The sequence below is a fragment of the Cinclus cinclus genome, chromosome 6 (assembly GCF_963662255.1).
Source record: "Cinclus cinclus chromosome 6, bCinCin1.1, whole genome shotgun sequence".
NCBI classification, from domain to species: Eukaryota; Metazoa; Chordata; class Aves; order Passeriformes; family Cinclidae; genus Cinclus; species Cinclus cinclus.
The window spans coordinates 28,186,396-28,322,619 of NC_085051.1; the positions used below are offsets into that span (position 1 = coordinate 28,186,396).

Sequence of the window (136,224 nt, forward strand, 5' to 3'; positions counted from 1 at the left end):
ACATGACCTCACCGCCTAACGAAAGGTGTAGGACCATACCAGGGAGCCACTGGTGGTCTGCATTGGCAGAGTTGGTGTAGAAGGAAAGGAGACCACAGGAAAACAGACCCAGTGCTTTCATACAAATTTGCCTGACACTTTAGAGAATCTCACCATGAAAAAACTTGCAGTTTGCACAGAGAAGCCTCCTGAAAGAAGAGGATCAAATCTTAATCCCTCTTGCAGGAGTACATTTTTTTCTCCACATGCAATACCGTCACAGCCAGCCTGAAAATGTCACCACTGAGCTTCTGTATCTCTTTCATGAGATGAATGCAACCTTTCCACTGGAGAACAAAGCATGTTAGTGATCTTTTAACAACTGTCTCTAACTTGCAGCACTTGCCCTGCAGTAAGATAAGCTCCTTGTATCTAAAAGGTTTCCTGCAGAGAAAAGATTGAATCAAAATATAACCATGACTTTGTGCACAGTAACTGTTCAGAGAATAACCCATACCAGGTCCCCAGGCAGCTCCTAGTGCCTGTATTTTGTCCAAGGGCATGTCTATGCTACCACTGTAGCTGCTAATACATCTTCTTTATGACAGAAAAACAAATCCCTATCTCTGTGCATTTTGCCTGCCTCCTGCTAGTTACCTCCATAAATATTTACAAATGATGGCTTATAAGTGAGGAAGGCACAACTAGTCACACATTAGATATGCTTGTACTGCTCCCAGGCTTGTGAGTTTGCTCTCCTCTGCAAACTCTTCAAAGGCTAGGAGATGCTATCTCCAACATCCACCTGAGCAGCAGCACAGCACGGAGATGATGCAAGCCCAGCTTGGGCTCGGGACATCCTAAGCACAGCACTGCTCGGGCTGCCAGGTTTGAAGGTAGCACCAAAAGCATTTTGGGGAATCCTGCACTGTCAAAGGATTGTGCTCTTCAGCTGGAAGGAGAAGCTCACCTTAGAGTCTGTTCAATCCTCAGGATGAGAGCACAGATAGCTGCAGCACAAAAACTACATTTCATTTTTGCTTCCTTAAAACAAATGAAAAAAGGTTTGGCATTTTTTTGTAACCTATAATGAAAACAAAGGGGAAGTGGGAAAGTCACATTTATTACCTGGGTCAACATTTTATTTTCCATTCCAACAGGAAGAGAATTTCCTCACAGGCTCTTTAGGACACCTGCTTTTCACTGCTGCCACTATTGCTCACTGCTGTGTTTTGACAAGGAACTGTGTTCCTTCTGACATTATAAACTCAGAAGAGGCCAGATTTATCTCTTTGCCTGACCTCCTTCCTTCTGCAGACCACACAAGATCTCGAGTTCTTTCATATCTGAATTTATTATACATGAAAATTAGTCTGGACTAATCACTGCAAATTTTATCTTTAACTGCCCTAAGAAGTTAAAAGCCTTCGGAAAAACATGGTTTTGCTGTTTCAGTGTAGCAGTAATTATTTGATCACATGGGACATTTCAGATCCTTGCATATGTAGTTATTATGAATTGTCCTACCTGTCCCTGTTTCTAAGACAGCTTCCATAAGGAAAGTGTAAGTCATTTGGCAAATCATCTGAAGCCAAATGAAGTTGTGGGTCTCAGATCAGGCCACAGTGGAGAGATGTTTATGTCACAGGTCACTCTCAAGTGTTCTTCCCACAGTCCAAAGGGCTGGGAACCCCTCCTTTAAACAAGACCCTTTTTACAGAGGTTTATGTAACATCTGGGTAGGTGTCTCTGGTCTTTGGCCCTGTCATGCCTTTCTCTAGCAATCAGTTGAAGCTATTTCAGGATTTAATGGGGAAACAAACCTTCCAGTGGTCTCATTGCTTAATTTCTCTCTATAGCCTTAAGTATAATGGCTAATAGCTAAAGTGGACTTCAGGGTGCTGCCCACAGAGCTCTATAATGGCTTCATGCATTTTTCTTCTATTTGGAAGCTATTTTAAGTTGTTCTACCTTTCCTGGACTGCCCAAGAGGAGCTGTGCTGTGCACTTTCATCAGCTGATTCTGGGAAATGTCAGTTATGCTGTTCTTCTGTTAGTAATATGTTGCTTGAATGATTTAAAAATAGCACAGTATGAAACATTTCCATCTTCTCTCTTCTGGATGAGAACTGAGGGGGAGTTAACTCTTTGTTGCTTCACTGGAGCAAGAAGTTGTGCAGTGTTCAGGTGCCCTGAGTCTGGAGCCAATTACTGGTGCTGGGAGAGGCAACACGACCAAGGCACCTGGCCAGAACCTGAGCTAAAGAAGATTCCTGTTGTTGTCAGAGCTGCCAGAAGACCTGGTACATGTGGCAGCTGTGTCAGTGCAGGACACAGCAGGATGGACATCCGGCTGCTGATCTGCCTCTGCTGCTTTTACAGTTTGTTCAGGGAGCTTCCCAGACAGCAGCCATAGGGCCAGGTGATGCTGATCATGTTAGAGCTCCCTCTCTGTGCACTGCTCCAACACACCCTGACCCTAGAGACCAAATGTAAGCTGGGAACACCTCCTGGGCATCCACCTCAGTCCTATAGTGCCATTCCATTTCTACCCTCAGCTGGAGTACCTCATCACTGGCTTCTTGGTCTATGTCTTGTGTTCACTGGCATCTCCTTCCTCAGCTGCTCAGTTTCATGTTAACCTCCCCTCTATTTTCTTTTACCTTCCAGCACTTTTTCCTTTATTTTTTGGTCATCCCCAGCCCAGCTTTTTTCTTCTTCTTCCCCCATTACTGATATTTCCTCCAGCGGTATCTTCTCCTACTTTCCCCATCTGAAGGCACCTTGGAAGACAGTCACCTATGGTGCTGTCCTAGGGAGCTGCTTGGCAGCAGCCTGTGTGATAACCCTGCATATACATGTGTTAGAGGCAGAGAAAGAAGAAAGATCCTTTTATCATCCGAGCAGCAGAAGCATATATTCATCAGACACAGCTTTCCCCACCCATTTGCACTCACCATGCACTTTTCCTCTGGCCTGTAGGCCCTCTGGGACTACTCTGGTAACCACAATGTTGGGAAATACTGTTTCAACCACAAAATACAGCTTCCTCTTTCAAAAGACAATTAACTTTCCCCCTTGTGTACAGCCTAGAAACATTTAAACAACAACTGGCCTTGTGTTGCCCACATCATCTGGAGCTGGAGGAGAAGTGGAGGCTGGCACATGGTGGCAAGTGAAGGGGAGAAAGAGTGATGCAGTTAATTACGAATTACTTGTCTTGGTTCTGGCCAAGGTTTAGTACTGCAGGAAGGGCTACACAGGAGAACATTTGCTTTGGAGCCCGTTCCATGTAAATGCATACAAATACTCCCATAAATCTGGGGCTATGGGGCATCTCTTTTCAGAATAGTATCTAGAGGCATATCAGGGCTTTAAATTGCTTCCAGAATTACTGTGATCTCATTCTAGTTTCTTTCTATTCTCTTGAGCAAGTAATACTTGTGAGATGCCACCCTTGCTTTCTCTGCTCATTACTGCTTTAAAGCACTAATTAGATGGCTATAAATCACAAGGGATCTGTGGTGTTTTGGATTACTCCAAACTTTGGCATTATAGCTGAGGTCTTGAATGCATTTACAGGCAAATCCACTCAAGACTGGTTTCTGTTGATTCAGCAGTGATGTCGTATCAAACTTTCCTGAGCACTCTGACAGACTTAAGTTTATTAAAAGAAGTCTGGATAGCAGAGCCAAGTTTAGCTGCAGCCAAGTTATACAATAGGACAGCAAGTTGAGTACAAAAGCAGAAGGAAAACTCTCACCTCTGTGCTGGTGACTGGTTTGAGAGCCTGCAATTGCTTTGTCTGCAAATGCTGCCATGTGCAAGAATCTGTCCTAAACAGGAATTTTCTGCACCCACAGTGACCTAGGGTTTCAAGCTTAGGTCATGTTAGGAAGACACCTATGAGCTGTTTGTCTCCACTTGAAAATAATGCTGGGCAGGACGGATTTTCCACCAAATAAAGGCCCTACAGACATAAGAGGAAACAGTAGCAAATTTTGTAAGAAAATGTTTTTCAGTGGAAAAATGCTAAGTTGCTAATTACTCTCAAACCTTATTTTCCATGGAATTTCAAACATGAAGGAAGATTTCCAAAGGTGCTTGGCAAGCAGCATTGTATAAGTACCACACAGGGATTTTCCCCACAAGTTTCTTGGCTCCTTGGGAATCCACCAGAATTTACCACACTTCCACAGCCCTTCACTGAAAGAGATGTGATAGCTGGGAATGCAGGGCTTTTACACTCCCTGATAAAGTGTTTCCTGGGAGATACGGACTCAGGAAGCCCTTGACAATTGCAAAACTGTCATGGTCCTTGTCATCTCTACCACCCTCTGCAGCTGGATATATGCACTCAGACCTCCACTATAACATCAGAGATCCCATCACTTCAAAGCAGCAGCTACCCCAGGTCTGTGAATTGTGTCTCACCAAAGGAAATGCAAAAATGTAGTTATGTCTACCATCATGTTTCCAGTTATTTCTGGTTCCTGGAGAATTCTGAAAAGAGTATTGGACAAAACCCAAGAGCAAGGGCTTAGTACGAACAGCAATCCCCAAGTTTCAAGAAGCCCTTTGCACATGTACATACATGTTCCCTGCCATGTTTGATGCCACCTGCCTAGCCAGGCTGGAGAGGAATTTTCTCAATCCAGCTTAATCACTAGCACTTTTCCAGAGGGATGGGAGCTATACAGAAAGAGGTAAAAGCAAAATATTTTAAATGACTTTTTAATGCACCTGAGACAAATGTACTAGCACTAACTCAGCTACAGCTTCCTATGAGCACAGCAGTGTTTTCCCAGTGGCCGTGAGTTGTGCTGCTCTAAGAGGTTGAAGTCTGCTTTAAAGGGCTTCATACTGGTTCAAAATCCCCTGACAATGCCATGAACTGGTGGCCTTCCCAAGTATCCAGGAAGGGACCAGTGGCTGCTGCAGGGCCAGGGCACAGCCCCTGTTCAGAAGACCCTCCTTTTGGAGGCTTGTTGCACAACTCTAGCCAAAGCACTATGACATTGCCTGCCAGGCTCTCGGGCAGTAAATTAGCAATAGCACAAGCTGCCTCACACAGGGAAGTCAGGTGAAATTCAATGCATTTAAAGAACAAGCAGAATGTCCCAGGCTAGTATAATTTTTTTTTCCCTTTATTGACACTCACAGGAACAGTTAATGTTTGGTTTGGATAGAGCTGATGACACTGCTATCATCTCTAGATTATTGTGGTTGCAAATCATTTGGCAGATTTCTCTCTTTTACTGCTCCACAGATGGCAGTGTCCATGAAGCATGACAACCTTGCAGGCATCTGACTGTGAGGCTGGAAACTTGAGGACCTTTGTGGGTAAAATGCCCCTCAGTATTATCTGACCTTTAATGTTCCTGGGCTGATGTGCTGTAATTTGCAGCTCTCTCTGACACAAACTCCCTCTGCTGGGATCTCAGCTTGCAGACTGTGCTGCTTCTGAGTGGAGCCTGTACCTGTGTTTTTATTTTGTGTAATTTTATTGCTGTGCCACTAAATGTTCATGTTTCAGCTCCAGTTCAATATCTTCCAGGGTGGAGGTCCAAGGCACTAAAGATGTAGCTAGACTAAGGGAGCATGAAGTAAACCTAGCACTGTAATTTTATGTGAAAGGAAACATGCAGAAGCTGCACTTCTCCAGCTGATGTCCTGTTTGTTTTTTTTTCCGGCTAACAGAGCTAAGCAGCTCCTGCAGCTGCAAATGAGGGTGTTTCCAGTCCCAAGACACACTGAATCAATGAATGTAATGTTCTCCTCTGCTGGCTTATTAGCAGTTAAAAACTGAAAAAACACAATGTCTTGCCCAAACACCTGCCTCATTTGCCTTCCCCTCAGCATAGCAACAACATCCACCATGGACTAGCCCTCATTTGGCAGCCTGGGGGGAAGCACAGGTCAAATTCTTTTTGCACGATGAGCTGTAACCCTGTGATCTTTAATAGGATTATACTGGGGGAAAAGGACAGGACTCAGCCTTGTGATTGCAGAGCAACTTATGACTCATGGACATTAGCGTACTGTCTGGGGACATCCTGGACACGGCCGATGCCTTCTCCTCCTTGCATTAAGATCTCTTCGTGCAGAAACATGGGGTTTGTTCAGCTGTCCCTAACCTCAGTCCCTGACCCTACATGGCCAGCACTATCCAGCTGCCTGGGGCTGGGCCAAGTCCAGACCAAGGATGGAGCAGTCAGTGAACAACAGAAGTGACCAGCCATGCTCTCTCTGGGTTTGTGCCCTGGGGTTAACTGGCTTTCTAAGTGAATCACAGTACAATTTTCTCTTCCTTCCTAACCCTTCAGCTTTTTCTGCCTTACAGCATACCCCAGAAACATCCTTTGGTGACAGCATGCAAGCTGGCATGTGTTGCAGCACTGTTGACTCTCAGAGGAAATCCTGGGAACCATTTCTCTTTTCTCCTGCATGCAACTTTTTTGGTGAAACTTAGAGGACCAGTGTTATTTTTGAAGCCCCTTTCTGGCTGAAATTGGCTAACAAGTCTAATCATAAGGGTGTCAGAGAGGGTAGTCCATGATATCTCATTCAAGTTCCATAAGAAACAGGTCAAAACCATCTAAAATTAGGTGGAATATGATGTCTTATGAAGCAGGGCAGGTTTATGAGACAGAGCATGTGCAGCAGCACATGCCCCTCTCCCAGGGGCATCATTTTGGACCGCCCTCACAGCCAAATAACCTATTCCAGCCCTCAGCTAGAGGCTCTTCCCACTGTTTAACTGAAGGAAAAGACCCAGGCACTGCTGAATCATGCATTTGCCACCTCCCACCATCACTAATGCACCATACACCACTTCGGAACGAAAGTTTGGGGTTTCTAGAAATAGAGTGAAATAAAATATCATGTCATCTGCCTGAAGATTCATCAGCCCACATGTTCTCCCACACACACTGCTATGAAGGTACCATATCAGTGCTTTGGGCAGTCCTGGGGCTGTTCCTCTGGGAGCAGATTAGATTCAAGCTTCAACTCCCAAGCGCAAGTGTGCTGTAGAGACAGCACTCACACCGGCAACATTTATCAGGGGTAGTGGTCCTATCTGCATCAGGGCAAACCCTGCAGGAGATCAGGACAAAGGAGTGTCACCACTAATATTACAAGTACAGCTTCTTTTTTTCTCTCACAGGAATGGGATGATCTTGCTGCAACCAAACCTGAATTCAAGCCCCTCATCTCCACATATACCATACCATCACTGCCAAATACAAAAGCTGGTAAATAAAATTCCCAATGTATCCTAACAGGGAGAAGAGTTTCTTCAGAAAGTGTCTATTTAGATAATCTCTGCAGTGCTCAGATACCATGGAAATTAGTAAAGAATAATACTGTAGTGAGCCTGCTACACTGCAGCTTTGTGTGTCATTTACTGATATGAGGATTAAAACTCTTTTGGGGTCTCTTCCCCCAGACTTGCCCCAGTAAGATGACATATTTTGGGATCATTTTGTGCTTTCCACAAATTTCACCACCATATTGTTTCTAACCATCTTTCCTTTCCCTGAATCTACAGGTCCTCACTGTCCAGTACTGTCCAGGAACAGGAAATAATGTCTATTCCCTCATTTGGTTCCTGCATGGGGATTTTTCTGAATACAGATTGCAGAATATTTAACATTGCATACCTCATCATCACTCCCCAGACCCCTTGTGCTCTCAACTGATACCTTGCTGCCAGCTATCCTGTATTAGCAGAACCTCGGGCAGTTTTAAAAATGGTTAAGTCTGTGACAGAGCCAAGGCAATGTGAATTATCTTTGATGAACTCTTTTTAAATGCTTTACTGAGACCCAAATATATTCCACCTTATCACATGCTCCTTGAATCTACTAAGCTTGCAATTCTACATGGTATATTAATTTAAAATTAATTTTGCTAAGGCATATGTACATTTGTTTTATTTCTTATCCTATATTCTGAGGAAATTGCCTTTTAGGCAAACTTTTGTTGCTGGGAAGTCTGAAGACTGAAGTCCAAAAGGGTTTAGTTCACATGCAGCCCCTACAGTGGTTCACTCATTAGAGGCAATTTAATCTAAGTCTCTAACTTCATGCTGCCTTCTGAAGGGTCACAGGCATATTGGAGACCCTTGCCTTCTGCTCCTTTTCTGTAATCAGTCAATTGTGATTGCAAGATCCCAGCCCCAGTACTCGCCTTGCCAGAGTCCTGATTTCCTCCCAGCCCTGGCAACTACATTGGAGCTCAACTCAGGCAAATGGGCAGCATCCAGAGGACCTGCCTTGTGGGATAGAGACTAGGCTATAGATTTACATGGATGGCTTTCTAGCATATTCATCTGATGCCAAATAAGTAATTCATTGTTTTCTTTAAGCACTTGAGGTATTAGGAAAAAGTTTTGGACTGTCTGCAAATATGTGCAAAATATTAATTGTTCAGCCTTGCTGAAGATTCAGGGGTTTTTTCATCTGTTTTTTTTTTTTTTATCTGTTATTCAGGGAGTAGCCCAATACAAAAACTTTTCCAGATGTAGAGAAATACCAGAACAGACAGGAATAATGGATGACTTAGGCTACATAAATAGTGCATTATAAAAACTCGTGACAGGTCCTAGCCCAGAGACAGCCAGCCATGAGTATATGCATGTTGAAGTGGCAGCTGCATATCCCACAAGGTGAGAGGTATTTGCTTGCCCTGTGCTTCCCTCATCTTGCAGATTCCTGATCAACACAATTCTGTTTGATCCCTGACCTTTGTAATCTATTCCATACGACAGTATCCATATTTGCAGATTTTCCTGAAGCAGGTGTCTCTGTACCATGCAAGATCAGGGTTTGTCAAGAATATGGGTATCTTAGTTGCAATAAAAAGAATAGAAAGCAATAGAAAGAAGGGAAGCTGTTTTATTGATAGAGAAGAGTATATCACAAAATACACAGGTTCAGAACACAGTATGGGTGTACAGTTAGTGACAAAAGGAATCTCTCTCCATGCAGTGACTAGTGATGTATCACAGTCAGTCATAGAAGATGACCTTCTAAATACCCCCAAGTCCTCTGTTCTTCCCCTACAGCAATTCAGGGGATTCTGTTTGAATAAGCAGATTCGTAAGTAAAGACCAACTCTCTCAACCAGCTACTGCAGTGACTGTTTAGCAGGAACTCCTGGATCCAGAGACCCCTGGTGCCCTTCACCCCTGCCCCAAGAAACACAGTACATGCACCACTGCAGGGATATGTCTTTCAACACATGCCAAGAGCATGTCCTCGAAGTATTTAGAATAATCTACTGTGCCTTCTAAAGTAATAAAAATGCAAAAGAAAGTTTTCATGTTGTAAGCATCTTCAAATGCTAGAGCATTAGGACTATTAACCTTCTTACTTTTGGATGCTACAGGCATTTAAAGACCTGCATGACTAAGCAAGCTTTCATTAACTAATGTAGCTGAAAGTTAATGGTGGTACATGAACAAACTAAACAGAGTGCAATGAATGACTACAAAAAAGGATGAGGTAGACTGCTAAAAATAAAGCAGCTTTATTTTGCAATTTCTCATCAAAACTAACACTGATTACATACGTTATTTCTCTAAAGGAAGAAGATTGCTCTGTTTGTCCTGACATTTTTCTCTCCCCCCCCCTTTTTTTTTTCTTTTAAATGGGGTGGTTCAAAGAATAATTTCTACCACTCTGTGTATGAGGCAGGTTTGAAGATTTGTGGTGTTGTCTCCTAAGCTGTTGGCAAAACTTGAATTGCTTACATACAGAAGACTAAGGGTCCAGGAGTTAATACTTGTAGAAAAGTCAAGTGATGACAGGAAAGACCTGAGAGAGTTTATGTATTACAAAGAACAAAGACACAATTAGAAAAATACACCAGGACAGAATTAACATTCAAGGGTAAAGACAGGAATGGAAAATTTGGAGTTGGAGAAAGGACTTTTTGGTGATGAGGTATAAAAAATTATCTCTCAAAAGTACTGTGACAGAAGCTCACAAATGTACAAATGCTTGGTACATTTAAAATTAATGTTGGACAAAGCAATAGTGAGTGAATGAGAGATAACAGCTCTGGTGCAGCAGGAAGGCAGATTCAAGCTATTTTCATCCTCAACTCCTAGGAGCTGGCTGTTAGCATGATTGTTTCTAAGCAGGAAACTACATGACAGAATAACAGGTAGCAGAGATCTAAGCCTGTATCTACAACCAGCTCTAGCAATTTTAGGACAGTTTGCCAGAGAGACCTATGAAGAACAGGAAAAAACATGAGGACTGAGACTGCTTTTGAACTCTATGCTAAATCCAGAAATAACAAACACAAAATAAAATTCTGAAATAAAGTGCGTGAGAAAGAAATTTAAAAGGACTTTACTTTGCCTTGTAAAAGAGATGTGTCATCAATTTTAGACCAGACTAATCAAGGCAATTTATTACAGGAGAGGATGAAAAAAAAGCTGCACTCTTGCGGCAATAAAGAGTCAGGGCTGGGCTGTGGTGGGTTCTACCACTGATTCCCTGCAAAACCCAACGTCACCTCCTCTACCTTCCCCAGAGTAACCCTGATAACATGACAGTGGATGGGACTGTTTGCCAAGTTTGTCTTTAGAGAGATTTGAGCAAGAAGAATAAGATGAAGCAAACTTCTCCCATCTGGGCTAAATATGAGTCATGCACAGAAACAGGGACTTCTCTGAAGTATGGTCAGCAAAATCAAAGCCTACTATAGTGAGAATTTAATGTAAGTATTAAACTCCTGAAGGCTAAAACAGCTCCTCTGCAAAGCTTCTCAGACAGGTGCTGAGTTTTAGGCAGCCTTAACGTGATGGTGAGCCAAGAAATTGGGTGGGAAGCAGAGTCAAGGGCAGCTTGCTGCAGCCACTAACAGCAAGATCTCATTGAAGCCATGATGTGATATACTGTGGGTCTGGCTCTGTACCTGTTGCAGGTTTGATGGACCCTTGATCCTGCATTTCAAGACAGAGATAGGCCTCAGGAAAAAAAAAAAAGGAAATTGTTGTTGAAAACACATACCGTAACACCTGAAGACAGCAGGTGGTTTTGAACTGGCACAAAACAAAAACGACCTCTCAATTTATGCATTTCCTTCAATAATAGCTGAGAAGTTCAGGCCCAACTGTGTAGCACCAGCACACCATCATACAGACAAGTGATACTCAGAGATCTGACTTCAGCAAATTAAGCAATCCATTTACTGCCTGTTTCTGCTAATACTGGGACTTACACATGGGTAGTACATGATGGGAGGGAAAAGATACAGCAAGTTGGATTTGTGCTGCTGCCAATGACTATTATCACAGGAGGGTGATTAGGGTCTTGAGATCTTGGTCAGAGTAATACCAAAGCTGCAGGATAACTTTGATCAGTAGCAACTCCCAGGGACCAGCCAGGCTTGCAGCATCACTGGCTTTACAGGGAAAGGACTGGCAAAATGGAAGCATATTTTATGCTTGACAAATGGTAATTACTAACAGTGATTGTCATCACTTTTTCCTCAATCCACACTTCCAAGCCGCAGGCTCACACTGCAATCTGGTTAATGTTCAGAATGGAGAACCAGTCACATGCACATACAGTCCTATGTATTTTTCTGGGAAAAGTCACACAGTTGTAACAGGAAAAATGGGACAGAACTGAACCATTTCTCAGATACAAGCCCTGGCCAAGCAGGGAGGACTACAAAATTATGGGAGTTTTCAGGCAGAAAGGACAGATCCCAGTTTCATACTTTGTTTGAAACTAGGTTACACAGAGCCTTGGAGAGCACACTGTCTTAAAGGGAGTTCAGAGAACAAGCAAACAGAACAATAAAAATTCACCATATATACCCTTCATTTCAATTTCCTAAAGTTCCACAAAACCAAGCACGAGGAAACCTGGCTTATGCAGTAGAGGCAATTTTGTCCATACCGTATCTGTGCTTGTTCTCCTGGAAAACCATCTGGAAGTAGCTGCTACTGTGTTTTCTACTTGGCTTTCATAGCTGAGAGATTAGAAATACATATTTGTCATATATATTGGTATTCTTATTACCGCTGCAATTAATCTCACCACCTCCCTCTCCTGGCTAAGCAATTGCTTTCTGAAGCAGTACAGCTGACTGTACCAATTAAGGAATAAGCTGTGTGTATGAAATCACGCATTCTCTCAGGAAAGGGGATTTTAAACTAAAGTTTATATTAAGTGAGGTTAGAAGGAAATCTATCCTGGCTTTTATCTTAATGGTCTTTTGAATGTCACCTTTCCATTTAGATCCTCTTGTGATAATCAGGGGCTTCCCACTGACACAGAGGCTTTGGCAGCTCTTTTCATACCTGTCCCTTTAGGCAGTGCTCTAATTCAGGTATTTTGAGTGTCAATGCAAAGAAAAGCGGTGCTTATTAAAAAGAGCATACAAACTTCATCCACTCTGAGCCTTGAACATTAATCCCTGGTGAAAAGGATTTCCAGCTCCTCGTCATGGAAGTGGAGGCTCATGAATACAGAAAACCCAGTGGATAAGTCTGTTACTTATGCCATGTCCCCTAGCCTTCCTCTAGGACAATAGAAAGCCTCCATTAGGAACAAAATTAGTCAGTAAAATATCAGACAGTAAAATGATTAGACATCAAATATCTATGCAAGAATTATTAACAGTGCACGAATAATTTCAGAGTCACAGAATAGGTCAGGTTGCAGGGGACCACAGTGGATCCTTTGGTCCAACCTTAAAGCTCAAGCAGGATCATCCTAGAGCACATGGCATAGGATTGTCCAGGTGGCTCTTAAGCATCTCCAGTGAGGGAGATTCAATAACCCCTCTGACAACTGATACTGTGTACACTTACCCATAGAGTAAAGAATTTGTTTTCCTTTTGTTCTGTTAGAACTTGCCATGCATCAGTTTATGCCCATTGCCTCTTGTCCTATTGCTTTGGTACCCCAGAGAAGAGCCTGAATCCATTTCCTTGGTACCCTCCCTTCAGATACTTAAATACATTGATGAGATCCCCTCTCAGCTGTCTCTTCTTGAGGCTGAGCAGGCCCAGTTCCCTCAGTCTTTTCTTGTAAGAGAGATGTTTCAAGCCCCTCTTCAACTTCATAGCCCTTCACTGTACCCACTCCAGAATCTCCCTGTCCCTCTTGTCCTGAGGAGCCCAGAACTGGACACAGCACTCTGGATTTGCCCTCACCAGGGCTGAGCAGATGGGCAGGATCACTTCCCATTCCCTGCTGGCAGTGCTCTTCCTAATGCAACTCAGGATCCCATTGTCCTTCTTCATCACAAGGACACTGCTAGCTCATGGACAGTTTGTTGTCTACCAGGGCTCCCAGGTCCTTCTCTACAGAGCTGCTTTCCAGCAGGCCTCCAGAACAAGGTACTCTTTCCCTTTCCAGGGACTAATGTGAGGCTGAATGACCAGTAGTTCCTTGGGTTCTCTTTTTGCCATTTCTAAAGGCTGAGGTAACATTCAGTTTCTTCCAGTCCTTAAGGCACCTCTCGTGGTTGCCACAAAGAGGATAGTGATTGACCCTGTATGGTATCTGCTAGCTCTCTCAGCACTCACGGATGCATCCTGTCTAGGCCCACAGACTTATGGATGCCCTCTAGCCCAATCATCTCCAGCCAAGGGAAAGTCTTCCAACATTCCTTTACTCTGCATTTCCAGGTCAGGGTTTCCTGATGACCGATCTTGTCAGTGAAGACCAATGCAAAGAAGGCATTCAGTGCCACTGTTATCAGGGATGACCCTTCATTTTCCAACAGGCCCATGTTATCCTTAATTTTCCTTTTATTATTGATGTATCTTTCCTGTTGTCCTTGACATTCCTGGCCATAATTAATTCCAGATAGACCTTGGCCTTCTTTGTCTTTCTACTTCTTATTCTGCCAGCCTTTCTATATTCACCCCAAGTAGTGACATATTCACTCAAGCCTGACATATTTATTTTCAACTAGAAGCATGCATGCATAGCATTACCAGTCCTGTCTGATGTATACTCTGGACCTTTAAAAATTCTGCATTCAACTGCTTCTTTAAAGTAATTTTCTTCCTGATCCTCCTACAAAGACAAAACAGCAGGTACTGCCTTTTACTAATATATCTATTTGAATATAACTGCTACAAGAGCCATTAAAAATGCACTCTCACCAGTAATAACAGATCTCTTTCTTTGTCCTAACTTACCACTCTTCACAATCACCTCCTTCTATAACTTCTGAAAAATACAGCAAGTAAGCAATGCAGGGTAGGCAGTAAATATTTTTATACTCCCTATCCAATTCTCTGCCATTAGAAAAACAAGTTTCCAGGAATGAGCGCTTACTCCATAGAGGGCAACAAGGCAAAGGAAGAAGCACACGTTATTCCTTCAAGCAGTGGTGTAGTCAGGATGGCTTTCCCCTCTTCCTCTTCACACCCTCACCTGAGAGTGATTGTGTTGATCATTGAGAGCTGTGGGCAATTAATCTACCAGGGGCTTATTTTGGCACACTTTGAAGCACACAGCATTTGCAGGGCCCCTCACCCAGCATAAATTGATGTAGCTCTGTTGCAATGTGATGGCCTGGCGTAACACAAATGAAAAAGTAAGCAGAGCTGCATGTTGAATGGAAAGATCAAGCTGAATTACAATGTAATCCTTCTCTAATACTGATGCGGAAGCACAGTCCCAACTTCACAGGGTACAGACAACCAAGAGCACAGAGCTGCTGATTAAACAAATGAACCAGCTCTGATGAGCAGAGAAATGCTGAACTCTTCCATCAGCAGTTCACTGAAGCAAGCTCTCAGCACACAAATAAACAAATGCCAGATGCCCCCCAGAGCAGGGCAATGATATCAAGAAAAATTCAGGTGAATGATGGATATCTGAAGCAGTAAAAAAAAATATATATATATTTCCTTGCACCACTTTAGAGCAATAAAGGAAGTACATCTGACACAAAATCTGGCCAGCAACACCGGAATGTTGCACTTCTGCCTGCTTCCTGCCCATTTTAGTTCATCAGCAAGATTGTCATGAAGGTCATTGCATTTTAACAATGTCATCCAGAGAACAAACGGTTTCTAAATTTCAGTAATTGCTTTGTAAAAATCTCAGGATAGGATTTCCATCCATTCGCAAAATCATCATTTTGTGGGAGAACCTTAAATTGTGTGATAGGTTCAAAGATTAGCTTATGATGAAAACTCACTAGATGCAATTGTCTTTGCTCTTTGCAAGGAGAGCAGAGCATTTCCTGCTAATCCTATACAAAAGAGTGCATGGGGTGAAGCTGGCCCTGCAGCACAGCAGCCCTGCACTGCTGCTTTCACCTGATGCCCCTCAGCCCCTGGGTTGCCTCACCTTGGGCTGTGCCAGTGCAGCTCCAGCTCACCTCTGCAGCTCCAGTGGGCTCTCTGCGTGGAGTAATGAATATATGGACTCCAGTCTTGCACTTCTTCCTGCACTTTGTGGCATAAATTATGGCAGCATGATACCACCCCTTCCCATCTAGTTCTGCCACATCCTTTCCCAAAAGATTTATTGCCAAATGCTTTCCTTTTTTCTTGGTATTAACATGCTGTAAACATCAATTTATCAGAAACTGTCACCAGCATTTGATCCAGCCCTTGGCAGCAGTGTCTCTCTAAGAGACCTGCACTGAGTATCAGCCTGACAAGTTAGCCTTTGGGGTTTTTGAAAGGATTTTTATATGATTTGAGCTATGAATCACACAGGTATGCGTGGTTACATCATTATGTCACCCACAAGTGGCATAAGTATTTCAGTCACCAGTGAGAAGCACAATCTCAGTTAGCAAACCCAGGAATTTCACAGGTGGAAATAATTCATCCCTTTCCAATCTCAGCTCTCAGGAGAGCACAGCTGTGAAATGACACCTTCAGCATTTATCCACATGGAAGACATTAACCTAGCTTTCCAAATAAGCTGTCACCTTGGAACAAGGGAAAGAAAACCTCTCACACCCAGACTGAAAGACATACAGACTTACTCATTGGAGGTGTTCATACCTGACATGGCCACATGACCTCTGTTTTTCTTACTCATTGGCATTTTGTTTTAGTACAAAACATGATGACAAGGCTAAAAGACCATTTAAAAGACCCTGGACATCTGAATAGGTTTAAATCTTCCCATCAAATGAAACAAATGCATGCTTGCATAAGTCTCATTTACAGCCCAGTCTGAGGGAACAGAGTTCTTGTTCTTTTGATGAACAGCTTGCATTATGCTTACATCATGTTTGAGTTAGCCTTATGAATCCTAATGACTTCACCTATAAGGTATTAGATATAATATTTAGTTTAAATTGAAAAATGCGTATAAATGATTTACAAATCCTAATGCAACTACATGTCCAAGCTCACGCAAATCTTTCTCCATTAGCAAAACAGTATAAGCACCCTCATGCACAAGAAGCAAGTTTTTTCCATCCTTTGCCTTGTGATATAAGCACTTTATGCAAAATGTATGGACATATAAGTATGCAGATGTATATGCAGATGCAACAGCACTGACACAGGTGAGTTAACAGAGGTGCATGCATCTGAAAATTGCACAGGAATGAACTGACAGCTTTCTGTAGTGCCATCCTGCTGTGTCCCATCTCATGGGACTCTTAATGAAGCAAAGATCTAATGGGGGAAAAAAAGGCAAACAAAACATCTCTAACTGTATAATTAAAAATGTGATGTTGCAGTGCACAGACAACATGTGGAATCCAGTCCTGACAGCTATCCATCCTGGACTAACACCATGAGCCTTGCAAGACCAGCTGTGTTACCCAGCAGCCAAAACCCCCTCCTCTAAGAGAATGAGAGTTTGAAAATAGTCATGGGAACCATTCTCACTTCCCTGCAAGCCGATGGCTGTCAGGATGTGGGTGGGTCCCTCAGACTGTATTGCAGGGAACTGCTGTGCAAGGCTCTGAATGATAAAGTTGCTCATGTTGACATGCTTTCTGTTCAGCATTGAGCTCATGGTAACTGAGCTCATGGTGGGTTGAGGTTTGAGCTACCGGTGCTCTACTGCTCCAGAGAGACGACAAAGCTTTAACAATTGCATTAGGAAGTCCCAGTTTTCCCTCCAGCATTTACAGCATTTGCTTTAGAGAGGATGTTTCCCTTCCCTCAGAAAGCACATTTGGTTTTGTAGGAGGCCATACATTTTCTAAGATATGCAAAGAAAAGCAGGGAAGTAGTTAACAGGCTTGGTCTACCAAAGTAGGATTGCATGGGGCAGGCAAGGGCTTGTTCATACTTCCACAGCACAGCTGGGAGTTTCTCAAAGAGAAAAAATCATGAGAAAGGTTTGTACTGAAAGTGAAGGCACCCTGAGCACGGAAGCTGTCATGAGATTGAACACCCATCCTTCTATTCTGCTTAGTTAAAACTCATTTACAAGCCATCAAATAAAAAAGGGAAAGTATGTTACAGCACTACACTAAGGAAATACTGCTAATATTACAAAAGTGCTAAAGGGTCATGGTAGGAAAGTGCATAGGGCTCAGAACACATATATTCAACTAAATTGCATCTGTGGGAAGGTAAAGAGGATGATACCAGAAGAGCAGGATGCCATCCAGAGGGACCTGGATAAGCTCAAGATGGGCCCATGTCAATCTCATGAGGTTTAATGAGGCTGAATAATAAGGTTAAGTGCAAAGTCCTGCACTTGGACTGGGGTGACCCCCAGTATCAATACAGGCTGGGAGTAAAGAGTTTGAGAGCAGCCCTGTGGAGGAGGATTTTGGGGTGCTGGTGGAAGAAAAGTTGGATATAAATATAAATATTAAAAATATATATAAATAATGCATCCAGTAGGACCAGGGCAGTGATTATCCTCCTGTACTCAGTACTGGTGAGGCTGGATCTCAAATCCTGTGTTCAGTTCTGGGCCCCTCCCAACAAGAAAGACATTGAGGTGCTGCAGTGTGGTGAAAACCCCACCTGCAGGGCTGCACCCAGCTCTGGCATTCCCAGCACTGTCAGAATAGTTTCAGAAGAGGGCCACAATAATGATCGGAGGCGTGGAGCACTTCTCCTGTGAGGAAAGCCTGGAGAAGACCAGGCTGTAGCGTGACCTCATTGTGGCCTTTCAGTGCTTCAACAGGGCTTATGAAAAAGATGGTGACACACATTATACTAAAGCCCATACCAATAGAAAAGACTAATGGTTTTAAACCAAAGGAGGGTAGATTTAGGCTAGATGCAGCAAAGAATCTTTTTTTACAATGAGGGTGGTAAGACACTGGAAGAGATTGCCCAGAGACATGGTAGATGCCTTATCCCTGGAAATATTCAGTCAGGTTGGACAGGTCTCTGAGCAATCTGATCTAGTTGATGTTCCTGCTTATTGCAGGGGGGCTGGACTAGATTACCTTTAAAGGTCTCTTCTAACCCAAATTATTCTGTGATTCTATGACTTTGTTCTGCTTGTCTCCCACCACTAGCTGCAGAGGAACCCTACAGAACTACACATCACTGCTCACTGCAACAATCTAGTGGCTCATGCTGAACTTTGACCTTCACCAGGTAACCAGTTAACCACCTACTGCTACCCAGAAAAAATATGTTGGTGCCTGTGGTGTTTGGGGGAAGATAGGTCCCTCTAATGTCACTGGGGAAGAGCCTGCACTACTCAATGCAGTCGCAGGATTTTCTCCAGAAGGTCTGGGTTTTGAAAGCCTTCTCTAGCTGTCCCTCACTTAGGAAGGGAGGGGGCATTCAGGGAGAAACAGCCTTCTGGGGAGCAGGTTTGTCTGCTCTTCATCAGTGCCTGGCAAGTGTCTATCCTGCTGCACCAGGACTGCACACAAAATCCCTGTGGGCAAATAGCTCTCTCACCCAGAGCAGGCCACGGTAAGCAGGGCAGTTCATTCTGCAGGCACTTCATTTTGTGCATAAGACAGTTTGTGTGTTGTAGTTTGGGCAGTTAATTAAGAACTGAGAGCACTTCTCCTGGGGCAATGTGCTTGTTCCTTAGAAAGGGTGGTTAATATTACTTATGGTTTTCATTGATCTAACAGCTTGCTGCCAAGGAGAGAAGCCCTACTTTTCCCTCCCTGCATTGACACTAGCCCTGGCAGCCCTCTGAGCTGGTTCTGCTTCCTGAGCTGGCAGAGGTAACCTCCTGAAGTCCCAGGAGAGCAGAAACTAGGAGCAAGAGGACCCCTTGACTGAGAGCCATGGAAGGGAGCAGAGAGCTGTTGGATCACATGGGCTCCAAGGTGCAAATTTCCTTTTGGTGCTAAACAGAGGTCAGGTGAAACCTGCTTGAAACACTGATCTGGCTTCTTGGCACACACAAGTAACAATAAAGCTGTTTATGCCATTCTTGTCCTGCAGGACACCTGCCTCATTCTCTAGGCAGAATGGGCTGTCCAAAACTCTTTTTCATTCACTACACAACATGAAGCATGCTAGGCAAGAAACATGGGCCAAAGAGACATGTAATCAAGTAATGAACCACCATTGTAACAAATAGGCACCAACTGTCTAAGTGCTTGAATTCAGAGCACTCCCACTAGGAAATATATCCTTCTGCAGGTAGCTCTTAGTGTATTTTTGGTTTTACTATGACAAACTACCTCAAACAGAAAGATTTACAAAATCAAGCCAATGCCCAGTTGGGCACAAGTTTATATGAGGGTGCATCACCATGGCCCCCTCTGTCTGATAAACAGCTAGGTGTTTCAGCTATTTAATCTTGTGCTTCCCGCACCAGTTTAGGGCCAGGGAGTGCTGCCAGCACCTCCTGTAGCACTGGTTAATGGGTATGAACTTCTTCATGTGTGCCAACTCAGCCTCTTGGCACAGGTCTTCAGGCCTGAGACTTGGAACAGAAACACTTGTAGTCACCACTAGTATCATGTAAGTACTTTTGTGGATCAGATCTCTATTCCTGTTCCTATTTCTTATGACCTAGAAAATATGAGTTTTGTGCACACACAGCATCACTGAGTATCAAGGTTCATTGGTTTTTTCTGAATATTTGGTATTTTTCTTAGATCTCTTGCCTCTGAATATTGGGAACATCTTAAATTCCATCAAAACCAAAAAATTGTGGATTACTCCAAACCTAACTTGGTTTGGTTGTAAAGAAAAACTCTCAGCCAGGTGCAGCCTGTGGGTGCAGTAGCAGAAGGCTCCACTCCCAGCACCCGCTCTCCCTCTTCAGTACCAAATAACACAAAGTGGTTTTAACACCTCTGCACAAATCCAGGATTTAGAGGCAGGAACTCGGCTGATGACAGGAAGTACAGATTCATGCAGGCACATTGTGGCATGACAGTGCCAGGCAGAATGTGAGTGTTCAGAGGCAATGAATGGCACCCAGCAAGGCACCTGTCCTACACCCTTGTCCTGAGGAATTGTCCTTCTGGAAGGTCCCACAGCCCCACCAGCTGGGCAGGACCTGCAGACACTGGGTGATGATTAGCTGGGCACCAGACAGCTGCTACAGGCACCAGCAGGCTATGCCCTGGGCAATGCTCCAGGCAGATGCTGCAGGTCCAGAGGGGCCTGGGATGCACTAATGCACTAGTGCACACCTTTGCAGGGGGTTCTGCTGCAGAGGCTGCGAGCAGCCTTCCAGCTTCATCCCATCCCCACGGACTGCACTGCTGCTACAAAGCTGCTGCTTTTAGCCTGACATTATATAAAAATCCTGATAGGCATCACCTGTACTTTGGTGCTGCTTGTATTTAGAAAAGCTGGATAACATGGAATCGCAGCTTTGCTTGTAATCCTGATTTCTTGCTACAGTGATGCTGTGACCATAGGCTCTCTGAGAGGGTGCTGCCTGCACTGCCTGCTCCCAAAGTCTCTGCCTCGTTCCTTGACTGCACTGGCTTCCAACCAGCAAGGACAATACATGTCACTCGTTTTTAACACAGATGGAGTATTTATGGTTTAGGGCTTTTGTATTTGCTTCCATAGCTTAATTAGCAATATAATTTCCTGTAGCTCTCCCTGTACTTGTAGGAATAGAGGAGAATGACAATTACTGTGGAAAGCCAGGGGCAGAGGGGGGAGAGGAAGAAAAACAGAGACGCGCACACACAGAGCCATTTCTTTGCAAGTGGCATAACACAGAGATGGCTCTGAGCTGCTATCAGTGGAGGGGATGGTCTGCAGTGGGTTTATGAGGGAGTAATGACTCATTCCTACTTCAGGAAGGTTCCCATATTGCATAAGAAGAAATCTCATACATATTGAAATAAACTATCTTGAGTCTTGCATTACCAGCACAGCCTTCATTAGTAATACTTTCACATTTGAAGAAAAAGGACCTAAACAATGCTATAAAGGAAATCTGAGCAGCTGTCAATGTCCTAAAATAATCATGTTATTATAAGTGTTCAAAGGCCGTATCGTCTAAGGAGCTGTACAAACATAAAAACACAGATTTGTGTGCTGAATGTAGCCTATGGCAAAGTACAGTAAGGGAGGCGAAGGAAAAAAAGAGAAGCAGTGACACAGGGAAGGAGGTCCAGAGCAAAGAGTTCATGAGGCAGTGCTCCTGTGATGGAAACAGCCTAAGCATCTCCCCTTTCCCTGGGCAGGTATTTGCCACAGAACACCCTTTTCCTGTCTCCAGCCCTGTCACAGGCAACCTGACTTATGCTGGCACATGAAATTATTATATCACTCCAAAGGCTTTTCTCCTGACCCCTGTGAAGTGCATGGGCTGCAAAGAGGCCTCCATCTCAGAGCTGTGGCTCTGCTACTGTAGGGAAAGATGCTACAACTGCTGTTTGGATTTTCCTTGGGCATGGCAGTGTTCATGGAGCTGGACTACTTTCCTGGCTTACTTCTAGCTCAGTAATGACTGAGTTAATTCATAAATCCTGCCTCCCCTCAAAAATGAGAAAAATCTGAAGCCTCCATCTACATCAGTATTAGAAAAATTTTATAGCACGACATATTTATATATATATATACACGTGAATTGCCTCCTACAACACTTCTCTCTCATGAGGTGAATAAAACTGTTTTCATCTACGAGAAGGCATGAAAAGGGAGGTGGAAACAATTAAAATTAACCAAAAGTCACCATAGCAGCAGAGTTTTGACAGCAATCCTGCACCCTGGGCCTTGCTGCTCAGCTTCAACCTCTGCACAAACACCTTCTCCCACAGAATCCTTGGCCCCTGCTACAGCAGCTGCCAGCTGAGTTAGAATTCATATTTTCAGCAGTTCTCACTCAAGCAATTATGTGTTTTACTTGACTATTTTGGAATTATCTGCACAATGAAGGCACAGCTCCCTTCACTGCTGCCTTTCACATCCTCCCAAGTGTCATTTAGATCTGGGAGGAAAACATTTAGAGAGCAGTTTAGGAAAGGTGAGCCATCTGCATGCTTATGAAAGAGAGAAAGACCCAGTAAAGCCATGCTTGTCCCCAAGCATCGTTTGCAAAACATTTTCAGGATGAAAATGAAAAGGCAGCTGCAGCGCAGGTGTGACTGCCCTATAGTAAATCCTCAAGCTGGGCTCAGGCAGGAACACTGAGTTACAGCTACAATTTTCTTTCAGCTTCCTGCTCGTGCAACCCACGTGCTTTGTGCCCAAATCTCTGTGTGATACCTGGTTTGCTGCAGACGTCCCAGGTCACAGCTCTGTAAGGCAGCCTTTATTTCAGGAGTATTTGTATAGATACATATGCACACACTTATGCAGAATAGTAGGTTCTGGGAACACTTTAACAAACCTGGCACTACCCTGCACTGCTCTGAAAGGTCCAAAAGACAAACCACAAGTCTGAATGACTGTTCACCCTGCCCCAAATGCCTTCTGCAGCTGGGCAAGCAAAGGCTCTCAGCTTGAACACACTGCCCAATTTATGCTTTGTGTGGTGTTTATAAACTCCCTCTCCTTGTCCTCCATCCCCCCACTCCTGACCAAGGAAACACCTCAGCCAGTGACACACTAGAGCTAGAAGCAGTTTCCTGAGGCACAGACAGGGACAAATACACCTTGGGCACATCACACATGGAGGTGGCACTTGGGCATCTTTAAGCAGCAGCACTCAGGTTGCAGGTCCCTTTCAGGGGTAGCTGGGTCATGGTCAGCCCACACACCTGGAGGAGGGCAGGAGGTGCTGGGGGTGAGGGTGCCAGAGGTGGGGGCTAGGCAGCATTTTCGACTTCCTTCAAGGCACTCTTTATATAGCTGGTTACATAAGGCTGTGCAATTTGGCTCCTGTTGGGAGAGAAATGCGGGTGTAGGAGTACTGGTACACCAAACCTGACTGTAAAAGTCATCTGTGGGGTTTGGGTTTTCTTTCCCTGTCATTCTCCACTAATCTCTGCAACAGCCACCGCTAAATACTTAATAGAAGAAAGAGACTACCTTAGCAGTAAGCCATGGTGGGCCTCCAAAAACTGAGCTGGCAGGTGGAGAATGGTCCCCATCCAGATTTCCGCACGTGACCATGCCAGTGGGGGTACCAGGCATGGAAGAGGATGACAATAAGCTCAGGGAGGCCCATCTGCTCCCATCCCTGAGGAGCTGTAAGTAACCAGTGATGAGAAAAGCAAAGGGCTGTATCCCTCCCTCCTTTTTCCCCTGGTGCTGACAGTTCCTTGGCCACAGAGAAGGGTAAGCATGGTTTTTTGGGCTTGGAACAGCAGTAGAAAAAGCACCACTTCCCCCAGACTTGACATTGATATGTATTTACATGGTATGTTTCGTGCCCAAGACGAAGCCTAGTTCTGCTGTGCCACCGTGCATCACCGCTGCCGTCTCCTTCGGGGAACTCATTTTCCAGAATGGAAACCAATTGTGTTGAAAATAGGGAACTGTGCAGTGTAACATCACGTACAGATGAACTTGTAATCGTGGCCAGCACCATGCTCTGAGCCAATTACCCATTACACAGGTCACTTGCAGCTCCCATTACGCACAAGGAGATGACACAGCGCGAGGCGAGGCCATGGAGCGGCTGGGTGCTCACAGGGATCACCCAGCTCACACTGAGAGCTCCAAGGAGCCACAACAGCAAGGCTCAGACAGAGATGTACAGGGCTTTCACCAAATCACCCCTCAGGCAGGTCCCACTTGCTTGTTTGAAATCAATCTTGTTTGATGATGAGCTTTGATGTTTCCAATGTCTAGAGCCCCTGATTTCTCAGACTCAGCAGGTGCTTCATCTTTCATTGCATTAAGGGGGCTTATGAGAAAGACAGACATTTTACCAAGGCCCTTAGTGAAAGGAGGAAGAACAGCGATTTTAAGATACGGATGATGGGTTAAATTAGACATTAGAAAGAAATTCTTTACCAGAAGTGTAGTGGGGCAATGGAACAGGTTGCCTAGAGAAATTGCAGATGCCCTGTCCCTGGCACTGTTTGGTGCCAGGCTGGACGGAGCTCTGAGCAACCTGGTCTTGTGGAAGGGGTGCTGGATTAGATAATCTTTGAAGGTCCTTTCCAACCCAAGCCATCCTATGATGCTACTCCATACAAGTACCCAACTAGTACAAGTGATCCAGGCGCAAGCTCTCAGGTGGCATCTCATCCTTACCTGAGATGGAGGGTCCACACAACAGATGGAAGACCTGCCCATGCACAGGGTGTGCACTTGACTCTATCACCTGTAGAGGCACTTTCATATGGTGTTAGAGCTGTCTCTTCCCATGGGTGCTGGGTTCCTTGTTCCTAATGCACTCTGCATCACACCAAACTGAAAAGAAAAGAAGTCTCAGACCTCAGATGTGGCTCCCTGTGAGCTGGCAGCAGGCAAATGGGCTGGCAGGCACTGTGGTCAAGTGTGGTGGTGGGCAGGACAAGCAGAGGGGCCTGGAGGGAGGTGCATACAGCATGTGGAGCTGTGGGGTGGGACAGAAGAAGGCTCTCTGGATGGCAGTGAGCTCAACCTTACCCAGGTACTTCCCTGACAGCAACTAACCTACTTTGAAGTACGAGGTGTTTTCCAAGACAGACTTTTTTTTTTTTTTTTTTTAAACTCATGCAAGGTATCAAGAAAGCAGATCACCCAGACCACAGTCAAGATCCATTTTCAGGGATCATTTTCATAGATTCAGCGACAAAAGACAAGAGTGCTGCAAGAAGCTACCCCTCAGAGGTTTACAAGCCTTAGGCAAAGGTAAGTGAAGAGTATTAAAACCAGGGTGCAGTAAGGAGGTTGTCTTGTAACTCATAGGAAAGATCCTGAGAAGGTAAGAAATAGAAGTTCCAGGCTCTACCACTGCTGGGAAAGAGAGCCTGGGAGGGAGACCAGCAGCTCTAGGGGAGAAAAAAAGCCCAGTCTTGCTGTAGATGTACACAACACTTATGGACCAAAACTCTCCACTAGTAGCAAACAACAAGAGTGACAAGAAGCGTAAAGCTGTGGTATATAATTGCCCTGAATATATCTGAGCACTGCTTCTTCCAGAGACAGCTGCTGTCTTGTTGCCTGCAGAGGGACGAGCTGCTACCGGTTTTGCTTTCCACACCTCTGAGTGACGGGCAGAACTTGCAAATGTGCCAGCAAGGACAGATGATGCAAAGGGCACTAGCTTTCTCCCTCAGAGGAAGTCAGGGAGAACAGAGGGCTGACTGCTCCAGGTGCTGGTAAACACAAATGGTACAAGAGAGAAAAAGTTAATGTACCACAGCAATGACAGTGCAGGGGAGGGGGAGCTGGTCTGTTCCAAACCTCTGATACTCCCACGATGAAAAAAGAAGGCAGGCTGGAACAGTTCCTGTTGCTGGGGAACATTGCTAAGGTCTCTCTGTCCCTGTCAGCCACTGCTGGGATATGTAAAATGTGCTCAGCTAGCAAGGTAAAAATTGTTTTCTACAAAGATGACATTGACTTCCTGGCAACTCATTCTGCCTGCCTTTTCTGGCACCTGCATCAGATGGTACAGGTAAGCTCACACTAGAGCTTCACAAGTGCCCAGGTCCCAAGCATTTCTTTCCACAGCTGAAGTAAAATAAAAGATACTAACTGTGCAAGATCATGGTACATTGCTCTGAGCCATCCTGTAATGCCTGCCACAGCAGAATGGATGTGGGGTCCAAACAAGCAGGAGGAGCTACTCAGATCCTCATCAGCTGACACTTCTACTACAGTTATAAAATGGATTTATTTGGGTTGCAGGAGTTAGACATGCATTCCTAAAAACCACATGTGGAAACAGCAGCCATTTCATTCCCAGCATCACAAAGGGGCAAGAACAGCGAGCCCTTCAACCAAAGTTTAATTTGCAATTTTACCGAAGTGTGACAACGCACCATAATATGTACAGTACACTGAGTAAAAGAAAGGTGCCCATTATGACTCTTAGTAGTTTCTAAGACTGATGTCTGCTAAATCAAAATTACTTTCAAAATTAATTTGCACTTTTGAGGAATTCTCCTCTGGTTCACTTAGACACAGGGAGATTATTAGAAAGAGACTGAAAAATTGTATTGGGGCTGCCTACTCCATCTCCTTCAGCTTCTGGAAAGACAAAAGTGATCTTCCTTTTTCTTGCTATTTATTCCCTTCTTCTTACTCCCCTGGCCATAGAATCACTGACATGAAAGAAAATAATTAGGTGGGCAGGTGTCTTTCTTTCTTTCTTTGTAATATCCTAATAGACATTATGAAACAGTGGAGAAGAAAAAAAAAAAAAAAATCACACAGTCAAATTCATTCATCCACCGCTCCCTCCTGCGCAGAGGGAAGGACACGGGGCCGCGCAGGTTCCCGGGGCGGCCCAGCAGCGCGGGCTCACCGCTCTGTTCAGCGGGAACAGCAGGATGCTGCTGCGAGGGTGGGGATTACGGCGGCACCACTGGGAGCACGACCGCAAGGCAAGGCCGGTACAGAGAAGCGGGCGGGGGAGAAGGATGGAGCGGTTCCCAGGGCGCTGGCCGTCCGCACGGGCATCGCTCCCTCACTCCTGCCCGCCCTCTCCCCCGGTCCCCGCTCCCTCACTCCTGCCCGCCCTCTCCCCCGGACCCCGCTCCCTCACTCCTGCCCGCCCTCTCCCCCGGACCCCGCTCCCTCACTCCTGCCCGCCCTCTCCCCCGGACCCCGCTCCCTCACTCCTCCTCCTCCTCTCCCCCGGACCCCGCTCCCTCACTCCTCCTCCTCTCCCCCGCTCCCTCACTCCTCCTCCTCTCCCCCGGTCCCCGCTCCCTCACCCTCCAGCCCCGCCGGGCTGCGGCGCCCCCTGCCGGCCGCTCCCCCGTGCCGGTTCCCGCCGCACGGCCCGGCCCGGCCGGGACCGCTCCGAACCCGGAGCAGCGCTCGGGGACCTGCAGGGTTCGGCCAGCCACGGAGTTCTTGCCGTGGGAGCGCGGAGGGAAACCCCAACCACTGCCTGACGAACAGAGGAAAAATCCACATACAGGGAGATCTCAAAAAACGTCAGTACCCAACTATCATTTTTCTACGCAAGAATTACGGATCATAGCAAGTCCGGTTAAAAACAGGATAGAGGACCATCTTCGGCAATACAAGGAAGCCATTCAATGGGCATTCCACTCACTCAGAGCGGGTGGGTGTTGTAAAAGCGAAGACGCTGCTGGCAGTTCCTGACAGGCTCACAGGGATACACTGACTCGGAGTAAGGGAACGATTTCTCTCCAGTCAAACTGCTCTAAGGAACAGCTTCCAACCACTAACCGAGGCTCCAGCTCCCCAAGTTTTTACCAGTTGCAGGTCTTAGGCTGACACCAACAGCAAGAAATGGTGGACTACAGCAACAATTTTACCCTGTTCCAGTCCTAAATCATTCTGGAAATGACGTTTCTCCTTTTTTTTTTTATGTTGACAGCTGCTTTTTAAAAACACAAGAGTTAAAGAATTTTTATTAAAATTGCTGTTTTTCCTTAGGAACACTTGCTATATTTGTGTTCTCCTCTATCATTCTTAAATTGAGGCCTGAAGCAGCTACGGGTTAAGTGTCACAGGCAAGCAGAAGAAGCATTGCAGATGCTTTGTTTTGGTTTTATACAAAGGAAAACACCCAATCCTTAAAGACAGAAAGCTGTCCAATGATCACTGTTTATGTTTGAAGTGATTTTTCAAACTCTAGGGGGCAAGATAATGTTGCCCCTGTATGAGTGAAATACTTGAGAGAATGGAGAGAGAGCAGCTGAGTACTTTTTAAACTAGTACCACTGTATCAAAAAGTGTTTCATGTAAGCACAGTCATGAGGACTCCACCCAAGTCTGCACTTGGCTATTAGATCAAGAATGGCAGAAAATTAGAAATGACTGATTAAACCACGCTAGGTAAGGTACTTCCCAGCAAAGTATGACGAATGAAAAATTACTGAGCACAAAGACAGTACAAGAGTGTTCTTGGCTTTAAAAAACATTCAAGAGGAGGGGAAATCACTGATAGAGAAAACGCTTCAACAAAGACAAAACATTTTAACTGTAGAAGAGAAGGCATGTGGCACTTACTTATGCAAAAGCATGAAAACAGGGATGATGCTGGCAGTAAAATAGAAATAGTTGTTATTCTTTGCATAGCTACAAAAGAACTTTTAAACAAGAGAATCCTTCATTAAAGGATGATCTGAGTAAACTTAAAACAGTTCTTATAGGAAATCTGTGAGAATGACATCTTAAGAGAACGTAATTGTGCAATAAATGACAACAAGTGAAAAAAGGTTTTTTATTTCTCAGTGTTTCTCCACTGTCAATACTGTCCTTTTGCTGCAACATGTTGCAAAAAAACTCTGCCTTTTCCATTTTAAACAGCTACAATATTTACAGGCTGTTTCCAATAACACACGCAGACACATACACACTCACAGACACGCAGGTACATATATCCCTATCCCTGGCAATGTAACCGTTTGCTGGTAGAGGCAATATTTTCACTGTCCATTAAAAACCAAAGCCATCCTCTCATTTATGCTCCACTCCCCTCTCCATTTCCTAACCAGCAGCTACTGTCATGCTTTCATGGGCATCTGTGTAAGAAGTTACATACCCAGCTATGTGATTGCCATCTTTCAAAATTGTGGCCTAAGTGTACTGGGCTTATCTATTCAAACTGTACATACCAGAAGTCATAAAAATTGCTCATATTCAAATGTTCATGACCAAGTGATGCAGATATACTCCCAAAATCTTTTGGGGCAGCCATCTTAATCACCTTTTTAGAAATATGCATATCATGCTGGGGTGAAACACACCACATGCTTTACCTTCCACCAAGGTGTTATGTACCCACTTTTTTACTAAGGCACCAGGAATTACCAGTATAATTTCAGAAAGAGTCCAGTGCCACTGCATGTACTGCATTAGAATATCAAATAGCAAGCCAGACAAGAAAAGAATAGATGCCTATATAATAGGTATAAAATTCCTTAATAAAATTAAGTACATAAAACCTGTGGTGGTACAACCCCAAATCCAATACAAGTTGAATCATTGTTAATGATAAGAAATGCAATTTATCCAGCTCCATTTTGTGAATGGAGAGTTCTGTAATTGAGAAAGGTCTTTCAAAGTAGTGTCTTTGTTGTCTACGCTCCTAGGTTGCATGGTGGTGCACGTGCATGGTGTGCATTATCAGAGAAAGCTGAATCAACCACAAGGCACCTCTTCCTCCCCCACCCTTGCCCAAATCCAGACAGAAAGCGTTATGGCCTCTTACCAAAGGCATGGACCTGTGCCACAAATCATCTGTCGTCTTACCAGTCATCCAGACTTCTCAAAGAGTTCTTCAGTTCCCAAAGGCATTGTGACCATGGGACGAGGAATGACTGGTGGTAACAGAACTCTTGAGTGGAAAACTGACACCACCACTCAGAAACATGCCAGATTTCCCAGGCAAAGTGACTGTAGGACCATTCAGCCTACATTGAATTACCTCAAGAAATAATTATCACCATCATCTTCCCCAAATTCTGAAACCATTTCACACATGCTGGACCATGAAAGAGAGCCCCAGAATCCAGCACTAGTATCATCCACTGCAAGCAGCACAGAAGTCTAGGTGTCGCCAGTGGTGTCACATACACAGTTCTAGGTTTTTGTTTGTTTTTTTAATCAGTCCATTTTAAAAGATTTCGCAGAGAAATGAAATGGGAAAAGGTTTTAAAACATCATGTACTTTTGTATGTACTACATACATTTACTAATGAACATTATCTGATTAATGGGGTTTTCAAGCCCTTTTCTGTAACTGAGTGTTTTAGGGAGAAGTCCTTACATATGTACACCTAGATACCACCTCCAACAGAATCGGAGAGAAAGAAAATAGATTGGGATTTACCTGGAAGCTACAACAGTAGAACTTAACTGGAATGTTGTTATGGCAAGAGAGTATCACAGTGCAAAGGGACAGAGTAAAAGCCAACATCTGTAAGGGTTTTCATGAGTGTCTAGAAAGATCAAAAAAATTCTGCTCTATGGTAAGGTTCAATTTGGACTGACAGGACTAATTTGAAAACACCCATCTTTTCCTTCCTTACATCAGCAGAAAAATACTACACATCAAGAAAAAGGCCAAGAAAATAAAACAAAAGATTAAGTAATTCCAGCTAGAGCAGAGGTTTCCACAGACAGGTCTATCATGTGGGGAGGTATGCCCACACGGCCAAGAAAGCCAATGGCATCCTGGCCTGTGTGATCAGCAGGACCAGGGCAGATTGTCCCCCAGAACTCAGCACTGGTGAGGCCCCAACTTCAGTTCTGGACCCCTAGTTTAGGAAGGACATTGAGATGTTCAAATGCATCCAGACAAGGGCAACAAGGCTAGAGCACAAATCCTATGAGGAGGTTAAGGGAGCTGGGGTTGTTTAGCCAGGAAAAGAGGAGGCTCAGGGAGACTTCATCACTCTCCACAACTCCCTGAAAGGAGGGTGTAGCCAGGTGGGCATTGGTCTCCTCTCCAATGTAACCAGAGCCAGGACAAGACAACCCAGTCTTAAGCTGTGCCAGGGGAGGTTTAGGCTGTACATTAGGAAGAAATTCTTCACAGAAAGAGTGACTGGGCATAGGAATGGGATGGCTGGGGAGGTGGTATAGTCACCATCCCTGGAAGTATTTAAGATAAGACTGGATGTGGCACTTCGTACCATGGTCTAGTAGCTGACAAAGTGGTGTTCAGTCATAGGTTGACCTCTATGATCTCAAAGGGTCTTTTTCAACCTAGTTAATTCTGTGCAATTTTGAGTTAAAAGAAAAAAACATATTCGGCACTTGCACACTGGAAACCAAAGAAACTCTGTACAAACCAACACACAATCATATGAATCTTAACAAGTTCAGGAAAAACTTTAGAGTTAGTTTTCCAAAGTCGTATGAAGAGTGAAATTTCAACTAGGTGGCTTCTGCTGAGCAGATCTGGAATAGGTGTGAGCACTATGTGAACAGCTTCACAACAGATGTTAGCTGAATACCTGAAAGGAAGTGTTAAGCTGTCCACATTAAAATGCATCTCCTGAAGGCAGCACACCAAAAGCTTAATGTTTTATAAAAAATAGAAATATTCATAAATTCTCCTGGCCCTTAAAAGTCACCCTCTCTTTCCCCATCTGCTGTTTGCCAATCTAATTCCAAGCAGATACACATGCACTACAATGTCCACATCAACAAGCCATGAACTGCTGTCATGACTTTTACCAGCAATGGACATTGTCCTTACCTTGCCCCAAAGAGAGTGAGAGATTGTTCAGTCAGGGTTAACATATTGAACGTTGTTTCAGACATCTTAAAAAAAGAAAAAAACAAAGCAAAAAAACCTAACCTATATATTTTGGTTTTCAGTGATTTGTTTACCTCAAGGCTTCAGTCCAAGGGAAAAAGAAACAACCCCATGCAACTAATGTCAAATAGGGGATTATTTTCAAACAAACTTCTCCCTTTTAAATGAAATAATGTCCTTAATGATACAGAAAACCTGTAATGTTAATTAATTAAAAGTATTACTTAATTAGAAGTATTTACCTGAAGGACATAGAATGAAACCTTCATTAAAAGGCCTTCAATTCAAAACTTACTTTTTTTTTTCATTCCTGATTGTAGCATTACCAGACTGCTACAGATGTTCATCTACTGTTCTACATTTTCACATATGCAGGAGATTAATTCAACACTATTCTCTATAATGTGATACTTACGATAAATAAATTTGCTGTTCCACATAGTTTCAAGGATAGAATATTTGTGCATTTATACCATGATTAAACAGGACCGTGTATGAATAAAGTGAATAGTAATATGCAACTTTTAAATGCACAGCATTTCAAGGGTATGTTTGCATAGTCTATGATGCAAGCAAGATCCCAGTATCATTCACTGGGAACAGTAACTGGAATTGAGTAGCTACCAGGCACACAGACTTACCCTTTCATGGCTAGATGGCATAGAGTGACTTGAGCTGGAATACCACTGTTTCTTAGGCAGCTGTTGCTTCCTTTTTTCTTATCCCATGTAATTTCACTCTTACATTAGGTACATAATGGACAATGTTTCTCTGATGTCAGAGAAATAATTATAATAACCTCTGTGGTAGATCAGAAGTCTCTCCTAGTTACAACACATAGAAAGAAGTGGAGGTGACTGGGAAAAAGATGGCTGCTCCCAAAAGCTAGAGCTGTATGCAAATTCCCCACAGAGTCCTATATAATTACAGGTCAGAAACAGGAAACAATCACAACAGGTACATTTCTTTCTTACTGATTAAGAAAAGTGAGTCATAGGAACTGCAAGTCAAGAACAAACCAGTTTCCCTCTCACACTCCCATGATAGTTCTGAGTTACTTGTTTCCCTGAATACACACTTTTAAAAAAATACAATAAAACCTAGGATATGTAACACATGAATAATTCAATTTCACAGTTATAAATACTCAAATTACACTTACATAGAATATATAATCACAGAAAATAAAATTCAAGTCATAGAAAAGAATGAAAAAGACTAAAGGGAAAGAAAAGGCAAGGTGTAAAAGCGATACAAGTTTAGGGCTGTGCCTTCTATAAAAGATCATTAAAAGCAGAAGTCAAGTTTTGCTGGCTTCTTTTTTCATTTTGTTTGGGGAGCTGTTGCTATTTCTTCTTTTTAAATTGGATAGAATAAAAAAAAAACCTTCAAGCATTCATGAAATAACATGGACCTGCACCTCCCTCTACAAAACTAAAACCACCGTGTTTGCCAGAGAAGAGCCAATGAAACAACACAGCCAGCTCTGGGCATAAAGAAGCAAAGTAGCCATGGCTAGTGAAGGGAAGACAGATGGAAAGTCATACTGGAGCCCACTTTAAAGCTAGATGTGTTGTACAGGCTTGAGGTACCACTGCCACCACAATAAAGTCTGATGTAGTACAGGGATACTCAGGTGCTTTTCTACACATTTGTTACTTTACCATTTATTGTGAAGAGGATGCAGCAAATGCACTTGTACGAAATACAGAACACAGAACCAAACCCATGGCACAGCCCTTACCATCAACATGTATATGGAGAGGGAGGGGATTAATCCCAAAGGCAATTTAAATAATGGTATTTTATATACTTATATTTATATATATAAATAAATGTTCTCAGCAATCTCAGGGTTGTTTTTAGTGCATTGCTGTAAAAAAATTAGTGCAGTTCTCATTAATGTTTAGCTCATAAGGAATAAGAATCTATACATCTGTTCAGTCTCTTCTTGCCACACCTGAAACCCTTACACTATTTCACCAAATGAAGGTTTGTAGACAATTTCATTAAAATAAGGTGGATGAATTCCACGCACTCTGTGACAAGACATGGCAATTTTTGGCAAAACAATTAGAAAAATATGAGGTGCTCTGATCTTAGAACTGAAAAGTTTGTTGATTTAAAGCATTACGCAATGCATAACAAAATTTATAAACAAAAGATATGTCTCAACAAATCTATCCTTCATGCAAGTGTTTCTTCAGCAGCTAACAACTTAAAAAATTTCTTACACTTGTTTATTTGGGGAAAGGGACTTAGACAAATCTGTGTTTCAAGTCCTTTCCTACAACGGGACCAAAGTTTTGTGTCCTGGAAGCTGCTTCTTCTGGACCCTTCTCTCTTCTGAACCACTGGAGAAGGGGAAGTAAGTTTCAGTCTCAAAGAGATTTACACTTCAGCCCCAAGTTCAAGGACTCCAGTTTCAACAACAGCAACATATTTATCTTCAATTTGAACCAGCAGGATGGTTTTATCTATATGTGACCGACTACTTGGATCTCTGCTGCAAGGCACCCAGCGGTGAATCACCTGAGGGGAAAAAAAAAAAAAAAAGAAAAACAAAGTATAATGAAATGTAAGCTCCACAGGGAAAGCTGTCATAACAAAGTTGTGGCTGATAACTCAAGACCCTTACAGGACCAAAGGAGCAAATACACAGGTGCTATACTGACTTAGTTGCTCATTCATCAGTGACAGCATACCCACAGATAAGCTGCACACTGAAGTCTTGCTGAGGATCTGCAAATTAAAATCACTTTTAGGTCTTTTACAGCCATGAGAGCAGCCAGTCTGATTTAGATTTGAGTAGGAACAAACAACTTGACCCAAATCAGAACCAAACAGTTCATCCCAAGTGAGTAGCAACTGAAAAAAGTGCATGCATAGAGATCGGGGATATTTTGATGCTCAGTTTGTAATAATCTTAAAATAGCTCAGTGTTACGCAGCACAGAACTGCAGTTCACCAGAAGTCAGATGTAAGCTACTCTCCTACAAGTAAAAGCTCTCTTGCCCTGATTTTGCTACCTATGCACTGTGAATACAAGGTTGATCTTCTAAATTAAGTTATTCAATTTTAAATTAAAAATATTACACAAAAGGGGTTCAGAAACAGTGCTACACATTATTGTACCATACTCCCTTGAATCTACAGAATTAAAGTACTTTGATCTGCTGCTTCCAAGGATCCTGCCTGATACTGACTGCCAGAAGGTCCCTTTTCTATACCTAGTATGTCTCTGTTCATCTGCCTCCTTAAAAACACACCCTTAACTTCTGAGTGCCCTAAAGGAACCATAAAGATACTCCATTAACACAGGCATAAGTATCATCAGCTTCATAGAAATAGAATTCTCAAATTTTCCAACTGTGGAAAAAGAATCCTTGCTTCAAGACAAAGTAAGTCAAAAATAAAGTAAAACTAGTTTTTACAAATTCCACAGCAGTTAAGTTTTGAAAAGTCCTAAAGATATAAAGGGGGGAAAAAAAGACAGAAACCCACAATCTTCCAAGATTAAATCCAAGAGACTCAATCTTCATTATACACAGCTGGCAATTTCTCTTAACACAGGGTGAAGGACATTTAGCTTTGTCCATTGCATGAGATCTATACTGCATAGATACAGGGAGAACACTCCAGCCAGGGAAGGATGGCATCTTTAGCTCCTCTTTGATGCAACAGTGTGATATTTAAGTGTCTGTTCAAGTCTGACTTCAAAGTGTGTCCATGTAATTTTTATGTTGCTGTATGGAATGAGACCAAGATATCCTGTCCCCAGACACAATAAAGTTTCCCAATGAAGTCCCAAATAGTACATCCTTGTTGCTCAATTTAACACTGGTGCCTTAGAGACAGCCACAGGCATCAATATCATGGTTCCTTAAAAACTGTGTATATGCAAAAAGTTGTAGAGATTAAAACTCATCGCTGCCATATTGCCACACTCAGTTTTACCAACTCTTCTATCACGACTTGCATTTATTTGATACATGCGAAATGTTGTCACTAGGTAGTCAAGAGATGGAAAGAATCTCTTGGAGGAAAAGGGTTCTCTTACGCCCCTGTATCATGTATCATAGAAAGATAATGGTGGGTATAGCCTCTCAAAACCTGGAAAAAGTAGCTACATCTCAAAGAGGGCTGCTAAATGCAATTTCCTTTAAGAAATCTTATAATGTCTTTCTGCCTTATACACAACTTGCACTGCATACTTCGCAAGATAAAAAACTAAGTTAGGAAAAATGCTTTTTTCTACGTAGCAGCAAAATTTTTAAGCACTGAGTGCTGGACTTCATACTGAAAGCAGACATAAGGTAAACTGCTTAATGAGCAGCTAACTCAGCAGGTAAGAATAATTTCTGCCTATATGCAGAAAGGACCACAGCCACAGGATCAGAAAGGGAAGACTGTCCTAAGAGCTTTACTGATACTAGCATGTTTAACCACTGTCAGCTGAAGCAGGCTGTGGAAACTGTGTCATCAAGTTAAATCCTTTCCTCCTAATCAAACACAGGATAATCTGGTGCTTTACACCCCCTTTCTAGTTAGGTTAAAAGATGCTGTTCTAAAAAAACCTGCCTATATGCTGCAACAAAAATAGATGAGAAGTGTTCCAACAGCAACTTACTCTGACCTTTAAATCCTCTTCTTTTAATCTTTCTATAGCATCAATCACTGTACATGTCAGCATGCTGTAATTCACAAAACACACTCACAAACGCCTGAAAAAAACTGTCCAGCGATACCAGGCAAGAGGACACTTTCCAGTATAACCCTTTACATTCACCATCTTTACAACACTGTTGATCTGCAACAGTATGTCTAAACCCAACATAAATGAGAGTGCTTACAACAGCCTTCTACTCACAGGTGGGACCTACAATGTAACCTGCTGTCCTAAGAGTGGACTGTCAACTCTGATAGACTCCTTCCATGTATAATTGTGTTTCCAGGACCTTTTCTTCATGTAGATGCAACAGCAAGGCAGATACAGTGCACACTGTGTTACTGGCATATCTCCATTTCTTACCTGAAGTTTGCACATATATCCACAACGATGTGGGATTTCAAATGGCAAAATCTATCCCTAAAAGCAATTTATAAATAATGCCTCCAGCTGAAGTAAGAAGTCAAAAATTTCTTCAAAACTAATCTATTCCAAATGAAAATACAGTTGTATTGATGAACAAATGCAGACAGTGTCAGTGAATCTTCTATCACTGAAAGAATACTGGAGGCATCTTTACAGACATCAAGATCTTAAAAAAAAAAAAAAAGTAATCTCAGTAAAAACAGAAAAGCTTCAAAGACCATACAGGGATTTTGCTCACAGAAGGAGCCTAAAGTGGGAGATAAGTTTTCTAGCCAATGCAGCAAATCTTTGTAAACTGCACATGTAACATCCATAGGGAAAAGAGATGGAATTTCAAGCCATGGGCTTTCACAAGTTTTAATCAATCAGAACAGATTTCCTCCTTAAAGACAGTAAACACCTACCATGTATCTATTATATAACAGAGACATCTAAAGACAATCTTATTTGGCTCTATTTTGATCAGAAAAATTAAAAACCAAATAATGTTAATGCTTGAATTAAGTGAATCTTTCAATTAAGTGTTAGTAAATTGATCTTTATTTGTTCAGGGATTGACAGTTTAAAGAAAGGAAAATGAATGTTGAATGAATGAGAGCAATGCCTGAGAGATCATGACAAGCTGAAAGAAGGCAAGGAAGGAGTAGTGGCTGACATTTGAAACATTGTCCTGTGTCTTTTGCACAGAGTTGCAGAAAGATATCTCTGCCTCAAATTAGGATTCTAGACCTGCTCTTGCAGCAACAGTGACTTTGAGGATAGCTGCTGATCTAACTTACCAACTACATTGATCTTCGCATTTACATATAGGCAGACTGCCACAGAATCAAGACTGCCTTTTTAAGGTTAGCTTCTCAACTTCCCAGCAAAACTTACATGGCCTTCCATGCCTTCCTGAGGACTCCAGTCTTTCCAGCTGTTTCTTCCAGCTTTTAGCCGTATCACCTCATCTGGCCACTGCAGCTCTTTCCTTTTTGACACGTTGATCCCTTCCAGTACTTGACTGGGATCCATTAACTATAAGTAGGAATTGAGTTTTGACTGTTAGTTCAGCCAAAATTTTAAAGAAACAGATAAATTGTAACCTTCTGCATAATTCCAGATAACTGACTTTAATCCACTGAAATTGATTTCTGATCAATTTCAAGGTTGGAAACTTGAGCTCCAGGCTCTCCAAGCCCAAACAGCACTGAATTTGTAAATGATTCTGTGGTTTCAGATACAGTTGACAATATGCCAGTTCACTGAAGCAACAGCTCTGGTTCTCTTCCCCACTTCTTTCAGTTATACTAGCTCATGGCGGGGTTGGGGAACTGGCACAATAAAGGCATTGGCATCACAGAGTCTAGTAGCAGGGAAAAGTTAAGTGATGACGAGCTGTTATAATCGGCTCATTACTTCTTACAGAGTATCTTAAGAAACTTGGGGCATTAACATTGTTAGGCAGAAAAAGTATTTATCTACCAGCATGGTTAGTTAAGACCCACCCTGTGTTTTGAAGTAAACTGGCCTTTCCACAGAGCAAGCAGGAGAAAACTCCTGAAAAATTCTTCCTAAATAAGGACAGAGAGAACTCCATAATGTCCATTATCCAAGGGCACATATCCACTTTATCCTCCTCACACACAGGATCTAGTAAGCAGCTTCATAGAAAGGCCCTTACCTGCAAACAAAAGCTACTAAGCATAGACCTGAAAAATTAATTTAACTTTGCCCACTATGATGCAATTTACCAAGGACTACTCTAAACTGAAGTAGTATCAGCAATGAAATCATGTTTATTCTTATCTAACCTCTTAAATACACTTCTTCAGGTTTCCCACAAATATAATGCCAAAGACATGCATGTGGGGCTAATAAAAGCTAAGAAAGCAAGAACACACATTCCTGGATTTTCACTAAACAAGTAAAGCTGCCATAATTAACTTAGTCAATAGTGAAATGTCTGCTGCTCAGTAAACCCTGAAGTGGATATAACCAAAGAATAAATATATATGGAAGCGAAAGCAAGCATTTTTATGCTTTTGTGGAAAATCTACTTGGCTTCAAAGAAAAAAAGCTTTCTACCCTGCAAATAAAGCTGTTTGTTTAGCTTCACCTGCTTTAATGTATAAAAGGTAAACTAAATATAAAGTGGAACTGAGTTCCACTGACATTCTCAGAGCTGCACAACAGCAAAACATAAAAATAATGTAAACAAGGAACATGCAGGAAGGCTGTTTGTCCAGAAAACCTTTTCTTTACATTAATTCTCTAAAAATAAGTGCACAGAAATTGTATACCAGATATTCCAGAATGCGTATTTGTAAGCCATTTCAACAACATACAAAGAACTACTAATAAAAGGACGTGGAAACATAAGTTAACTTGTTCTTCTAGACTATTCACCTGGATTCTGTAAATAACGTCATCCTTTTTGGCTTGCATTTGATTTGCAGGGCTTGCACTGCCACCTGACTGAGTTTCAGCTGCATTACTCCCTCCTTCTGTCCCTAGAAAGCCCACAAGGGCATGCTGTTTACAGGCTGGGATGCTTTGGCTGGAGCTGCTAGAAGAGGGCAGTCCATGCTGCACGCTGACCCCAGTCTGGCCAGTAGATTCCATTTGGTTCACCATAGATAGGCGGGACTGGATGGATGATGGGAGGTTACGAAGGGATATCTGACTGGTGGAAGAGCGCCGGCAAGGCACAAAGCCTGTTGTGGATGTGCGAAGAGATGAATGACGGCTGCCGTAGCAGTAGGATGAATGGCTAGCTACTGAGGCACGGGCAGGGGAATGTCTGACAAGGCTGGACTGCACAGAGTGAGAGCTGTGACTGGTGCCTAAAAGTAAAAGATACAGAATCAGGAAAGTTTGATAAAGCCTCCCACACACATTAGATTGCCAACACACAAATGTTTTAGTGCACAGATATACAAAACTGATTGGTCGAACCAACATCATCTGAAACAGATGTATTGCAGAAGATCTCGGCTGCATCTCACATAGCAGAACATTTAAATACATTCCATTTATATCAGAATTTCATATTCTGTTCAATTCACAATCCCTATCAATTCACAATCAAGTACCTTGAAAAATGCTTCAGTCTTCCACTTTCTGCTTTAACAACTTCTTACTTAATATTTGCACTTCAATTTACCATACTTAAAGCAGTAAAAGTGGAACAGATGCCCATGTGTCAAAATGCTGACTATTCTTCCTTAATATGCTTGATTACACATTCAAAGTTTGCATCAGAAAACTTGTTAGAACAAAAGCTATTTTAAAACAAGTTCAAATTGAATACACTTGAAGTCAAAAACAGAAATTGCAGTTCATGAGCATTGGTGTAATTGCTTTTCCTGTACTAAATATTTACAGACAGCTCTCCTCAGCTGATAGACCTAATTATGTTCATTCAACTACATATATCTGTATTTTCTTTGTGAGCAAAGGCCATGTTTGAAAGACTTGTTCTCAGCTTTAGTGTTTGTCACCCCCTTAAATACAGATCACTATGGACCCTTGGATAGATTCAGCTAGAATACTGTGCAAATAAGGAACTTGATTCACTGTATAAATAGGAAATATAATCATTCCCAAAAAATTATGAGTTCAGCATTTGAAAATGACGTAAGTGAAAAGATCCAGTCTATAGAGACCTGTTATAAAAAGTTATTAAATCTATTTTGTCAGTAAAACTATACCCCTATTTATCAGATCTGTTTGGGAACCCCATATTGCATAAAACAGTACTGTAGTTTGAGAGGAATCCAGAAAGGCCTGTTCTGGCTATAGGACTGAACTTGCACGAAGTTGTTTCTATGTTTCTACTTTACCCAGAGTGGAGGGATGAGTTGGTGGATGAGCTGCAGGAAAAGTTGTGGGATGAGCTGCAACAGGAGGGTGCTGTACTGCTCCAGGTCCCTGCCCTGTAGTTGCATTCCCTCCTCCTTGTGACATGCTGCTCTGTGACTCATTGATAGTTGCATTGTTACTTGTGCAAGAAGCTCCACCTCCAGCGTCTGAATCTTCAATATTTCCACCACTATTGCAACCAGCTCCACAGCCTTTCCTTAGTCTGGAAACATAATGCAAGTGATACATTAAGGCACACCTAATCACTAGGATTCTACGAAAACCTTTCATGACAAGCAAAAGTTTCAGCACAATCCACAGCACTTCCTAAAATCACTTAAAACTTCAATTTTCTCAGAATATGCTTTACAAATATAAACACTGCTTTGTAAGAGATTTCAATTTTCTTCATGACAGCTATTCACTAACAGTTATTTATGACAAGTCAAATGCTCATAAAAATTAGCTTTTTAAAAATTATGCCACCTCCGAATACAATAAAGTGATAAAATTCCAATTCAAATGATCATAGAACATCCTGGTTGTTTTGGAACAGTTACTAAAACTTTTGTTACTTAACACACTAGTCATGTATAACTGCTACACTGCAACAATCTTTCGTCTGCACAGACTAGAAAGGAAATAACGTTTGCTGGATTTTTAATGTATTTTATTTCTGTTATCTTCAGTAATGCACTCACAATTTAAAGCACATACTGAACATTCAGACAGTAGGTTAGCCATCATTTTCCAGTATACATAACCACACAGTTTCTTCATCACACTGTTTACACTAACATACTTAAAATGGACACAAAAAATGACAACACGTGTTGTTGTCCCTTCAATTCCTACTTTTTGTTTTTCTTCTCTGTCACACTCAAGTACACTGAGCACTCCTTTTCATTTTTTATTTTTTTTTTTGTCCCAGGACACAGAATCGTGAAGCATAAACACCTTGGATTCAAATACAGTTGTGTGTCATGCTTACACCTGTAATTCTATCAAGTTGGAGAAGCTGATGGCAATAAGAGACAAAACACCACAGACCGCGGTAAATGTAGGGGTTTTTTTGTCACTCTGGGTAAAGCAGCATGTTCTGCTCTGATATGTCTAAGATGTCCATCAGAACAGCTACAGGACTTTTCAGACCATGGCACCAGCTCCTGGAACTACTAAGAACTGGGATGCAGTTCCTAAATGCCACACAGTTGCCACCACTGCTTTTGGAGCCACTGTTTCAGAGAGCCAGAAGTTCTGTAAAAGTTCTCATGGCCTACAAAACACAGCACAGCAGGAGTTTGAACTGGATTATCCAAGAGTCATGCAGAGAAGTAATTATATCATTCCAGTTACATAGTACTGTAAGTTAGGGCCAGAACAAGTGACATATAAGCACTTGTGAGATTTTGAACAATGCCTAAAGCTTGCATAACTATGTATGAGCATGCCCTAAAACACTAATACAGGCACTTTCATGCTAAATATCTGCCAGACAGGAACCCTACCGAATAGTCCTGATTCTGTAAAGATGGCATTATACACTGCAAAAGCCATCATACTGAAAAACACAGTACAGAAGTTGCACTGCCTCTCATTATCAGACGGCAACATCAGATTTGAAGTTGCAGTTCCTGCACCTAGACTCGGTCCTCTTCCTCTGAGCCCTCATCTACATGGTTTGTGGTGTATTACCCAGCCTTGGAGATTAAACCTATATCAAAGCAGTTGCCAAATGTTACTGATGTGCATAAAATAGAAGTCAAGATCTATTTATTTCCATGTGACTGAACACTATAAATTATGCTGTGTTGGGCCTGCGCAAGACTAGGTAATGGAATATGAGAGCATGAACACATACTAATGAGAAGCCCTTTCCTCAGCTCACCTGTGCCATGTAGACACTATGAAGTTTCTGATGTTTCCTAAGCTGATGGCTCCCCCAAGAATGTCCTTTAGCTGTTCATGACTGTCTGAATAGGAAGTAGTCAGAGGTGAGACATAGATTGGGTATCCAATTGGCTGGTCACAAGAGGAGTTGATCATGTTCCTCAGAGCTTGTTTAGCATTTTGGATACTTCCTCTTTCTGGATTACGATTACGCAGAAAGACAAGCTCCTGCTGTTGTCCTGCCCACAGGCCACGTACACACTCCTTATTGACCTACAAAAAGCCAAGAAGAGAGGCTGTATCAGAAAGAAAGCAATGACAGTACGTGCTGGCAGCTGTATTACACCAAAGCTTTTATGAGCATGTGCAATATTCCATTGCAGAACTGCCAGCATTCATATGCAGCTCTTTTACAGGCTGCACTTAGGGACACAGGCTGCAACAGAGAAGATAAACAAAACTAAGAATGGGACGAGAAATAACATTTTAAGTGAGAAAGAAGTGATTTTCTGATACAATACTTGGACTGTACAAGAACCAGCCCTACTAATAAGAAAACAGTAAAGACTTCAGTTGAGGCAGCAGTTTGATGCAGTTATTAAAATACAGTGTGACTTGCTGTCACACTGTTAAATGTACATAAAGCATACCTTAATGACCCTGAAACTGAGATAGCGCTTATTGAGCATAATTATTTTATATTCATTGGTGCCATCATCCATCACGTGACGCAGAGCAAGAAGGGACGGAGAATTGGAAAGAACTGCACTCCGCCAAGCGGGGTCCCCTTCGTGTGCTATAACCAGATTTTCTTCGTGAGTAGTTATAGCTTCATAAAGGACAGAAGGATCATCATATTCATCCGGAGAAGTGAAGTGATCCTGTTTCCAAATAATACATGTTCAATAATGTATGATTATATCAGATGTAGCTACATATAAAAATAGAACACTGCACACCTCAAACTTTTGAAATGATCAGTGCATTACACGAAGTCTGCCATCAAAAATATAAAAATACATACTTTAGAACACTGTTAAAGATTACTTATAATAGGTTGATTCTGTTTGCTTCTTTTTTTAACTTAAAACCAAAATGATTGGAAGGACCTGCCTATCACTGATTAAATTTCTGGGTGAATTTTACACTAGATTTATATCTATGTACACTGTTGGCAGAAGCTTTTTAGTTTTAGCTTCTCTTATTTATAAACCTCCAACTGTAAAAGACACTTAAGTAAAGCACTAATTATTCACTGAGACTGTACTACATGAGAAGGTCAGTAAGAAGGAAAACAGTATTTACTATTAAAAAGTTCACAGTAATACCTGATGATATACTTTGTTATAATCAGGTACTATCAAGACAACATTACTGCCAGTCAAAAATACAAAAACTGCAAGTTCAATTCAGTATTGGGTAACATTACTTTCTGGTTAAAAAAAGATTGTGGTTAATAGCTAAATTTCCACACTGACTGAAGCCTGGGTACGTTCATGCACAGCAAGTGAATAAGATCACCTTCAGCAGATTAACAGAATAATGTTCAGAATTTTTATTTTTCATTGTTAGCGTGATCTGGTTTTTTGTTACTGTTCATTCTCTGACTTCAATCAAACCCATTCTGCACAATAACCCTCTGAGAAGACAGTAGTTGAAGTGGTACTTCTGCTGGTTTCAACAATGATTTGGTAATTATTCTACTTTTATATGTACTCCTAACTCCCACATTCTCCTAAATTCAGAATTTGTATTACATGAACGAGTTGATTCAATCACTGCTAGTTTGGAGGACTCCAGACTGCAATGAAGGCATAAAAAAACCCTTTAATAATAATTTTTAAACTGCAACTAAGGTTTGTTTACTTATTATGATTTTCAAGCAATCTATTCTTCCTGAGTACCAACACTTCTCCCCGCTTACAGAGTGCTTATCATTAAGGACATGTCTTATTGTACTTGCTGAGTTAATATATGCACCGGACAGAATTTGAGATTTTTCATCTTCACTTGCACTTCACTACAAAGACAAACTAACTTCAGCTTATGGAAAAGCCACCTTCTCATTCTCACCTGAAACCCGTGATTACAACACTTCAAAGTAATAAGAACAAGAAAGACAACTCCCACCGGAGGAGAGGACTATGCAGCTTTGAATGCATAGCCTTTTAAACCAATTATGTATGTGCAGGGAGGGAAGAGAGAAGGAAAATATCACAGAAGCTATTCATAAAGGATATCTCTGAATAGGTATGAAACAGGGCTTGACATGCTCTCTGATCTACAGTTAATGTAATTTTCAAGCACTGAGCATAAACAGCATTCCCTTTTCCTCTGTATCACCTTTCACAAAAGCTGCAATAAATCAAAGAACAAGACATGATACTCCCTTCTTTTCAGCAGTCAATTTCTATCACAGTCCTTCTATTCTCATCCTCTTTTTCCCTTCTCCCAGCCAGTAATTCTTAAAAGAACAAATGCACAGAAATAAAAAACTGGACACATCTGTGTGATTTCTCACTTGATGTAGCTTCAGTGACATCCGTATTCCAGGAACCACTACTTTCCTCAGTAATTCCATGTCAGCAAAGATCCATTCATCTCTAATTGAAGATATACGGAAGTCACCCTTAAATAGGGCATGCAGGCCATACAAGAAGGATTCCAGGTTACTGTTGGGGGGGGGGGAGAGAAAAGCAACCCAAATATTAACAAAAGCACAAACATATCCTCAGTTATCATCACTGAAAAGAAACTACTGAGCTGCACAGAAAGGCACACAATTCTTCTCTACCAAGGTAAGCTACAGGATAACACAGAGAAAAGCCGTGTGCATAAAAAAATTTGGTACATCAGATGTCAACCTGCACTGAACAGGTGATGAGCAATCTATACATGCAACAGACTAAAGCAAACAAATATCATGAGGAATGCCTCATTTCATTCTGAAGATTTTTTAAAGGCAAAACTTTTCAGCATCTGTAACACAACAGAACAGTTAAAGAAGGTATGCAACTTCAGTTGTCCACGCTTTAGAAAAATAAATATCAACTTTTCATGCTTAAAAGGCACTGTTTTCAATTAGTAAGCTAGCTTTAGAGTGAAAAATCAAATATGGTCTGATCAATCTTGCAACTCCATATATACACAGCCTTCAATAGGCAATAGGCTGGTGCTTAGAAGAATTAATCAACAGTTGCCCTGAAATTGAAGTACAACAGGTTTTATAGTCAGCATCTAGCTGACCAGTAGCTTCCACATCCAATTATCCTTCTTTTTAAGTCATCACATTGTGATTTCCTGACCCTTACGGCTGCATTTTACTTTTGCTTTCTAAAATTGAGGCTGTCAGTCTGCAAGAAAGTTGCCATATGACAACAGAATTGAACTGAAGATTCGTACTAAACACAACTGCTTGCCACAGAGCCAGCTAAACTGTGAAACTTACCACAATGATTTTATCTAACATGCACCAAGATATATCAGATTTTAATTTTAACAAAACTTCCCTCTTTTTCCCCTTACTTCCATATAGGACATCTAATTGGTGCAGGAAATGGAGCTCACTTTTATAACTCAATCAGTTCTAAACCGGTTATAACTAGTCCTCCTGTACCAGAACTCCCATCTTGAATTAGTTCAATAAAATGACATGCTTAGCTGCAAGTTCTCCCTCATTTGCTTTTCTTTAGTTATATTTCACTGGCTGTTGTAACGAAGACAAGTTATATAGCAAATCTGCCCAGTTTAAGGAAAGATAACATTAATTATCTACTTCTTCTATGACAAGATACTCAACTAAAACCCAATCTAAGAACTCAGAGGGATTTTGAGGATAGGAAGCTTACAGCAATGACATTTTATTACCTAGACATATGATGTGAAGCTGTTCCCAATGCTCTCCGCCCCAGAACACACAGTCCATAACACAGTGTCACTAGGGGTGAGTCTTTACTTGAATCCAGTGGCTTGCAATAACAAAAGAAAAAATAGTAAGTTAGGTGAATGGAATAAAGAAATGGCCAGTGAAAAAGAAGGTTCTGCCAGAAGGAGTAAAAAGACCCTAACAGAGCAGTTTTCTCAAGTGTGTGTGTGTATGCACCTACCACAGCAGACACTCTTAAAAAAGCAATTCTGATTCAAAGTCTCAGCAAGATAAGAATACTTGTAAAGGTAAACACACCTATAGTATTTGAAGCAAGATAAACTGCAAGCTAAACAGATGCATGCTACATTCTCCATCGTGTGTATCTTGCAGTCTAACTGCTGATTAACTAAATTATGGGGTTTAGACAAAGATATTTTCAGTAAGTACACTGGATTATAACTGGTTAGGAATATTTAAGCCCGATTTACCTGACAACTTCCCTGGACTACAGCTTTAGTCAAGGGGATAGTTAGGGGACACTTGCCCACAGTTCAAAGCCAGTAGTATAGCCAGGGTATATAATGTCCTAGCAAATGGCATCATTCAATTAAGTGATTAAATGTCATTCTTCCATACATATAGAAAAGATTTCATGCTGATTTCCTAGAGGAAAATAATTGTGAAATAATTTTCTTTGACTGTTCTTTGTCCTTTGACCACATCACACCAAATCTCACCCCTGTTAAAATGGGCTTTAACTTTTACCTCCAAAGCAGAACTGAGCCCTTAAGTCTTGGATCCCTCATTAAACACACAAATTCCAATTATATACCTGTCCCTTTAGTCTCAATCAATTTCTGCTTATTCTCAAAGGCAACACTAATTTGACAGTTATTTTGTAAACAGTAAAAAGTCAATGCATTCCTCTACAAACATACTAACACTCCTATTTAAAAGCTGAAAGGATTGCAGAAAGAAGAAGAGGTTGAATGTAGGATGATTGTTTTCACAAGCCGACAATTCCAGTGGATCAAAGGACTGGTATAAGGTGATCACTGAAAAGAAGTGAGTCTAGTAAGCTGAAAACAGGTTCTTGGGCTTTAGGGACTTTTGTTTTGGTCTTTTTTTTTGTTTAAGTTAGGATTGATTTGTGAACACTGATATCCAAGTATAAAACATCAATTCTGTAGACATACCCTTCTGCATGTAGATGAATGTCTAAGATTCAACTGGTTGATTTGAGCTGGCAAATAAAATTCATTAATGAACTGGTTAAACCATACATTACTTACAGAATCTATTAAGTTCACATCTCAAAACTCGAATATCAAAACCATTTCAATCAAAATACTTGGATTACACATACTTATTTTAAAAATCAGCATTAAACCCATCTGTAAGCCAAACCAACAGGAAAAAAGCGACACCACCCTAGAACAGCAAATGGCTTTCCTCACATACTTACCTTTTCTCTTCGAGAGCAGCAGTATTCTATCCAGTTCAAATAGATCATACAGAAGCTCTCTCGTGAGATCCCTGCCAGCCGGTGGTCATAATCCTCATCAATATTGGGGTTAAACGTTGGGTCTACATCCACATAATTGCGGTCTGTGCACAGCCGCAGTCCTTCCTGCATTGTCTCGTTAGCTAACCACTCCTCTAGCTTGGGGGATGTTGTGACATAATAGATAATTCCCTGAAACAATAGCCGTTAAAAATAGGAGTCAATATTGCAATTTAAGAATCCCAGTGAGCAATCTCAATTGCTTCAACTTATTTGCATTACTTCTGGGAAAATGAACAAAACTGATACACAGCAGTATTTATACCGCTCACAGGTACAACAGATTTGCACAGAAAACAAAATACAGGTGGTGTATAGGAGTATTTTTCAAAGACTGTCATGATTTCTGAAGCCTACACTGAAGGAATAAGGAAAAAAAGGATTGGATAGGATCCTCTGTAGTTTTTGCAGAAAAATACATAGGATTTTAAATTTAGTTAACATGGAGACTTAGATACCAAATTTCTAAAAAATTCTAAATAAAAAAAAGCTAAAACACAAAACAGTTTAAGACCCTTATGCTAGGGAGCACAACTTGTGTGCATGTGTGAATAAATATCTTGGAAATACTTTAACCTGAACATTTTCAGCTCTCAGAAAGAGAGTAGCTTATGAAAGATCTCAATTAGTACACTGAGGTACTGAGATGTACATTAGTAGATCTGAGGCCTACAGTCATCTTAAAACCAGAAGAGAGAGCTTGATTCTTTTTTAAGAACCAAAGATGGGTTTGGACAGCTTATGAAGACCAAAGCAGTTTGACTTTCTCTAAAGAAACAAACTAGCCAACTTTTCATTTACAACAGAGCTATTGTACTTGGGTAACAATTTTAAAGTTTCTATTCCAACTTCAGCTAGAAGGTGTTATTGCTCTGATCTGGAGTACAGGGTCATAGTTCTGCTCATGCACCAGAGTCAGCATCAGTACAGCAAATTCTGTCCCCTCCTCTGCAGGTGGTGTTCATACACCTGTACTTATCACCTCATTCTATGAGCCTCAAGTGACAGACATTATGAGTTGAAGACATGGAGCAGTTCCCAGGTGCAGCCCAGCCAGCTTCCCCCCACAGGCTGCAGTGAGACAAACCACACCTTCACATAATAAGTGGTGAGAATTTTCCGGAGATCAAAGACTTGAAGCATGGAAGCTGCACTGTTGTCAGTGATACTGTAACCCTCCAGAACATACTTTGTTACAAGCACTTCCCAAGCCAGCCAACGCTGCCCAAAGGCAGCATTAAATGAAAGCATGTGAGGAAGGTGGCCTGGTTCACAGCAACAAAAACCTTCATCTTCCTCTACACCTTCAGTGATGGCCTCTACTTCTCGTTGCTGACAGTAAGTTCCTTAGGAGACAAAAGAGGAAAGAAGAGAGTTGAATGCTTTATATGACTGCTTTAATGTGAACTTGTGTTTAGAAGACTTTAAAATTCAACCTATTTCCAATTAAATTCTTTTAAACACTAAGTGAACTATCCACCAACAAAGGCTTAATAGAGCTTAATTTATCACTAGGATCCCATTTTAGTTAGGTTTCTCTAACAAGTAGCCATGTTGCACTAAAATGGAAAGAGAGACTTAGCATCAAGTGACAGGAGCATCAAGAGGTCCTGCAGCCCATTTTCAAAGCAATTTATTAACAGGATATTAACTTCAATTTCCAAAGGAGAAGCCTACTTTTTAGTGCAGACAGCTAAGGACATCTAAGACACTCACCTCTGAATTCAAGCCCCCTCAGCTGGAAGGTGACCAAGCCATTTCCTATCTCTATAAGGTGTACTAGTGCATTGAGGTAGTCAGAGGCTAGGATGAAGCAGTCCCCAGTACTGTAGTTACCCCAGCGACCCAACAGTAAGTCTCCACACAAGCTGTGCTGAAGGGAACGGGTTAAATGCTCATAGAAGATAGAATTCAGGTTATTATCATCTGAACCTGCAGGAAGATTTGATTTAGGTTATCTGAAACTGCAGAAAAAGATCAAGCCTGAATGTCAATTATTATTTCATATTGAATCCCACCTTTTTCTTAACCACAGTGTTGTGTCAAGGTCATACACTACCCCGTACTTCCCCTTTTTTATGGAACAACTACTCCAAATAAATGCCAAGTGATATCTGTATTTTGAACCAAATTTTTTCTTAGTTACTCCTCCATTTTCCAAATTATTCCTTCAGTTCCACTCATGCATCTCCCACCAATCTATTCAAGATAATAAAGTGCAAAAGCAAATGAGCACAAATATATCTCAGTGATGTCTGTTGTACTGGTGGCACAACCAGGACATTGAGACACCCTCAAAAAATGCTTGGCACTTTTTAAATTACTCAGGAATAAAAAGCAAAACAGTTTAATGCCTACTACAATTATAAATAGAAAGGTAGAGCACAGTGAAATAAAAAAAACTTTAGGGAAAGCCTAAAGAATACAGCAGATGATGGAAGAAAAACTAACAGAAGACAGTGACAGATGTTGGGCATGGTTGGACAAGATTAAAGGGCAAACTGATCATGAATCTTATAAAAGTGCAAAAAAAAGGCATTTACATGTGGAAAAAAAAGCCACTATAAGAAAATTCACCCCTCAAAAAAAAAACCCCCAAAAAAACCAACCCACTTCCCAAATGTTCCCTTCCCCTTCAAAAAAACCAATCCCCAAAAAAATCCAAACCAGCTACCAAAATCCAGCTAGGAGAGCTACCTGGATTCCGATCTAGCTGTGAAGCCAATCTAGTATTTGAATGATCCACACGTTTTGTGCTGAAAAGAATAAAATAAATCATACTTAATACAAAATATATAACTGTAAGAATGTCTAAGGAAACTACTAATATAGTGTTAAATGTTCCCAGTAATATAGTTGCAAAGAAGTTATTTAAAAATAATTTTAGATGCATATTTGCTAGTCTCCTAATTTGTAGTAGTATTTTGTGTATAATAGCATTATAATGCCTAATAAGTTTTGTCCATAGTAAATAGCCATAGAATAATCTTGCACTTTAGATATGAGTGCATATATTTTCTTAGGTATCATAAAGGTTTAGATGTGAGAAAAAGTTAATTAAATTAGCACAGCTAACATTTCAATAGACTTTAGTGAAAGATAAATTTTTAGACAGTTCTTCCATTGTCTGAAACTACAACCATAACACTTTAATCTAAGATTCTAAACATCGCATTTAAACGGTTCTAATGTTAGAAGGGAAGTAAGAAATACCAGAAATATCCATTCAACTTGCCCTATGCTGTTTAAACAGTATTTTATTGGTCAGATTAACTATCAGCAATATGGGCCTTAACAGAAATAAAGCAAAAAGAAACATAATCCAACCTGAAGATCTTTTACTACAGATCCCACCTTGAACAACAAAAATACTTTCTTTGAAAGACTTTTATGTTAAGTTTAGCCAGTTGTGCTGTGAGCAAAGCAATAATAAACACAGGTAAAATACACCTATGAACCATTCCCCAAAACCTTTTTATACATAAATTCACTTTTCGATTAAAATTACACTTCACTATACCACAAATTCCATGTTTAAAACCACCCGGATGGCATACCTCTAATTAAAAATTACTTAAGCAGCTGAAGCAAATGATCCTAGTGTAAAAAAAAAAAAAAAGCTGCTACTGTATTTCAGAAACAAGTTCAGTGAAAGTTTTCAATGCTTTATATTAAGTCTCCTCTGAGGGAAAAAACAGCAGCAATTTGCAAGTTAAAATAAACAAACAAAAAACCCAATCCAACCCCTTCAGACATATCTAAAAAAACAATTTTTAAAAAAAATTTATTATATCACCTACTTGTAGTCTCTTTCCCAGAACTTGACAGGCCTAGCATATGAAGTGATGAATATTGCACTTCCCAGAAAAGGATTCAATGGAGTAGAGAAAAAAGCTGACACAGCTGCTTGGACAAACAACATGGCAGAATCTGGAGGATAAGAGAATTAAGGAAAGCAAAGTAACAACTACTTTTCTGTAGCTTCTGCAATAGTGTTCAATACAGACAGCAACACCAACAAAGAGCAAAACAAGATCACTATGATTTTCTATGCAGCAAAGATGTTTTTAGCATTTCCAGAAACAAGACTATTATTTTCCTTTTTAAAAGCAAATAGATGGAAAGGCAGCACTACACATAACAGTCATTGCCAAAAATTCTGTTGAAAGTATTAGCTGAACACTCCACTGAAACCAGCCTACAGAAGTTTAAAATGCAAAACCCAAGAACTAAAATCATAATTAGCGATTCCTGTAAAAGGGAATGTCAATCAAAAGAAAAGCTGTGTGATTTTCAGAATCACTTCTGGTCCATGTTTCCTTTATGTCAGGATATTATTCCTGCTGTTACTATATAATACACAGAATTGTAACAAGGCAGAAAGTATGCACAACTTCTTTGCAAATACTCACAAGACAAACCTGTTGCTTCAGCAGTTTTATACCCCATAACACAGAATCCATTATAATGCAGTACTCAGAAGTTATACATGACTTCAGGAGCAAGTTTGCATTTTCAAAGGATACGTGGCACAGCAAAGGGCTGGGCAAAAGCATGGAAGGCAGACCCCCATGTGATCTGCCAGGGAGCAATGTAGGTATATACAAATCTCAATTTATAAAAGAGTTCCCAAAGCTACAGGGAAGAAAAAAAGAGAAAAACAATTGAGTATTTTTGCTAACAATCAACAAGTTTTGCAACCCGAGGAAGTTGCTGGTCATCCTAGAGTTCTTACTGATCTACCACAAGTTTCGAGAATTAGAAAAAGGACATAATTATAAAAGTAAGTAACACAAGATGCACTTCATTGTTCTACGTACAAACTCAGGAGATATTTAGGCAGTTACATATGGTTGCTCAAGCCAACATAAATGCTTTGGGAAGGAGAAGTCTTAGGTGCCTTACAGCATATCCATTACAGTACAAAAGACTGAGAATCTGCAAGATTACCTATCAGATAGGTCTATCCTGTTTTCCCCTTTAACTGAAACACCTAAAAATAGAGTTTAAAGTTACCTTGCTGAAGAGTATGGACATGAAGAAGAGATCTAGCAGCATGGTCTCAGTAAAACTTTTGTAATCAAAAGTAAAGAAGAGCACTGTGAAAATAACAGTGACATACTGGCACGTTGGGCTACTGAATGATGAACGCAGTAACTTCAAGCCAGCTATTGTGATCATTAAAGCACCCAACCTGTGTAAGGAAGTCACACAGAACAATTATTACCTGTCATCTGAAAGGGGTTTAAAGACCACTTAAGTTGTGCTGTCATGCAATAACAACCTCTTCCAACTGAGTTGTGCTTGTTTTTGGAACGGGGGGCGGGGGGGGAATTAATGATTTGTTGTTTTTTGAGAAACAACTTCAGCTATTTTTTTTTAAAGATGTTACTATCCAAATATTTTCATCAGTACTCTCAATGTTCAAGAATTTGCGTTGTTTCTAAGTGTGCCACTAAAGAAATTTGAAAAAATTAGGAGATGAAATATCCTTGTAGTTTGAAGAGAAACCTGCTCTTTAATTTAGGTTATGAATACTATAATGCAAAAATGCTAGATTAATCACCAAGAGGACATTAATGAACACTGGATTATCATTTCCTGCATGACTGTACTGCTCTAATGTCTATTGAGAAAACTGCTATTTTTTTCAGACATAGCAACTGAGAGATCAAAGGTTTATTAAAAAAAGAAGTTAAAGTAACAACGGCAATATTCCTCCCAAAGGTCTAAAAGTGACTGTGATAATGAATCGAAAGCAAGAACTTATTAGATGTGGGGATTAAAATTCAGAAGACCAAAAAAGTCACACACCACCCTACAAAATTAATCTAATAACCTGTCCCCCAAAATATTTTCTACTTCCAGATTTTACTCTCTTTTGTTCTAAATTAATAGAACTTCACATCAAAAAAAAGACATTGGTTACTTTTTCTTGGAGGCAAAAAATGCAGGGCCTATTATTTTGCTACCATTTGCTGAGATGGTTAACTACAGGGGATTATAACTAAGACTCAATTTAAGAAGCAGTGCGCAATTCCATCTGGATACGGATTATAGTTAGGGACTAGGAAGCCTGGGGAATTCCTTGATGAGAGAAGAAAGCTACAGAGGGGCAGCATGCTGGCACACCAACTCAAGGAACAAGTCTGAAATTCACACCTGGTAAAATACTAGAACATATCAACACTATCTTGAACTTGCCATCTGGATAATCATATTATAGACTCTGAAGGTCAACAAGCAAACTTATCACACTACTAGGTAATTCTGCAACATACCATCTCCACAGTATATGCTAGGAGTTGAATGATTTCTCTGTGGGAGTGTCTAGTTTAACAGTGTTATACTCCAGTCAGTCTAAGCCAGGTTTATACAGGCTTTTAAATAAAGAAAAGTTTTACTTATTCCTTGCCTTACTCTTAAGACAATACCATTTAGGTGTCTTAGCATCCCATTGATGCCAGAAGTCACTACTTGAATTTTCCACCACAGCAGACATACTCAAGATTACTTAATAGCCTTTTATACTTACTCAGCATCCAGTTTCTTTGGACTAGCAATATTCTTAGCGCTGCTACTGAGCTCATTGAGGACTATCAGTGGATAGATAACATTCTTCTCTACAAAAAGGAGCCAAATGTGAAGTTTCTCAAACCACATAACATGCGCAGCATCTGTCAAGATATTTTAAAAAACAGAAATCAGATGGCGCTGTCAAATAAAATATCTCTGGTTACAAAATAAAGATTATTTATCAAATTAACTCGGTTTAGCCATTCTCTCACAATGGACTTGCGTAGCATTATTTAACCAAAATAAAGAGAAGCTCCTGTCAGTAGCCCAAATAGAGTTTTTGCACTGTTCACACAATAACAGAACAGTTTGCTTCTTGCTTATTGTAGGCAGAAGGAAACAAACTGGGTTCCACCTCTTCAATAATTTCAACACTGCTATTGATGAAGCTGTTGGAAACTATGTATTTTATCTCATGCAAAAGGATATTTTTCAATCCTATTTAATCTGAAGGACTCCAGGTTTACAGCTCTACAATACACAAGGGCCTATGTTACCTGTCAACAGAAGTGTCTGTCACTTCAGCAACTTCTTTTGAACTTCTACAAGAATTGCAGGTATGTTTCAAATTAATGCAAATTATGATTGAAAAATTTATTCGACAATATAGGCTAGAAGATTTAATTTTAAAAGCTATGGTAAATATTGATGCTTACATAAAGGGCACCAACTGTAGCTTTTCTAGATTTAAGAGATTAAAGACTTAATGCATATAGTTGAACTTGTCACTTCTTCCAGATGAAGTGACATCATACTACAATTGCTATTCATATTTATCCATCTTTACACGCAATGACTGCGAAAAAAATCCCAAAAGTTAGACATTAATGAAAAGTTCACATTGAATGGCTGTTACAAAGGTAGAAAGTTTGCAGATCAATTCTAATAATTATCTGTTCCTGAACGTAGCAGAACGCTTTCTTGTTTTGACAACTATTTGAAAAGAAAAACAAAAATAGCTTCAGTTTTTTCCAAGGCAGTTTAGACAGGAATTTCTTAACTCTGCTGTTAACAATAAAAACATTCCAACAGTGAAATCCCCACGATCTACCACAATATTTATCCATTCTGGAAAACCGATAAGCAGTACAACTTCATCTTTTCTGCATCTCTGGGGAAAGATTCCATGGAAACACAGGCTTTAGCACAAGCTGCAAACACGTATCTATGCACATCAAACTGGTCCCTTGGTGTCTTCATCCATCAGTGGACTACCTGCACTATTTTCTGTTGTTAAACATGTCAACAATACTATTAAAAACCAAATCACTGCCACGATGAAGTCTCCACCAGCATTCACTACATCTAATCCTCTAAAAACATCTGAAAACTTGCTACGTTGAAGAAATACACAGTGAAACACACTTGACCTCTAGGAAAAATTCTTGAGACAATCATAAGCACACACTTTGCCACTTTAAATTTTGAAGACTGTTCAATGGAACTGCTCTGAGATAATGTTAACACTTGTATTATCATCATCATCATCAGTTAAGAGATAGATAAAACGTCACGGAATCAAAGCATGACAAACTGAGAAACTCATATATTTATAGATCAGATATAATTAAAATCTCCAGTGGTGAGAACAGTAAAGAGATTAAGTGTATCAACAGGTAACAAGTTGGTCAGCAACTACAGCAAGTTCAAGGAAATGTTACAAACAGTACTTACTCCGGACTTCAAACTGATGATATTCCTTGGTTTTCAGCAGTGGGTGAGAAAAGCAATGCCAAGGAAGCTGCTTTCGGAGTTGAGGCAGAACATAATGGGTCACAAAGCCTACCGTACCCACCAATGCATAGAGAACATAACTTAAAATAGGCTAAAAAGAAGAATTGAAGAAATTAAGATACGTATTTTATAAACAAAATATTACTTTGTTAGTGTATTTTCCAGCACATGGGCAGGTGCTCCTACAACACTAATGTACTTCTTCACGAGAAATTTGCTACCAATTTTAAGATAAAACAAGAAACCCTCTAGTAAAAAAATCCACCCCTTTGTATCTAACAAATTTCCACTAACTCTAAATGTACTTTTAAGTAAAAATTGTCCACCAGTCTTCTTTCACAATCCATAGCTTCTGACCCATATGCATTTCATTTTATAAATTTATTATCCTCTAAAGGCTGAACCCAATTTACATTTCCATCTGCTGGATAAAAGGAGGTATAAGCATAAGCAAAAACAAATCATTAATTTCTCATTCACTTGAAAAGGTAAGAAGTCTCCCACAGGATCAACCCCTTCCACAGAAGTCAGAAAATACTGCAAAATTAACATCGGATGACAATTGGATTTCACAATAATACTTTCTACATACTAAAGTTTTCTCTATAATTCTACCTAAGTCTAGATAATTATACAACTGAGATTGCATTATCTTGTCATAAGCTTTTTTGTGAATTCCGTGAAGCCAAGTCTATTGAAATATACAACTGGCAAAGAGCATACAGCCAAGTCTCTCAAATGTGGGGGAAAGCAATGTTCAGGTGGAGTGCTGAAATCCAGCCAAACTGTAGTAGAATGGATATTGTCTTCAGAAAACACAAGTACAACGTGCATAAGTAATGCACTTCAACTGAAGACATTAAGTTGCCTAAATGTATAAGCTTTTTTGCCTAATTCAGGCAGCAGCAGGAAGGTAAAATCCTTCTAAAACATATGCCAGAAATTTTCATTTGCCTTACATAAGGCTATCCATAAGCTTGTCAATGGTTCCTTAACAGGAATACCAAAATAAGAAACTCAGTAACTGCAGCTCTTAAGGGAAATGCTTTATTTAAATTCAAGCACAGGATGTAGTCCCATGCCCCTTATCATCAAGGGTCACATACAGATGTTACAAGTATCCAAAGCAGTAACACTAGCTAGACTGACAAGTCAAAAACTTGAAACCCAAAAGATTTTTGAACTCCTGTAAATAATCATTCCATTCTATGATACAGCTATTGCCACATGCATTCCAGTATAGGAGTACTGCCCTATACTATGATCTACAAAGAGCTATGACAGCATGGAACTAAGTCAAGGTTCAGCCCCTCAAACTTTAAAAAAAACATTTAAAATGTTTAGTGCTTAAAGCTTCAATTTTTATTATTTCAAAATAATCCTGACACTATTTAATTGTGATAGATGACTCAAAGAGGGTGTTTTGTGTCAGAAGCTAAAATAAAAGTCTAGAATATAAGAGGAAACTAGGGAAGATGATCTTTTGAGCACACAGAAGTGAAAACCTTCATTCACGTACTTGTCACACTACACATTTAAAAAACATCTAAAATTAGCCAGAAGACTCAGTGAACTACCAGAATACACCTGATACCACACCAGAGTACATGCACAGAGAAGGCAAATTGAAGACATGAAGTAACATCTTACCTGTAAAACTGTAAATACTGTACTGACATGAATTGCAAAATAGAGGACACCAATGACTATACACACAATCAGGTCAGACTGCAATCGCTCACTCTGCAGAGTCAAAATAAAATAATTTTAGAAAATACCAGCTTTGGTTGACCTCTTAGAATCATTAAAGTTGGAAAACATCCCCAAGATGGAGTCCAACCTTTCAACACCTCCTGAACACACAAATGCAGTAACACAAACTGATTAAAGATTTTTTTAATTATGCCAGTGTTAACTACTTCCACTGAAGTTATCAGAAATATCACAAGACAAATCTTACAGCTAAGAGCATCTGTTGAACTAAGTGAAAGGGAAAGTTGCATATTTACAGTGGGGCATGAAAAATCAGTACACCAAATATATTCTCTAATCCGGGACTGTGGGGTGGTGTAAGGATCCCCTTAAAACACTGATGAATGCATTGGACAGGGCAATCAAATTTCCCCATTATGATCTAAGGGTTGATTAAACTACAGGACAATTAAGAGCCCTGGAAGAGTGCTGCCTAGGTAGAGCTACCAACCAGGTGAAACAACCAGGCTCTTTAACCCTTTCCTGCCTAAAGGATAGCTTTGGAATGACCCGGAGGAACATAGTCTGAATTTTCCATTGCTCCTATAAAAATGAAAACAAGCCGTTGATAACGGGCAATCCCCCAAAACACTAGTAATGTCAGACGGAGCCACAAGGGGGCAATGCGTACTTCGGGCCCTTGCAACTCGAAGTCACAAGTTCCGACTTGTCCCCGCTCCGTCAAAAACAGCATCAATATTTACAGCCCAGAAAATCATTAAAGGATTATCAACTCCAAAATTGGTCAAATAATTACACACAGCAATTACGGCTGCAAAGCTTTAACTTCCTGGGCTACAACTGTTTTTTAAAATCAGCTGTCCTGATTTTAAAAAAAAACACTGTAGGAAAGACTATCAAAATCCTCAGCTCCTCGGCCCCCTTGGAGACTAACACCACAGTTTGAGAGCAGCTCCTATGGTCACTTTGTCCAGCTAAATGTTAAAAGAATTGCAGTTTCTCTGCTCTAAATATTTATTTACAGTCTCCATACACAGCACCTCATCAGGCTTGTAACTGCTGTATTATGAAAAGTCCTGCTATACAGTTCAGCCTGCAGCTGAGCCCTACACAAAGTTAAATAAATATTCAACCTTCTTTTGTGCAAGTTAGAGGTACTAAGCTTCTTAAGTCTCTTACTTACTGCTACATTGTGTGAAAAAGAATAATGTTTAAATATTACTACTTGCATAAACATTTAGAGTGGATTTGTACTAAAAATTCAAAGGAATGTTTAAATGAATGCAACAGGTTGCATCTGGTTCCAAAGAAAGCAAACAACAAAATACCTTGGACCACCCAACCAAACCACAGAAAGCCCCAAAACATTTTCCATAATTTTTATTTTCCACTTCTGGAACAGCAAGCACAAAGGTCTTCCTCAAAATTACTAGAAGTACTGAGTTAATATAGTTTTGCTACCATTAACTCTTTCCCACTAACTTCTGCACAAAAGCAAGCATCATCTATTATAATCCATGAGCTAAAAGAAGATCCTCAGAGGTACTTCACTGAATCAACACTAGGGAATTCCAACTCTCTCTGCTTTTGAATAACTTTAAATTGCAGTATCTGCATTGTACTCCTAGGTGTAGCTTGAGTTCAGCTGCAGATTGAAAGGAAATGCAGTGATATCCATTCTAATTAAAACCATGCTAAGTGACAAGCGTGAGCTAAGCAAGATCTAGACAGATGATGCTATATAAACCAACAGAACGCAAATTATAAAACAGAATTTTTAAAAATGTAATAACTAAAAGGCCTACTTACTACAGAATTTCTAAGCTTCTCAGGTAAAGGATCTTTTACTTCAGACAGAGGATCCTCAGGGTTTTTGTCTTCAGAATTCGGAAAAAATTTTGATTGCACTAAAGAGCTTAAAAAAAAGAAAAAATTCCCACTGAAAAGCATGTAATGTTCTATGTGGTCTTACAATAATAAGAAAATCAGAAGTTCTATTACATCCTATTAACAAAAAGTTAATTTTGGCACATCAGTGCTTTCACATAGATGAGCAAATTTACAGGGATCTCAATTTTATAAAAGAATTAGCTCCCCATTGTACCGAACAGCAACTCTTGAAGAGCAGCAGGCAGATGTTCAAACTGCAGTTTCTCTAGCTGCAACACAGGAATAATTGAACAAAAACTAAATTTTAAGCAAAGTTTCACAATCATGAATTAAACTTGAACTCATAAATAACTGAACAGAAATGTGCAAAATTTAGAAGTTGTCTATCTGTCAAAGCCATTTAAAAAAATAAATTATTTGGTTTAATTCAACAGCAACAATTAAAGAAACCTATTCTAGCCTGGTTAATTAATGAATTAACCACACTGACTAAAATTCTAAATTCTTAGCAGGCCTTGCCAATACTGAATCCCCAAAACCTTACACTTCAGTTTTTTTAAGCCCATGGGCAGTGCTACTAGCCATAAGCAGTTGTCTTGCAACTTCTCAGTGTGATTTTTCTTACAAAACCCTACACAGTGCAGAAATAATATTTCATTTCATGGACAGGAAGATCACTACAGAACAAGCCCTAGATCTTCAAAGGAAATTACATATTGCAGCATAATATAATGCTAAACTATGCCACGTCTGGCTAAACAGGTGAAATTGCAGGTCAAACACAAACATCCAAGGCTTCAGTTTTTGGACTGAACAAAAGCACAAACATCTAGGGAAAAGGACCTCATATCAACTGAGCTAAGAGTAATTGGACAAGGTTTAGTGGTCAGCCCAAAGATAAGAAATTTCCTTTGGTGTAAACACCCATGAATCATTAATTTTGTTGTTCACAGAGGAGGTCCTTTAGTCTCTACCCCAGGCCACTATTTATCAAATTCATCCAACATTAAAATCCATTTTAATGGCTAAATTTAAATCCAAGTTCAAGCTCTGCGTAACCTAGGTATGTGGCTGACCTTTTATTGGCTATTCTGGGAGAGGTGTTTCTCCTACTAGAACTACTTTGTTTTACATGTATCATTATTAACTGAATCAAACACCTTCTGCATCAGATTTTTACTCCAACTCAGAATAACATGAATACCTGTTTCCCCATGCTAGATGGGAATACTTATCACCAAAACAGATCCTTATAATTTAGTATAATTATTTGAAGTGCTTGGAGCAGACATTCAATATAAAAATACATCAACAAATGAAGTGAAAGTGTTCAAGAAGTCCTGCTGTGGACTTCAGCTTAAACCAGTGCCTTGAGCACTTCTTTAAACACAGGAAGGGTACATGTTAATTCCAACAAGCCCACCAACAGAAAGATGGCACCTAACTGACATTCTGGAGAACATCAGGCAGTTAAACCAGATTTCGGCATGTAAGTGATTTACCAGAAGCCACAAAAAAGCCATTGTTAGAGAAGGAACTAGAAATTCTCACATTTTGCATCTAACTATTGAACCAAAAATATATTATTTGTTATTAATGTGGGTGTGTACAAGTTCAAACAGTACTAAGTAGTAACATTATTCAGTGTTTTTCCTTGCAGCTTGCTTCTTCATTGGGCAATAGATACAAACTGAGTCACTTACAAAAGTACAGAGGGGTCACTGCTTTGTCTGCTGAGATGATATGATATTGCCACTAACAAACCACAAAATATGGAGAAGAGAACCGGAATATGCTGCCCATCCCAGGAGTCCTGGAGACAGAAACGAAATGTTAAGTAAAAAAAGTGCACACCACTTACATGGCATACAAGAATCACGTATATCACAGAGAATGGAGAAGTTAATTACAGTTCCACAAAAATAAGCCAGGGCTTTTTGCACAAAAATATTGTTCCATCTTAACCTATGTCTAACTACAGACCAGAAACTCTAACACAGTGTATATCCCTCAAGTCTAGACCATCTTAATCATCAGTCATCATTTATCATAACCCTTATGAAGCATTTCCTGCATTCTTTGAGACCACAAGCTCTTAAGAGCTGTATATAGCCACTTCTTAATTTTGAGAATTACATGTATTTTGAATCAAGATTTAAATTTTCTAATGTGCTGAATGCAGATTAAAAGTGGCTTTATTAATGTTTTCCTCATCTGTACTGGATCTGCAAAGATAAACAGTTAATCTTTGCTAAAGCTTGTTTGTCTTAAATGGGTGTGTTTACAAAATGCTAATAAGACAATTGTATAACTTCACAGAAAGCTAATGATGTCCTGCAGGTGTTAGCATCATGAGATTAACTCCCCTAGGAACTTTCAGCTCTTTGTGATAAAGTGGAAAAGCAAGTCAACTCTGAGTTGGACCCACACATGCTACAATTAATTGTAAACTGTGCATGTCTGATTATTGACACACACCTGAAATGAATAAACAGAACCAGCATCACACTCCACACTGTTTTCAAACAACATTTCTAGCAAGGAAAAAAGGGTGTGTGTGTATGTCCCTTTGCCAGCTAACTCTCTAACTTTGCCCTTCAGATAGAGTAACATCTCCACTTTGACACTACAAACTGTTTCTAGGTTTCTACTCAAGTAAATATTAATTAGAAAATACTATTTCACTTTCGCAGCATCAGAAAAAAAATACATGAGCCATTTTAAGAGATTAACATATAAGTACATGCAGACTCCACTAGAAACAAGTCACTTGCATGGTATTTCCAAGAATTGATGTAAAATGGAACTGATGGTAAATATAATGCGTTTTCCAAAAAAAAAAAAAAAAAAAAAAAAAAAAAAAAAAAAAAAAAAAAAAAAAAAAAAAGCCTGTTAGAGCAGGCACAAATCACAAACCTTTCAAAAGCAAAAAAAAAAAAAAAAAATCTTAGTTCCTGCACTGCATCTCCTCTACTGACATCACAGCCGATCTACCCTAATAAAGCAAGCCTAATATTTCTAATTCAGTAGTTGCATAGTTTAGTTACTTAATACAGAAGAAAGCAGAGAACAAACCCCAAAACATTAATGTTTACTGTGCATAAAATTTTTCTCACCTTCAGGGCACCATAGCACAGTCCATACAACAATGCTACTGCCACAATACTACAGATAAAACTGTAAAGTGCTGCAAGCAGGCTTGTGGTAGCTGAATAACACAGAAATGAAAAGAACAAAAAATTGTTATCTTCTTAAGTTAGAATACAAGATACTTCAGTTTGTTTAAGGTATCAGCTCCCTAGTTTCTTCTGATGGGAAAAAAAGGCAATTCAAACCAGGGCAGCTACTTCTATTTTCCCTTACAAGTGATTTTTATCAAAAGAATTTTACGTGGCTTTTTTAATCTCCTTAGATATTGAACAACTTCACCATGGGAATAGTTAACTGCAGTAGAAACCAGTTGAGGAAGAATGTGACGGTACTAGGACATACTAGGACAGTAATTTTATTTCTCAATAATCAATCAAAAAACTTTTAGGCTTTTTAAAAATACAATTAGTTATTCTATATTTAGAGGATAGTAATAAAAATAGTGTAACCACTAGATTGTTTAACTAGCATACTGATCTACAGATCCTGGCTGCTCCACATGTCATACTTGTGCCACTGACAAAAAACACAACACTTACCATTGCCACCAAAGACATGAATGTCCAGCTGTTCACAGAGATACATCACAAATGTATTCACCTGAGGCAGGAGACCAATGAAGAATACTATAGGGAAACATAGTGTAAACACTACAGAAAAAAGAGAGTTGAAAAAGTGGTGAATATGAAAGAAACAGCATGGTACTACATTTTTTCAGTTTAAACTCTAGGGTATCGCATACCGCATTTGAACAGAACATCATTGAAGTATTTCTATTATAAATTGCTAAGGAAAACACACATTATGTAAAGCCCTACTTCAGTGACTCAAAACCGACTGAATACAGCAGTCATACAAATCAATAGCACTTTCCTTTTAATTGCTCTAGACATGGACACAGACCAATTCGGACTTTCCATTTTTATTTAGCAAAGATAAGTCTAATCTGTAAACACTCCTGGCTGAAGTTTTCGCTCATTAGAAGTGAGGCTTATCCAAGCCTAACTGCCTGTCTGGAGTTCCAGGAACAACCTAACACCAGCCACTCTGACGTAAGGGAGGCCAAGCACTCCACCTCTGGATTTTTTGCTACTAACACCTCATAATTTTACTCATTTTCTCACACCACTTCTGCAAGTTCTGATCTGAAATTACTGGGTTGTCTGTTAGGTTGGTTGGCTTTTTTTAACAAGAACCAACAACTGTATGAATCACGAAAACACCTGCAAATTACAGGATTTCAGAATGTAAAGATAAATGAATGCCACCTAATTTCAACACAGAAAATAGTACGCCTCAATCTGTACATATCATTTGCTTTCCATCTTAAAATAATAAAAGATGCAGAAATAATAATCTACAGAAGTTCAGATCTAGTAGTTCAGATCTAATTCACATGCAACAGCATATTATATGTTCTAAGTTCTGAAGGATAGAAAGACCAAATTACAAAAATAACTCTAGCAGACAAAATCTGGCAGTTTAGAGAGGATTTTCTATCATCTTAATTGACTTGTAGCTTCAGTGACCAAAAGAAGAAACAGACTCTAAAGTATCTTGTAAAGCACCGTAAGTGTCAAATTTAACTTTCTAATTTTATATTCAGTTGGACACTGAAGGACATAACATTAGAAATATCTACAGTAAGATAGATAATGAGAATCTGCTTTTCTTTCCCTACTCCATAGTAATGCTAAACAACAATATAATTTAAAAACATACAGGTTGCAAGCCTAGGAAAAACATTGGATTCTGTATTTTTTACTGACACTAATTAGGAAATATAGGACTACAGACCAGCTCTTCTATACCTGAAGAAAATACTTGTTCAAAATTCTTGAGTCAAACCTCTATTTCAAGTCATAACATGAAGATGCCAACATCGAAGGCAAATAGTGTTCTGTCACTGACAGGTTAAAAAATTATTTTCCAAAAGTCTGTAAGTCAAACTACGTTGGGCCCATTGGAAACAAAATTACTAGTCAGATCTGGGAATACACAACTTTAAAGAGTAGTCCAGCAAAAAGCCAACATTTAGAATGCTTTTGTAGTCTGTAACATCATTGTTTTCTAACAGTGACCAATTAAGTGAAAATATAAAATAATTATAATAAATGTGGAGTAGATTTAGAGCAACTGATCAAGTGCAACAGGTGGTACACAAAATAAAGCATTTACACTAGTCCTCACTTGTAAATGTTGTCTCCTTGCTAACAGACATTATCCAAACACAGTTTGCCTTGCCCTGCACCTGTGCTCTTCCCAAACCTTTTCCTGGGAACAGGAAAAAAGGCAGCTGAGATTTTTACCTAACAAAGTATGTTTGCTAGCAGCCAGCCTGATCTGCAGTACACACAACTTTTGGAAACGGTGCTTCAGCAACACTGAAAGTTGCTCCAAGGGCAAGCGGATTGCACGGGGGGTGGGGTGGGATGTAGTGCAGGTTGGTGGGGTGTATTTTTGCATTTTATCATTTTGGCTTTTGGGGTTTTGTTTTTTCAGGGTTTTTTAAGTAGAGTAAACTGTTCTGGTTGCCTAATTTTTTTACTGGAAGGACTGCTAAAAAATATAAACCCCATATGCTGACACAAGATACCCCAGAAAAACAGTAAAACAAAGCTCAAAACCCACTTAGAGCTCTTGAACTAAGTAGTTTTAAAAGCTAATCCCAAGATGGACATAGCATGGCGAAAATGCCACCACATCTTTTAAAACTGGTGAAGACTCACTCTTGAGTACTTTTAAAAAGTAACTCACTTCACAGAAGGACACTGCCTACATGTACTTTCATGCATTATCTGATGGGGATATGGGTATACATTATGACAATGACTCCACATGGTAGAAAAAGGAAGAAAATATTCCCAAAATTGACAGAGCATTATCAAGAGAAATGAAACTAGTTTTGAAAAGTGAATGAGCCAAAAGTATCTTCTGTCTTCTTTTACATTACTGATACAGAATCAAATATGCCAGTACATGTAGAAAACCAGAGAATTTATTCAAACAGCACCTTTGAAAGTATCTGGAAAATGTCTATTCAAAAATATGTAGCTTAAGACACTTTCCCTCCGGGAATTTAAATTTAAATACAGAATTATTAGCAGAAAGTTGAAGGGGGAAGCAGTATGAGGCATAAGATACAGGATGTTGCTAAAATCAGGTAATAAAAACTAATACCAAATGCTTGAGTCAATAATTCTTATTAATCAACTGAATTTTAAGAACCAAAGCTTTCATTTTTAATGGACAGAAAATGGTCTGGGGGCACACAGACATAACATTTAACTGCTACAGCCTTTCACATACAGGTATTTTGACACAACTGAAGGGCAAGTGCATTCAGTTTAGATGAATTATTACAGATTTTCTTACCACACCCAAAGCAATGATCCACAGATCACCCAAATAACTTGGCTCCATTAAAGCAATACACAAAGTTCCCATGATAAAATGTTCTTCAAATGTTTATGCCTCTCTCTCCTTTCTATGGGCTCTGTTTACAGGGCTGTTACTATTTTCATAAAAGGCAAAGGACTGCTGTTTTGAGATTTACATTGTTTCTTTTTTGCATTCGGTTTAGGAGGGTAATGGAATTAAATGTCATCAGTATTCTGAATGCATTGTGCTGCTCAGAAAACAATGGGATTACCTCAAAATGGAAGTACAGCTCAAAAATTGCATTTTTGGTATTGCTGATAGGCTTGTTCTGAGAAGAAGCACATTAAATAAGATTTAACCTGTGTATAATGTTTTTTCAAATTGTGTCTGCACTGTTTTGCCAGATTGCTGAATTCAAATAATCTTACTTAAGAGAACTCCTACTCATTTCCCACAAGCCTCTCTAGAGAGTGTGAACAAGTCCAAATCAAAATGTTTCAGCACTACTGAGCAGCTGGGTCCAAGCAAATGATACTGTATGCAGGTCCAAGCTAAATAAAGTTCAAGGGTAAGGGCGGAGATGCTAGATAACGAAAAGTTTTAGTAGAGGGCACCTCTGCCATTTGTTACAGCACAGCTACAGAAGGGGAAAATGTCCCCATAAAATTCTACTGTTGTAAAGCAAACAATTCAAATCCATGAAAAAGCCACTCACCTATAACTAAGTCCCTGGCTGACAGCAGCAGCAATGGGTTGGTGAAAGCCATTCCATACAACCTGAATCTTGTTGTAGATATGTTTCTGCTGCCATAATCCAACAGCCAAATCAGACCACAACACAAACAGAAATATACAGGCCTACTATAGGCTATGATACGATTGTGACCCTGTTTAAAAAGAAACCACAAAAATATCAACATTTGTTCATTATTAGTGCATAAAGTAACTTTTACTCTTCTTCTACAGACAGCTTTAGAACCAATACTAATGACTGGTCATCAACTAATATACTGTCACCTCATCATATCCTGAAGTTTTCTTAAAAAAAAAAAATCATTAACTGCATTGCCTTGCAGCAATACCAGCCTGTGCTTTTTGTGGCTTTGATATAACAAAGACACAATAGGTAGAATAAGTTAAACTAAGCCCTTAGTCTCAGCTATATGTTATGCTATGTTACTTGCAGTACTAAATGCTAGGGAAGTTCTGACTAGACTTTGTAAGTAATTGAGAATAAATCAATTTTAAGGAAAAAGGGATTAAAGTTTATTACTCAGATAATGCTTCTACTACTTGGATGGGAGAACAGAATCTCTCTGTGTTTACCAAAACACAACTTCTTACACAAAAGTAATGACTTGCTGCAGAGGAATAATGCTTTTATACATCTTATCTAGGACATAAAAGTAATATTTTGTCTTGGCAATCTAGTAGGTGCACAACAGTATAAACACACTAGAAGATACTAGAATGTGCAATACTAGAACATTAACATTTCCATGCTCAAACATGAATGCTCACTAGAACATTGCAAACTCAGCTTTTTAGAGTGAAAAAATAAAGCAGTGTGCACACTAGGACAACTGAATGATCCACAAGACTGAAATAGAACATCAAAGCTGTGTCAGTTCATAACAGCAGGGCAAATTACAACATTAACAATATTTCTCAGTATAATTGCTAGAATAATAAAGATTCATCAGAAAGCTGATCATGACATGGCTTCCTAGCAAAAACTAGGCTCAGAACAGGAGGACATGATTTGCTAAACACAGAACATACAGCTGGGGAGAAAGAGTATCAGTTCCCTTCTCAGACACTAAGACAACTCTGAGCCCTTTGTGTCTTATAAGAAGGAACATAAGAGAAATGCCAGGAAAAAAAATCAAACCAAAAAGGTCAATTCTCTGTGTGAGCTCTGCATCTGCAAGGTTAATATGGTGGCACATGCCCATGACTTACATGTCGAGGGGAAGAAGAATCTGGCTGAACGCTCTGAAACCAAAATAAAAAGAGGAAAGTTACTCAGTCTACAGATAAGTGTGTTTGCCACCCTACACAAACCTTCTTGGCTGATTTTTTTTGGCAGTATCTACAATTAATTTTAGAGTTGTCAAGCCACATTACAGCCTTTAAAAATAGTACCATGGCATAAACTATAAAATCTATTTCAATAATATGTTTAATCAAAATTCTAAAAAAATCCCCAACCCCCTTATTTTCAGCACTTTTACTGTTTTTTGACAGCATTAGGGACTTTGCTTTTAAATCTAATTTCCATCCTAATAATCAAAACATAAAAAATATAATTATTAGATTGCATTAAATCATTAAGTCTAACATGAATTAATAAACCAATTAAAAATATGTTTTGATATAATTGCCTCATATGAATGCTCTGAAGTGTAGACACTAAAAAAAATTAAAACCCAAACCAATAAAACTTGAAGTTCAGTTTGTAGCTGGTTTTCAACAAATAAGAATGTGCTCCTCTCTGTTAAAGCAAAAAATGCATGAGAACAATAAATAAAGGATTGTTTAACAAGCATATGCAAAACTATTCTAGTGAAGTGACCTTGAATTACCATCTATCAACCTTTCCATGAGGCCACATTTACTCATTTATTTATAAATGATAACCATGCACATTTTTCCTTAAAGCTCTAAGTAACCTACAACACCCAACTGGATGTATATCTATTGTTTGTAGAAAGTAAAGAGAAATTAAAATACCTTCAACAGTGAGTACTGGCAACTGGCTATTACCAGGCAAAACTGGAAGACCCAAATATCCTTGAAAAAGCCCTCTATAAGAAGTACAGAGCCCAGAAATGCAACTAGAATAGCTAGGATGACAGCTAACACGTTTTCAAGGATCTCACGATTCCTGTTTTAAAGGGAGAGGAAAAAAAAGGAAAAAAAAAAAGAATTTAAATCTAACTCTGTCTAGAAAAAGTTGCAAAAAAACAGTTAAGGTCAAAAATTAGCAAGGGTTATGCTACTGGTAGCAAAGTAGTTCAGAACAGATTTGAATTTCCACAGTCTACTAACATACTGCCCTTTAGCAAAGCTAGGAGTTACCAGGATTTCAATGACAGCTGAAAGCAGCTAGTATCTTATTGAATTTTACTTTGAACAGCACAAGATAACTTCAGCAGTTAATTTTAGAAATAATTCAAATGTTCCACCAGAAGCACAGTCTGTAACGAACCTATATTCAAAGCCCATCCATGATGATTATAAGTCTATTAAAAACACAGGCATGATAACTTACCTGTGTATATAGTCTCTCATTGATGATTTTCTAATGAAGAAACTAAAAATACTCTCGCTTAAATAAGACAAGCCAAGTGGAATACAGATAATTCCCTATGATACTGTCAGTGCTTCGGAACAGAATTATGAGTATTCCTCCCTGGACAGAATCACTACTATCTTAACACATGGAGATTCATTACCAAAATATAAATACTCTACATATTCCAAAAGCTGGTAACTGGAGGATCACCTTAATTTTCTTCCTCTAGGTAAATAAATGTAGCAGGGACAAGAAGTCACAGTATCAAGCACCTCTTTGAAAACATGCCTTGAAACAGCAGGCAAGTTCTTTCTATTTGCCGAAACACTAAGTGCATGCAAGGTGGTAGACCCTTTCAATTAATTTTTGGAGAAGGCTACACTCCAGCTTTAAAGACTGGCAACACTTCTATTAATCATTCAAATATGTTACTGCCTCACTCAGGTAAAGTGAGCATTGGTTTCCTTTTTCCTTTTTTGATTGCTAGAGAATATAATTAAGGAGGCTACTCCCCTTTATTCAGTATTATTCTTTCATTTTTTCAGAGTACAGTAAATAAGTACAATTCTCTAAGGATAGTTTTATTTATATTACAGTTTAGTAACTGTTTTCATCTTTGTTTCTGAGGTCTGGTAACACACAAGGATCTCACCTATCAAACAGAGCCAGAAGAGTTAATCTATCAAAATTGATGCTAATCCAAAGTTTAGGCAGGATCCAAAAGCGATAGTACTGCTTGACTTTTTGAGCTGCTTCCTCTTGAGGTTGCATGTGGTCCTGAAGGTCAGGGCTCAGGTCAATATCTTGCTGCTCCAGCAGATCTGTATCCATTGTTAGCAGCCTGTTCAACCTGATCTGAGGAAGAGAAAGCTAAAAGAAAGTTAGTATTAACAAAAGCTCATCTATATTGAATCACTGTATTATACTGAAAACTGCTTTGAGGAAAAATGCTTGAACTCTCTAGCTTCACTTTTGAGGAATTACATGTTAAACACTGTCACAGGCTTCTACTTACTTTTCCTGTCCTTATCATAGCACGTGAATAGGACAAGCAGCAATAACAGTTGACATACAACACAACTCTGGCACTTCAGCATATGCCTTATTTCAAATTTCCAAACACATTATCCCATTAACTCTGAAAACTTCAAATTTGAAGACAAGTAAACTGATACAGGGACAACATACACTACAAGAAAAAGCCTCCAAATATTAATTTAAATAAATCATTACACATTTCTTATAGTCAGCTAATTTGCATGCAAACCCATGCTGAATGGTTCTTTTTGCATGACAAAGCAACGTAGTCGTGCACCAGCGGTCAAACTCGAACCTACCGAATCCAGAATACACTCAGCAATGAACCCATGAAAAAGCTCTGCCCTAAGCAGTCAAATACTATCTACAACTATTACTTATTTGGTAGTTTGTTTATAGAGTTCTCATGAAAATCACAGTAATACTAACAACCATGAAAAATACTTAAGAAGAATACTCCATGCTAAGAAGATACTATAGTACATATGTATAATTTAATCCAGTTTCTAAACTTCATCAACAGGCCAAGAAGCACCTTTATGTACTGCCCTTTATTCTTAGGCAATATAAATTGAAATGTCCTTTAATGAAAAAGCTTCACAAATGTGTAAGGCCAAGAAAGAGTAAAGTTTTAATACTCATGCTACCTTCAAGTGTCAAAAACTCGAGGTTTAGTGTTTGGAGGGGCTTTCTTACTACAATCACCTAAGTCTAACATTCAATTTCTTGATTTATAATTTTTTTTTCATCATTCCTTAAATTATCAGTGTATTTAACTATGCTTAGCCAGTTTCACCTTCCTAGAAAAATAGTAATGAAAAAACATGCAGGAATACTTCCCTTCAAACAGCATTCCAAAAATACGAACCATAGTATTTAAGATAAACTGTGTCAGAAAACAGGTAATTTTTTGACAATGTTTTAAAAATTTAAGTTTCTTAAAAGGTAAGATCAGCATAAGTCATGTCACTAATAATAAATTTCAGCAGAAATTTTCATTTAAACTCAGGGGCTGAGCTTCTACAGTCACAAATTTGCCTTAAAACAGAATCATTCCCTCCAATGAGACTACACTGGCAAACCAAAAGCCCAGAGGAGATGCAGCCTCTTTTCTGAAGGCTACATGTTCAAGGGGGACTGTGGAAAGCAAAGTAATTTCCTCTAGCAGCCAACAAGTTTAAAAAGCACATTCTTGATCAGGCATGGTCAAAAAGCATGGTCAGGCAAATGGAGATCTCTTGCTCCTCTGCCAAATACTAAAGCTGTATTTCATTTTCCCTCTTGATTAGGTCATTAGGTACTTCAACATACTTTTTTCTTTGGCTTGCCAGCTTAAGAATCATGACCATTTGCACTGTTTTCATAGCATAACATATGATTTCAGAATTAAGAATACAGGTATATTTGGACTTGACAATAATATAAAAGCTTTGAGATCATAAAACTAAGCAATTATAAAGCTATTTGCAGTATGAAACAGTGTAAGCTTCTGTCTTGTTTTCCCAGTCACTCCTTGCATATTAATTTAAATTTTGTACAGCAGACTCCAATGACAGATTTCTAAATTCCTTCCAGGGAAATTACTCAAGTGAAGTTTCTTTTGGTCAGAAGGCAATATTTTGTCCTTCTACTGCCTACTTACCTCAACAGCACAGAAGGAGAACTGTCCCTATTGTAAACATTATCTCCGGAAACTTTACAAAGTATCTTAGAACATCCAATTCCTATGAGTGTTTTTAAATCACTAGGCTTTAGATGAGAGGACATCAATTAAACTTTAAGGTGTCATGCAAAAAGATTAACTTATACATACACATGAGGACATTACAACACTAAATACTTTCTCTTCTATAATCCAGACAAAATTCTTTCTTAAGAACAGAGAACTACCACAGAGAATGATTGATCAGTGCTATAAAGTGGGACAGTCTTCTGATTCTTTGCATGCTTTAAAGATAAGTAAGAAAAAACTTACTAGATCATGTGGATAAAAGCGAACTGAGGTAGAACTCGATACATGAGAGTCCGTGTCACTATAAGAACAGGGAAAATACTTCAGATTATAAACTACATTTTATTGCAACAGATCACTCTAATTTTCAAGTGTCCCAAATTAATTTTGATACTTTGTGAATTTTATTTAAATATCTTTAAATTTTTCCTTCAGTCACTTAATTATAAATGCAAGCAGCGACTTAGTCTCATGTATTGTGGTACATTCCACAGCTACAGTATGCTAGGAGACGCTTTAATCTTACCCATAATCACACTTTTTCTCAACACCCAGTCCCTCAATTGTCTAAAAAGAACTACAATGATAGCCATTATGCCACTTGCAAAAAACAAAAACATCTTATAAGCTGTTAGCTACTGGTTTGCAAACATAAAGCACATCTCTAAAGAAGTGCAGAGGCCGCTAGGTGTCCACAAGCAGTTTCTCTTAATTCCATATTGTTTTTATCAGGATCCCAAAACTGCCACAAAACAGTACACAGTCAGTACAAGTAAGGTGAGCTACTTAAACTGCTTTCAAAAAAACTTAACTTTACATAAAATTAAACTTCTGGCAAGAAGAGCAAGATTACTTTGCAATTTCCATTCATTAGAGATGAAGAGAAATATCTCTTACTTTATGAGAGTCCATATCCAACCATTGCTTTTTTCCCCCCAATTTTGGATAGCTTTTGGATGTTTGTTTTCCATGTAAATCACATGGTTGTAAGACTTGTATCAAATTTATGCAACTTTGCTTCAGTTCCTTGCCTTAAGATAAAAACATTCTTTGTTATCAATTTTACTTCACTGAAACTCAGGTATTCTCTGCAGCCAAGATCTGATTATCTGAAGTGGCCAGTTTGTTCCTTCCATTACCACACACAACTTCATAACAGCAGCCATCAGCAAAGCCATTGCATCTGGAACATGCAAGCAGTAGAGGCAGGGACTGGCAACTTTATGGAAGGAATGCAGAACTTTCTGTCAAAAGTTCAATTCTACAAAAGGCACTTGCATACTCTCACAACAAAGATTTCAAGATAGGACATTTTATATTCATTACTCCACAACTCCAAGAGCTATTCCACCTACACGTGGTAGAATTATAGCATTCAGCATAGCACAATAGCTTCAGAGCAATTCTACACAGCCAAGTAGACTGGGGGCAGGTGGGAAGCCAAAGGAGGTTTGGGGATGCTTTTCTTTCTTCTGCCTCCCATCCTTCCAGTGAAAGAAAGGGCATCTTTCCAACAGCAGATGAACTTTCCAGTATGTAGCTGGCTATTTCAGCTGCAAGTCAAACTTTAATCTCAGGCATATTAACACTTCCATATACTGTTTGAGGTCATCTATGAACTTGAGAATAAATTTATCAGTTTACAGTGGCTTCACAACTGGAAGTTCAATAGCCATTATGGTCAACAGCCACCTACTTTCTCAAAAATGAGTTAAATTCCTTAATGAAGATCTTCTATAAGCCAACAAAAAACGCATTTGTCAAGTTCTGTTTGGAAGTGTATTGCTTAAGCTAATAGTAGTCTTAATTTTCTGAGATAGTATTTAACTTAATGTCATCTTCTAGTAAAAATCAATTGCGTCACAAAAGTAAAAGTATACAGTTAATTAAGTGTATTGCTTATTTTGGTAGTCCATACTAAATAACCTTTTAAAATTAAAATAAAGCACTGGGTTGCAGTAAGACAAGAATCATCACTCTTGACTGGCCTTCACACACACCAGATGTTGGATGCTCTTCTTGCAGCTGGCTCAAAGTTCACAAGCGACATGTCGCAGCCCCCTGTCTCGTAGAGCGTAGAACTGAACTTACCTATTAAAGAAAAGGTCAAAAGAGGTCAAAATTTCCTCATGTTTCATCCCACTGGCAGCAGCTTCTATTCATTAACTTACTACAGAGATCAATTCACACATCTGCATTTACATCAGTGTCAAAATGGAAAATGTGATTACACAATGTGTCACCAGTGCAGACATTAGCTACAGTCGTCTTTCGTACCATGTAAAATATATATATATACTGTAACTGCAGAAATGAATTAAAGAGTTTTTATTTACAAGATACCACCACTAACACAACAGAAGGACAAGGCAAGCCTTTTTTCCCCTTAGAGAATAACCACATGAAAAATTTGCAGTGACCAGCTTCTTCAATTCTACCCCACCCACAACAGAACCATCAGTAAATCATTCACTATCAGCATTTAAAAACATTTAGTAACAACAGGGATAACTCAAGTGTCCTGAATAAAACTCTTTTGAGAATCTCACTTCTGTTTGAAAAGAAACACAAAAACTGAAAGAAGTGGCCAGAGATGCTTCATAAGTTAACTTGGGAAACTCAAAAAAGGAATGTGAGGCAGAGATTTATTTTACAAGCTGGAAACAAATGCTTCAGTGTAAGAATGAAGGACTGCAAACTAACTTCTTAGATAAACCATTTGGACTTAACTTACTTCCGAAATAGATAATTTTAAAAAGTAGACAAAGATTATAACTTACATGATAAATTATCTCACTCAAATATGATGTTTCCACAGTACCCTCCTCTCAACACTGGCCTGATCAGAGAGACAAACATTGTAATTTTCTCTGAAGGCCAGGTTCAATTTAGTTCAGCTCAGAATGAAGGGACCCTGTTTTTGAAACTGATCTCATATGAAATTATCTGCCAATGTCTCTGTTTCATCTAGCTTAAAACCATTCTTAAGTCAGGATGCAAAACATGCAGTATTCCAAGATCAGCTTATATAAACAAAAAAAAAAAAAATCCCACTTTGGACCACGTGAAGAAAAACTGTATATACCTCTCAGCGGTACGTCATGCAGCTTTTCCTTCTGCTGATATAAGATAATAAGTAGTCCCCACAGAAATATCTAACAAGATCAGAGTTTCCAATCTTTTTCCATTCTTGTGAGAACATTAAATGCTTCTAATACCATGGATTCTGAGTATTTTTTTTAACACAATATAATCCTGCTCCAGCTTCTCTTCAGACTCAGAGACAATTAAGCTTGATTAAGAAGCATTTGAACCTTAGCAGGTTAAATCTCTCAAACTAGATGCTTAAAGCCAGTGAAACAAATCAAAAATACTGGTATATTGAAAATAGCTTCATAAAGCTTTCGACCCTCAGAGGGAGCACTTCAGATGAACCAGGCCAACACCACAGCTGTGCTCAGAGCCACCATTGTGACAAGACAGTCCCCTACATAGCTCAGGAGGCACAAGCAGCGTTCGCCAGAGCTCAGGAACACAGCAGCTCTCTCTCCATATTCAATTACATCTCCACAGGCCTAAGTACAAAGCTCACTTGTCACAGCTTTTTCCTCACTGGATAAGATTTCAGTGAAGTGCTTTAGCAGATTACATTTTGTGTAGTACACAGTTGATACTGGAGTTTAAAATTTAAACTAGTAGATAACACAGGGAATCTTCCCACAGCTAATAAACACCTTTGGCTACAAAGGTTTATTTCTTAAATGCATCAATAAAATGTTTCAAGAGCAAACGATACTGGATAACACAAATACAGTTCAGGTTCTATTCAGGACAAAAATGTGCTTAAATTATTATGGAAAAATCTCCTGGGCAACCAGCCCTTAAAAAAAACCTAAAGAATTGTAAAAAAACAAAAAACCCACACACACCAAAAACAAAACAAAACAAAAAAAAAAAACACCAAACAAAACAAAAAAAGGAAGTTTGGGTTAAATTCCTCATGGTTTTGCATGACTGAATAGAGATTCAGGGAATTAAACTTTTTAATTTTTGATTTAATGAAATTCTAGTCACAGAAGTTAGAGTATACTACTTGGACATATAACTTCCTCTTCCCTTGGGCTGAGAAAACACATCAGATATTTATTTCAGAAGTTTATTGAACTATTACACTCTCCCATATCTACAAATCTATCACCCAACTTATCTTTGAATCTATCAAAAATTACTGCATTTATATTGCTGCTGTAAGTACTGCACTGCTGCAGTGGGATATAACAAACCTGATTAATAAAGGAAGCAAACAAACAGAACACTTAATTCCCATTGTTTATACACAAACTACAAAATGGACACAGCATATGTCACACTTGCAATTCACTCACCTATTTATATAGGCTTCCTACTGAAAATTAGCTCCCTGGCAAGCAAAGCACAGCTTCTCATTAAAACAATATCTTTTTCTGCCTGGCCTTTTTTTTTTGTTGTTGTTGTTGTTTTTCTTTTGGTTCTGTTGGGGTTTTTTGGTTGATTGGTTTAAATAAAAAGATGTTTCAGAAAGGCCTCAAGTCATCTTGATAGAAAACTTGACAGGACTGTTCATTGCTGTTGGTAACAAATTCCGAAGTGTGTCTGGACATAATATGTCTGAGTTCCAAAATCCTTAATAATTTTAAAACTCTATGAGATAGGAATAGCTTCCTCACAGTACACAAATTCTATCAAAGAATTTCAATACACAAGAGCCAATACATATGGATATACCTTGCATTTTTATTTACTCTAGTGACTCTCTGGCATTCACATCTCCCACAGCATTCTCTGTGGGATACTTGGAAGAGCATCACATTGAATAAGCTTAAGAATGTATTTTCTCTCTCTAAAGTCTGTAGTTTTATCAAGTTGTGAAGAAATGCGAGACTCCAAAGATTATGTTGCAAGTCAAGAAATATGATCAGTGGCAGGTTTGCCCAATCAATATAAATGTCTGTAACTTCTCTGCACACAGACACACACAAAAAAAAAAAAAAAAAAAAAGGAAAAAAGGAAGAAAAAGAAAGAGAGACCTGTAAGTTCTTACCAAATTAAAGTCACACAAAAAATATTCTATTTGGACCAGGTTACAATAACAAACCAAGACACAGTGATATTCCAGCACACAAATCCAAAACGCATCTTCATTCTGACATGGAGAGAAGACAGATGTATGTTCTTTGAAGCCAGTTTTCTTGTTCCAAAAGACCAAAATATCTCATCACCACATCCAGAGACAACCATGTAACAGTACACACTGTACAAACTCATTCATGTTCCCACAGTTAAGGGCATCAACAGGCAACATCAACAGGCAACAGCAACAGGGTGATGAGCTCACACAAACAAAACCCAGAAGACTTAAGTGGCTCAGGATCTAATTAAAATGGTGCTCCGATGGTTTCCTCAGCTAAGTTATCTTCAGTTTGCTTCCCAGCTTTACATCTAATAAATTACACCACCTTTTTTTTTTTTCAAACCTCTCAGACTAGTTCACATGCAAAGGCTTACTGACATGTTGAAATTACATTACCAGATCAAGACAGGTATGTCTATTGCTTCAGTCAGTATTTTTAAAATCCTAGGTAGCAAAACCAACAACAGAATTTGACAACTTGGTAGACTGCTAGGAGCTCTATATCCAAAGGTCAAAATTTTATCATTTAGCTATGGTATGAAGACATATGTCTTCAGTTAGAAGACTTCAAAAAGTGTTTCATTTTTTGTTCCTGTACGAAGTTTGTCAAAAGAGTAACTTGTCTATTATACCAAATTTCAGATTATAACATGGATATTTTCCATAGGAATAATGGGCAGTGAATATTTATTTTCTACATGGACCTTTGAACAGACTCTCACATTCATCCCAAATAAGTTACAACTGCTGAATTATCAAATTATCAATTTATTATCAAAAGGTAATAATCAAAATTTATTGAATTATCAAAAGGCTTTGAGCAACTGCTTCTAAATTGGTTTCAACCAAGTAAGTAACCAATGTATATATCTATCTTGACATAAGTTTGGATATTCAAAACCACTCAACTGCCTTCATAAATTACTTAAATCCGAAAGATTATTGTTTGTTATATAACAATACAATCAAAAGTCCATCATAGCTCCATAATTGTCTTGTAAAGCTCTAGATGAGCAGTTATCTTTAAGCACAAAAGCAATTAAAACAAACAAAAAAAGTCATCTAGCCAAGGACAAGGGTCTGTTATTTCATCCCAGCTTCAGACACCGGGCATCTGTTCAACAAACTCAGTACTTGGTTTCTTAACTAGTTGACAAATTCTAATTTGAATTTAATCAGTTTTCACGGCAAGGTCTGAAAAATCCTACCCGTCTAAGAAATCAGGTATTAGTGAGAACAAAAAGCATCAGTACTGCCACACTGCTCTGGAAACTGTCATTCACTTACGTCACAGCACATGTTTTGCTGCTTTTGAGATTTGTATTGTAACAATCTTGCCTATAATCATGGCCTTTAGTTTGCCATCTTTCCTTTCCATCCTGCATTGCTTCTGCAATTTACTTCATGTTTACTGCTTTCATTCCTTCCCCCCAACCTTCCAACAGTATAACTGATAAAAATCTTCATACTTTGGACCTGGAAGATGGAAGATAGTGCCTCAAATCCAGTTAAAGATAACTGTATAGTCACCAGACCAGGTGTGGGACAGGTATAATACAGTGAGGTTCATCCTAGGTAAAATAAGCCACAGGAATCAAGTTAACAAGAAACTTGAAAGCAAACAAAACCAAAATTGTGTGTCTTGCTAAGTGCTGCAGCTTGACATTAACACAAACAGAAAAAATGTAGAAGCAGATAGTGGACTGGTAAAGGAAAACATGAGCCCTGTATGGGAGGGCTTATCAAGTAAATGAATACTAGCCCTGCTTGCCTTTCCAAGAGGATTTGAATTAAGTAAAGAAACTCTTTATGTGCACTGTACAGAGATCTAGAACCCCATCTATGTTTGTCACTGATATTTCTAATTTGCATAAAACAAGTTTTGTCTCCATATATTTCCTGCTATTTTCAAGATTTCCTCCCCCCCCCCCCCCCCCCCCCCCCCCCCCCGGGCTGTCACAATGATTCCCACAGCGACAAAGAACTGATCATATCTCCTTCATTACTTTCATTTTTATTCTGATGCTGATCGAGGACAAAGCAAACTTCAACCTTCTCCCAACCCAAAGCACAGACAATCTAAAGTAACATGGTCATCTTTCACTGTAAGATACCTTAAGATAACATACCAAACCCAAGAGGAGCCTTAGACTCAATGGAAAAAGAAAAATAGGATTATTTCATCCCTGAGGGTTTAAAAAAAAAAAAAACAAACTTCCAAACTAACCACGTACCATTAATAAGGAAAGACAGTTTCCTGTCAGGCCTGATAAAGGAATGACACACCTGAAAGCTTGCACCATTTTCCAACTATTTTACTCCTAACAAAAGGTAGCACCTGTTTTAGAAAACCTGCTAAACAAACTGGAAAATTTTATTTTCCTAAAATAACACAAGAAAATCCTGCCTATAACAGCTCCTTTTTCTCAAAGGATTCTATATTAGATGGTTAGAGTTTCAAAACAGGAAACAAATCCCTACTATACATGAGATTTCTATCTAGCAGATCCTGGAAGTTTTGTGCCTCCCAAAGACAACGTGATGTTCCATATAACTGTAAGCACAGTCCAGGAAAAGTTTCAGAAGAATTGAGTCACATTAATTTCTGAAGACTCCAATGCACAAAAAAATACAATGAATATGCCTTTTTACAGACCCTGAACGCCATGCTGAATTTTACATATGACCTACTTGGATTTCCACTAGAGCAAGTGACATAAGCTCTCAATAACATAGGCCTAGACTGCATATTAAATGAAAAATTCTACAGAATTCAATGGTATTGTTTTGGGTAAGATGAACCAAATCCTTCAAATAATGATGGCCTCAAGAATACAGCTCAACATTAACCTTGGACAGATATAACCACTGTAACAATGTCAGTTATATTCCCAATATTTTTCTCAAATAATAACAATACAAACTAAACAAAGAAAACTGGTTTCATGTGACAAGCTTTCATAGTTGAGAGACACACACAAGCACTGAGATTGAAACAATTCTATCTAGAAAACAGTAAAGCAGGATCTATATCAAAAATTATTAGATAACTAGATCACGTGTATTTATTACATCTGTAGTTAAGTTCTATAAAACATCTTAGAGTAGGTCAAGGTGGTTTTCAGTTTTGCTTATATTCCATTTTTTCCTTATACTGCAGCTAAATGATGCAGAAGAATGAAGACTCAGTCAAACTCACATTTAAAGGGTTACCAGAGACTAACAACTCATGGAGTCTTCCCCTCTAGTGAGCTAAGATGACAACTCACTTATCCTTTAGTGCTGTGTTACAGAAAAGTCTGAAACAAATGTTTCGTCAGTGTTCTGGTCAAGCCTGTATTTTTAGGTTATTACAGCTGACAGCTGTTCAAAATTCCATCACTAATAATTGTCAGTGCTCAAGATGCCCATTTTAATAATTCAAGGAAGAGTTACATATTAATGATGAAGTCATAAGTAATTCAGGCCATGTATAGATAGCTGCAAAGATCCCTGCCAGGAATTTTTCCAAACCTGCCCCTGTAGTATGCAGCAGATCAGTCACTTATTAAGACCATATTAACTTCTTCCTGGCAATTTTATTAGCTGCACAGAAGTTAATTAAGAAGATAATAATCAAGAATACCACATAAAATGGACCATGAAGAACTAAGAGGGCAATATAAAGCTCCATAAAATCCTGACATTTGATACATAAGAGTCCAGATTTACTTCCAACACCAAGCTCCTAAATTAAGGTGTACATTAAAAGCAAAGCATTGATTTACATAAGCATTTCTTTTCTGAACAGCAGCTAAACAACTCATCTAAAACATGCAAGAACAGGAATTCCTAAAAGCCATAACAAGTTGGGTTTTTCAGGAACCAGAAGATCCCCAAAGTCTCCATCTCTGCTCAATTGCCCGCAGGACCACAGGAATGACTTTTTTTTTATTTATTTGTGTTACATTATTCAGTTCAAGAACGCTGTCACACCACCACTGCCTGTATCTATGCCTCCTTATGTCCCATCATGCATTTGTGAGAGAAAGTGCCTGGAAAAGTGACTGAAAAAGGCAATGACTGATGAGCAATATGGCCTTCCTAGAAACACACCTACACGATTCAGAAACAAAGCTCAGGTTAGCTGATTTTCACTGCATTATTACCAATAAATCTGCCGTATTAAAACTTCCATGTCACCAAGGTTACATAAGGCCTGCATACCAAGTTCATCGTGCAAACTGCTACCGCCTACAGCAGATGCAGTGGCATGTGATGCTTCTAAGTGGACACTCCCATTTCTCACCAGCAAGGAGGCGCTAGCGCCGGGCACAGCTGCCTGGGAAGGGGGGCGAGACTGCACTCTGACCTGGCAGGAGCACTGCTGGCCTTGCTGACCATCTTGAAGGCTACGAGAAAACATGCATTGGGGACACATTACCAGGAAGAAGTGAAAAAGAGCCAGAAGTGAAGCAAAACAAGATTTTTCAGTTTAAAGAGGAAAACTCTTTTTTTTTTAAGTACAGAAGCATTAAGCAGCCAACAGGGTTAAAGTAACCCCTAAAGTCTGTGTAACAGAGTATTAAGGCCCTAGTTATATCAGTAATCTAGAGATACTGTTGTCAACTTTTTACAAGTACTATTGCTTTTTAAGAACTCCCCAAGTCGCCCAACAGGCATATTCTTCTAAGTCCTAACTTGTGGGTGCAAAACCAAATTACTGCCAGTTAGTTTAGCTACAGACTAACCTGAGGTATTACCTGCATTTACTACTGACTAATCCAATCTTCTCACAGTAGTTGGGGTCCTTTTAGCTTATTCAAGTATGACCTGATCAGTTGTTTAGAGCTTTTCTATTAGTCACAGAGACATCAACTTTCTTATCACTATCCACACTAACTAGAAAACACCTTTAAGCTTTGTTAATAGACATCAGATATCACAGACCTTGCAGATAACTAAAGCAATATGTTTGGATTCAGAATTATTTTGAATGTATTAAAACTCTCCACAGAAACTTACTAATAGGCAAAAGTTGATTCTTAAGTTATTTTGAAGTTACAGCAAAAGCTTTATTACTTGCCAAAACACAGGTTTTAAAAGTCAACCTGGCTTTCAGAGAAATTTGTACATTTATAGCCATGAGCAGACAGTGTTTGAAAATGGTAACTCTCCTCTCATAGGCTTCCATTGCAAAATTACTTTATAAACCTATTTACCCAAGATAGATTTTTTTTTAACAGCTTGTTTAATATAATGTATGACAAAGTGTCAGAGTACATGATGTTTACAGTTGATATCATACCATCTTTACCAGAGCAGTGGTTTGATTAGCCTTCATTTTGTGGATTTAAAGAAGTTACATTTTACTGTGATAAGCCGAGGTATTATCTTACATAAAAGATTTTGTGTTTTAAAGACTGGAAAATAGCTTGAATGCTCTCTTTTAAAAAACAGTATGTATCACCTGTTGCTTTTAACACTTGACTGTTTATAGCATGATGCTGGAGTTGGCAAAGGAGGCAACTAAAAAAAACAAGATCTTACTAAGAGCTGAAGGGTTATATCTGATGTACTTGCTTTTAACAGTATTTTCTACATCATCTACTTTTCAGTTCTTTTGTTAGAGCATCACTGGAAAACAAAATATGGATATAAGAACAGGTGTTAAAAAAAGCTCATGCAAAATAACGCAGACATGCACACAGCTCAGGAAGAAAAGAACTGCAACTCATTATTTACCGTGTTCTAAGTATATTAACCTGAACTTTAAATTCAGTGTTTTGCTGCAGTACACAAGGCTTTCTGTGATCTAGGAAAGGCTAGGGAAGCCCTAGGGAAGTTCACAGATGTGCCAACCTTCACTGCCTCTTTAAGCAACACCAAACCAATGCTAAACAACACTGCTCTCCCATAAAGAGCAGGTAACATCTCAAGAGGTATATACACAGCTGTCCTTTGAATAGTTAAACACATCTGTCACAAATAAAAAAATCCCACCAAAATATCAATGTTAACCAATTGCTCAGATATGCAAAAAACATATTTATTCTCTGCTTGATTATTGTAAGAAAAAAATTCTGCCTCACAGTCACACACATGCATATACCATTGACTACATGGAATGCTAATGAACACTTATTTTTAAAGTGCCAAAAACATTATTGACTTTTAGAAAGGACAAAAGCAGGGGTGGAGGTTGTTTCATTGTGCATTTTGGGTTTGCTTTTTTGGGTTACCAGGCAAAATAATCTTGTGTCTAATTTAGCATCAAACCAGAATTTACTAGACCAGATTTGACTTGTCTACCATGGCCAAAGACATACATATACAATGCCACGGTCTTTTTTACTAAATATTTCACTAAGGAAGTGAAAAGTAACTGCAATCATGGATAGGAAATTTTAAAAAGAAAACAGGTTTAACTCGACAGGTCCTAGGGAACATTCTCCCAGCATTCAATTTTATGACAGAGTTAGAAGATTAGAGATTAAAGTTGGGCTGGCAAGAATAAGAAACACAAAACATCAAGGCAACTAAAGATTAGTAAATCTAATACTCATAGAAGTTTAACATCTGAAGTCATGAATAAGCAATATCAGAAACTAGATGGGGGGCAGCCCACCAACAGCATACAGGAGTGATGTCAGTACAATTGCAATGATGTTTTAAAAACTTCTTAGTGGTAACTGGCTGAAAATGTCTCTATTTCTTCACATTTGCTCCTTGGGTGTGAGTTCTTTTAAATCTTTCTTAAGGGTTTCCTTCTTCCAGTAACACAGACTTCACACTACAATTAAGCTACCCATGTAAAGGAAAGGGTTTTTTTGGCTGTTCACCCAGCAACTAGAACACTGACACACATTCTCAGATACATTCCACACTTGAGAGCTCAAAGTGAATTTGTGTCAAACAAATATGAAAGCACTTTGGTGTTTGGTTGGACTAAGGCAACTGAACTCTATTCCAAGGGACAGTCATTTACCATCACACAAAGTACTTTGAGTAAATTAACCTCACTAAGCATTCAATTCTCAATGTGTTTATAATATAAAGAATTTTTGATAATGTATGTCATTATAGTAGAGAAAGTACAGTGAGTGGTTTTGTGTGGTTTTTTATCTACATTTGTTCTATTCTAAATTAAAGATGCTTAGAGGCAATACAAGGCTAGAATACTTAATCTGCTTTTTTACCCTTGAATGTCTCATCTGATGAAAGAGTTACTCCCACTTCACAAAGTGAAATTCATGATTCACAAAGTTACTTCATAGTCTGAAGTAACATAGTACTTCACTGAAGTCAGGCTTAAGCCATGGGAACCTTAATGACTGCACTAGCATGTGGAAATGAGGCAGCTGTCAATCACATAAAACAGAGTCCTTTATTTTCCTTACTTTATACCTACAAAAAAGAAAACACTGTTTTCTAACTAATATACAGTTAAGGCACTTTCTTTAGTCTGCACAGCCTCTTATGCTGCAATAGAAAAAGCTGCACTACCCTCCTTTATGAAAAAAAAAAAGCTCAGAAGCATGCAAAGGCAACCAGGTAAAGCAAAAGTGATCTGAAAGAACACAAAATGTCATCCTTCACTATGAAGTAAATCACCAGCTTGAAGTTGAACACCCTACATTCAGCAAGACCAACAAAGAAAAATCTGAAATTAAATTATTACTACTTCATACTGCACTAGCCACTAAAAACACACTTAATTAGTTTCAGTAGTTGATATGAGATAGGACCAAAGTCAATCCTTCATCTGTTAGATTTGTAGGTACCATTCTTGCACTCCCTCTGCCTAAGGAAAGTTTACAAACATAATCTTCAAATATTTTAGAGGTGTGGCAAAGATGGCACAATTCCTATGCCATCCTCTATTCCAAGGTATTTTCTTTTTATTTGTTTGATTTCTACAGTTTTTCCTAGTTCAAAAAAATAGCAAATATTCCCAAAATACAAAAAGAGTTCAGCATACAAAGGAAGATCATTCAGAACATAACAAATGTAATTACTCCTACATATTTATTGTGAAACTGAAGCAAGAATTACTTCAATACTTATAGGGGACTGTTTCTTCTACAGGCCTTCTCCTCACCAGATTCTACAATACCATAAGCAACCAAGAAATTGAAAGACTTAAAACACAAGTTTAAAAACTTATTGTGGCTGCTGTTTCTACGGTTCAGGGTGACTGATCAAACAGAGCTGCTGTATGTAAAAACTCACTAGGCTCAGCATTGTAAACGGAGGGGTCAGTAAAAGTTTGGAGACTCCTGAGATACATATACACACTACATTTTAAACATTGCCAAGGCATGTAAAGTGCCAAACAACTGGATTTATTGCTAAGCAATAGTGGCCATTCCATTTCTCTTTTGCTGTAAAAAGCTGCAAGATCTTCATAAATGTTTACCTGTATTTTAGATTTGGAGTCTCTGGATGTATTTACCTCTTTATAATGTTCTGTCATTTTGCTTATCTCTCACAATCTACAAATGTGAAAAGTGATCACAGTACTAATCCCTAATGCGTACATTCTTCAAAAAAGGAAAACCAAAATGGGGAGTGCTGATACTATTTTCTTGGGTTTCTCTTGTTGATTCAAAGTTCCAAAACTTTTTTATAAAAACCACTGAGGCTAAGTTTGTTAGCATTAGTTAATTTTTATATCAATCTGAAAACAGCTGTAACATGTTAGAGACTGACTATCCTGACCATTTTTTAAATAGTGCCACATACACATGCATAATTCAACAAGCCCACAGTGACATGCAGTGACAGCTCAAGGAGGTTATGATGGAGAAGGAAGTAAAAAGTGCTTTTCTGGCAACACTGGTGGGTGTGGGGAAGTGGTCTGCTGCATGCATGCTAAATATGGTGGAACATTTAGATACCCTACCTGAGGGGTGATCCGATGAGCAATGTAGGAGGGGTAGGGTTACTCCCTGCATTGTGCCGGCGTCGTACTGCCTGACGCCTAAATGTGCTGCGTTCACGGCGAAATGTGACAGTCTCCTCGCTGGCTTGTGCTGCTGCATCAAGACAGACTTTAGGTCAAATAAGAACCCATCCTAGTTACGAACACAGTAACTTAAGACTCCTTTCTTCCCTCTGACCCTCCCCAAGTTCATGAACTTGACTCACAACAACAAAAGTAGCTTATGCCCTAACTGTTCAAACAAGCTGCCTCAAGACAAGATCACAACACAATTATTAGCAAAAATCTGTGTGGCTGGGGAAGTGTTCTTGAATATGCATCTTACTTTTTTTTTTTATTTTTTACCCCCAGATCCAAACAGCCAGCTTGCAAAAGAAGCTGGACATCACAAATTTTCTGTTTACACGTGGCAGGAAGAGACACCTGATCTCACCCTTTATCTCACTGAACAGATAATTAAGAAGCCACCCGAAGGACAACCTAGCAAAGCTGTCTACCACTTCTTACCATAATCTTGTCAATTTTATAACTTCTGGTAAATAGGTAGGGTTGAGATTAACCTCATCACAACTTTTTAAGAGGACAAATCAAGAGTAGCTTTTTTTTTTTTCTCATAAGCATCAAGGGATGCATGTTGCTCCTTGTAGATTAGTTACAATACAATTTACAGAGGCAGGAGGCTGAGAATAAGCGAGAGAATAACTTCTTTTTAAGGACTGTTGGTCTTGTTATTTCAACTTCCCAAACAAAAGGTTTGGTTCAAATTTACAATGCAACATCATAAAACACAGTTTGCATGTACTCAAGGGATTAAAATATTTATCCACACATTATCCCCCAAAATCCACCTGTGCTCCTTAAACTCTACAGTCTGAACAGCTTGGACTGCTTCATGGCGTATCTACAGTCTGCGAAGTCTTCCTCCTGAGCCAAGGAAGCTCCTAGCCAATTTGAATGAAGAGCACTAAAGAGCTCGAATGAATGGGCCACAGAGAAAATAAGGTTTGGCAGACAAGTGGAGGAGAAAAAAGAATTAACAAAGTCAGTGCAAGAAGAGAATCACAATCTTGACAAGGAAGTCCCAACTTGGGGGCCAACAAGCCTCTTACTAGAGTGAGAAAACCAAGAATGGTGTCAAACAAAAAACAAACACCCCCTCTACTCCCCCATCAAAAAAAAACAACTAACCCAACAACAACCAAAAAAAAAAGCAATGGCAGGAATACTACAGGCCATATGCACTTCAGCACACTTCAAGTCACAACACTGCTGCCCTTAAGCTTTCAACACTTACCAGCAAAGATTTTAATGCTGGTCTGCAGGGAACGGCAACCTATAGCAACCTACTACTGTTGTGTACTTCTTCCATAGCTCAAGCAATAAAGGCTAAAACAAGAGTTTCATTGACTGAAACGAGTTTCATAGAGAGTTTAAATAGTTTAACCCATATGAACCACAGGTTACCAAATGAATTCTCTAGCTGAAGCTTCAATTTACAGCTAGCTTTAAAATGAAAGAAGCTAGACAGAGAGATTAACACCAATATTCAAGCTACAAGCATTTCATTACCAAAAGTACAGAAGTTGAGGGTAACCCTAATTCAGCCCTTTCCTGCACTTACAGGAACACCAGGGGTTTGCTCATTCTGTCCTCATTCATACATAAGTGTTGTTACAGTTTTAAGCATCAATAGATTATACTACCTTTTCAGGGGGTTTCAGCAAGAATTCAGTAAGTTTCTCCTTTGACTTCATATACAGCTTTATTTTAATACACTGCCTAATTTCTCCAAGCATTTCTTTGCAGCTTTCACACTTGAAGTAAAAGCAAGAGGACTACACTAACCAAGACAGACTGAATCCTGAAATGTGAGGTCAAAACAACCCATTGATTTTGGATGACAATTTCTCTATCTCATTTTTTCCAGGATACACATCAGCATATTAAAAAAAAAAAAACACATTTACAACACAGCTTCCACTGAGTTCAGATGCAAAAGAAATTCTGGTAATCAGACCATAGTTAAGCACCACAAAATAAGGAACAGTGACTAGTCTTAACTGAAATGTAAATATCTGAATTTCCATTAAGATGGTAAACATCAGCATTGCATCTTCATTACCATTTGCAACTACCTAGCAAAAGCAGCATTCAAGTGGAATTCCTTAAGGCAGCATACTTGACACTGACAGGAATCTGTTTTTCTTTAGCAAGCATCATCTTCTGCAATAACTGAAGCAGAGACTATTAAAACACAATAGGTCCTTCCTATTAGCTCCAATTTATCATTAAAGCAAGTCTCAAGAACTAGCAGAGGCAGTGTTCTGTGAGTAAACTAGATATACAAACATGCTTGAAGATAAGAAAAAAAGAAAACAAAAAAACCTAGTACATACCTGTCAATTAAATTCCAAGCTATACAAGCAAACAGCTATGGTATTTTAACTTTTTAACATTTTAACTTTTAGAAGTCAAAGTAGATTTGGGTGTAGCTTCCACTTGCTTTACCACAAAATTCTTGATTTATCATCTTGAAACTTTTGTTCATTGCACATCTTTTATACATATTCTTCCCGAATGAAGTTGGTAACATTCACGGTCACTACACAAGTCTACCAAGCTACTTTTAAAAGACTGCAGGGCTCTTCAGACTAACAAGCTCCAAGTCTGCTAACATTACACAACATTTCGAGAAGCTACATGTAGAAAAAACAGGACTAAAAAAAACAAGAAAAAAAAACCAAAAAAAACCCGCTAGCTGAGCAGAGAGGATTAGCCTAAAGTGTGGAAAGCCAAACTGAGCAAAGTTTGCTTTTGGCTGTAAAGGAAAACCAGAGGGGTTATGGTTCTGTTTTGTTTATTGTATTGGCCCCTTGGGTTTGTTCATTCTTGGGGAAGACTTTTTGCTGAGCTTTTGGTTTTAATATCATCTCACAGGAGACATACAATTTAAAATATACACATACCAGTATGGAAAGATCTTTATGTTAATTTGTATTATTTGTGTTTCTACTTGCCTCTAATGAGAAGGAGCAGGGCAACTGCTTGTGAATTCACCAGTAGAAAGTAAGACAAGTTCCCAACTTATGTTCTACCATGACCTGAGAGCAGTTTTATCATGCTTCAGTATAAATAAGCTTTCTCTAATACTTATGATGTCACATGGACTTCTCCAATACTGCTACTTACAACAACTTATCCTAGTCTCCAGAAATGTAAGATCCAACATCTACAGTCAGGTACAAAATCCAAATGTAACAGGAAGAGATGACACAGGTAATACTTCTCAAGTTCCTGCTTACTTCAGTTTAATCAGTAGAGGAAGACAAACTTTTCAGCTTACAGAATGTTTGTAAAAAGGTTCTCTATGTTTTTTTTTTATTCTATACTTCTATTCTGAATCATTACACATGATATCAAGAAATTCAAGCATTTCCTCTGCATGTTGTCATATGAATGTGAATCCCCAGCATCATCAATTCTCAAGAACACAAAAATCATGTTTGAAATTCAAGGTGCACAAATTACAAATACAAACCTACATCTCATAGATCAATAAAAGAAGTACTAGAGACCTAGTGACAACCTTGAAGCAAACTTAACCCCTCACACACCTATTCCCAGATATAATAAAACTATTTTTCAAAGAAGAAGCAATGACACTTGTATCTGTTAATGAATATGTGTGTTTGCAAGCACAGTTGCATTACAATTAACTTGTTTAACACTTCTGATTGGAAAAGAGCCAAATCAGCAGTTACACACTTAAAGTGCCATAAGGATACCATTTTGTCAGACACTTTGTATGATACTTTACATTGAACCTTTATACACTTGCCTCTGTAGTTTTACTAAGTTGCAAATAGAACTGAAACTCATAATTCTACACTACAACTATACAACTGTTATATGAAACACCTAGTTTTAAGAAACGAAGTACAAATATTTTCCTTTGAACAGAAACATTTTTACAGAAATAAGCCAAAACATTTACAATATCTCCCTGCACCTATTCAACACTGCTTTTAACCAAAACTTAGAAGCTTAAGAAGAAAATGAAAAAGCAGAACTGCCACAATTTTATTGCATCAATAAGACCACTTCATTTTGCTACAAACAAATGCCAGTGCCTTACATAAATTCTGAAATACAGAAAAATTCTTTGTAAGAAGATTCCTGGAAAGATGTGGTACAATACTAATGCAAAGGTGAAGTATCCCTGTAGAAAACCATAAAGTTCTTAGGATAAAAACTGTAGTCATTTAACTAGAAAGCAAGCAAGAACAAAACCTACCACGGCAGAAAGTCCCCCTCACTCTTCTCAGGGGAAAAAAAAAAAAAATCCACAGCCAAAAAATTCAACACCCTTCCCCCCATCACTTGAAGTGATTACTTTAAACCTAGATGGTTTTGAACATTAGTCAAGTTAAGCGTGGTTAAAGTTATGCAGGAAACCTGAGCAATGCTTGGACATGCCCTTTCTCACTCTATCAAATGGGAAATGGATCTATTTTCAATCACTAATTACTAAACTTACACGTTCTCAGCAAGAACTGGAATGAATCGTTTATGGCTCATGCACTCACATAAGCAATGAAATTTGTAAATGCAAATAACCAATGAAATTCTTTGAAGACAGAATGTACTCTGCCCAACCAAACAGCTGAAACGTTTTCTGTATTGAGCATCTACATCTCATTTGTGTTCAAAACCTGAAATGTACTTCACATGCATTTATGTGTCAGCACTACCTTAGCACTACTGCTCTCTTCATGGTTGAGGCATTTATAGTTTATTTTCACATACTCTAACACTTTATTAAAAACCACACTTGAAAGATACCCAAGCAGAAGGAAGCACTCTATTTAGTCCATATCTTCAAAATGCAGTTGTTAATCACCATATCATTATGCGTCTTAATAAAACCTACATTTGCAGGGATTACTTATACTTCTCTGATTGATAAAAAAAATCTAAATATTGGCTCAGAGTATTATAACTTACTGCGGATATTTAACAAAAAATATCACTAATGATTATTTCCGAAGAACACAGATGTGGGCAGCAAAGGAGAAACAATAAAGAACAGTGTGGTATCTCCAACTCAAAAACTTTTGCTGGAAAATAGTGCAGAATAAAACAACACACAATTCAGGAAAAAGTAAAGCCCATGACTTCAATGTTGTGATTCCATTTATAAAAAGGGAAAAAAAGTAAATCTGAAACTAGCCTGAAGAAATACTTACAATTATGTCAAAACAGCCACTACAACAACCTGAAAAGCAAAACACTATCAAGGAGGGGACAAAACATGACAATAAAACCATCTGGTTTGAATTCTGAACCAAACATTTTTACAGACTACCTTGACATTAAAATTTTTATACTAAGGCCAAAGATAAAACTAGGACTCTTAGTTTTTCTACTTCATTGCACTTCCTACTTGAATTATTCCACTTTTAAAAACATTAGGCTACTCACATAGATCTCTTGAATATAATGCTGATGTACTTCGGGTCAAAGAACTAAAGCTAAACCCCATGTGATCCCATGCCCAAAACAGTCCCTATAATCCGGGGTTCAGGTATCAGTATCTACTAGTATGTTCATGATTGACATCAGTCTTTAATAAAGTTAGTTCTGACTTTGTGTTTAGATTTATTCACCTTAAGGAAAAGATGCTGTACATTTTCAGAACACAGCCTCTCCAGCATATGCAGCATACTTTGTTAGCATATCATACACACACAAAGTCAAATTTGCATTATACAGCCTTTACTAAAACACCAAACATTCATTAGTGGCTAATTTCAATACATAAATGAGTTCTCACAGCTACATTTTGCAGCATTGTGAGCAATTCCATCAGCTGATAGAGCTTTTAGAACTTTCTTGCTTATACACATACCAATAAACCCAGGTACACCTAGAAGCCAGCCATAAATGCACAGCTTCGTTTTTACCTAATAGCAAAAATTCCTATTTGAGATGAATACTCAGAAAACACATGAACAACACATGTCAACAAAATGGAACCACTCTTCCCAAATCAAAAGTCATCTAATTAAAGCCTCTGTATATTATCCATAAATACCAGAAAGGCAACAAAACACAGGATTGAGTCCCCAAAAAATGTACTAAAATTTTGTTTTCTAGGAAGTGGTTAGAAATTAATAAATGCAAGACTCACTCCAAGTGCTATTACACTGATAAGTTCCAAAACTGTAGAAATTCCACAGCACCCTCATGTATCATTCCTAACACTGTCTACTTTTTTAAGTGTTTAAAGGTAGCAATCTGGCCTCGACTGAGATGACAAGATACCCAACAGAGGGAATTTTGTGAAACTCAACCTTCACACCCAAATGCCATGACAGTACAGTAAAATGCTTATAGAAGATTGCCCTTTGTACTCCTGATCTGCTTACCTGGATCCAGTTACAGCACAGCTCTGGTGAATACACAAAGAGACAGCCAACACACAACACACACACAACCCAATCACAGGAACTTCACACATTTTTCAGTTTCTACCATTTCTAAATTCCAATTTCTCATGCAAAAATGTTTGGTTTAGTCTTTTGAGCGTGAACCAGCAGACGCACAGAAAATAAGATCAAAAGCCCCATCTTCTATAATTATATTCATTCTATCTGCAGGAAAATGTAGCAAAAACTAAAGCTATCAGAAGCATGGAACAGCTCTGCAAAACGGGCAAATCAAGTGATGACACAGACCGTGTACAACATCAGCATAGTAGGAAAAAAAGTAATATATTGCTAGCAGGTGCCATGAACATTGGCTAAGTAACAGAGAACTGAATTGTAATAACTGCAGGCAGACACGCAGAGCATGTATGTACAAATACACACAGACCAAACAGCTGAACAGGTTTCCATGTGTCATATTAAACACAAGACTAATACAAATTCACATAGCCCTATTTTGACTGCCTGTAGAGATGTACTGCAGACCTGAAAACACAAAACAGTATGAGCTGTTACTTCAACATTGCTATGCAATGCACAGAAGGAAAAAAATCCATCACTCTACACGCAGTTTTATTTACATAAGGGTATGTATCTTAAGAACTTAAAGTAAATAAACCTTAAATTGCAGCAAGCTGTAAAACAAAGAACCAACTTAAAGGGCACATCTCTTACAGTTAATATAGAACTGGAGAGAACACTTGACTTTTCAGACCAGCTCAAGTTTTATAAAACACCACTGTGTTATATACAATATTATGGTGGTTCTTCAAATTGTTACAAACAGCAATCTAGAAACAGCACACATATGACAGAAACCAGGCACAGGACAGTGCAAAGAATGTATTTCCAGAATTTCACTAGACTGCAGAGCAACCTGAACTAACCCATGACTCAGCAATTCACTAACTACTTTTGGAGTCAGAATGGCTCAACACAGGTAACAACTACTGTAAGACATCATCCATATTTTGTTATACATCCACCGCATACACTTAATCTTAGAATTTTCAGGTGCTGTTTACCTGCATTTTAATGAATTAGAATTTATATTCAAATACACATAGTATCTCACAGCAAGTGAGTCATTCACCACTTCCTGGCATAATAATATAGAAATGAAACTACTAAGTTGTATCTGCAGAAGTGAAATATGTACAAGTTTGTACAACATCCTGCTCAGTGGAAGATTAGTAAAGGCCATATCCATTACAGAACACATATTAGCAGTTACACAAACAAGAATTCTAGTCTCTAAAGACTGAAGGATAAGTTATAATTACTGATTTAAGTCATATTTGAAAAACAGGAACCGAAAGCTGCTGACTGGAAAAAAGGAGGCGGTATAATATCAATCTTTTACTTATCCTGTGTGCATCTGTTAATTATTTGTTTCAGAAAGTCATCATAAGCAATCACAGATATTTAAAAATATTTAAATAAAATCATAAAATAATCCTTTCAGCAGGAGGTTGGACCACACTACTCCTACAAATAACATCCAGCCAATATCCCCGATCTTAGGAAAAACCAAACCAAGCTTATTCTCTAATTCACCTGCAACAAGTAAATAATTTCTTAAGTTTTTCCAAAAAATGCTATACATATATATACACATAACATGCACTTATATTAGACATGCATGTTTTTAAAAAAAACTCCTAAAAGGTGAAGACATCTCAGTAGTAAGATATACTGGCTATAATACACTTGGATCCTAAATAGTGAAAACATTTTCTCCCATTACTATTAGTCATGGGTACACCTAAAGAAGAAAGCCACGATTAAAAGATACACATCACAAAACTTGTAATAAAAGCTATAAATTTGGGGGGAAACCCAACAAACCCACACAAGAGAAAAACCAGTAAAGAAGGACACTATAAAAGAACTAGTCAGATTAATCACGAACAGACAAATGCAACGTACTTACTGTCTTGCTGACAGACAAGACTAAATAAATAGACAAGATTTAAGTAGTGCTAAAGAAAAGCAATTCATAATTTTGTTCTGCTTTCAAAAAAATAAAAGAAAGCAGAATGACATTCACTTCTTACAGTCATAAAGCAAATACTTCCTTCTCCCTTGACAGGAAGAAACAATATACAGCTAGTGTTATTAACCATATCATGTCACCAGATCTAGAGAACTCAATTCCAGATTGCTTCTTAAAGACAGCCTGCAACCCATAGACAAGTAATACTTGGGTACTTTCCACTCATTACAAATACTATCAACTTCAAAATTACCACCATGTAAAATTTTAAACTGGAAATGGATCAGGCCAGCAAGCCTTTCCTGCTTTAGCTGCTACAGATTTGTACATTTAAGATTGCTTTGAAATGTGTTGAGTAAAATGGTGGGGAAGACAAACCTTTTCAAAAGAGCAATCAAAATATTTCACAATATTCAGCATCTGTCTTCCATCAACTCTTTCAGACTACTGACAATTAGTAAGCACATATAAAGTCTGAGATGTTCTGAAAAGCAAGGCATGTTAATCCTTCTTTGCACATAAAGGGAAGATTACTGCTTAAAGCTGTTAGGATAACAGAACAAAATTAAATCAAATTTTGTGCTAAGGAAAGCATAGAGTCAAAATGGTAAATACTTAAAGGAGACCCTTTATTAGTTAAATTACTCTTAGTAGACATGAAGAACTGTCACTTTAACAAGGCTTTATGAACAATGTGCGTTAACTGTTTAGCTTGTAGAGTTAGTACTAGAAGAGTGACTTTGACTTTCATTAAAGCTACCATAAAAATCTGTTACTAGGAATAACAGAAAGTTAAAAAAAACGTATCTGCATACATCAGTAAAGTGAAGGCATAAAACCAGGTATGAACTAATTGTAAATCAGTCAAATTTGATTAATAATCAATACACAGCTGAACTTCAGTGTGGCACACTTTCCTCCTCAAAAATTAATTGTACTAATTTTTATTGTTCTTTTGTTAATATTGGGGGATGCAATATTAACCAAAAAATAACCACACAAACTCTCCACAAAAAACCCCCAAACAAAATCAAACCAAACCCCCACCCTTGGTCATGCATCTTATCTCACTGTGGGTGGAAACCTTTTTTTAAGATCAATCACTGTATTTTGTTTAGGCAGTCTATATGACAGAGCAGTCAAATTTGCTATAGTTTGTTAAAAGTACCTGTCTTGATCTAAAATACAATTTTATGAAGGATTTGTCCACCTAGATTTAAAGATCCAGACTACCTGGTAGGTATTGGCATCTGAATATTCCAGAAGTCAGACTGTTAATTAGCAACCTCATACTGTTCTGAAAATGCATTTTAAAGACATTTATCTACCTTGATGCAAAATGCCTTCTAGTTAAGGCAGTCAGTGTAGTAACCAAGAAAAAAACCCAAACATTATAACAAGCAATTAAAAAAAAAAAACAAAAACAAAAACCAAAACACTAATAGCTCCAAATTTTGATTTTAATGCCACTATTAATCTGTATTAATAACAGCTACTCCAGGCAACTTATTGTTCACATTATGCCAAGCAAAACAATAGTTAAGGAAAAATAAGAGGAAGCTACATTCCTCTCCAGCACTGGAAGGTAATTATGTACACATAATGAATACAAAAAACCCTAAAACTCCAAAATAAACAAGACTGTCTAGTCAGCAATAACAAGACTAAGCAAAAATCACATCCTTCGGAGAATTCAGCTTAGTAACTAGACCATTGCAAGAATTCACAATTAAAGGTAGCATGGTAAGGGTTTGGGATTGGTTTTATTTCTTGATACCACCTCAAGCCATGCCAGAGGGGCTGCAGTAGTTTGATTACTCAGTACAATGGAGCAGGTTTCATTGATCACAAATAATAGTTTTAACAGAGAGCTCTAATTAATAAAGACTGCTGGTAATAAATCCCTAACACTTCTACTTAAAGATTTTGTAAAAGCTGTTTGGATTCAACACCCATTTCAGTAGATATTCCAAGAGATTATGAAGGAAACACTTTTTCAGTTTTACCGGGCAAGAGTGAAGAAACAGGGAGAATGATTAAGTACAGTTTTAATTTAAGTCATAGATACCAGACTGATTAACAAAATACAACAAGGTACTTCTGGTAGGTCATTTACTTACCTCCACTTGCTGATTCTTGCTCTTCCCCTTCAGGAAATGTAGCCTGGCTTGGTAAGCTATTCCTAGAACGAGTGACTGACTCTAAGTGTGAAGCCCTTCCCAACAGAGATAGCTCATCTAGCACCTCTCCTTCTTTGGCTTCCAAATCAGATTTTGAAGTGGTTAACTGTTTTATGTTACCTGGTGCCATTAAACTATTTGGGTCATTTAAACAAGCTACAGTACCACTGTCCAGGCTTAACACTCTGGCACGATTCTTGGCACTGTTTGTGCTAGAAGTCCGTCGTGTAGATCTCTTTTTGCTAATTCCTTCAGCGCTTACGTGGGTTTTGTGAGCATTTTCAGAGTCTGTGCCCCCACGGTCTTTAGAAACATATTTGGTCTTTAAAGCACTATATTTTCCCTCAGGAGACTGGCATGAATGGGAGGTGGTGCTGGAAGAGCTATCACTGCTGAACTGGTGAGCTGACTGCATGCTTGATGTCCTGCTCAAGTCACTTTGATCACTGGAGTCCTCATCGTGACAAAACACAGCACTGTGAGGTTTAGTACCAGATACACCACGGAAGGAAACATATTCCCTGTGCCGACTTGAATCAAAACTACTAGCCCGCTTTTTTCCTGTCCTTCTCCGGCTGGACTTGTGGGTAGAGGCCGTTCGATGTATTAAACTAGAAGATTTTGGTCGAACATCTCCTTCTTTTTGTTTTCCACTAGTTTCTTTAGAAGCTCTTGAATCTACTAACACAGCTAGTTTCTCACTCTGCTCATCTCTCTGTTCAGCAGCCTTCCCATGCAGCCTGTCAGCTTGTGTAGTCAATTCATTGGCATGTGGGTTCTTATTGGCCTCTTCTGAAGCAGAGGCACCAAGACCTTTCTGGCTGTGCATCTCATCGGATGCATTAGAACCCCTTCCCTCTTGAACACCACCCAGAGGACTCACTTCCACAGCAGTCCTTTCACTACTAGTCCTTTTGTCAGTAGTAGAACTACTGTCATCCTCTGAGTCGACACCACAGTCTTTTTTCTTACCATCCTTTTTTTCTTCTCTAGGAGACTCCTCCTCGTGCTCTGACAATACACTTTCTATATGTGTTGAGCTAGTATGTTCACTTTTGTAGCTACTGATGGTACTGTTGGTGTCACGATCAGTCCCACTGCAGTAGCTTTCTGTTGAACCACTGCTTCTAGTACTCAGGCTTCTCAGACTGTCCATACTTTTGTCTGCTTTCAAGGACTTGCTCTTCCCACTCTTAGTCAATGGTTGAGGGCTGCTACTTTTCAGAATGTCATCTAATTGAAAAACTCCTGAAATGCAAGAGTTCTCACCCAAAGACTCTCGGGATCCAGAAGGGGGCTTGGAAGCTTCTAACTCACTGACAGGATCTAGTCCTCGTTTTTGTTGATAGAGGGGGAAATCATTTAGTGAAGCATCTGGAAAAGCAACAGCAGAGCTAGAAGTCCTTGGTACACCTCGTGGTCTATGATCCTTCCTATAGGAGTGAGAATGCAGAGTTACCAGTGAAGCTACTTCTGCGTCACATGTACTGGTTTTAGACTGGTCCACAAGCTGGTTGTTCGAGAGGCACACTTTGTCACTGCTGTCCCTTGGCAAATCCTGTCCAGAGGACAATGAAGGTTGGATGGAGACAAACGAGTCATTTGAGACCAGACGAAAAAGCTTCCGATCAGTTGCCAAATCTGTTAAAGTACATATTTAAAAATATTCAGGTAAAATGTTCATGTAAGTTATACAGCTTGCTTTAAAACTGTTTGTATCAGATAAAGTAAATGAACTGAAAAATCCAATTGCAAGTATGAATTAATCACATTACAATTCAAACATATTTTAGAACATCTGGGCAAACCTGACAGGCTTTATTTTTAATTTAAAAAAATCATCAATACTAGCTTATCCCTAGTAATTAATAAGACAAAGAAATTCTGACAAGTTCCCCAACCTCCTCTATTGCTTGTGTATCTCAGACTTAGTATTTTCACATATCCCTAAGTTTCTTAATTATAAACAGAGTACCCTGCCTTTTGTTTTAGTTCCTACATGCAGTAAATATACTTAAAAGTTACGAATGAAAACACAGTAAACCCCATTAACTCTGAAGGCACCAAAAACCTAAGTCACCTTTCCTACTGGATACCAAGTAAGCTCACAGCAAGGATGCAGTCACTGTCACAGGTCTTTTTGTACAATAATGATACTCCCTATGAAGTCAGTAAGTTTTACTACCTCTTAAAAAAAAAAAAAGGTAGTTTTTGCTGTTAAAGAGAGTAGTTTTTGCTAGATCTAAGTTAAAACAACCATTCCTGTTACCCATCACAAGCAGTATCCCATAAAAATGTCCCTCTGCAGGCAGTACTAAAAGTCAGGCTACTTTCCCTCTTACTACTGTCACTAAAAAATAGATCTGGAGGCCAAGTTTCTACAGTTGCTGAATTTCTGTGGAGTATATTTGAACACATGCAACTTAAGAGACTTCACAATTACATTACTCAGCTGAAAGTAGCAGAACCATGCTGCCTGTTACAACAGCATGGCCACCTGTGATGCTCCATTTCAAACACATTCTACATTAATCACACAGTAATGACTGAATCATCCATCTAGTGGCTCCAATCACTCATCAGTGATTAGACTAGCAAAAATGAAAGATGGTTCTCAGAGTTAACTAACTTTTTCCTACTCACCATGTTCTTAAAAAAAAAAAAAAATCAGCAAAAAAAAAAATTCCCTTTGGTTTTATGCTCTGTTTTAGTCTGAGCAGGTCATTTCCTGACAATGAAGCTAAATGAAAAATTGTCCTGCTTTGTTTTGGAACACAAGCTAACATCTTCCTTGTATATAATAAAAAAAAAATATCAAAAATAAGTTCACCAAGCTCTAATAACATCCATCTGGGAATACAGAGATCTATATAGGGTTATTTACAGAAAAGCCCACCACATTTACATTTGTCTGTACTTGTAAGGAAAGCAAATTAATCTAGAGTGATGCCAGGCCACCTGTAGTCTAAGAGATACTGTCTAAAGAAATGTAAGTTAGCCATCTTTCAGCAGTAAAGTGAGAGTAAATATTTATTACCTGCAGGAAGATGTCAGAACAAGGAAGACACAGTCAAAGAATAAAGTTATAAGCATTCAAATTATGCTCCTCAGAAGCTTGAGTAATTAAGAACGGAAAGAGGGAACATCAAGATACCCTTTCTTAGAGTATACCTACAAACTGCATGAATTTATTTAGCATATTAAGCAAAAGGTCTTTGGTAACAAAATACCATGTTTAAATATGGAGAAGAAGAAATTTTACCTTGTTCTTCACTCCCTTCTTTACATAGGCTAGAACTCTGGCCAAGACTCAAACTGATATCATCAGAGGTCTTGGCAGTGTCAGTATCACCTGCAAATTTTAAGAAATAAGAGTAGCAGTGCTTAAAGTATTAACACATGCATCTACATTCTCAATTGTCATTAAATACTGCTCCTTGTTTTTCTTCATTTATAGGCAAGTAACAAAAAATCACACAATTACAGTAACACAAGATTTCTTTTAGATACAAGTATTGTCTACTCTGCTAGTCCTATTTTCCACAGAACTCAATGGCAAAAAAAACTCTCTTTTCCCCCTTAAAGGTGTATCTATTAGTATACTTATTTCTGCATGATTGTCCATTAAAAAAAGTGGTAGACTAAGAAAATACTTGTAACGGTCAGAAACACAAAGAGGAAAAAAAACCCAAGGCGACAACAAATTCACATTAAGTTTTTTTCCTTATTATTGGCTGGATAAATTTACAAGAAAATACTCATAATATGCAAAATTGTTATGTTTTCATCTAAGAGGCGTTCACAAGGGCTAGAAAATACTTCAGTTAGATGTCAAGCAACAAGAAGTAATCAAGTCACTGATATACAATACCAGAAGGCTAATTGATTGCACTGAACACAAAACAGTAATATCTACCCCAACCAACCCTTTGCCTCCACATTTTACAGGCAAAAGGAAAACCTGTCACTATGTGGGAAGTAGAACACAGGCCCCAGAATATTCTCTCCTCAGGTTTTGGTCATATAATTTGCATGTCCTATGAAGACTTCTCACAACTAGTAAATGCTGTATTTCACTCAAAAAAAAAAAAAAAAAAAAAATCAAGATGACTAAGGAAGACAGTATTTGGAAACACCACAGTAAGCAATAGTGATTTGAAGTGCTTCTGTCAGGTAGTTCAACTAGCTAAAAAAAAATCTCACCTTTGATGGTTGCTGCTGTTCCCAGACGAGATAACCCAGAGGCAACCTAGAAACAGGGAATTATGTAAAAAGCTGTACACTTTCAGGAAATAAACAATTGTTATTTCCTATTACTGCAACACATGTATTTGCCTATACATCTAGGAGAGGTTTATAAAGGTACAAAAACATCCAGCAGCAAAGGGCTGTAAAATTCTGACTATCTTTACACTGTCAAGAGGTGAAAAGTCATGCAATTAAGCATCCAACTACATCACAGCACTATTCCATTCAAAAGCCAGTGCTCATGAAGACTTTACTATGCTGATTTTAAAAATATTGTTATCTAGGAATTCCTTACTTAATGTGGCAATCAAGTACAAGTGCAGTGCTACACTAATAACTGCTGTTGTAAAACTGAACATTTAATGCAGCGATCCTGGTTGTTTAAAACGCTTAAAGAAAACACAACCTTAATATAAAACTTATTAGTTCAACACAGTAAACACCAAGCTAAATCAAAAAATTGCTTCCATGTGAAAAGATATGTATTCTTCCAGTTATTTTCACATCCAATGGCAAATCAGCAAGCATGGTATCTGCTCATACAAGAAATTTCACCATTTAGGTTTGCAATCTACCTTTCTAAAGGCATCCTATAATACACTGAAGATTACTTTGCAAAGATACTAAAGAGAATTTGGTCTTTCCTTCAATAACATTTTCAATACAACCTCTCAGCAATAAATAGCATACAACAATGCATATGTCAGATAATTAACTCACTCAGAAATAAATAGAGGAAGAGCACTCAAAGGCAAAACCTGAACCTATAATACATAAAAATGATGGATATTTGACTGATAGATATATACCTACTGGGATTCTGCTTTCCAAAAATTCCTAGTTAAAATTACTCTGGGGAAAAGATCATTAATTCTACCAATTCTTTTCTGCAAGCACAGCAATTTCAGGTAACCTGAAGATCACACAGATCCTATTCAGCCATAGCACAAAACAACAATGGCTTTATGTATAATGTGAAAAAGTAGCTAAGAGCTTGTGTAATACACTTTATTCACAACACTGACACACACATTTTTAGTTACTCATTTTGTCACGTTTCAACATTTTTCCATTCAATAATATGCTTTGCTGAATGCTGCCATCAAATACAAATGCATCATTCACAGGGAAGCTATGTCACACAAAACTGAGCACAACTCAGATGCTTACTGTTCATGTTCCCTTTTGATGCTGCACATTTAATCACAGGGGACCAGGGAAAACTAATTTTATTAGAAGAAATACATTCTAAACACTGTACTTTCTTTCACAGTAGCATGAACTTCTTCACATGCTTTAATATTAAAACTGTTACATTTGGAATATATTTTTTCCAAAGACCAGTTAAAGAACAAATCTGGGCATCGCGTTTCTATCTTCTTACATAGACCATTGCTTCCTATTCCTCTGAACACAAGCCTTCTCTCTCAAAGGAAGGAAAATCTCTTACAAGTATCTATGCTGCATAACTGAGCATGACTCAGATAAAACACCAACATTAGCATACCACTGCACTTCATTATCTACTGCATGCTCAGGAGCTAATTAGAAGAACATGATATTGTAAAACCACACCAAGGACTTCCACGTCATTTGCAGACAGGTTCTGTGCCTTTACCATGATGCTGCATTGCTCATTATCAACATAACTGTACAGCCTGGCCAGTTCCTCTACTTGTCCTCATGAAGGATTGATAAAAACTAGGCACAACTAGCTAAATGTCACAAACTCAACAGAAGGAACAGCACATCCAATGCTATGGAATTTGAACACATAAACCTAGTAGACATAATATGGAAACAGAGCAACTTCCCCAGTGAAATTCAAGGCAACTAGAGCATAATGAAGTTACATTAAAATGTAATAAAGTCATGTTCTTCAGCACTTCCATCTGGCAGGACTCCCTATTTATTGCTTTCTTCCCATCCCTGCTGAAGAAGCAAGACAGTGAAGATTTTGCAGAGGACATGCAAAAAAAATAAACAATTTTAGTCTTCCCATTTCTAGCAGTTCACCGTTCTTTATACTTTTTACTTCAGCAAATTCATTTTTGACCACAATATCTGAACTATGAGGAATAATAACCTGCAGAAAGCTATTTATAATTGCAAGAGATAGTAAGCAGTGGATACATTCTAAGATTACAGAAGCCTCCTCAAATACCACATTTAAATTTACCAGTTAAGCTTTAAATGACAGAACAAACAAAAGTAAGGGAGGAAGAAAAAGTAGAACATAGGGATGAAGATACAGCCTGAGCTATCTAATGGCTCACATATACCCAAAGGGACAAGGGAATCTCACCACAGTGGGTTCTTAGTACTCAGCTCACCATACTCTGAGCCATTTAGATTTCTTAAATCAGAAGAAAGCTAACTGAGCAAAAGGGAATACTTTCAGACAGGACAGTAGGTTCCCTTTCAAAATCCAACTATTTCCGATTAAAGTATGAGATGGGATAAGGGGTACACTGCTCAGAGAATGCAATGCCTTCCTAATAAAGCAGTTACATACAGAAAGGAAAATTGTTTAATCTACTACAAATTACCAAAAAAACCATGAAAAAACAGGAAGAGGTTATCTACAGACTGCAAAGCCAGCAATACTACACAACAACTGCAGTAGCTTTAATTCTTACCTGGTTGTTTGGATCTATCCCAGCATAAGAATTGCGTGAACTACAGCCAACAGGGGGAGTTGCTTCTCGTATGAACTCCGACATCTCAATCCCTCCACCAGGGTCACTGAGAGAAAGATTTTCAAAAAAAACAAACAAACAAACAAAACAAACAAACAAAAAAAAAAAAAACACACATTATCCCACCAGTTAAACAAAAGTTCGTCTATGCTGAGTGGGTATTCTAAACAAATTTTCCCTTCTCAAAAATTAGGGGCTCAAATATATCCCAATATCTTGGGCAAATACTGACACAGGAAGCTCAGTCTGAGCCGGAGCACACTGTGCACTGTCATAGAAACTGCCACCACGAGTCCACTGTCACCAGCCAGTACCAACTGTGAAGACTTAGGTACTATAAGGCATTCCAAACTGCTGGCATATTAAATTCTCCCCGTCTGTACGTGCACACATGAAATTCCTGGATTAGCTGTTCAATAACACCCAGAAATTCACCAGTAGAAAAATATACTACATAGAACTCAGAGCATGCACAGGACTCCTGGTCTTTTCCTTAGACTGAATCTGGGAGCAAAAGCAAGGATGGCTACTGAAAAAAGCCACATGCAAAAGCTTTTGAACAGGCAGAGACACACAGGGCCTGGGTATCTCTCCCAGGAATACAAACCACATCTTTCTACTCAAAACTAAATTCCCTTCAGATACTTTACAGACCCTACCAAGAACTATTTTGAGGTACAACATAGATATAATCGCATCCTAGTGATTTCACCTTTTCCAGATTAATAACTATTGCTTTGAAAGTATTTCCTAGAGCAACACGATCAAATTGTAGTTCAACAAGATTCAGTGTGTCAAAGGCAGATATTTTATGAAACAAAAGCAAGTTGAAGTCATCCATTAGGACAAGGAGTCTGACTAAGCTGAGGACTAGAACACAAGGATCCAACGTAGCACTGATTGTTAATTGCAAAGAGGAAGCAGTTGAGGCACTCTTTCCTATCCCATTATAGTTCTTTTCAAGCACCTTGATCCAGCTGACTTCTAAACAGAAGTAACTGCAGAGTAATTTGACACTGATCCTCACCATTTCTTCCCAAATACAAACAACAGCCTCCCAACAATCAAATTCCAGCATTTTGCTGAGCAAAGTACACATGCACAACACTCCTCCAGCCAGACCAAATACACTAAAGACAAAGGCCCTGTGAAGAAAGGGACAGAAATGGAAGGAAGCACTGAAGGGCTTATTTAATAGACAACTAGTCTTATAGGGAAGTTATACAATAACACTTAATAGGGTGGCCTGCATGGGGCCAGAAATCGGAATCGATGATCCTGATGGGTCTCTTCCATCTCAGCATATTCTATGATTCTAAAAACCTTTTTAATATATTGACATCAATCAAGGATATTGTAAACAAACTGTCTGTACACTAAAGGACCTGACACATGATTCATCCTGCAGTATGGCATGTCAAGCTGTTGTCATCTTGGGGAGGTATAAAAGCACAACCTCAGAAATGACTCTGCATAATATAAGAAGCACATGATTCTTCCTACATCACAGATGACCAACAAAAAGACAGTTTGAAGTTAGGAGTATATTCCTTCAGTAAAAATAAGTTACCTTAAAAGACAACCAACCATTCGTTAGCAGAACAACTATGGTCCAACTCCAGCAAATTAAAACAAGAAGTAAAGTCACCATTTTGTTACAGCTCAGCCATGAGACAGGCATACTATTGGAGATGGCTGTTTACAGAGCCCTCTCTGACCTAGTATTATTAATTATGCTAAGGCAGGTAAGGAAAATTAATTTCAAAAGATACAGCACCGGATTAAGCCAAAATATTCATTCCGTAAGCATTTTAAGAATACATATGGACATATAACATGAATTTCAAGACTAAACTGAAAAATTCTCACAATGCTGAAGTTCAGCATACAATTATAATTACAACTGAAGATATAATAAAGAATGCCTCTCACAAAAAGATGAAATTCCTTTCCTGTTTGAATAATTCATTGAGAAACACTGCATGTGATTACAGTACATCCTATGAAACAGAAAAATATGTCATTTGCAAATAAGCTTTCATGCATAGGACCAGGTAGCTAGCCAAATAAGATGGCAATTTTGTCTAAAACTGAACCATCATGTATCTGCATAAGCAGCAACAAAATCCATCACTGCCACTCTACTCACAGCCTCTATATTCTGTGATAGCACACAAAAACCTATGGAAGAACAAAAGCTAGCAACAAACATCAACAAAAAAAGTCTGCAGGAAGAAGCAGGAAATACAGATTTCTAGGACTGACCACTGTATGCCCAAGTACCTGGACTTTAGCAACATCTAGAGTTCTTCAAGAGCTACTTGATGCTAGTGCTGTGGCCAGGCCTTCCTGATATGAAATTCTACAATCAATCAGTTTCTTACAGTTTCCTGTCTTCATTCCTTAAAGCAAGTGTTACACTTGACAGTTGGCAAACAAAATAACTGCAGTGAAGTTACTATACAAATCAAGAAGACTGAAAAAATTACATCTAGCAATATAGATTGCTATGAAAGAGGCACTCAGATTACATAAAGCAAATTAAAACTACTATTTCTAATTATCAGTTACTCTGAACTAAAATTACTATCTGCAGGGATCTCTCATCAGCACATGAGAGATTAACCAAAAGCATGAAGAAGCCATAAGCCTACATGAATTCAAGTTGAAAATCTGACTTAGGCTGATGACTACAGAAATCTGACATTCAGACCAGAACTTCAAGAGGTAGTCTGGAATAAGGTACCTTGATTTCTGGACAATGCAGAGAAAGTTTTATTATTTTCATTTGAAAATCATTATCTGTCTTTAATGTTCAATGAAAGAGTAGGGTAACTAGTCAGGAGGCTGCTCTCAAAACACATAATAATGACTGCATGTACTGCAAATGCTAGATCACAACAGATTCAAGTATTAGGAGAAATTTTCTTCCAAGCCTGAGTCACTAATGATCATCAAAAATAAAAACTAACTCCAAACTCAAGAACAGGTCCGCCAGAAAACTGCAAGAACAACAAATAGCAAAGGCAAGGCAACAATTTTAGAGATCACCTTTTCTAAATTTTATTTTTCTTCTTCATATTTAAGTACACTGTAAATATTTCAAAGATGCAACGTGCTCCAGCTACTAGCTTTACTTGGTAGAAGTTCACATTAAATTTATGTAGTGCCATTATTACAGTTCTTCCATGCTGATGGAGATCAGGAAGAGCAGTGTCACCAGATGAACATTTTATGATACTTTGAACTATAACAGCCACTGACAAGTAGCCATACTGATATATCCAAAATAAGGACTGACTTAAGTGTTTTAAGTTATTTATGTGGGTCCACCTATACCCAACAAAGATCATGTTTGCACTGCTTTTTCTATATTTCTACAAGACCAGGAGCCTGTATCCCCTCTACGTGCTTTCATGAAACCTCACACTCACATTAGTATACTAACACCTGAAGTACAACAACAGCAACTCATATTACTTTCTGTAAATTAAGACTTTCTTTCAAAAACATTAACTACAGAATTTCAGCTTTAGAAATAGGACGGCAAAAAAAATAAACAAGGCATTTCTAAAGGAATGACAAGTTGTTCTTTGCTTAAACATGCCAAAGTTTCACAGAAAGAAACCCCTATCCACAAACCAAGGTTAACTGAAGATAAACGAGCAGTTCAAGCAAGCCTACAAATGACAGCACATAATTTGTCAGATACCTCAAAGCACTATTTTGTAGATATTTTCAGAAAGAAAGAACGGCAGTTGTTAGAAGCTAATCAGAATCCTGAACACAACTACTGCTTAATCCTGCAAATATACCAAGATTTGTATCTGAAGTGGTCTCCATGAGTGTATATGTGGCAGGGTAAAAACTCCAGGATAGCTTTGCAAGCTATACTATATGTGTATTTATTTAATATCACATGCTGTAGCCTAAGCTATCAAAACTAATATTCTGATTCTGCAAATATTGAAGATAGTATCTCTGCTCAGATCTCCCCTAGATCCACCTTGTACTATGGAAGCAAAGTTTAAAAATCAGAAAACCCTACACACACACACTTTCTTCCCACATGTGTCCGGGTTTTTAGGAGTGTTCCAATTTAACTTACTAAGAAGGTTATAGCTCAATATTAAACACTCATTCTACATCCCATCTACTGGTTTGGATGCTACCCCAGAGTTCTTGTAAGCTTCTAGGCAAAGATTAGTATATACTGTACATCCCACTTACCAAAAAGTAACTCCGTAATTTCTGCATTGACCTTGTTCCCAGTTCTAGTTAAGAGACCTGAAAGTGGGAACAAGGATCATATAAAAGTTAATGAAACTTTAGTTGGCAAGCAGGACACACAGCATCAAACTAACCTCTACTTCTGAGCTCACAATGCTTTTATAATGCAGTACCTTGTGCCATGTCAACTGCTCCCTAGACAAAACAGAACTGAAACATCCAGAAGTAATTCACAACATTAGTAGAAATTCCCTTACCAACTTTGTGCCCGTTTTGGAAGCAAAAGCTACATGGCAAAAACACCAAACAAAAAGAAAAACCCCACCAAAAACCACTCAGACAAAAACACCTAAAGGTCACGTCTACAAAATGCATTACCGAGACCGCGTGAGAAAGAAGAGACCACTAGCTTACTTCCATGAATTTTATTAAGCAGAGTAGGCATAAGATACAACTAGGGAAGCAGTCTGCCAAAATATGGCAGTACCGTTTTAGTAAGGTATAGGGTGATCTAAACAAAGTCACAATTAAAATCAGCAGCTTCAGTTGCCAGACACATCATGGAAAAAGGGTCAGGTTTATAAAAGATTGATAAAAGAAGTTACTGTATATCAGCTTTAGAGGAACCTAAGACACCATTTTTGCCAACAATACGTGAGCTGAGAGAAGACATCCAAGAGCCTAGGATGATGAGAAGCTACCCCATATATACACAGCAAAGTCCTTTTACTTGAAGGCTTAGCATTTTAAAGAGCAGCAGTTTAACACTTCCTTTCTTTAAAAGCATCACAATAAACAGACTCAAGAGACTTCTTTCAACTACATTTCTTTAGTAAGACACACAACCTTTTAAGAGTCAGGACAGCATACAAATCAGCTCACTTTGAAAACTACTCATGGCTACTAGCACCGGAAACTCAGAGACAAGAGAAAGGTTATCTCTAAAAGCTAACAATTCAAGGTTGATTTATCTCATACAGTTGAACTTTTAAGACTGCCTCGATTATCTAAGGCAGGCAGAGGCTTTGATATTAGAGTTCATAACGCGTCCATAGTCTGATCAAACTGGTTAAGCTGGCCTTGCTGATGAGTCATCTGCACATCTTTCTCCAAATAGTCTGGTCAGGAGGAAAACCTCAGGCGTTTTTTTTTTTTTTTTTTTTTAAACACAGGCTACAAAGGAGATCTCAGAATCATTACCTTCATTACTGAGCAGAGCAACTTCAGAATTTCCAAATTCACAGGACAGCATTCTCCTTCAGAAGACTATGACTGGAGTCAAGCATTGCATCTGACTCCTATTTTTGCAACACTAAAATTGAAACCCAGTCTGACACACCTCCTGATGATAAAAGAATTAGCATACAGTATGTGGACTTTGACAGCTAGATTTTTAATACTACATCTACTACTGAAATAAGATTACTTGTACTAATTATGTTCATTAAGTATTTAGTGACCTAATCGGCTCACATTTTCCATGCTATTGTTTCCAGCATGTTCAATATTGTTCTTCAAGTCCTTTGGGGGAAGACCTAGGAAATTACTGTGAATCCATCGTTTCAAACCTAATACATAAGTAAGTCTGCTTTTCAAGACCAGACTTAAAACTGTCTTTCACAACTACAAAGGTTGTATCTGTATTCCTTAATCTCAATCACCATTCCAGTTATACAGCTGATGAAGACAGGGCTGTTAGTCACTTGAATCAGTACGCAAACATCAGCAGACAACTTACCTGGGCCCATTGCTGTCTTTCCTCTTGGCTGAAACATTGCTTTGTTCTGTTTTTGCACCTCTGTCCATATGCTCACTGGCATTCCTCTCCACAATTTCTCCCTCATCCAGTGCCCTGTGCAAACGGTAATTCACCATCTTCAAAACGATAAAGAGAGCTGCTATCACTGGGCAGTAGACAGCTACTATCATCATGGAAGAAGGAAGAGCCTTTCAAAAAAAGATTAAGAAAAAGTTAATGAACACAAGGTTGAATATCCCTAAGAAGACTATCCAGATTTTAACAGTTTGTTTCATGGAGTAAAAATGAAAGTCACACCACCTACAGCCAGTCTTTGTGTGAAAAATGTTAAGCAACAAAGAAAAAAAGAAACAGTTGGACTACCAAAGATACTAAATCACCACAGCATTGTGCTAAATAAACTTGCTTGACTGAAGCTTGAGAACCAGGTTCAACTCTCATTATCTTCTTCCATGCTTTTGCAATGCAAGACCTAGACTAGGAAACTTAGAGTTAGCATGTGTGACACCTAATATTTTTGATTAACAGTTATGAGTAAAAAAAGACAAGAAGATTTTAAGCACATGAAAAACCAACCAAGCATGGAGTGAGATCTTATTTCAGGGCTAGTACACATCACCAAGTCCATTTCAGAAGAACTTGATGCAAGTTTGAAGCATGGCTGGATGGGAGAAAACCTGATTACATACCAGACATTGGTGTTTTGATTTCACTTGTCAGCTTTCAACAGCTACTGCTGCATGACAAGACACTGATCAGTCACAAAAGCAAAACTGTTTCCTACTTACATAAAGAGGTTGCTTACATGTGTGACTCACACCACTCACAGCAGAACACAACCTGCAAGACCATAGGCAGCAAAGATGTGCGCTAGACTACTGTATGCCCGTGGAAAGGCAACCAGCAAGAAGAATGCTGATGAAGAAAATTTTTCATCTGTATGAAAGGTGGCCAGAAGCCGCATAAAAAAAATCCTCAGTCCTGAATTCAACATTTGAAATTCCACTCAAAATCAAGAGTTGCCATGAAAAATCTTGCAGAGGTAAATAAGGCTTTTACAGATCAATCACTTCAGCAATAGGTTTTGATGAAGTTCAGCCAGACAGCTATTTTGAAGTGTTCAAAGTACTGGTTAAACTGCAGATGTTACTTCAATGCTTTCATCCATCTAAAACATGCTTTATTTGGGCTTTTAAATTCTGCCATTTCCCTAGGCAGTTATTAAATAAATTGAGATATTAAGTCTCAGTATTCATCCAAAAATAGACAATTTCCTTGAAAAAAGCAACAAAAGTTTAGGTTCTGAAGTATTTCACTGCATTGCTGTCCTTTACCGTGCTCATTGTGTAGTTTGAGCTATATTTCCAAAAGATAAAAAATACACACAGACATATGACAATCAGAATTACACATCTGATATCCAGCTTGAACATTAATGGAGTAAATGAATAGAACAAATGAACTGTCAAATACCTCATGGCTGAAGGACAATTCCAGCTCATTTTCATACCTCCCCAGAGAGACCATGGGAAGAGAAGAGTCATCATCTTCTCAAAAAAGTCCCAGAACATCTTGCAGAGTCAAAACAATGATCAGAGTAGAAGACAGCCATGCCTCTCTAACCAGTGCATGGAAACATTTTGAGTCATTTAAAATTGACTGGCTGACAACATAGAGAAACATCACACAATGTAACAATCTCCTACCTGAAATTATTCCCCAGAATCTTAGGATTTTTAAATAGCATAACCTAACCACAGTAGTCAGCCAAACAATTTTAAAGGCCTCAACCTGGTCATACATGCTGAAGAATAGATGCCTCCTTTTCTTTTTCTCTATTCATTTTCCCCTTCTGACTCTTCAAGATGTCCCTTGAACTTCGATCACCACGATGACTCTAACTAGCAAGATTTTCCTCCAAAACAAGTCAAGTCTGACAACCATCATCAACACCTACCTTTTCCTCCAAAACAAGTTAAGTCAGCGCTGAAAATAACATTTCAAGTAGGCCAGGCAAACTAAGCTGAAGTTTACTAAATTTCATTTTGCATGCTGAGCTGGGCAACAGCATGATGAACAGAGATTCACTCACCAAGCACCAGCTAAGGAAGAGAAAGAAGAAACCAAGCTACCTCTAGGCAATCTGCTACCCCATCATACACAGCTTCAGCTTTCCTCTCCTTTACACTACCCAGTGCTCAGAAGCCATTACCAGAGGAGTCAGACCAACACTAGATAACAAAAGCTAGAGCTGCCCCATAAAAGACATGCCTGAACTTTTCTGTCCAGAGAGCTCATCAATTTCTCCCATCTACTGCCAGCAGTGAGGTCACAGTATATCCAGTTTGTCTTGCAAAATCTACACATCCAGTTTTTCGAATGGAAGCTTTAAGAAAAAGCATGAGAAAAAAGACAAAACACCTTTGCTGCAAAACTTGCAGCAAACCTAACAAGGAATTCAAACCTTTTCCTCACATCTTGTTTTCACAGGACTGCAGAAGAACAAAAAAAAAAAAAAAAAAAAAAAAACACTAAGGTAACTGACTACCTTGCCTTCTTCATATCTGTAGTAGCTGCTCACCTTAGAATAGGGCATATATTCTGGGAATAGAAGGTATTTTAGCTAGCTTAGTCTGCCATATGAACACACTTGACATCAAGTATCATGCTGTGGTGCAGCACTGCCACCCATGGTACCAGCAATTTTTCTGCAGTACAGCCTCAAGGGGAAACTTACTGCAGCCTAAGCTCAACCACTTGCAACTTCTGTTTTTCTTAGCCAAACTTAGAAGCACTCAACATATATCTGAGGTCTTCTCCCCACAAAACAAAGCAAGTTATAGTGAGATTACCATTTCCAACCATGCTCAGCATTTTACCACATTTGAGAAGAGACATGTGTCTCACCAGCATCTCACCACCTTCAAGACTGGAATACAAATCTAAGTCATACAAATTTCCCACCAGATTGCATTTTAATAATATCAAAATAATTTCAACTACTAAAGCATCTTAATTGAGCCCAGCACACTAAAATCCTCAAGCTAGAGCTTGTTAGTAGATACCAGTTGGCCACAAGGCTACAGCTGCAACTGTATTTCAGAGAACACCCCATTTTACTGCACATTTCTGATCACTTGCATTAGCACCAAAAGAAAACATACTCCATAGCAGTCATCATAACTAAAGCTCCTGGACAATATAAAGAGCTACAACGTACCACGTAAAAATTGTGTGCATTTAATTATTTTCTGTTGAAAATTTCAGTTATCTAATGACTGAACAATACCAACTATTCAATCAACTCCTACCCAAAATTATTTCCCTGAGTCTTAAAGGGAAGCTAAGTAGTACTCTCAAATATGGGGGGCAGAGGGAAGGACTCTGCTTTTCTACCACTTTTCCCACAAGTTACTTCCCAAAGTAACTTGACTTTAAATCATTCAAGTCAAAATAACTTGACTTTAAATATTTCAAGTCAACTTATCAAATCCAATGTGTACATATCGACAAAGGTAAAATACAGGAATGCACACTTAAGGAGGACTATCTCTTCTGAAACCTCCTGGCTGTCAAATTAGCTCACTTGTATCACAACACGGCTTTTCTAAAAGAGTAGGTAGAAAAAGGTTAAGCACTCCTAGATTCCAATGGTCAAAATAGAAAAGAAAGCTCCCACCATTAGTTACAGCATTCAAATACTTCCATTCAAACTACAGAAGAAGTATCTCAAATGAATGTTTCCAACACATATGTAACAGGAACCACAGGAAACTTCATTGATCACAGGCTCTTTACTGATCACATGATCACATCCATGCGAAGAAACTAACACTACATGGATCCTACCTAATCTGATCACCTTTAGCTAGGCCCCAGAGATGGAATGAAAATTCAAGACTATTTTCAAAACAGAAATGCATTGCTACAAGTCAACAGCAAACAGCTAAGTTTTTAAAAATCAAACCAGATTGCAAATCTCAAAGGTGTCATCAACTAAACATTAAGAGGCAAGTCATCTTGTAAAAAGACTTAAAAGTACAAGTATTTTGAACCCAGTATTTTATAGAAAAAGTTTTACTGGAAAAAGAAGAAATATCAGGAAACCACAGACATACTTCTGTCCTCAATACTTGTTTATGGACAATCAGAGCCTTTAAGAACTGCCATTATCTGGAAGAAAGTTCAGTTAAAAGTTAGCTAGTTTCCCACCAAAACCTCAAAGCATACAATCAAAACTTGAGTAGCCAAGAAACTACAAGTGTCTTAAAACGTTATGGCATACAAGATTGCTATCACAGATTGAATTTCAATTATTTAAAACCTTAGTTTAAGAAACAGGACATATTTCAGAAACTTCAATGGAAAAACTTCCATGTAAAGTTACATTTATATGACCTATTTCTATAACTATGTACACAAGTCAGGAAAATTAAGTGAACTGTTGTCTAAACCAGCAAGACTTTGACAGACAAGTTCTGTAGGTACACACGAGCCCATCACCCCCAAGCAAGGTACAGTCCTGGCTCCTCTTCAGTCACTGGCAAAATTCCACAAGTACCAGAGCCAAGGCTTCACCCCCTCATGTGCACGTGGTGGGGCTGAAACAGCATTCCGACTAGGGGAAGTGCTTTGGCAGCCTCCTCTCTTTCCCCTCCCCCCCCCCCTCCCCCTCCCCCCCCCCGCAACACTGATGCATAATGTTGGCCTCAGCATTCAGGGTATTTTTTTTTTTCAACTCTACCACTAAATTTTACAAAGTGATTGGACAGCTTCCACATATAGAAAGCACATTTTCTTCTCCCAGTTTCAATTTTGCATTACAGTAAAAGCAGGGATCAGCTCTTAAAACAGAAAGGCACATCAACAAGCAGAGTTGAGTCTGTTACTGGATACAAATACACAAAGAGGATAGACTTTAACTAGTCTAGAAAGCAGAATTTACATGTACTGCCAAGCCACAAATCCAAGCACACAGATTCAAGCAGCTTCCCTAAAGCAGGCAGATCTTACTCTAGACCCCAATTCCTTCATTATCTACATGTTTGTTTTTGCCCCACTTCCAGCAAGTGCATTTTAAGTGTATAAATACAAAAGTATCCAGATTGGCAAAGCAGGTACATTTAGGTATACATCTGTCATCTTCACACAGAGTACAACATTGACTTGCACATGCTTAAACTCAGAAGGCAGATGAGGTATCAAGGAAGAAAGGCTGGTTATTGAATTCTAATGCTAATCTTTTCAGTAGGTTTGCACCACACATTAAATCCATCAACCCTAACAGCGTGGGCATTCACACACAAAGAAACACACAGATTTATGGCATTACTTGCTGACCATAACCATTACCATATTCCATTCTGAAAACACCAGATCAACAAAATAAATGCACAGAAAAAGCAACAGCAATGTTGGGTGCACTAAACCAAGTCTTAAAGCAGGAAGTATATACCTCAATTCCCATATCCTAGTGAGTTCTATTCCTGTTGGAGGTTAAATAATATTTAGGGGGGGAAAAGTTATTAGCCTATCATTACATGCATTTAGCCTTGAGATCCACCTACAAGTAAAGTTCTTAGGTGTTACTTTTGTCTTTGTTGTAACAAAACAACTTAGAAATAACTACAGTTATTGCTGATCCAATGCGTAAAAGCAATTACATGATCTTGTACTTCTTTACATGAGGAAACCTTATAAATTATATAAAACCTGTTAGAAGTCTAAGCCTTTCTATACACCTTGATTTTTTAAACACACAGGGTTGTCTGCCAGCAACAAGTCACTTGAAGCTAGCTTAAAAACTCCCTCCTACACACCAGTGAGCCATGCTCAGAATTCAGATTACAATTACTTAAGACTTTTTAATCAAGTTCTGCTTATTTATGTACATCCTACAGCAATGCAACACTTACTGCTTTTTATTCTGAAAAAGAGCTTAAGAGATGCTAAAGAACTATGATGACCAGCACAGTTCTGCCTGTTTAGTTTATGTCTAGACAACACTTAAACTGTAGAGGGTGGAAAGAGGGAAAACAGCCAAATATGATTCAATCTTCTTTAACTTGTGACTAATCTCCCTACTTATTCTCAGGGAAATTGGCACTTGTTGCATCTTAGCTTGTCCAGAGCTATGAAGCAAGAGAATTTCTCTGACCTCAACAAAATGCAAAGCAGCTGGCTGCTGTCTTTTCCCTTTACACAGGAAAAAGTGTTTAAGCAACACTGAAGTTTACCCCATTGTACGTATGGCTAACTAAAGTTGACCCAGTGCTTTAAGAGCAGCAGGAGATTCAAATGCTGGCCCAGATTTCCCATTTATCAAAAGATCTATGTGCAATATAGATCAGACCCCTTTCAAAGGTCCCCTGTGCATGCAGGATATAGCTATTCCTACAGGTGTGGTCACCTTTCTCAGCAAGGCAGTACTAATTAATAGACTGTTCTGTCAAAACAGAAAAGCAGAACTTTTATTTAAAAAAGTAAAGCTGTATTTGAAACCAAAAGTGCTCCCCTCATATTCTGCAGAACTTTCAATAGATACAGATTCATAGTTCTCATACAAAGTATCTGCTCAGTTAGAAGTTTTATCTAGCTGTTCTCACTAACTTCAGCTTCAAAAGCAATTTGTCTCCGCCTTTAGGTGCCCTGCCAGCAGCCCAGAAGTTTTCAAACAAAAAGTGTTAGAACTGCCTTTTCCAAGACACTGTAATATGAATTAAAAACCATAGAGATGTAACCTCCTTTTCCACATTAGCTATTTCTTCGCATGAAGTGTCTTATACTGCAACCTTACAAATTGCTTTTAAACAAAGCAAGTGTCTGACTTTGTATATGATTTTATCTCCAACATTGCATTCAGTAAATAAATTTTCACAAGGCAGCTTCTACTTGAGGTAGTCAAAGCATCTGGCAATCTTGCAAATGATGTTCTACCTTGTGCACAAAACTGGTCAAAACACCATTATGATCACACTTTTCTACTAAAAAGCCCAAAGTAAACTATCAGCATTTCCTAAGTTAAACACAGCTTACATAGGGAAAAAAAACTACTGGTCAACAGGAAACCGCCCCCTTTTCTTGTAACTGATCACACCTCTCTATGCGTTCCCAAGTCCACATGTCAAGAAAGTTTTTTGGTTTAAAGGTTAGTTTTTTAACAGCTTTGATTGAAGTATGAGTTACAAAGACATATATGACAGGAATTCTCACAAACCAAGTACACTGAAATCCAGACACAAAAAAGCCAGACTCATTTCTCGTTGATAACGCACAATCCAGGCACACTAAAATTCAGCACACCACACTACATCCAAATAAAACTTCTAGGCTGTGGAACCACATCCCTCCACTAGACTCAAAAGTCAGAAACACTCGCTAAATCTGACAGCTCCTGTAGAAACTGCTTTTTACTGACCTAACAGGAGATCAGCGGCGGAAGCAGCCAGAGGTATTTCAAATTTTGAAGGAAAGTAAACAGAAAAACGAAGGCAAAGTGCCAACGCCTATAGCCCCGCCGCGCCCCGATAGAGCCCACCCACAGATTCCCAGTGACGGGTCCGTGTCCCCGAAACGCCGCAGCCCCGGTCGCGGGGTGCGGGCCCTTTCCCGGCGGAGGGAGGCGCGGCCGCAGGGGCCCGGGGCCGCTCCGGGGGCCGCGCCGCGGGCAGGGGGCGCGCGCGCGGCGGCCCCTCCCGGCCCTGCCCCCCCCACTCCGGGCCCCGCAAGGCCCGGCCGACCCCCGGCACGAGCCGGGTCCGCGCTCACCATGTACAGGGTGAAGGGGAAGCCGAGCAGGAAGAGCCACAGGTAGAGATGCAGCGCGTTGACCCCCGCGCCCTGGTGCGGGTCCTGGTACCAGCCGCCGCTCAGCGCCGCCCACACGCCCTGGCGCAGGATCTGCAGCACCTGGGAGCCCATGGCGGCCCCGCTCCGCCGCGCCGGCCCCGCTCTATCCGCCCTGCGAGCCCGGGCAGAGCCGCGCACCGCCCGCGCTCCGCGACAGCCGCAACCGCCGCCGTCGCCGCCCCAGCAACGCCGCCGCCATCTTATGTCCGGGCCCGGGCCGCCCGCCCGCCCCCGCGTCGCCGACGGACCGGCGGCCCTTGCGGCAGGGGACGCGCGCCGCCGCCGCCGGGGGGGGGGCAGCGCTGCGCCTGCGCGCGGCCTGCCCGCAGCCCCGCCCCCGCCTGCCCCGCGCAGCGCCCCCTGGCGGCGCGGGCCGGCCCCGAGCGTAGGTCCCGCCCCTTAGCGGCCCGTGGGGCTCCCGCCCTCTGAGGGGGCTGTGGGGCGCAGAGACGCAACTCTCGGAAAGGGGGTTTTCAATCGAAGAATTCCGAAACCAGTTAGGTTAAACAATACTCCGAGATCACGAGTCCAAGCACCATGGCACTAGCACATCCCAGTCTTCCTTGAAGGCCTCCACACATGGTTGACTGCGCCACCACCCTGGGCGCCCCCTTCCAGTATCTCGTCGCCCTTTCTGTGAAGAAATTCTCCCTGATGCCCAACCTAAACCTGAGTACTGCATGCATTGGTGCAGATGCCCTTCAGCTGGGAGACCCAACACTGCCCCTAACTCAGCCATGCTGTCTCCAGGCTCACCTCTAAGGAACTTGGTCTAAGGTCCTTTCTACTTCCAACCTCCTTTCTTTCCCTCTCCCAGGGCATACTCCTAGCAAAATGCTGCATCCTCTCCTTGCAGCAGGGCGGGAAGACATTTGTCCAGCATATACTTTTAAGGCTCCAAATTTAAAGCAAGATAATAAACTCACAATTTTTTGAGGCTTCCCCCATTTACTCTCAATACATAGTGTTACCAAAACCCTGGATGGCCTATTCCCACCACAGGATTTGCTGTTGGCTGCAACCCCTAAAAAGCCAGAACCATTAGGGTTTACATAGAGAAAACAACACAGCAGGCCATGGGTACACCACGAGTCTCTCACAGATGTAAATTTTGACTTGTACATTCACCTATCTTTATAGGTAGCTAGTTCTCATCATGTGGTGACTTTTCAAGCTTTCCCCTTAGACATGCACATCCCAAAAGTCACATATTATTTAGAAAGGGACAGATTAAGGAAGGAGTTGAGATGGTGCTCTCAAGAAGGGATGAGAGGAGTCCTTCCTACAAACATTATGGGCTTCAAAGATGATGAGGGGACTGGAGCATCTCTCAAGGAAAGGCTGAGGAAACTGGGCCTGTTCAGCCTTGAGAAGAGATGACTGAGAGGGGACTTCATCATTGTCCATAAGTACCTGAAGGGAAAGTGTCAGAGAAAGGACCCAGGCTCCTCTCTGAAGTGCCAAGCAATAGGGCAAGAGACAGAAATGCACAGGAAGTTTCAGTGGAGCATGAGGAAGAACTTTACTGGGCAGGTCACAACACACTGGAACACATTGTCCAGAGAGGTTGCAGAGTCTCTCTGATAGGCAATAGTCAAGATATGTCTGGATGCAATCCTAAGCTGTGTGCTCTAGAAGGTCCCTGATTGAACAGGGAGGTTGGACCAGGTGATTCACTGTGGGGGTCTCTTCCAACCTGACCCATTCTGTAACTCTGGGTCTCTACTGCAGAAAGACTGCAGGAATGAAATAACCCAAGCACTCAGCCATGACTCATGATGAGCCTGCATTTAGGCTGGTATTTTCAAGAAGCTGCATTAATTCCTCAGTCTCTGCTGTCTCCCTGACAGTTAGTGAACCAATGGCAGCATTTGGTTATTCTTGGAAAACCAGAAGACAGAAGTTACTGACTCAAAGCAAATGCATTTCATCTATTTTTTGTTTCCCCAGTGAGAAACTAGAGAGGAGGGATGGACACAAAGCCTCAACAACTATAACAGTATAAAAAAATAAGCCTTTTTCGGATAGTGCATTTTCAAATACAAAACTGGGAGCAGTATTTTACAAAAGAGCATTTTTTTACTCTGTCAAACAGGATCGAGATATTAAAGGAGCTAAAGATGGGGGGAAGGGAAAAAACAGACAGTGAAAAACTACAGAGGATTATCATGAATGAGGAGGGGGAATTCCCTTTATCCTTCTGCATTAAAGCCAAGCATCATGAGCCTCACCAGTTATAGTAAGCTCAGAAAAAAATAAAACTGCTTCAACTGCAATATTTGCCAAAATACCATTAAAAACTAAAATTATAAATACAGTTGGTAAAATATGAACTTGTTAGATTGTGTTATCCATACATATACTTCAATGCTGTAATGATCAGGATTATGAAGTGTTAGCTCTTTCTGCAGCTGTTGTATCAGTTACATAAAAGCTGTTCACCTTCACAAAGGGAGGCAATAGGGATAACACTCATTAATTACACATCTGAATGCTACAGTAAATGCTTTAGAAACGTTTATGCTCCTGTTTAGGAGCCTTTGATTAAATCTGGACAGATTAACCTCAGCATCCTAGTAATGACTCATATTAAACAGTGCCTCTGTGTAAGAGGCTGAATGCTGTGGGAGATTCTAGCTGTTCCTCAGCCCCACACCTAGAAGTTGTTGGACCATTGGGCCAGCCATGATGTTATAAATGGTTGGGGAGGGTATTGCATGGGGGGGCAGGGATGTGGAAATTAAAAGCAAAAAATAGAGGAAACAAAACATAATACCTGTACATGTATATATATATATATATATATGTTTAAATCAAATACAAGAAAAATTACAGACTTAACCCAGATCCAAAACAACATAACCTAGTTCCACACATACAGCCCTGTTCAAGTGCATGTCATCATGAGAGAATCTAGTCTGCATCCAGTGAAATAAGGATGAGATTATCACATGCTTGAGAGGACAATTAAAATGTTATTGTTCAGCTATTTAAATACGGACAGACTGGAAACATAAGGACACAAGAGGGGAAAATAGTATGTTTGAATCCATCCATGCCCAAAGGTAAAACTGGTAAGTCCAGTTGTAGGCACCATTAACAAAGCAAGGAAAAACAAATTATTACCTTTCATGGGGAAACAAAGAATCAACACCTAGATAGAAAGTAACAGCAGTGGATTCAATCTGTACATGCCAATTTATCATCTGCACAGTACTTGAGCCTTACAGTTTTCTTCAGGATGGGTACAGGAAAAAATAGTTTGCTCTAGAAAAAACAGAGAATGACAATTTATTAGAAAAAATATTTAAGACAGTGGGCATTAAATCAAGTGATTGGAGACCAACCAATGTGTGCTATTGCAAAAAGAGGAAGTTAATCAAAACAGTAATAAAACACTGAAACGTGTCACAGAAGTGCTTCAACACATCACTATTTCTAATAATAATATTGCAGCATGCTTTGCACCATTAGAAGAACATTAGTCTCTCATCTTCTCATTCCGGGGAATGAGGTTCTACACTTTCCCTCCAGACATCTTTCACAGGATACCCAAAATTATAATTTTTAAATTACGTATCAAGAGAATTACTGAGTTGCATGAGAACATAACTCCTAACTAGGACAAGAGAGGAAACAAAGTTAAAAAGAATATTTTGCCTAAAATGGACAAAACTTATTATGTGCAGAAAAAGAGCTTATGACTTGGAAATTTTTGTCGCTGTAAATCATCACTGTATGACACCAAACTGCAAGCAGCTAATAAAAGAGTCAGCAAAAAACAAGAAAAGTACCCATTTATTCATTTTACAGATACAAGTGCTAGCACTTCTCTCTTGCTGGACAAAATATTTATTCTCAGATGAAGACACACAAACTAGGCCTTGGTGGCTCACTACCAACTTTAATATATGTCTTCCTATTGATCCCTTGACTTGGGATCTGTCATTAGGGAGCAGCATTTCAACCCCCATTTTTGCATCCTGCTGACAAAGACTACCACAGATGCTACATCCTATGTGAATTGCATACAGTGTCCAGAGCACCAGCTTCAGCCCCTCCCCCCCCCCAAAAAAAAACAAACAAAAAAAATAAAAACACCCTCACACAAGAAAAAGACAAAAATCAATTTTGTATATAATTGATCAGCCTAGGAGAAAAGTGCACCAACTTTTTTGCTTTTCTGAAGAAGCAGTAGTAAAATGCATACTTGCTACCAAGGAATTAAACGTTTGTGTAATTTTGTGTCTTGACTTTTCCACCTATCATTCTGTGATGTGAGCAGTGATGTGTTTTATTCTTGCATCTTATGTGAGAATTAAGAAGCAAACTTATTTCTAAGTGTAAGAGAAAACAGGAGGTCATTCTACAATAATATTTGCTAGCCTAGTTTCACCATAAGATAACTAATTTTCTTGTAAAGTCTGTCAGGAAGTTGTTCTAGGTTAACTTCTAATTACAGCAGAGTGTTTTTTAGTAACTGCCGGACTCTACTTAACATGCTGCCATGACATCAGCAGCTGGCAATAGCCTATCTGCTATTTGCACAGGTTTTAAACAAACTTCTAAGCATGAACCAGATCCTCTCACAGACCCCACTTCATTTCTAGAAGTCACACCAGAATCAGCCTTGCACATTAAGGGATTGCTATGAAATTACTTCACAAAATCTAGCCCTATATATTACCCATATACCTTAACTCCCAACTAGAATACAGCCTTTTGAAACAACATGAAAAATATGCCTATTCTTTAGAGTTTTAGCACAGACCAGAAAGGGATTTACTAACAGGAAGGTTCCATAGCAGGAGACATCCTCTCCATGCTGTGCTGGCAGGCTTACCACAGACATCACATACAGCAGCCCCGGCTTACAGGAGGCTACTCTGCACACCCACCTTTATTGCAGAGAGCCACACCACTAATCACACTCCCATATCCACCCTGTGCTTTCAGGATACACCCTTCCCATCACCTTGTAGGAAAGGTCAAACTATTCCCTCTCAGTGTGAGAGAACATCGTTTTTCACCCTCACAATAGAAGAAAGGGGAAAAGGTTTCAATTTGGTTTGGGTTTTTTAAAAATTTTTCAGCTATCACTGTGACTAATGCAGCTCTTCATATTACCTCACAGTGCTACTGAGGAGATAATTCATTGGGTGGAGGATGCTAATTACTCATCTGCAAACAGCTGAACTGTGGAGTCCACAATCCCACTAATCCTGCCCTTGCAGTTTATCTCAGCTGCCTACTGCATCTTTTGAGTATGTAAGCTCTATTCATACACTGTCTGAGCTCTGTGGTTTTCTCAAGACAAAATACGAAGACCAAAGCCAGAGTCTTTCCGAATAAGAGCACTTACATAAGTTTCTAATTATCAGGGAGTGCTGAAAGGGGAATGCTGTTTAAAATAGATCCACACAGACAAAGAAGTCTCGTGACAGCTAATAAAAACAAATTCTTACCAACATGTTGATAGCAGCTTTCTGTAAGTTGCTACCCAAACAATAGTATCTTCAGTTCCATTCCTTTTATTTCATGTTAGAATTTGTGTTTATGCATCTTTCTGCTCTGCACTTTTAACAGCTATGTAGGCCACAGTCTCCCTATCCTAACTTCTTGCAGCTGCTTCAGCACAGTTGAAAAGTCAATCAGAATGGCTTGATAGTCCCATTGCTGCAGAAAGAGTAGAGTTTTACATAGATTTTCCTCCTAAAAATAGCTCTGTCAGTGCTTCTTACAAAAAAATTGTAAGGGCATCATGCACTTTCACATTAAAGCACATTAAAGTTGTGTGAATGTGTCCATACAGAATTCACAACAAGATGCATCATCAATGTCCCAGTGACTGTGAGGTCTCTCTGAAAAAGAGGAATTTGCTTGCATTGCTGGTACATGAATTGCCTAAAAACGCCATGGAGATGAAATATAATAAACAAGGCTAAAATTAGAATATCCAAAGACTCAGCTGACAGTATTTTAGCAGCATTTATACCATATTCTTTAAAGTACAGCACACTGGTGCCTCTCTGTAAGAGATTTCTACCAAACAATGACTTGTGATGTCACTGGGATAAATTGCAATTTAAGATCTTTGTTAGCAGTTAAACTCTGTCTGAAGCACAAAGCTCCCATAGTATGATAATGAGCCCCCAAGAGAATCTTCTCAATTTTGAAGGATTTCCTCTCTCTTATGGCTCTTCTTAGTCATTTTCCAAAAAAGTGCAGCCTTTTGAATTGCTCAGTCCCTGCCTAGGAAATAGTTCTGGTTTAAAGTACATTACCAGAGGCAGAATTACACCATCTATTAAATGCCTATCGATTTCAGAGGCAAAAATTAGGAACTCTGAGGAGGAAATGTGGGCAGAGTTTAGACAATAGTGTTAAGACACCTGGCTTATTAACAGAGAACTGTGGAAATCGGTGGAATAACTAGTGGCACTGCAAAGTGAGACTGTTGAAGTGAATATTAGTCACAGTTTTATGCAATTGCATTTCTTACAAGGGTTTGCTTGGGAAAATTAGTTGAGAGGTCCTGCAAGCATTAGCAATTTCCCTAGAACTTTCCTGGATTTTAAGTTCATTCTGAATAATTAGAAAAGTAACTTCATATTTCTGACTGATTTCAACTCCTTTGCTAACTGCGTATGTAAGACTCCTTACTGAATACAGTCTTGTCTGAAGTGGAACATGGCAGTGACTGTGTGCTTTAGTAGGAGGTGTGAAGAATAATTTTGACATTCAAGACTATTGGAAACAGTATGTAATTCATTGCCTTGAGATGGAACATGGCCATAATTAACAACCTGAATTTGAGAAAAGAACTGCAGAATCTCAGTTTTAAATCCCTTCTGGAAGGTAGCGTCTCTAGTCATACAATGCTTCAGTGCCAATATAGGTCGGTCGCAGGAGAAGCAGTGCTATTTTTTAAACAACCAAGGTTTAAATTCCCAGAGATGTTGCATGATTTATATTGGCAAGAAATCTCAGCTGCCTCACAAGATCTGCCCATTCCTGTACTCTTCTTTCTGTTCTCTGGAGGTCTCCCTGATAAATACTGAGCAGTTCAGACCTGCTTAGTGTAGAAGAACAGATGAAATCGTGCCCTGAGGTGTTGTGAATACTCTTTTTTGTATTTGCTTGAATTGGCAGTGCCTGGAGGTATAGTTGACAGATTTCAGAATGTAAAAATTATTAATTGGCAGGGGGTTGGGTGGGGGGCGGGGAGTGTCCTGAAATGTTGCCACTTTATGGCAGGTCTAAAATAACTTGTGCTGCAGCAACCCTTTAAAGACCTATTTAGAAAGAAAAACCATATGAGCTACCCAGTGAGTAATATTTGCCATCCTAGACTATTGTTTCTTCTTCCCTAGGCCATGTTTTCTCTAAGCACAAGCTGAAGAAAGCCATCATCCTACAGTTGCTTTGTTTCATGAACTAAATGAAATCGAGCATAAGTACAGCAGAATGATGGAAGCCTGAAGGAGGTGTGATGAGAGCTTTCTTAGAGAAGACATATGGCCTCTAAAGAAAGGGTCTTTGGCAACCTGCTGGAGATGGCACAAGTATTCATCAAGGAAACAGCAGCAGTAACAAAAGTCTTCTTCTTGTGCTGGCTGAATAGATTTGTTACAGCCATTCAATGGGCAACTGGTTTTGGTCTACCTCCAAAAATAGCCTTCCCTGTTAAACTGATGTGGGAGGGAGCTCTTAGTGTAAGAGAAACCCACAGCTATAGAGAAAGACCTGCACACGTTCTGACTTGTCTCTCCTTGCAGTCTCTGCCTTCAGCCAGCTCTCTGCTGTAACCCAGAAAGGAAATCCCTGTGAACAAAGAGCACATGTATGTGTATATATGGACCTGTGTGTTCATGCACATGTACAGATGCACCATGGGTTCCGAGACAGCATAATTTTTCATGCAATTCTTCTTTCAGTTGCATGACCTGATAGTCTTCAGCCTCTTCTCACATCAGACTGGCTCTCGCTTTTTATATTTATCCTTGTGTCCATGAGGTCTGATATCAGAATTCTTTGCCACACAAGTAAAGCTTGCTGATACTCATCATGAGCAGTGTCATGACAGCACCAGATTGATTAGAGAACTATGTGCAGCCAAGAAAAGTGAATTTAGAAATAGATGAACTCTTTGCAACTCAAAATTATCTGTTAAGTGGCTGATACTAATGTATGTTGGATATATTTTTTTTTAATCTGGATGAAAGCAACCTACAAAGAAGGAGTCCTTAATTGCTTTGTACAGATGTTAAAACTTTTATAAATAGAGTGATCTGCTCTAGGTCATGATGTAAATCATTGACAAAACCAGCATGTAGATCTCCAAAGTCCTGATCCATTAAACAAAGTTAGGTTTTACATGAAAATAACATCTGCAGAAACTGTCACAGTTTCTGCAGAGTCAGTATAGACAAGTGAGATTTTTCTTGGTACAGAGACAAGGCAATGGGATGAAAATGAAGCTATTCTTTCCCCTATACCTGTTAATCCCACGAGAGTGTTCCCTAGCTCATATGAGAAGCAGATAATGACCAGCACTGACATGGTGAAGTCACGGGTCAGATAACTGCAGGTGGATGAATTCCAGCCCTCAGCCAGTCTAAAGGGTTTTCTAAAAACATTGTTCAGTTGTCCATCCCTTCTGTGGAAAAACTCACAGGATACTTTCTGAAAAGGTGCAAACCTTTGGAGAGTTTCTTCCTGATCTCTTGCTCAGAAATGGGGGAATTTACCCATCATGGAACAGCCTGTAAATCCCTCATGGTAGATCCTTAGGAATTCTCTGGCATCCAGAGGCGCCTGTATTTCCCAACACTGCTTGCATGGGTGCCTTGTGCAGCTTCTGTGTTTTTCACTCCAGAACACTGTCCATATTAATAGTACTAGTCTTGGTACATTCTTTATTGGTCTGCAGCATGGAAAAATATATTCAATCCCTTGGGAAATGCTTGATGGATTAAGCAATGAAAAATGATCAGGGAGAAAACAATTAGAAAGCAAAGGCATTAGTTGTAGGTGTAGGATGCTGATGATAGTTGTATATTTCTGACCACATCTACTAGGGAAATATATAACCTTCAGTTTTTCATAGGCCTTTCCAGAACAGTGGTGACTGCAAAATGGTCTGGAAACACTTTTCTGGAGATAAACAATGGAAATGATCTAACATTAAAAATAACCCTAAAGGCAAAAAAATCAGAAACCACTTTGAAACAAAGGAAGGGTGGAGTGAGCAACCATTTTGGAGAGGCTTATACTCTGTTTTGTGCTGCTTACAAAACCCAGAAATGCCAGTGAAGGTTATGTCAGAAATCTGCAAGCCATATACCTATACCTGTTATGTAAAATGTTCTGAAAGTTACAGAAGTTTGTGATCCTGTTACAAAATTTACAGCAGTTAAAATTAGTTTAGGAGTAATTTATCTTTTTGCCATTGTTTCAGCATGTGCTCTGACTTGAAAAGAGGAAGTTTTGTTGCAAAAAATATTTTAACCACAAAAGGATATTTTGCAGTAGAACAAGTGTTCCCAAGATTTAATTCACTATTGAGTGTCACATAAATCATAGGAAAACCAGTTTCACTGTGGTAACAACAGAATTAAGTACAGGTAGCTAAAGTAATTTGACTCTTGGACGGCATTTTGAATTTTTTCACAGCTAACTTGCAGCAATGCAACTAAATGCTTTCTTGTATCACATGATGGAAAACAAGCAAAACATTTTAGAATTTTTTTAAGTCAAAGCTTCAGGTGTAATTTTGAAAGCTCTAGATTGAAAAGCATCTTTATTCACAACTATTACTTCTACTGACATCAGGAAAACTGTGCACATCTCTGCTTTTCTTCTAATGCAGGAAGTGTCTAGGATCTGAATCTTACAAGTAAACAGTTCAGAACTTATCATTATCCAGCTTTTCACTGGCCTCCCTTCTGCCTTACTTCTTAGAACTGATCTAAACAACACATTCTTCCTCAAAAAGACTTCTGTGTGACTGGCAGGCCTGGTAGGAGCTTTTGTCAGATGCTATTCTCACAAGCTAATTTCATCTCCTGGTTCTGTGTACCTCATCATATCACAAACTTTGAGACAAGTGCTTAAATTGTCAGATTAGCTTATAAATACAGCAGAGAAATTATGAGGGACTGAGTTTAATGGAGTGATGGATGAATATCAGCTCCAGGCTAGAAATCTTTAGAAGGAGAGGGACTGATGCCTCCAGAAAACCCATCAAATTCAATTAGCTAGGGTGACCTTCAAGGAAATTCAGTGGGAAGTGGCTGCACAGTCTGCATGCATGGCCTTGTGTAGTCTTCAGAAAAAGGAGAGATTTCATTACTGAAATGCTGTCCTTTATAGTAACACATCATCCTTTCCCCACCAATGAGATAACAATAGCCACTGTGGTTGTGACCCATCTTTCTTTCAAACACTCTTTATACAATATAATGGATGGAAGTAAGCTGAGAGTTACTCAATCTTTGAGTGTACAAACCTGAACACCTTTCACATTCTCTGAATCCATCAGTAGCAGAGACGAAGAAAAAGACAGAAGTCCTAGATGTGCATGTACAGTTAAAATGGAATTAAGACTAATCAAAGCTCAAGTGAAAGTTAACCTGCTTTACCTCCTGCAGAGTTTTTAAGAAAAAGAAACAAGATTACATCCAAAATGCATGTGTTTCTTTCTTTCCTCTCACTCTTACATCACTCTTAGAATTCATAATGGTAGACCTAAGATCCACAGAAGGTTAAAATGAGTAAACTGGAGAACAGGGAAGAACTGAAATCAACCCCAGTTTCTGAGCATAAAAGACCTTGTCTGAGGGTGAAGCTGGAGAAAAATATGGTAAGAGTAGTATGAAGCATAGACCATAAAAAGGGGTCTTCCAAGGACCAAATGGGTGTTTAGGGAAGTCTGTGGACCTAAGTCTTCCAGACTACCTTGTGGACCTAGATGAGGCTGGTGGTGTTATTCATAATAAAATGAAGGTAAGGAGAGTTGATGCTCCTACTGAAGACAACTGTGATATGGTTTCTCATGTATGCTGGGGAATTGCTTGATACAGTACTATTTTCAGTGCTGTACCTCTGGCTAGGCTTACTGGTTGTGGAATGTAAATTCCCTCCTGGATGGTGCTAACTTCACCAGATGAAGTGCTCATGAGCGGGATGACTCACACTACCTCATTTCTTCACTATTACACAACTTGCTTTTTTTCCCACAGTAAGGTTTTCTTCCACATTTTTTTTTTCTGTGATTTTTTTTTTTTCCTTTCAGTAAAAGCGCCTGCCTTTACCATGATTTCACACTGAAACGGGCAAGGGAATTCAGTAATGCAACCTGGCAGGGTGTCAAAAGCCCATTTTCTCAAGAGGAACAGGAAAAAGGTAATAATGGTTTGAGGAACTAGAAAACAAATACGTCCTATGTAGACTACAATTGATTCATCTAAGCGAACAAAAACAATGAGCTCTGAACCCTGAGGAAACAGCGCAAGGCTCCAGCAGGGCCAAAAATAGCCCGGACGAGAATCCCCGCGTTTTTTAGCGCGGAGTGGCCGGAGCCGCTGCGGGGCTGAGGCGGGTGGGACCGCGGGCTCCCGGCGCCCTCCGCAGGGCTCCAGGGACTCCACTGCCACTGGACCGGACAGAACTTTAGGTCCTACCAGCAGTGGAGCAGAAAGAGTTATGGTCAAGCAGTATACGTACATATACGTGAAAAAATTCTGTCATTCATACACTAACCAATCTGATTCTTACCGGCTGTTTTTAGCAGCATAATTTGAAGGGCAAACACGACACCACAAGAAGGAGGCATGTATCCTTCATAAGTTAGTTATGTTAAATGTTATCTTTTGAAAACTGCTCAGGTTCCCATTAGACTCAATGACACTGAACAGTCTGTAGTCTGGGACTGAACTGTCTAGGCTCACTCCATTAATCACATTTTCCTTGTCCTACAAAAGCTTCAGCTGTACAGTGAACTGTACAGTGCCTTGATGGTATGCAGGACCAAGGACACTAATTAAGACCACCAATTTGAGAAAGAAAATAATGTAAAGAGATAACACAAATTAATTCTGGATTGTAAAAGCAGAGTTCTTGACACAGCTTCAATGCTGTAACATGAAATCCCGGCTCAATGCATGTCTCTGGCTGGCTGTGGATCTGGTGCTGCCAGTACTGAGAGATAGCATCACAATAAAAGCATGATGTGTCTCTCTGCCCACACTTAACAAAAAGATCAAAACAGACTGTGGTTTATTTTCATGTAGGTATGAGGAAATCTCCTTCTAGTTGCCTTATGAAATATGGAATGTATACAATATCATATCTCAGCTTAGTCACCAGGCATAGAGTAGACACTGTAAGGGGAAACCAAGACAGAAAATTTTTCAGTAGTCATCCATTTTTAAAAAGAGGCTCCTCTAACTAATTATGCTAAGGATTTAAACTGGGATTGTAAATAAAAGGAAATAGCAGCCCAATGTATCTCAAGACAATGTGTCAGAAAACAATTACAATGAAGACTGAGAGAGAAGAGAAGGCTGAGGGTGGACCTTACTGCAGACTTCTAGTATATAAAGGGGGCTCCAGGAGAGCTGCAGAAGGTCAATTGACAAGAGCAAGTAGTGATAGGACAAGGGGTAATGGCTTTAAACTGACAAAGGGTACGTCTAGATTAGATTTTAGGAAGAAATTCTTCAGTCGGAATTTACTTGGAAGGTGAGGGTGCTAAGACACTGGAACAGGTTGCTCAGGGAAGCTGTGACTGCCCCATCCCTGGAAGTGTTCATTGCCAGGTTAGATGCGGCCCTGAGTCATCTGGTCTAGTGAAAGATGTCCGTACCATTAAGACAGGGGACAGGGGGGTTGGAATGAGACAGGCGGGTTGGAACCAGATGATCTTTGAAGTCTCTTCCTACCCAAACCATTACATAATTCTACCATAATTACTACTGCACTGACCTAGCTACTCTTATTTTAGATTGAGGTTTATTATTCTAATACTAAGTTAACTCAGTAAATACAAATTAGGGGAAAAAAAGATGTCAGCCTCAATCAACAAAAGGATGATGCTACTCCAAATGAAAAGGTTATCTATTCTATGCCCATAACTTTTAATGATACATTTAGCAGAGTGATGATTTGGGTATGAGGCTATGATTTGAATATGAATGCTGTTATCTAATGGATGTTGTGTCTCTGTATGTTTAGAAATGAAGTTTGCATCTGCATGGTTTGAACTCAGATGCAGGATTCTTTATTTTTCGTGTTGTCTTTGGGAAGCTATTCAAGGGTGGCTTTGGTGATCTGAAAACTGTCCCACAGGCTTTGTTTGACATACTTAAAACCTAAACAAAATACCTTGTTTTCCTTCTTGGTTTTGTTATTTCCAAACAAAATCTCATTTGCCCTCACAAACAAGGGAGACTTGGTCATTCCACGGGCAGAAGGCCTTGAATGGGAGACGAGATGCCGGAGGCAGTACAGAGTGCTCTGAGTTCTGCACCATAGGCTGGCCATGGCACTGCAGGGTAGTCTGCTACTGCTTTATTTTTCACATGAAACATGAAAACAAAGATCAAGGCTATCAGCACCTGTAAAGATTCCAGAAACCTGGAAAGTTTTCTGTAGCATCTTTGCTGAACTCTGGCGAGAACATTTGCATTGCCCTAATCACAGTTCTGCAAATAAGTTAAATATTTGTTCCACACATTTTCAAAACTGGCACAATGTTGCCAGTGCGGCAGCATGGTTCTGATCTTCCCTTACAAGCAAGAGCAGCAACTCAATCGATGACTAATCAAACAAGAGCTGTATGTGTGGCTTGGATTGAAGTAATACACAGTGTGCAAATGTTAATCATTATTAAGCCTAAGTTAACCATTATTTCTTTGGTGTATAGGTGTTAGGTGTATATCTTTTCATGTTGACAGAAATCTCACTTGAAAGTGTTCCTTTGTTATATTCTTCTTAGAGGGATGTAGATGTATGAATGATTCATGTTGCATGTGAAATTATGTTGTGACCTATAATAATAGCCACTGCTATATTTTATTATGAAACCAGATCCAAACTAAATTTAAAATCCAAGTCTGTCTGTAAAATCTACTGCAAGCTTCCAGATTTTGGCCCAGGATTCCCACTCTTCAGTGTTTTTTAGTCTTTTATTTTTCCAGGTCATCTGTTTTATGGAGAAAGAACATATAGCCATCTGGGAGATTAGCATATATATTTTATGAAGCAGAGTAGAGCTCTCTTTTTACTGACTCAGATGCTAAAGACCCAGATTTGTAGTCTGCCTCCTAGCTAGCACAGCACACTTCATAAAGCTTCTGTTGCCAGTGGCTTACCCCTCTCCCCATCATCAAGAACAGTGATGTTGGCAAAGGAACACTATTATAAAGTGGGAAAAAGAAAAAAACAGTCCAGCTTTACAGCCATATAGAGAGGCAATTTTTAATGATGGAAGAATCAATTTGTTAGTAAAACATTGTTTGAGCAGAAAATATCAGCAATTGATCAAACAAATCTGGCTACTGGAGTGAAATTCATCTCCAGAATGGTATGGCTGTATCTGGGGGTACAGGCATGGAACAGATCTATGGTATAGCCTCTGAAATGTGTAGAAGCCCAGTGAGAGTGCTGGGTTAATTTAATATGCAATATAAATTACCACAGGATGTAAAAGGAGCGAGCTGCAATGGGATGTGCCAAGGGGCATCTCCTTAATCTTTTATATTTTCTTACTGTTCTGGTAGAGGGGTGCTGTCATTGTAGCTATAGTTGGAATTACAGTCTGTTTCTGGCACTGTGGTGTAGTTGGACTGTGCCAGCAGTTTTTCCTTTTTTTCTGAGCATTCCTCTTCCTTTTGTTTTTTAATACCATTCTGGATTTTCCCTTTACAGAACACAGATACTAGGAGCCTAGACTGCCAACATTTTGATATCCAGTGTAGATTTATAACTATGGACTGCCAAGTTTTAATAAATTATAATACTGCTAAGTCCAGTGGTAGTCTTCACAAGCCTCTAGAAAACACAGGACAAAAGCTGAGATCATAATCCTACATTTGCATTAATTATGATACTGAATAAGCAGAATACTTTCTATTGCTTCTTAAAGACTGGGAACAGATTGGCCTTTTTGTTTACCCTCTAATAATTTGTTGGTACTTTTAAAATGTAGATGCAAAAATGAGCCTGAATTAAAAGCTTTGGTTCAAAGTTCTCAGTTTGAAGAAAGTTTGAACTAAATTCAGAATAACATCTATGTTTTGCAGGTTAGACTCTTCTTTTGAAACATATTATAACAAAATTCATGTCCAAACTTTAAGTACAGAGTGTGCATTCAAATGCAGACCTTAAGAACTGGATCTGTTATATCTGGAATCTAATTCCCATTATTCAGATCTGCTGAATAATGAGAACAGATACAGTCTTATTAGCAAATGCATAAGAAAAAACTTTCAATGTAGCATTTGGGCTATATGTTCATCAGAAAGTGATACACCATTTCAAAAATATTTCTCTATCTTGCCAATGCTAAAATGTCATCTTTCAAAGATTGCATGCAGACAGCCTTTAATGTTCTTTTAATCTACCTTTTGCCAGTTACTGGAATATGAATTTAACATTTACTGACAGTTCTATTTACCTTGATGCTAAGAACAGCCTATCCAATCTAGCCAGATCTTTTCATTCAGAAACCAGTCTCTGATATGGGTGGTAAAAGATGTCAAGAGAAGTCCGTGAGTGGGAAAATCCTATGATGGCTCTTCAGAGTGTTTCCCTGGACACTCTCCCAGCTCCAGGCACAAGTGGCTTCCTGAGCCAGTCACATCACTTCTGTAGAAACAAATATATAATCATGGGAAATAAAAAATAGAGGAAAAATTTTAAAAAAAGAAAAAAAAAAAGAAGAAAAAAAAAAAGCTATGTACTTTGATATCAAGGCATTCCACAAGATGGCAGAGTTCTGTCTTGGCAGGTCACTACAGCAGGCAATCTGAGCCTCTATAGTAGCAAATTTTTTCCTATCATAGTTTTCCCCATCAGTAATATAACTCTCTGCTTTAAACCTATCAGTGCTCTATAGCAGTGATCAAAATAAGTGGCAAACAGCTGAAAGACAGGAGGCCTCTATTTTCTTATGTCTCGCTCGCACTTTTTATATTACAACATTTAAAGCACCATATTCACATAAAGCATAATAATTTCTCACTCTGTGAATTGAAGAAATAATCTTTTCTACATAAAATTAGACAGAAAAATATTGCATAGAATGGCAATTAACTAGGAACATTAACAGCAGTCCTTCACATTCTATCTCAGTCATCTATTATTTGAAGTCCAAAAATCATGAATAAAGCTATTTGTTACCCCTTGTCTTCATGATCAAGACAAGGTAATCTAAAGATGGGATGTTGCTGAAAAAGCCAGGTGGCTGTCCCTTTCACCTGTCCTGCTTCCTTGTGCTGGCTTTAGCATCTGTGTGTATGGTCCTAATGCAAGTCAGATCAACCTAAAAAACTGATTGAAAACTATCTGCTTTTACTCAGAGGCTTAGCTTTCAGCTAGATAAATGAGCTGAAACGACTCCACAGCCACACAGTCACTACTGTTGCAATCAGGAAAGCAGGTCAAGCATGCGACAAGGGGCAGGAATGTCCCTTTCATCAACAGAATAGTATTGGATAAGCTTACACTAATTGTGAAAACACACCCTTAAGTAACAAAGGAATAGTGGAAAGGATGCATCCTCAGTTCTACCCTCGCTGACAAGAGGCAATGAAGAGAGTGGAGAAAACCTAAAGCTCAGTTCTTAGACAAATTCAGTTGAAACCCTGTGCTGGAGCATGCCTAAATCCTGCATGTGTCACACTTCACCCAGACATGTTTTGCTCTCTATTTGTAAAAAGGATACTAATATACGAGCTCTTTCTAGACCATATTTGTTTGGTTTCTGTGAGAACTAAAGGCTCTGAAGTTTGGGGGGAAAAGAGAGAAAATAGAGTAATTGTGGTTCCCAGTAGTGTTCTCTGCAATGCTTGTTACTAAGGTTCAGTTGAGGTGAGGTGTATTCACGGAGTAAATTCAAATAAATTCAAATATTTTACAACCAATGATGAGGACTTTGAATGAACTCAGAGCATGTTATGTTAAGATCTTTATCATTCTATTAAAAGCCTAAACCCTCGTTCTCCCTATGGAGGTGCTACAGCATAATGCTATTGCAAGGATAGATAAATAGACAAAATCCCAACACACAAAAGTAAAGAAATACTAGCAGCTACTCTGTACATAAACCAAACCAAAGGCCTAACTTGGGGATGGAGAATTTTTAAAAAATCTGTCTTGCATAGAAGAATGTGTAATTATATTTACTAAACACTAAAGAATAACTAAGCCCTACATTTTATGTATAAGTAGGAAGACATCAGGTGTGGTCAGGGTACTAAAAAAAGAACGGAGTGAAATATACCATTGACAAGATCCGGTTGTCTCCAAAAGCCGTGAAAAGCCATGGCAGCAAGGGAGAAGGAATTTGGATTTTCAGGACCCAGCACATATATACTGACTGCAAAAGAAAGAAGTAAATTCTGTTATTTTTTAACAAAGGCATTCAGCAGGGATACATCCACGAAAACCTCGTGCAGAAACCATCTCACATCCGTGCTTAAGTTCGGACTGGTTATGGAAGACCATGGCCTAAAAGAAAACAGAGCCTTTGTCCGGTGTCCGACCCAAGCCCGCGCTCCGGGTCCTCGGGCGGTGACGGTGACGGTGACACCGGCACCGGGCCCGGGTCCTCGGGCGGGGGCGGCGGGGGAGGCGGGGGCCGGCCCAGGTGTGCGCCACCTCCGCCCGCCACCGGGTGGCGCCCGCCCGCTCCGCCCTCGGGCCGCCCCACCCCGCCCTCGGCCCGTGTCGTGCCCCTTTCCCCAGCCAATGAGAAGCGGCGGAGAAGGCGGGGCTCGGAGCGCGCGGCCCAATGGGCAGCGAGACCTGATCAGGCGGGGGCCAATCGGGGGCACACCGGTGAGTGCGCGACTCCGGGGCCAGGGGGGCGGGCGGGGAGGGGGCGTGGCCAAGGAAGCGCGGGCCCTCAATCAGGTGAGGGCGGTGCTGACGGGCGGCGGCGGCGGCCAATGGCAGTGCGGGGGCGGGGCCTGCCCTGTCCTCCCCTCGCGCCGCCGAAGCTGCCAGAGAGTCAGGTGGCTCCGGGATGCGCGGC

General features: G+C 39.3%; 1 protein-coding gene across 5 annotated transcripts; it reads right to left on the reverse strand.

Annotated features, from left to right (window-relative positions):
• Positions 1–32,604: 32,604 nt before the first annotated feature.
• PCNX1 (pecanex 1) lies at positions 32,605–118,127 on the reverse strand. 5 transcript variants are annotated; one of them, XM_062495608.1, is made up of 36 exons: positions 117,885–118,127; positions 110,097–110,305; positions 104,069–104,174; positions 101,385–101,430; positions 100,444–100,533; positions 97,122–98,822; positions 86,479–86,611; positions 81,801–81,985; positions 74,425–74,515; positions 72,668–72,725; positions 70,307–70,524; positions 69,090–69,243; positions 68,319–68,351; positions 67,072–67,243; positions 63,515–63,625; positions 62,942–63,033; positions 61,529–61,638; positions 59,745–59,850; positions 57,873–57,965; positions 56,163–56,313; positions 54,448–54,589; positions 52,929–53,106; positions 52,439–52,547; positions 51,713–51,842; positions 50,610–50,668; positions 49,629–49,844; positions 49,005–49,258; positions 47,814–48,044; positions 46,348–46,448; positions 45,002–45,152; positions 43,131–43,361; positions 42,479–42,753; positions 40,613–40,813; positions 39,136–39,577; positions 37,624–37,764; positions 32,605–34,184 (listed from the first exon to the last, which is right to left on the reverse strand). In XM_062495608.1, exons 1-36 carry the CDS (start codon positions 118,035–118,037, stop codon positions 34,044–34,046), a joined length of 7,014 nt encoding a protein of 2,337 aa, XP_062351592.1. In that variant the 5' UTR covers positions 118,038–118,127; the 3' UTR covers positions 32,605–34,043. The 5 variants fall into 5 exon arrangements, with proteins under 5 accessions (XP_062351592.1, XP_062351594.1, XP_062351593.1 ...); XM_062495610.1 differs by lacking the exons at positions 81,801–81,985; positions 86,479–86,611 and having other exon boundaries at positions 70,307–70,509; XM_062495609.1 differs by lacking the exons at positions 81,801–81,985; positions 86,479–86,611 and having other exon boundaries at positions 39,136–39,572; positions 40,572–40,813.
• Positions 118,128–136,224: the final 18,097 nt, after the last annotated feature.

Bases quoted from the DNA above. Each gene is read 5' to 3' on its own strand.
- PCNX1 (XM_062495608.1), bottom strand. From the start codon at position 118,037: ATGGGCTCCCAGGTGCTGCAGATCCTGCGCCAGGGCGTGTGGGCGGCG. The intron at 101,431-104,068 runs GTAAGAATTAAA...CCCTGTTTCTAG, and splicing joins GGATAGATCCAAACAACCAG to GTTGCCTCTGGGTTATCTCG. The intron at 69,244-70,306 runs GTGAGATCCTTG...CCTTTAAAACAG, and splicing joins CTTCTGGCTCTGTTTGATAG to GAATCGTGAGATCCTTGAAA.